General features: G+C 43.0%; 1 protein-coding gene across 4 annotated transcripts; it reads right to left on the bottom strand.

Moving 5' to 3' along the window:
• Window positions 1-63932: 63932 nt before the first annotated feature.
• MITF (melanocyte inducing transcription factor) lies at window positions 63933-118053 on the bottom strand. Of its 4 annotated transcripts, none has more exons than XM_056849421.1 (9): window positions 117814-118053; window positions 85580-85807; window positions 82867-82953; window positions 79423-79518; window positions 75656-75773; window positions 73027-73101; window positions 70723-70798; window positions 69304-69451; window positions 63933-64813 (listed from the first exon to the last, which is right to left on the bottom strand). In XM_056849421.1, exons 1-9 carry the CDS (start codon window positions 118009-118011, stop codon window positions 64409-64411), a joined length of 1431 nt encoding a protein of 476 aa, XP_056705399.1. In that variant the 5' UTR covers window positions 118012-118053; the 3' UTR covers window positions 63933-64408. The 4 variants fall into 4 exon arrangements, with proteins under 4 accessions (XP_056705399.1, XP_056705407.1, XP_056705380.1 ...); XM_056849429.1 differs by having other exon boundaries at window positions 73027-73083; XM_056849402.1 differs by lacking the exon at window positions 117814-118053 and adding an exon at window positions 86658-86792.
• Window positions 118054-144179: the final 26126 nt, after the last annotated feature.

The following is a 144179-nucleotide window of genomic DNA, read 5'->3' as shown; positions in this document are numbered from 1 at the left end:
AATCAGTAAAAAAAATCCACTTAATTGGGACATCTCCCAAGAAACTAGAGATAAGCCCAGAGATATTTAGGAGCAACGTAGGCTGCGTAATGGAGATGGTAATGCTGGTTAGTTGGGATGCCTTTAAGTGCTCAACACTTCTCTCTGGTACAGTTTGAAGCCAGTTTCATCAACGTCTAAGAACTGATGGTTGTCCTAATCTCCAAGAATTTAGCCAACCCTGAGATCTTTTACAATGTCAGGTGTCCTGCTGCTCCAGATTAGCACAGGATATGGCCATATAACTAAAATTGAAACTTCCACATTTATTCATTCATTCATTCATAGGATATCTAGGTTTGCCAGGTCCCCCCTCTCCATCGGTGGGAGGTTTTTGTGGCAGCATGTGCGATCCCCGCTACGGAGCAGCTCAGTGGATTGGCGGGCAATTGCCCACTGAAACCACCCACCTGACAACCCTAAGGATAGCCATGGTGGACAACAGGAAGCAGACATCATGGAGTATGGAATTCAGAAGTGCTCTCACAAATTATTCCCAAGCACACAGGATATCTTAGTGAATTAATGCTAACCGCTGAGTACATTGCCACAGCGTTTCAGTCACTGGGGGCAGACTGGGAAGCTAAAAATGGCCAAGCTAGGAAGAAGAAGAAGAGGAGTAGGTTTTTATACCCCACTTTTCTCTACCTTAAGGAGTCTCAAAGCAGCTTACAATCAACATGCCCTTCCTTTCCCCACAACAGACACCTTGTGAGGTATGTGAGGCTGAGAAAGTTCTGAGAGAACTGTGACTGGCCCAAGGTCACCCAGCAGGCTTCATGTGGGGGATGGGGAATCAAACCTGGTTCTCCAGATTGGAGTCCACTGCTCTTAACCCCTACACCATGTTGGGAGCATATAGCAGCCCCGTCCCACCTTCCACACCAGGGGAGGTTCTGGAGCCAAGAATGGAAAACTGTCACAAAGCTTCTGATGCAGCTGAGGAACCAACTGGAAGCAAAGGCGACCCATTTATCGGCTCAAATATCATGCTGCCAACCACTTTGGATGGGAAGAAAGAGACAGAGACATTCTTGATGGTTGTCAGGGACAAATCTCCCTGTGGAGCAGGGGAGGAAAAACCAGACCCCTCCCATGATGCTTTGGGAGAGGCAGGTAGCATGAGAGGAAGAGGGATCAGGGTGCACCAGAACTCCCCTTATCTGTCTATAATCTGAGGTTCATTCAAAGCTCAGCCCGTAAGAAAGGCGACAGTGGAGGGCACTATAACCTGGACTCCAATCTGGTATAGGGTGAACTTCACAAATGGGCAAGGTGAGAAGAGCTAATTATCTTAAGGGACTGATTACTAGGGCTGTCAATTCGGTTCGGCCTGAACTGAAAATCAGCTGAATTTCCCCTGATTCGGTGGTTTTTAGTTCGGGAGGAACCAAACTCAAAACTGACGGGCAACCGGGGGGGCCGAATTCAGCGAGTTCGGGAGTTCGCGAATAAATTCGGCAAATTCGGCCGTCAGTAAGCAGCATAACCGTCAGTAAGCAGCATTCTCCTCCCCCGGCCAATCGGTGGGCAAGCTGGGTCTTCTTCTGGCCAATCAGTCAGGATTGAGTACTGGAGGAATCAGCTGATGTGCGGCCCGGCCAGGGAGAGAGAGAGAGAGAGCGAAATCCTCGTGTGTGTGTGTGGGGGTGCTTGTGCACATTCGCTCCTTTCTGTGGCTGCAGGGGGCGTATTTTTTGGGGTACAGACACAAAACTTTCACTGGAGCTTCATATGAAGCTTCTTAAGGTACCCCCCAAGTTTTGTAAACATTGGGTCAGGGGGTCCCGAGATATGGGCTCCCCCCTTTTTCTTTCCATGGCTGCAGGGGGCGCATTTTTGGGGGTACAGATCCCAAACTTTGAGCGGAGTTTCAGACCAGTGTTCTTAAGATACCCCCCAAGTTTTGTAAACATTGGGTCAAGGGGTCTCGAGATATGGGCTCTCCCCCTATTCCCTCCCCCCTTTTCCATTTATGTGGCTGCAGGGGGCGCTTTTTTGGGGATATAGCCCCCAAACGTTTAGCATAGCTTCAGTGCATTATTCTTAAGATACTACCCAAGTTTTGTAAAGATGGGTTCAGTGGGGGCAGAAATATAGCCTCCCCCCCTTTTCTCTTTCCATGGCTGCAGGGGGCGCATTTTTGGGGTGCAGATCCCAAACTTTGAGCGGAGTTTCAGACCAGTGTTCTTAAGATACCCCCCAAGTTTTGTGAACATTGGGTCAGGGGGTCCCGAGATATGGGCTTTCCCCTTTCCCCTTTTCCCTATTGGGATGAATGGATCAGATCCTGTGCATCTTCTCCAGAGCAAAACGTTCCGTGCCTAATTGGAATCATCTTGGATTACAAGTCCTCTCTTCAGCCCCTCTTGATGGAACAGAAGACAGCCACAGTAAGACCCCTTTGGGGGCTTTAATCTATATTTTTTCTCCTGTGTATGTGTGTGTGTGGGGGGGAAAGCAGAGTCTGTGTGTGTGTGGGGAGGGAGCAGTTTCTGTGGGTGGGGGGGAAGCCAAAGGGGGCTTTCGTCGGTTCTGCCTGGGGTGTGTGTTCCCCCTCGAGTCTCTCGCTCCCTGGTTTGAGGGGGGAGGTTTCAGTTGTGTGTTGCAAAGGTGTTGTTTAACAAGGTTGTGTTTGCAGTTGTTTTGCTAATTTCTCCGCTGTTGTCGGGCTGGGAGCTTTGTGCGTGAGCGGCAAGCTCTGCTGAGAGATGCACATTAAGGGTGGGGGGGACCCCTTTCAGGGCCCATATCTCAGCCCCCCCGACCCAATCTTTACAAAACTTGGGGAGTCTTTCAATAAACGTCTTTTGAAGCTCTGCCAAAAGTTTGGGACCTCTAACCCCAAAAATGCCCCCCCCCCAGAGCCGCGGAAAGGCGCGATTGTGTTTTTAATGGCTTTATTCGGCCGAATTTTTTTCCGAACTTTGAATTCCCGCCGAATTGAACGGATCTGAAGTGGGGGAGTTCGGACTTCGGTACGTACCGAACCCACAAGGGCCAAATTCGGCCGAATCCGAACTGTACCGAATTTTTTTTTTTGACAGCCCTACTGATTACCTGGTAAAGAATGATGGCCTAAAGTCACAGAGATTGAGAAAACTCTCTCTGTGTACACAAAGACGTTTGTGATGTGCTATGTTACACTTGAACACATCAGTGAACTGGGGCTGTAGGAATCAACTGTAATCATGGGTTGCCTTCACAGTCGTTCATGGCATGGCATGAATGTCAATCACATGACCTCATAATGTAAAGTCTATTGATAGCAAATGAAATTAACAGGAGTTTGATTTCAGCTAGTGGGTCAGGAACGAAGCAGATGTGACATTTTCCATTTGAATTTTTTTTTTACATCTGCTTAGACCCATCACCTAGGCCCATCATTCGAACTGAATGTCTGATCTTGGGTTCTCTGTTTATCTCAATTGTCTTTGTAGTCTTTGTGTGTGCATGCGTGTGTAAAGTGCCATCAAGTTGCATCGTAGGGTTTTCAAGGCAAGAGACTAAAAGAGGGGTTTACCCTTGCCTTCCTCTAGTCGTCACTCATCTTTAAAAAAAGATTGTGTGCTTATTTTACTTCATTTTCTGGATTAAAGACAATTACATTCGTATAGTGCTGTAAGTTTAGATGTCCTGCTTCCTTCGCTATTGACCTAAATTGACCTAAAGCGTTCCATAGGGTTTACCCATCCCATGGGCAATCAGAGACTTAACAAAAGAATTTTAATTGTTTTTAGTAGCTATGATTGATTTCCTTGAATTGGCAAATTACCTGCAGAGTGGGATGTGTGTGTCTGAGACCAGTATTTTGCGAGGGGTATAGAGAAAACAGGGGCGGGGAGAGAGAGATTGCAGAAATCTATTGCTTTCCAGATCACAAACATGGATGGGGGGGGGATGGATACACTTTATAGGGCCCAGGAATCTTTGTGAGGGAGAGGGCAGCTGCCTAGGCTGCAAGCCCATTACTATGATATGGTCCATTTATATGATTTCAGAAATCAAAACAGTTTTTGTTTCCATGTCTCATGTAATTGTATGTGTGGGATGGGATTGTTGGCGGGGGGGGGAGTAAGAAGAAGACAAAGAAGAAAAAGAAGAAGAGTTGGTTTTTATACCCCTATTTTTTCTATCTTTAAGGAGTCTCAAAGTGGCTTACAATCGCCTTCCCTTCCTCTCCCCACAACAGGCACCTTGTGAGGTAGGTGAGGCTGAGAGAGTTCGGAGAGAGCTGTGACTAGCCCAAGGTCAACCAGCTGGCTTCATGGGTAGGAGTGGGGAAACAAACCCGGTTCGCCGGATTAGAGTCTGCCGCTCCTGTGGAGGAGTGGAGAATCAAACCTGGTTCACCAGATTAGTGTCTACCACTACACCAACGCTGCATTATATGTTCGAGAAATTTATGCCCAGAGAAATTAAATATGTGCCCTGTTGCTTCCAAATTGATCTTGGTAAGACAATTGCTACCAAGGAGGCTTACCTTTCCAGTTCTCTTCTTAGCCGAGGAAAACTTAAATTTTTAACAGCACCCCTAGCTTTGTCACTCCTTGAGGAAGTGGAAATTGCTTCTGAACAATATGTCATATAGCATGTGGTGAGGAGCACCAAGCAGAGAGAAAAGAAACCCAACGCATGTCCAAAGCTATCCTTCCTTGGCCAAAGGCTAGTATCAAATTGATGTTTTCTGACAAATAAACACTGGTCTCTGGGCAAAGCTCTAGCTGGCTGCTGATAGTATTAAACAATGTGAAAGAAATATATACTATCAACAACCCCCCCCAGGACACAATCCATGAGGAAGTTTTCCTTTTGAAACTCCACATAAATTAAAGGGAGCTGTACAAGGAGACCACACACGCACTCATACACACGGCACTTTCTGTTGTATTTCTTCTTTCTAAAAACTCCCATCTTTAAGCCTTCAAAAATTAGGCAAAATGTAATTTGTAATGAATATATTTTTTAAAACAAAATTACACCTAGATATCCTGTAATTGCTACTGCTGAACAGCATCTCAATTATAGCGGTATAATGTGGCTTTTAAAATGCCTATATATTTGTCTGAGCTAAAGGGTGGGGAAATTGAGAGGGGGGGGAAGCATTGTCTGTTAAGTGTCAAAAGCCTTTTCTTTCACCCCGGAAGAATTGGACAGTAGTAAGGAAATATTTCATCTGGAAAAGAAATGTTAAACACCACCCTTCAGGCTGTTATCAAATAGGAGAATCTTTTCAAAAAAATCCCAAAGTGTGTACAGCAATAGAGATGACTTTGTGATAAGTGATTATAGTTTTGTTATGCTGACAGAATAAAAGAACAAAAGTTCTGCTAATTAACAACTGATTCTCCTACGTTTGCTTCACTTGAGGAACGTATTTGGATCACCTCATCCCCTCCCCTAAATTTATATTTTGTTTACAGGGAAATCCTATTGACTCTCTTCTAGCAATCCATTTGGTTCTCAGAGTCTGATCTAACTTTCCAACTCCAGCTGGGCTGTCAGAGCTCTGTATGCCAATAGCTTCTGTGGGTGAGGCATTAGACAAAAAGACCCACATGTCTATTGATCACACAATGATGGAGAAATAGTAAATACAACAGGAATCAATTATATGTACAAAGAGTGTTTTGTACAGAGAACAGCATGAATCAAACTAGTGAGAAAACATATATATCTAAGACATCCCATCTAAGTTTCTGAATTTAACACGTTGAAAACTGATACTAGGAATGGTTTCAAATTTCTTATCCCTGCTCTTTTAACCCAAACATCTCCATTTCAATTTTGCTTCTCCCTTGCGCAAAGCAAATCCATACGTCTTTATTTAGGCGCTGTTTTCTGTTCTTTTCACCCATTTTCTTTATACGTTTTTTCCAGTGTTATTTGTGCATAGAGCATTCTGCATTAGACATTATATGGATATTACAGGTGCATACGATGTACACAGTAGGTATTCATCGGGGCCTGAAAACTGCACAGCATGCATACCCAACGCAAATGAATCTACGAATCCGACAGTGAAAAGTGCGGAACCCAAACTGCTGACCAAAATATGAACAAATATTGAAAGAAACAAAATAGGGAACATCCCCCTCATTCCTAACTGTGAGCTTTAAAAAAAATTGCAGAAAAAAAGAACCTCTAAGTGTGTAACATGTGTGTTCGAGATATATGCATGCAGCTATCTTAAATTCATATGTTCCATTTAGAATCCATCTATATGCTATGTAACATTATAAAGCAAACACAAAGATAGATAAGATAAGTTGTTCGAGCTGCTTTGTTATAATGGTGTCTGCAAAATGCCTGTCTCTTCCAGCAATCCTTGACTGCAGTAGGATGCTTTGGGTGGGGGGAAGCACAGATGTCACATGTCAGTCACACACCAAAATGATCGGCTTTGTTAATTATAACCTTCGTGCTTATAAGTAACTTTGGTGTGTTCTGAACATTCCTGCCCCTTCCCATGTGTTTAAATACATGAGGGGGGGGGAGCAATGCTTCTTATTTTTAGTAACCCAGTATTATCATAACCTTTCCCAATAGAGCTTAGGCTGTGCTTTATAGGATGAATGAAAAAAGAAACCTTTGCAAAATCAAGGTGGAAATGAGAAGATGCTGTCAGTCACCATCATGATGTGTATGTTTTATCACCCCATTAAAAAAAAAAAGTCTTTAGACCCGTTTTGAAATCCTTGGGAAGGAGCATGTGGACCATGTATCCTAGAGACATCTTTTTGATTTGTTCTTCTCTGATTACTTTCATTTCCATTTTATTGCATTTTTCTTCAATGCATACATTTTTATTTGATTGTTATACCCACAATAAGACAAGAACAGCAACACCTCTTCACAGCAAGCATCTGTGCAACCCAGTACTCTGTCATTGACAGAGGTCAGCTAATGCCTGCTTTTCCTCCTCACTCAAGTTCAGAAACAGAATATGATGGGGTAAGCACAGGGTGAATGCCCCCTTTTTCTTTTTCTTTTGCAATTTTCAATTCTTTGACAATTGATTATACTGTTTGCATACTTCTATGATTTGGGGTTTTTTATTATTAGAAAAGAATAAGAAATTTAGGACCACAGTCAAACAAAAAAACACATGTAAATTGCTTTTGAGTGAGAGGAGTTTTTAATTTAATTAATAACAATCATATAACAAGTCAAGAGAATTCAGTCAAGTAAACTAATTTCTCAAAGGACTGTTTTAAAGGCTCTAGCAGGGAACCTGGCATAGATTTTGCCTGCCAGCCTGCCTGCCTTCTCGTGTATATTGTAAAATGAGTACAATGGAAACACAAGCACAAAGAGTCTCAAATAGAGAGCATTTTGTTGAACACATGTATAAAATGGAAAACATATCACAATTTTAAACTACTTACTCGGGCATAAGATTGTGGTCCTAGCTAGCAGTTTCCACCCATTTTCCACTACATAATAAAACTTGATTTATAACATAGCATTATTATTTTTTTTAAAAAAAAAACCTTTTTAGAGAGGAGAAATCTTTTACAGAGCCCAGCATATTTATTCAATAAGCTTTCTCTACAAATATTTTTCTCCTGTTTTGCCTGGCGTACCCCCATTCAGCTCTCTATGTGGGCTGGAAAAGAGGAGTCTAATTTCTTGATTAATTACACAACTCAAGATCCAAGTTACATACAACTTTGGTAGTTAACCCCGTCACCTTTCAAAAGTAGCACCTGCTAAAGTTTCTAAATATGCCTGTTTATGATAAATTACGGTGTGTTTGCTTAGAGAAGCTAAGTGCCTTTTGCATCTTTCCCATTTGAGATTTCAATTTCTTTCCAGAAAACTGAATCCAAATTTTATTTATTTACTCACTTTATACTGTGCCTTTTCAACCTAACCAGATGTACAAGATAACATAGCAATGGTTCTTGTTTTTGCACTCAGCCCCCTGCTATTTATTGATTTTAAGTATTATTATGTTACACAATATCTTTACATAAATAAACATTTAAAAGTCTGTGTTTTAACAAGTTGTCTGCCACATGCTTTGGTATGTGTTTGGTTGGGTGGGTGGTTGTCTGAGGCATTTCCATACTGTCTTTCTTCCAAGACATTCAAGGGAGTTTACAATTGAAAATTTGAAAAACAAAAACCAAAGTAATGGATGTGGGCCTAGGGTTGCATTAGGTGGGACGTGGAGTAGGCTTCCCATTTGCCCACTGGGGGTGGGAGATCTCCTGTCCCCACCCCTCCCTGCCTGCCAGCACTCCATGAGAGGTAAAAATATGTAAATCATCATCAGGTGATGGCATTATTTCACTTTTGAGGGAAACCTGCAAGTGACATCATTAGGGTTGCCAGGTCCCCCCTCTTGATTGGTGGGAAGTTTTAGGGGACAGGGCTGTGGCGGCACTTCCGCAGCTGCTTTAGCACTCAAATTTGGGGTTTTGAGTGTTAAATTGGCCGCATCGATGTGGCGCTTCCAGAAGTAAAACTGGAAGTGATGTCATCATGTGTGCATGATTGCGCATGCACACGACTGCCGCTCCAGAGCGGCTGGATGGATTGGCACCCACCTGGCAATCCTAGACAGCATGCCTTTCTAGGATCTCTATAGAGTTTTATCATACAGTTTCCAATAATTCCTGGAAAGCTCTGATGTCATTTCTAGGTTTTCCCTGGAAGTGATGTAATACCATCATCCAACAGCACCTCCCATGTCTCCACACACACACCCTGCTGGCTGGCAACCCTAGCCTGGAGTTCTCCCAGAATTATACCTGAGCTCCAGGTTACAGAGATCAGTTCCCCTGGAGAAAAGGGCAGCTTCAGAGGGTGGATTCCATCACATCTTCTGCTGAGTTTCCTCCCCCTTCCAGGCTCTGCCCCCAAATCAGCAGGAATTACCCAGTCCAGAGCTGGCAATCCTACTTGAGCCATGTTTTCTCAGGAGTGATGGTATAAAACGTCCTGTCTGGAGCGATGGTATAAAACTTCCTGTCTCTTTTGCCTTCTCCTCAGGACTCACTGGACTTTCAGTGGCCACTAGAAAGTTGAGGAAGGGCTACTTCAGTTGATTTCTCTCAGGCTGCTGTTAATCTCTTCTGTAGTTCCTGGCACAAGGTCCTGGTCTGGGCTTCTTTTCTTTTTATTATATTTGATACGCAATGACTGAGCATCTTATCAGAGAGTATGATTTGGGTACAGAACACCTCCCTGTGCGCACTCTGTCCTTCTGTCTGATTTCCAGGGTTGCATTTCTGACTGAGACTTAGGGCGGAGTAGAAAATATGAAAAACAATTCAATCAGATAGCAAAGACCTCCAATAAGCAACGCCGTAGAAGTAGGATTACAGAACTGGAAAACAACGCAACAGAAAACCAGTTTGGGGGTATTACGAAGGTAGAGGACATTGTCAAAAATAAACATTGCAATAGACTACAATCCTATCCTTACGGAAGTGACCTCCTGAGCTGCTCCATGATAGAACGGTTCTAATCCATTTATAAGAAACACCCTCCTGAACATTCTGTGAAATGATAGCATGTGGGCCATCGTGACCCCCTCCAGCAGACCATTCCACAAGGTGGGAGCCACCACAGAGTAGGCATATGAACTATCTTTGTAGGATGGTATCATCATCATGGCAGGATATAGCAGGAGATGCAGTGCTGTGGGTATGTGGGTCCTAGAGAGCCACCGTGGTGTAGTGGTTAGGAGCAGTGGATGCTAATCTGAAGAAGCGGGTTTGATTCCGCACTCCTCCACATGAGCAGTGGACGCTGTTCTCTGAGAGCTCTCTGAACTCTCTCAGCCCCACCTACCTCAGGTGTCTGTTGTAAGGAGAGGAAGGGAAGGAGATTGTAAGCTGGTTTGATTCTCCTTAAAAGGTAGAGAAAGTTGGCATATAAAAACCAAGTCTTCTTCTTCTTCTTCTTCTTCTATTTCTTCTTCTTTCCATCTTCAGATTTGTCCATAGGGATCTCTATCTGGGATAAGGGTACAGTTCCTGAGAACTTCATTCTAGTTGGGTAGAAAACAAAATGTTACTCCTGGAAAAAATGTGGAAATTAATTCTCCTTGGAAACACTGGAAACAAAGAATAGAATCAAGAAAAGCAATAAGTTTGCAAAAATAAAATTATCAAAGAAGAAATGGACATTAAAATGGCTTTGTCTGTTGATTGATTCACATGATGCCAGGCAATCCCATTGTAAACCCCTCCCCGTAGTGCCTGCACTGCCACACGGGCATGGTGTTGGTGCAGCTAGTTGGTTTCTAGTATCTTTTGTGCTGGGACTTAGGATGGGATTGCAAATAACAGAACTCTCAATTTCTGAATAAAGTCATAATTCAGATCATGATAAATATCAGTAATCCCCCAAGACACTGTATAGCTGGAAAGCCAGGTTGACTCAACAACCTGTTCAGTGTTAGTTTTTGAAAGTTGTTTTTGAAAGATGATTAAGAAAACAGGAAGTATGTTCAAATCATGGTGGGGGAGTGTATTCTCATAAGCAGAATATTAAATATTCAGTACAAATTTCCTGTGATACTGGACTCTGGGATAACAAAGAAGAGTGAAACAGGAAATTTAGCCCCAAAGAGGCACGTATTAAAGCATTTTTTCATTATACGTGGGCTACCTGTGCATGTGTTTATAAGGGCATCTGGGTTTGCCAGCATTAAAAGGATAATTCAGACAGCATCAGTAAACATGCAAACCGTTTAAAATCCAAGAAGGTCAAGTAATGAGAAGAATGTCATAAACTACAAAACATATGTACAAATTAAATAGCAATTTTACAAATTGGGATTAAATTGAGAAGAACCCCATTCTTTTAAATTCAGCATAAAGCGATAGTTATAGATCACATTTCTATCCTACATTTCCCCTCAAGAGCTCACAGCAGTATATAGTATACAGCTTTCTCTTTCTCACATCTGTAGCATCAGGTGAGATAGAGACCATCCATATTTGAACAGCTCCAAAGCAGTGTAGAGATTTCATCCCAGTTGACAGCAGTTCAAGCCTAGCCTCTTTGTGCAGGGCAGAATGGTGGATCTAGAGGTTTGTGACACTCTAACAAGCCCCTGTTACTTCCACAGATATAATCAACAATCACATCCAAAGTTCTTCACGCAGAGGCAAAGCACCAACTGCTAGAGGTAAGAATCTCCCTTGTGAAATGGGTGGTTGCAGCTGTCAAATTGAGACACATTTGCTGGCATTGGGGAAAGCAGTCCCTGATTCAGCCCTTTGTGCCCCACCCCTCCAAGACAATGATGAACATGGCCATCACTAGCAGGCGATGGGAGGGAAATGCCATAATTCAGAGGTTGCACATGTTCTTGACATGTGGGAAAATTCAAGTTCAGCTTCTGGCACCCCTTGCTTAGAAGGATTTGAAGTAGATCCTGGAGAATCCAGTCATTATAGGAAGAGCCAGGCTACATGAACCGACTGCCTGAATTTACTATAAGCAAGTTTCACATTGTTGGACACAGCAGAACATGTGCTTAAAGGTGACTGAACATCACAGGAGCGCCTCGTGTTTAAGCAGAGGCTAGGTGGCCAATGAGCATATAAAAGAATCCCATAGGGAAAAGCCTTGGGAAAGTCAAAGCCGAAAAAAGCTGAATACCTATTCAACTGTTTCAGCGATCGACTATCTGGCTTAGGCTTGATTCCCAGTTTTAATATTCAGCTTAAATTACCCCCCCCCCCCAAGTCAAAAAGGCCTTTTTCGGTTTTATTTTTGGGTTTACCGATATGCACAGCCCTAGTCCTAAACATCAAAATGGTCCCTGTAAAAGCTGGAACCTAATTTGGTTGTATGCAGACATTCCTGAACAAATGTGACTGTATCTGGTTTTATATGCTAATATGTATGTCCAGGTATATTGGGAACAACTACAGTTACAGCTCTGGAGTAACTCTAAATTCACTGCATTGTAACAAATTTGTCCCATCTGCCTCATATCAATTTATGCAGTGTGTGGGAATAAAGAGCATAGTATATGGGGGAAGAGAGTTGTGCTAGCCTGCAAGCTGAAATTTCCAGACCTCTTCAGTGCATGTCAAATAAGAACAGATGTGGATGCTAATTAAATATAAGATGGGAAGCAGGAAGAGCTGTATCTGTAGGAACACTGCTAGGGTTGTACATATCGATAAACCCGAACGGAATATAAACCTGAAATTAGCTGTTTCAGCAATATTCAGGCTTTGGGTTTACCGAACACCAAATCCTGGGGATCTCCCTGAACCCGAATAGGTGCTTCCTGAAAACTTTTTGGGTTTGGCTATTCACCTTTGCTCCCATTTTTCTATCATTTTTTACCTGGTTTTGTTAGGATTCCATAGTTGGGGCCCTTTTGAGGTAGGGATCATGTAATCAGAGCCAACTTGTTCTGACCAACCTTCCAGCCTCCAACCATCTGTCATCATCACCATTCAGTGGGTTAATCTGGATAAAGCATAAGGGTTATTTAAAAGACAGGGCTCGCCCAGTCCCATCCCATCCAGAAGGATATACCCTCCAACTAAAAAAGTGCCATCTTCGACTCCTGCTACCACCAGACTTCTGAAGGAAATTTCTTCATCCACGTGGATGAGCAATCTCATTCAGACAGCCCCCGTGGTCAAGACTTCAGCTGGCTCTGATGTCACACACACATTAAACCTGCTTTCCAAAAAAATGGTCACCAAAGTAATGGAGTAATGGAGAAGGAGAGGGTGGTCAAAAACTGGAATGTAACCTCCATACACAAAGCCGATTATTGTTGGCATACCACTTGCGAGGGCTTCATAGTGGGGGCATCTGCGGACTTTGTACAGTGGGTTTTTTTTTTTTTGCTTTCTCAAAAACATCTGGTTGGCCATTGAAGAAAATATAGTGCTGAACTAGATGGGTGCCAAGGTCGTAGTTTGTGTAGGGCATCAAACACTTCGAGCCAGCCCCGTTTGGGTCGCCATACCAAGTGAATTTGGACTTGAGGGTCACCATATTGAAAAGGTTGGGAACCACTGTTTAAATTATGGAACTCCCTGCTCCAGGATGTGGTGATGGCTGCCAACTTGGAAGGCTTTAAGAGGGGAGTGGACATGTTCGAGGAGAGGGGTATTCATGGCTACTAGTCAAAATGGCTACTAGTCATGATGCATACCTATTCTCTCCAGGATCAGAGGAGCATGCCTATTATATTAGGTGCTGTGGAACACAGGCAGGATGGTGCTGCTGCAGTCGTCTTGCTTGTGGGCTTCCTAGAGGCACCTGGTTGGCCACTGTGTTGACAGACTGCTGGACTTGATGGGCCTTGGTCTGATCCAGCATGGCCTTTCTTATGTTCTTATGTTAGACAACCGCTTGCAATTTCTATAATTTATTTTGTGTTATGAATCATAAATGTAGCTTCTAAGTCTCACTGTTGATCAATGAAAGCAACCCAAAGACTGTAAAGCTTACATTTGTTCCTACAGAACACATTTGTTTGCTAAACCAAAAAAGGTGATTTTTTTTAATGTCTTATTTTTATCTGCAGAAACTCCTTACGCTAAGAGTAACGGAGGCTTCTCTGGTATTCGAACCATAAGTGAAGCAGCTGGCAAAGGCACTTGAAAAAAAAATTAACAGCAACATTATAAATGCATTTTGTTCAAGAAATAGTTAAAGTTTCTAAGTAATAAATGGAACAGAATGTCATAGAATGTCAAACTGGGCACAGTAAAAATAAATGTTATTCCCAAGGAAAATAAAAAGACTGCATATTTATGTAACATTCAGCAGATGGACATGATATTAATATCAAGCTTTTCAGTTGTACTTTTATAGCTACTGGATTTTTTGTGTGTGCCTTACTTGGCAGCCCACAGGCACCATTTGATTTTTGGATTTGGACAATCCTGCAACAGATGTCCAGACCAATAAAACAAATTCCTAAAGGGCTCTGCTTAATTTGTGTAATTGATCAATTTTTGTTACACGGGCCTCAGTTCACCAGCATGTAACTGCCTTCCAGATTAGCTCAGCAGTTGGGATTTCGTTCCATATGTTGCGATGGTTTATTGGCTCTTTGACGATGCTGCTGATACAACAGCACGAGTGGGGACACCTGTTGGCAAAAAAGAGTTAAGCATAACAACTGGGAGGAACAGCAAAGGCAAGAGAGCCCGGCTGGCAGCCAAGAGCACACAGCCAGGCAGGTGCCCAAGGTTGGGATAGGCAAGGTCATTGCCAATAACAAGGAAGCGTCATAGAGTTGGGAGTAGGGCTGTCTATTTGGTTTGTCCGAACCGAATAAACAGCTGAATTTCCCCCGATTCGGCGGTTTTCAGTTCGGATGGTACCGAACTAAAAAAAGGCGGGAAAATGACGTGCCGAATTCAGCGACTTTGGGGCGATCGCTGAATAAATTCAGGAAATTCGGGGTCTCCGAATCAGCAGCATAACCTTCAGTTAGTAAGCAACTAGCAGCATTCTCCCGCGGCCAATCGGTGGCCAAGCTGGGTCTTCTTCTGGCCAATCAGTCGCTGTTGAGTGTATGAGCCCAGCTGCTGCACGGCCCGGGAAGAGAAAGAGAGAGCGTCTGTTTGTGTGTGAGAGAGATGCCCGTGGGGGGGTATGCGTGTGCACATTGGCGGCATTCCACGGCTCTGGGGGGCATTTTTGGGGGTAGAGGTCCCAGAATTTCAGGGTAGCTTGAGGGGACCTTTCTCTCAAGAACCCTCACGTTTTGTGAAGATTGGATCTGAGGGTCCCAAAATATGGGGCCCAGAAGGGGTCGCCCCCCCCCCCCAAATCGCCCTCAGGAGTAAAGCTACGTAAAGCACTTTGGCGGCATTCCGTGGCTCTGGGGGGCATTTTGGGGGGTAGAGGCCCCAAACATTCAGGGTAGCTTGAGGGGGCCCTTCTTGCAAGAACCCCCAAGTTTTGTAAATATTGGATCTGAGGGTCCCGAGATATGGCCCCCCCCCAACTGCCCATTGGGATGAATGGGATCAGGTGATCCTGAATGTGCATCTCTACAGAGCGGCAAATCCAAGGCAAAATCTCCCATGCATAAATGGCCAGAGAGTCATGAGAGATCCTGAGCAGCTGCTGCTGCCCTGCTTCTGCTGGGCCTTTTATCTATAACTTTTTTCCTGTGTGTGGGGAGGGGAAGCAGATTCTCTCTGTGTGTGTGTGTGTGTGCGTGTGCGTGTGTGTGTGTAAGAGAGGGGGGAAGCCAAAGTGGGGTGGGTTTGATTGCCTCTGTGTGGGACTGTGCTTTCTACTGTTTTCATCGGTTGCCAACTTTGTCTGGAGTTAACTGTGGGTCAGTGAGTCTCTTTCTGGCTGGCTGCTATTGTTTCCAATGGGCTGTGCAGTCGCTTCTGTTGTTTCTAATGGGCTAGCCTGGCATTCATTTTAGTGCATCCCCTGTAATGCATTTTCAATGGAGTCAATGCAAGTCAACTGACATTCCCCTCTCCCAATATCTTCAATGGGCTGGGCAGCCTCTCCCATTGTTTCCAATGGGCTGACTTGTCATTCCTTTTAGTACATCCCTTTTAATGGCTTTATTCCCCTGGGCCGGGGTAATGGTATGGCCCAACTGCCGAGGCAGCCAGACCCCCGGCCGAGCAGATGGGTGGGGCGACCCTTCCGGGCCCCATATCTTGAGACCCTCAGATCCAATCTTCACAAAACGTGAGGATTCTTGCAAGAAGGGTCCCCTCAAGCTACCCTGAAAGTTTGGGACCTCTACCCCCAAAAATGCCCCCCTGGAGCCATGGAATGGCACCAATGTGCTTTAAGTGGCTTTATTCCTGTGGGCGATTTTTTTGGGGGGGGCGACCCCTTCCGGGCCCCATATCTTGGGACCCCCTAACCCAATCTTTATAAAACTTGGGGGTTCTTGAGAGAAGGGTCCCCTCGAGCTACCCTGAAGGTTTGGGGCCTCTACCCCCAAAAAATGCCCCCCGGAGCCACAGAAAGGCGCAAATGCATTTTAATGGCTTTATTCGGCCAAATTTCCCCCCGAACTCGGAACTTGGCACCGAATTCCACGCATCCGAATCGGGGGAGTTCGGACTTTGGCATTTCCCGAATTAAAACGGGCTGAATTTTGCCGAATCCAAATTTTACCGATTTTTTTTTCAACAGCTCTAGTTGGGAGCCAAACAGGACCGGAGAGCTAAGCCAGCAGGCTGTAGGACAGAGCAGGTAGATGTGTCGGAAAAGGTGTTAGAGTTAGACAGAGGCAAGAAAAGCCTGGTTCTCTCGTAAAAGATGAGATTGTCCTGAGGTAGAGGGAGAGAGGAGCTGTGGCTCAGTGGTAGAGCAACTGCTTGGCATGCAGAAGGTTCCAGGTTCAATCCCCGGCATCTCCAGTTAAAGGGACTAGGCAGGTAGGTGATGTGAAAGACCCCTTCCTGAGAGCTGCTGCCGATCTGAGTAGACAATACTGACTTTGCTGGACCAAGGGCCTGATTCAGTATAAGGCAGCTTCATGTGTGTTCACGTGTGTTCAGAGCAGCCAGGCCACGAGTAGTATGCACAGGCCAAGGAATGGATTGCCAACTCCAACTTGGGAAATTCTTGGAGATTTGGGAGCGATGCCTGGAGAGGGCAGAGTCTGGGAAGGAGAGGGACGCCAGTGGGCTGTCTATGCTCTGAAGTTGCCATTTCCTCCAGCCGAACTGATCTCTGAAGTCTGGAGATCGGTTGTAATTCCAGGAGATCTCCAAGAACCACGTTAATATACACACACAAGCACACAGAAAGACATATACCAGAGAGAGGGAGATAGCCTAACCAATCAGAGAATCAAAGCAGAAGCCAATTAGTACCTGGGGAAAGCCAGCTTTTACACAGCTTGATATTGAGGATGCTCTCCACATTTGCAGAATGGGGTGGTAGAATTCGGGGGCTGTACCACTTCACAGAGCAGGTGGGTGTGTCTTGTTTTTTAATGTTCCCATGTGCTTCGGACAGTCAGCAAACTAGCTAGGGTTGCCAACTCTAAGTTGGGAAATACCTGGCGATTTTGGGGTGAAGCCTGAGGAGGGCGTGGTTTGGACTTCAATGTCATAGAATCCAATTGCCAAAGCGGCCATTTTCTCCAGGGGAACTGATTTCTATCGCCTGGAGATCAGCTATAACAGTGGGAGATCTCTAGCCACCACCTGGAGGTTGGCAACCCTAAAACTAGTGCTTCAGGGAATCAGCAATGTTAACCTGGGGAGCTGTTTTACACTTGCAGGGAGATTTGTACAGGGAGAACTTGAAACAAAACCCTGTACCTATTGTTGGAACAGATACATTTTATAATTCCATCACCTTATTCTGCATAACGTGTAGGTTGGCTTTCATTCCCCCCACCCCAGGTGGATCGTGAGGTATAAATATCCACCAATCAATGGGAAGTGCTTAAATTCCACTCCTGTACCTGCCATTACCTGACAGTGCTGGTAAATCCTTTAAGGTACTCTATAAATAGTGAAAGGAAAAATATGCTTTTCATTCTCACCATAGATGTGGATTTCACTCAGCACCTTTCTTACATAATAAAACGTGTGAGCCCCAGGGAGCGTCCACCCCTCCTCTTCTATAAAGAGTAATAAGTGCCTTAAAATGGAGAGGATAGATGAATGTTGAAAAATGGTATCAATAAAATTTTTGTAGTACATTTCCCCTAATACAAAATGTCAGTGATTTACTTCGGTGCAATACAGGTTTAATTGATTCAAATAGCATTGGTAGTAATTAAAATATGGATTCCGAGGCACAACGGTTAGCTCTCATCACTCACCTATTATACTTGCCATAGATGGTGTGTTAATTATCTTCCCATATCCTTGATTCAGCATAATGCGGCCTGCAGCCTGTGACAGAAATTAAAGGAAAGACCAGTGACCCCTTTTGTGATTCTGTTAATAATGACATGATAATAAATTAGTCCTCACTTTTCAGAAGAGTTTATGTGCTGACTAATTTTCCCCCTCTCTAAAGTGCTTGATAAAAAAACTTGATATGAGGAGGAAATGGCTCATGCGGGAAAGTTCGGACTGGCGTTTTAGCGCAACTCCCAAGTGATTTTCAAAAGCAATTGGCAGATTTGGGGGACCCTACTTTAAAATGTTGTATGTCACAGGGCTAGAAACTGGGGTAGACAAATTTACAGAATCTAACAATGCCATTTATTATCACCAGGAATTTCATCATTAGCCATAAGCCTTTCTTGCATCATACACTTATGAATTATCAGGTCTCCTACCTGCTCCCCTCTTTTATTGACAAGAGATCCAAGGAGACTTGTAATCCTGCTCCAAAGGGTGGGGGGAGAGAGAGAGAGAGAGAGAGAGAGAGAGAATTTCTGTCTTGAGGATGCATAAATGGCTGTGCCTAATTGCTATATTTTTGTGTTGTACATCCACATCCAAGATGGCACACCTATGATTACTTTCATTTTGTATATGGCCTTGTATGTGTGCTATGCCCTAACCTGGATGGTCCAGGCTATCCTGATATTATCATATCACACAATCTAAGCAAGGTTAGTACTTGAATGGGAGACCACTGAGGAAGTCCAGGGCTGCTATGCAGAGGCACGCAATGGCAAACCACTTCCATTCTTCCCTTGCCTGAAAACCTCTATGGCATTGCCACAAGTCCACTGTGTGCAACTTGAAGGCATTTTCTACCACCATACACAATACAGAAGTCATGTTCTGGAGAACAATTTGCCCTGCGGTGCTTGATGATTTTAATTCTTAGTAGCAACCTTTCATATTGTGTTGCAAATTATGCTTAAATCTCCTGAGTTTCATAAGTGGCCTACAAAGAGGTTTCTCCCCCTCCTCACCAGCTCACCAAGCACACTCCGTACTACAGCCAGTGTATATGGTACAGTTTCTCAATATGTGACGACTTAAGATAGTGGTGTCACTTTGCACAGCTATTAACTTTTAAGCGAATATCCTGTTGGGGGAAAAGCCAGTAGCAGGAGAAAACTGGACAGTAACACAAAGACGAAAGCTGAAGATAGCTTGCAAGACCATTTGGGGGATCTGTGAAGGAAATGCCCAATCCCATTTGGAGATGGAACCATGGCTCGGCAATAGGTAGGGTTGCAAGCTCTGCGTCGGGAAATACCTGGAGATTTTGAGGGAGGATCCTGAGGAGGGCAGGGTGTCAAGAAGTTGAGACTTCTCAATTTCTTGGATTGTATTATTTCTTTTGGTTCAGGCCTGGGAGGCCTATGAATTCTGTGTTACTGGGATTTTAGACCAGAAAAATAAGTTTCCTTTTGAAAACTGCTTCTGTGGAGGGAGTAAGCCCCAGCTGGTGCTAGTTAACCTCTCCCCTTTTTGGAATGCAAGGCCGTGCATTGCCATGGTAATTAAATGGTCAGCCATCATGACAATGTCCAGGTGCAGGTAGTTCTGCAGGCTTCCTCACCTGAACACATCTCTGAGTGAGTCAGCAATTCTGACCAAGCGATTAATTACCAGCTAAGTGCTTTTGTTTTCTCGATTGGTTTCTATGAGCTCATGCCACTGAGAAAACGAATATAAGGACAAACCAACCCTTGAGAAAACTATGCACGCTTTGGGGTACAGCAGAAGGCTGTGCTGGCTGCATCACAACCCATTTGATTTTGGCCCTACGGGGAAACTCTGGTCAACTTGACCTGCTTGGAGAAATCTTTGGACAACCTTTTGAAACTTTTGAATGCTGGAAGCATCTTTGGAAGTTGGTAACTATAAACCTGATGCAAGAAACCTTTGCCAATCCTTTTGAACCAAAAAGGCTTTTGAATGTATTAGCTAGTTATGCTAAATAGTTTATTATTTTCTTGCTTAACACTTCATGACTTTTTCTTTCCTGTAAACCAGCATAACTTTGATAAATAAATTGTTAGCCTTTAAATGGACTATGTCTTTTGATTTTGGGATTCCAAGCCTAAATTCTAAGTGCCTTTGTGTGAGTGTAAAAACCACCTACCAAAAACCTAAGACATTTTGGGAGTGTAATCTTTCCCTGGCAGGCCTCTATCTTGCAGGGTAAGCGTTACACTCAATTTTGGAGTGAGTTGGGAGAGGATTGCCCTTATCTTCCCCCTGGAGCTCAATCTTTTGAAAGGGCTGGTGGCAGCTATTCCTTGGACTTGGGGCGAAAGCCTGGAGTTCAAGGTTTTGTCTTTTGGAAAACTTTTGACCAAACCAAAGCAGCCTCCAACTGGTGGAGACAGGTTGGGGAGCTCTTTGACACAGGGTTTGGGGAGGGGACGGACTTCAATGCCATAGGGTCCAATTGCCAAAGCGGCCATTTTTTTCCTGGGGAACTGATTTCTTTTGCCTGGAGATCAGTTGTAATAGTGGGAGATCTCCAGCCACCACCTGGAGGTTAGCAACCCTTGCAGTTGCATGCAGAAGGTCCCAGGTTCAGTCCCCAGCATGTGTAAATAGGTTAAGGGAAAGATCTGATACCATGAAAGCCGCTGCAAATCACAGTAGACAATACTGACTTTGCTAGACCAATGGTCTGACTCAGGATAAGGCAGCTTCATGCATTATACTGCTACCTGTCATTACAAAGCATAAGGTATAGGCCCTTTTCCTTATCTGTTCGCCACACTGACTGATTCAACACATCCTCTGTAACTGAGGACTCTCCATGTCTTCCAAGGCTTCTCACAGTCTTGGTAATTGAATTTCAGCAAAGTCGTAAGGCTCAAAGCAATTGACTGCATCCATATATTATGAACTATCCATGTATTACAATTAGTAGTCTGGCCCTCTAGATCTTGAACCTCCCAAAGGTGACAAATAATAATTGTCAGCACTCTTAAACGAGCCAAGAATACATTACCAATTTCTGGACAATTTCAGTGTTATTTTGAAGACCCTGAAACGGGGGACATAGATACACAAAACCTCATGGGCTCTGATAGTCACTCGGAAACACAAAAAGGAGCAACACAAATTCATGTTAAAAGTTTTGCCCCATTCTTCAAAAGTGGTAGTTTCATTTGTGGATCATTTTCTTAAAAGAAAAGAAAAGCAATCAAAATGAAACAAAATCACTCTTAATTACCCAGAGTCATTACAAAAAGATATGGTAATTGTAATCATTTGCAAATGCTCAATTTTCAGAGAAGCGGACCATTTTTAAGATTTACTGCTGTTGTTACGTACAATCAACATTTTCCAGTCTTTCTGTTTCAGGTGGAAATGAAGCTTTGGATGCTGCACCATCTACTGGCAAATGATTTCAACTGCTGAGAGTCTGCGGAAGCGAGTTCTATATTTAGCCCCTTGCTCACAGATTCAAGGCGTAATACGCTGCAGGACTGACTCTCCAGTACAAAAGTGGATGCAAATGCCGCTGAAAATAAGAATCCTCAGAACTACCACAAGAAGGGTCTTCAGTTTATAGGTCTGAAATGGATAAAATCATCAAACCTAAATCCAGCCCTGCATCCAAAGACTTATCAGGGCCAACTCTGCTTAGCTCCTGAGATCTGGCGAGATCAGGCTAGCCTGGGCTATCCAGGTCAGGCCTATCTTCCATTACAGACCCTGATATTACTAGGGTTGCCTGCTCCAGGCTGGGAAATGTCTGGAGATTTTGGGGATAGAGCCTAAGGAGGGCGGGATTTGGAGAGGGAAGGGACTTCAATGCCTTGCAGTCCAAGTGCCAAAGCGACCATTTTCTCCAGGGCAACTGATCTCGGTCACCTGGAGACCAGTTGTAAGAGCAAGAGATCTCCAGCCCCCACCTGGAGGTTGGCAACCCAAGATATTACCCCCATAGGGTCACCAGTTCAAAGGACACAGCAGACAGTCATAAAGGTAAAGGTCCCCTGTGCAAGCACCGGGTCATTCCTGACCCATGGGGTGACGTCACATCCCGACGTTTCCAAGGCAGACTTTGTTTGCGGGGTGGTTTGCCAGTGCCTTCCCCAGTCATCTTCCCTTTACCCCCAGCAAGCTGGGTACTCATTTCACCGACCTCGGAAGGATGGAAGGCTGAGTCAACCTTGAGCCGGCTACCTGAAACCAACTTCCGTTGGGATCGAACTCAGGTCGTGAGCAGAGCTTTTGACTGCAGTACTGCAGCTTAACACTCTGCGCCACGGGGCTCCTGCAGACAGTCATACACACAAGTAAAACAGGAGTGTAGGGAATGCCTCACAGGGCGCATTCAAGAGAAAGATAATAAAAAGTGTCTTTAAAATGTCCCATTCCTGATTAATACTAATCATACTTCGCTGGCTGCATTACGTTCATTCTAATGATAGCCACCCAAGTTAGCCTTCAGTATAAAGTAAATGTCCACAAACATATAGCTTCTGTTTCATGCTAAAAAAAGAATTGTGTATGAACTTGTTTCTTGCTCACCACAAGATCCTGGATAGTTGCTCTTCGGACTTGAGGGGGTTGTTTAGCAGCCCCAGTTCATCAGAAATTAGCAAAACTAACAAATATAAAAGGAATATAGTATCAGGTGGGTAGCCATATCGGTCTGCAGTAAAAGAGCAAGGTGGGAGTTCAGTAGCACCTGATAGACCAACAAGATTATCCCTCCCCCTATCTTATGTCTACATTGGTTTGATCTGAACGGGTGGCTTCCCTGTCTTGGCCAATCCGATTTAAATTGGGCGCCATTGTGGAATTTTTTTTATTTTAATTGGGACTTTATTGTTTTAAGTATGGATTTATTGATGAATGTTGCTGTTTTTAGCATTGCTGATGTATACTTAAATGATGCTACCCACCCTGAGCCTGGTTTGGCCGGGAAGGACAGGCTACAAATCGCAAAATAAATACAATAAAATAAATAATAAGATTTCCAGGGTATGAGTTTCGAGAGCCAAAGCTCCCTTCATCAGATCTGAAAAAAAATATCTGATGAAAGGAGCTCTGTGTCTTGGAAGCTTATGCCCTGGAAATCTTATTGGTCTTTAAAGGTGCTATTGGACTCAAATCTTGCCCATAAAATAGGGTTGCCAACCTCCAGGTACTAGCTGGAGATCTCCCGCTATTACAACTGATCTCCAGGTGACAGAGATCAGTTCCCCTGGAGAAAATGGCTGCTTTGTCAACTGGACTCTATGGCACGGAAGTCTCTCCCCTCCCCAAACCTCGCCCTCTTCAAAAATCTCTAGGTATTTCCCAACCCGGAGCTGGCAACCCTACCATAAAATGATTAAATGCTTTCAGGAAGAAAAAAAAACTCCTTCTGCTTGCCATGCCAGGCATTTCCTTTGTGGTGAACATCTGTCCATGGTGAGGGGAACGGGGACAGAGTGAGAGACCTAAATTGGATCGACCCAATGAGGGTGTGCAGCCTATACTTATGTTTTACTTGCAAATTGATCTAGGGATTGATCTAGTTATTTCTTTCTTATTTTTTTACTTGTAAGGCAACTGAAGTCTTGCATGGAAGTCTGCTTTCATTCTGGCCTTCAGACTCCCCCCTCCAATCCTTATTTTAATAGGAGCACTTAACCACTATAACAATTGTTTAGGACAGGGGTGTCAAACATAAGACCCATGAGCCAGATTCTGGCCCCTTGAGAGCTCTTATCCAGTCCGCAAGCCAGCCAAGGCAGCCACCACCACCAACCCACCCACCCCCGAGATCTGGGCTGGCGAGGCATGGCCCAGCCCGACCAAGTGGCATTTATGTCATACCCGGCCCTCGTAACAATTGAGCTCGACTCCCCTGGTTTAGGAAGTCTCCATGCGCATGGCATTGGCTAAAAACAAAGGCAGATCAGAGGCCAAAGCCAGAGAACAACTGCAGGTCGGAATACCCTGAAAGCATACTCGATGTACCCTGTCACAGTGCTAAAACTGTTGAGCATCTAGCAATAGCTTTAGCATGGATTCTCTGTGTGTGTGTTGTGTTAAGTGCTGTCGAATCACTTCTGACTCATGGTGACCCTACGAATTAATGCCTTCCAAAATGTCCTATCATTAACAGCCATGTGTGCTCTACTTAGAAAAAGAAGGTAATAGAGGACATTAAATGACACTGGATGAGAACTCGTCTCATTTGTCGCGGCTACACAACTGATGTTCTTTTTGGTGGCCTATATACTAGAAAGAGCACAGTTGCTGTTTGGCTCGTACTTTGTTAGGAAAGTCTTAAATGCCATAGCTGACACATGATTTATTGTATGGAACACCTTCTTTTGCTAGCTGATTGATGTGTATTATATAGAACCTGTTAACAAAAGATTGCTCTCCTCTGTTCCCGTCAGTCATGCCTCATTGTATGTTATTTTTCCTTCAAGTACCCCAGTGAAGAATTCTATATAGGGTAATTTGCTTTCCTGGCTGAATCATCTCTGCTAGGCAACAGGCATCCTTCTAGGCGGTGTAGATCCTTGTTTACTAACAGAGAGTTGTTGCTGTACTTTTAGAGAACTTGCTGAAAGTACTCTAGCCCAGAGCATCTTTTTACCTGCAGGTCTGGCTTTCCCCCAACATCACAATTCTATTCCTGATTTCTGTTTTATTATCCTAAAAGGGGGGGGGGCTTGTGCAAGATGTTGCAAAGGTCATGCTTGAAAACAGAAGTGGCAAAACGTGAGAAATCATAGTCAGGGAGCTTGTGGTGGCACGCTGTACCTGCACAAAGTGCCATCGAGTCACTGTCGACTTATGGTGACCCCCATAAGGTTTTCAAGGCAGGTGATTAAGCAGAGGTGATGGCACACTACATTAACCAAAAACTCATCCAAGACCAAGGATGTCACCAACGTTGCTCTACACCCAAATGTACCAGTAAATGAACCATCATCTAGGGCAACCTGATAAAAGGGTTTGTTTGTTTTTGGCTTGTCTGAGTTTGCAAAAGAAATGAGAAGAAGAAAAAGAAGAAGAGTTGGTTTTTATATGCTGACTTTCTCAACCACTTAAACTGGTTTGATTCTGCCTTAAGTGGTAGAGAAACTCGGCATATAAAAACCAACTCTTCTTCTTCTTAAGGCATAATCAAACCAGCTTACAATCACCTTCCCTTCCCCTCTCCACAACAGACACCCTGTGAGGTAGGTGGGGCTGAGAGAGCTCGAAGAGAGCTGTGACTAGCCCAAGGTCACCCAGCTGGCTTTATGTGGAAGAGTGGTGAAACAAATCCAGTTCACCAGATTAGTGTCCTCAGCTCATGTGGAGGAGGGGGGAATCAAACCCGGTTCTCCAGATTAGAGTCCACCGCTCCAAACCATTGCTCTCAACCACTACACCACGTTGGTCTACCAAATCCCAGCAAGCAGCAATATGTGGCAGCTGTTCTGGATTTGACATGGTGAATCACACTGAGTTGGTCTGGTGCACACTGGTATAAGGCCATTGGCTGCATTTCTAATAACACTATTTTGGGAGTAAGCCTGCCATACCCAAAGGTCCCTGGGCGGAATGTGAAAGGAGGAGGGAAAGGCGGGACTGGATGCTGAGAACACCTAAAGGCCAGGTAAGGCAAAGACGGCCAGGATTAGCCTCCTCGGGAGTAATGATTGTTTTGGGATTCAAGTCCTCCTGGATAGTAAAAGCTGTTCAGGTGAAGGTAAGGTTGCCAGCTCCAGGTTGGGAAATACCTGGAGATTTCTGGGGTGGAGCCCGAGGAGGGGAGGGTTTGGGGAGGGGAGGGGAGGGGAGGGACTTCAGTGAGGTATACTGTCATAGAGTCCACCTTCCAAAGCCACCATTTTCTCCAGGTGAACTGATCTCTGTCTGGAGATCAGTTGTAATCCCAGGAGATCTCCAGCTACTACCTGGAGGTTGGCAACTGTCTTAGTAATGCCAGGGACTTAAGGTATTGGTACAACAAAGTATTTATTGAACTTCTATAACACAAAGAAAAGTCAACAGTTCCTCCCTAGTGCCTGGTTGCTCTTTCTCTCCCACTCTCCTTCTAACGTCCTGTTAGTTGCTCCTCCCCTGTTCCAACTCCCCAATCAAGACTACATTCCACTACAGCAACCCTAGGTATAGACCACACCTCAGGGCATGGCAGAAGGAAGGAGAATAAAAGGCCAGAGAAGGAGGGAGGGAAAGTCGTAAAGTCAGCTGGCTCGAAAGGGCAGGAAGTAAGTTTGCCAGGCTGTGCCTGATACCAGCAGGAGTCTGGGGGTGGGGGTGACATGGGGGGCATGTGGCATCATGCATGCCATGACATCGCTTCCACGAAAACCCAGAAGTGCATCATGTCACCTCTAGGATTGTAATGTCATCCTGCCTTATTGTATTAATATTCAATCACAATAAAACAGTTGGAAGCTGAAGATTCAAAGCAGGTTGTTTTATTGGCCAATACACAAGATGCTGGTGAAAATTGCCTAAAGCGCAGAGCAATTTCCACCCACATCAAAGGATTGCAAGCATGGATATAGACTTTGATAATGGGTGGTTACAGAAGCGTAATACACACGTACGACTCGATTACCCAATAAACCTTTTGGACGTATAAGCAATTATTTGCATATCCAATAGAAAACGCTGTTGCCTAATGGTTAATGAGGAGGCACAACTTCACATTCCAGAATGACACTTCTTGTCTTAAATCAAAGCTCCAGGCTTAATTAAGGAACTTGCCTGTACCAAGAGGGAATGATCTCACCTGGTCAGCTGCCTGCAAACTGCTTGCTGGGTCAAGCTGACCCAAGCCCACAGCAGTGAATTTCTCTTTGACCAAAGAATTGTATTTTACCCATCATGCATAGTGATTCTAGATCTGTACATAAGAATCTATATATGTGTGTGTGTGTGTGTGTGTCTCATATTATGTAAATATGCATATATGTGGCAGCATATATGTTTTCCCTATAAACTAAGTTAATTAGGGCACTACAGGATTTGCCAGAAAATCTAATTCCAGAGAATCCTAGAGCTACATGCCATCACTTCCAGGTTTTCTCCAGAACTGACATCACACCGTGCACAATGCTTCGCCCACCCAACCCCAATAAGAGTTGCTGGTGGGACGCCTCCCACCATAGAAGGAGGCCTGGCAACCCTAGCAGGAAGACAAACAGCTGAAATTCTGGGAGTTAAAGAGGGACCAGGGAGGTAGTATTCCTGGCCCAGAGAGCATCAAGTTACTCTCTGGGGGCCTGGTCACCTTACAGCCTAAATCTGTGGGAAGGGTGCAGTGGCTAGAGGCCCCAGTTGGCATCCCCTTCATTGCCCACCAGCATCTCAAAGAGAAAATGGAGCCAGCTCCAGGAAAAGACAGAAGTGATGTCATGACATCAGGGGGTGCCCCTATAATTTGTGGGGGGAAAACCTCTACCTAGGGCTGCCAACATCCAGGTGGTGACTGGAGATCTCCCGCTATTACAACTGATCTCCAGGCGAGACCAATCAGTTCACCTAGAGAAAATGGTTGCTTTAGAAGTGGGACTCCATGGCATTATACCCTGATGAGGTCCTGCCCCTCCCTAAACCCCCCCTCCTCATCCCCCACCCCCACATCTGCAGGTATTTTTCAACCCTGAGCTGGCAACCCTACATCTACCATTTAACCGTAGAATTTTGATTAATCCTAGAGCATCACCCCCAAAGTCATGACATCATTTCTGATTTTTCACCCGAAGTGACATCGCACAGTGGCTCAATGCTGGTGTACCTGGAAATCCTAGCACCAGTCAAGGAATCTTCAGAAGGAACTCAGGCCTGGGAGCATAAGCAGAATCTTGATGGAGAAGATAAGGCGATAGACAGACCTCCAAGCTTTAATCAGGTATTTGAAACTGGGGCTGTTATTGGGGAAAACAACAATAACCTAATCAACATCCTCCCTTAGAGGAAAAGCAGGCCCCAGCTCTGAGTGCTGGATAAATCTCTCTGGATAAATGGGACTTACTTCTGAGTAGGCTTGCATAGGATTGCTCTATAGGGTTGCCAACCTCCAGGCAATAGCAGAAGATCTCCTGCTATTACAAATGATCTCCAGCCGGGAGAGATCAGTTCACCTGGGGAAAATGGCCGCTTTGGCCATTGGACTCTATGGCATTGAAGTCCCTCCCCTCCTCAAACCCCACCCTCCTTAGGCTCCGCCCCCAAAATCTCTCACCGATGGCGAAGAGGAACCAGGCAATCCTACTCCAGGTACTAGCTGGAGATCCCCTGCTATTACAACTGATCTCCAGCTGATAGAGATCAGTTCACCCGGAGAAAATGGCCGCTTTGGCAATTGGACTCTATGGCATTGAAGTCCCTCCCCTTCCCAAACCCCGCCCCCTTCAGGCTCCACCCCAAAACCCTCCCGTCGGTGGTGAAGAGGGACCTGGCAACCCTGTCACTCTATTAGCTAGTTCTGTAGGAGTTACAGAACTAAACTCCTTACTTCTCTACGTTCTTTACAGACTGAAGAACATGGTGATTTGTTCTTTTACATGATGCAAAAGTCTCCCAGAGTTCAGAGAGTTGTTGTTGTTGTTGTTTGCATGTTGGGAAGGGTTGTATGGAATCTATTCGGAAAACATCCATACAAATGGCAGTGGCAGGCCACATGAGCCTCTTTAAATTAGGTAGATTTGTGTCCAGTTGCACTTTGGAGACCAACAAGATTTTGTGGGTATAGGTTTTTGAGAGTCAAAGCTCCCTTTGTTACATACAAGCATATATCTAGTTGTTTCTGATGAAGGGAGCTTTGACTCTTGAAAGCTTATTCCCCAAAATCTCAGTGGCCTCTAAGGTGCAGCTGGACTGGACCTTCCCTTCCTCTCCCCACAACAGACACCTTGGGAGGTAGGTGGGGCTGAGAGAGCTCTGAGAGAACTGTGACTAGCCCAAGGCCACCTAGCAGGCTTCATGAGTAGGAGTGGGGAAACCAACCTGGTTCACCAGGTTAGAGTCTGCCGCTCATGTGGAAGAGTGGGGAATCAAACCCGGTTCTCCAAATTAGAGGCTACCACTCTCAACCACTACACCACGTAAGATGACCCAACGGTCTAATTTATTACAAGGTAACTTCATACTAGCATCTTTTTAAATTTTATCCAGTCTAGTTTTTTCAAATGTGGCAGGTTTCTGAACTCTTTTAAAAACTGAACATCTGGGAAGGACAAGCTGTCCATAACAGGTCTATTGAGTTCTCCCATTAGCAAAGATAGCTTAAACACAGTTCTTCAGGATCGTTATGGGAGGAGCATGTAGAAAGTCCTAAACAAACATAATGCTTCTACAGAAGTGTGAAAGAGCTATACAACAGTGATGTTGTTTTTAATTGCCTGGTGCTAACGTGCTCCATGCTAGTATCTGAATTAATGACTTGGTTTGGTTTTTTGACATCTAATACATTTTCATCTGCTATATTCTCCAGGTAGGCATGTCCTTTTCACAGGAGTGTTTTCCACGTGAAGCACCCCATCCATACTCAGCCAATGGCTCTCCGTGACAAAGTGATAATAGTCGGCAGGGTTCCTTTGATCAACATCTATAAAGAGTATATCAAAAACCTTTCCCCATGGCCACTAACGCCTGGAATAAAAAAATATTAAAATCGTATCAAAGGAAAACATCACAGCTATGTGTTATTTGGCCCTGGGGCCAAAACAAGTCAGGTGCCCTTGCTTTTAAACAAGCACATTTCTTACTTGCTTGCTTTTTTAAAACCCAGCTGGCTGATACCTCTGATCAGCACTAAAGGTCTTGACAACTCTCACTTTCTGGATCAAAGTGTGACAAGCTAGCTAAACACCACTGAAGAGTACAGAGATGGAGTGTAGTTCTTTGTATGCTGTTCTAATTCCTGGATATGCGCAACAGCCTCTGATGTAGAAAATGCCATTGGTATTCAGCTAGCATGGTGTAGTGGTTAAGAGAAGTGGTTTGGAGCAGTGGACTCTGATCTGGAGAACCGGGTTTGATTCCTCCCTCCTCCACATGAGTGGACACTAATCTGGTGAAACAGGTTGGTTTCCCCACTCCTACACATGGCCAGCTAGGTGACCTTGGGCTAGTCACAGCTCTTAGAGCTCTCTCGACCCCACCTACCTCACAGGGTGTCTGTTGTGGGGAGGGGAAGGGAAGGTGATTGTAAACCAGTTTGATTCTTCCTTAAGTGAAGAAGAAGGGTTGGTTTTTATATGCCGACTTTCTCTACCACTTAAGGGAGACTCAAAACTGGCTTCAGGGTCCCAAGCAGATACATGTCTTTGACTGCAATTGTTACCAAACTTGTGTTTGCTTGGGGTTTTTTTTACTGGAGATAATAGGATTTATACCTGGAACCTTGAGCACACAGAGTATATCCTCTGTTCCTGAAGCTTAGCCACTCGGTTGATCCTGGCACCAGCTATCCAGACATATATGCACATGTCCATTGGGCATCTCCCAAACAAGAATGTCTGAATGACTGTTCCTTTCAAAATACACTTTACAGAGGATGAATTCTATTAAAATATATGCATCATCTTGATACATGTCATGTTGACCCAAGCAAGGTAGTAATTCTTCTACATGGTACATGTTATACGGGGGGAGAGTACACGTTCCTTTTAAAACATTATTAGAATATTTTACTCTATGTGGACATACACTCTGGTTGCTTCGAGATGCTATTCTATGGCATTCGGTTTATATTCACTGGCAAAGCTAAATCTCAAGGGAAGCTAGAGAGGGAATGCAATTTCTAGTAATAACAGCTCACAACAGTGAATACTATCCACTTATCCCCACAATTTCCAGCTATTTTGGACTCCTTTCTGAATTAACCTTTCATATCAAAAGGAGCAATTCTGCACACTAGAGACTCCGACACAATTTCATGCATAATTTATTCACTCAGTTCAACATTAAACGTGGAGTCCTTGACTTTGTCAAGGTGGATTCTGTTGGCAGACTTCACAAGGCAGCAAAACAGGGGAAATGAGATCTGCGCTTCAACCTCTTCACCTAGCCTGACGAATAAACGAGAGGCGGGGATGGGGGGGAAGGCAGCAGAGTCCCTAACATGCTGCCATGGTGGGTGGCAATTACCAGGATCTCGTACCATTGCGTTGTCGTCGTCACATTCCTGTATGATCTTTGAAACAGAAGGATCGAATATTCATCTAAATCCAGAGGCTAGACGAGTCCAAACAATGAGAAAATATTACCCTCAGGCATCACCATACCCTCTTCCATAGCTGAACGACATCAATGCCATAGAACATTATGACCATGATACTAGACCTGAATTGCATTGGACCCTTGAAATCCATTGCATAAATGATCGGCCTCGGAATTGTTCAAGTATTCATTCTCGGAATCCTTCATTGTAAGGCAATTGTTTCAGTGTTTGAGATGAGGAGTTCAAGGCACAGAGAGAATGTAAGTGGCAGGCAAAGGAACCACAATCTGAACCGGCAACGGCATCTCAAGACTCTCGTCACAGCAGCCCGTGTTAATAAAGAGGAAAGAGAATCAACGAAGGGTCTGCGCACATGTTTTGACTAGCGCAAGCAGATAAAGCTTGTACAGCATAAGGCTACAGGATAATTCAGCTTGGCAGCTGTTCAGAACAACATCTGTAAAGGGACGCTGGAAGTTTAGGAATGAGTCCAGCCTGTGTGTGCCACCATCTGCTCATTTCCTGGCTTACGTACCTAAATCCCCTGCAGTGGAAGCTGCTATAACCTGTGAGTTACAGCCATTCTTCAGGCTGGGTTTGCTCTGTGGCCTTCTGACAAGGATCAGAGGCTACTGCCTCTGACCTTTGACAAAGCATCCTAGTAGGAATTGCAGGATTGCAGCTCCAAAAAAGCTTCGGTAAAATTCACTGAGAAGTTCAGAATACCTGGATCCCACAGAGCCCCAGTCTCTAGATTTTGAGCTCAAGGATAGAAACCATTAAAATGTTGGACAAAGAGTGTCAGCATCTTCAAATACAGAAACTTGCAATACAAGGCAATAAGCCCATGGCTGATACATTTACGGTGCATTCCTAAGGAGAGTTACTCCAGTCTAAGCCCATTCATTTCAATGGGCTTAGACTGGAGTAACTCTCCTGAGGAATGCATTGTGATTCATTTATTTAAAACATTTTTATCCTACTTTTCTACCAAATTAGGGCCCTCAAGGCAGCAAACACTAACTATAAGAATAGTGCATACATATAAATCAACAAAGCCCTATGTTTTAATTGTAGTCTTTTATGTTTTTGCATGTATATTTAAGAATGTTTTTAATTGTTTGAATGATGTGTTTGGATTGTGTCCCTTTATAATCTGTTAGCTGCCTTGGGGGCCCTGAAAAGGGCAGAGAGGCGGCATGTAAATTTTGTAAATAAATAATAAAATAACAATTAAAAATATTAGCAGGAAGATCTTAGATTAAAAATACTAAGATAATAATTAGCACTCTATACTATTACATATTGCTTATATCTATGCTTCCTTTTCATGAGCATAAATATATTTACTCTTTTATTTGTAAAGGAGAATATAGCTTGTTTCCTTCTATATCAATTGTAGTAATCTCAATTTTTATTATGGTCCATATATGTTCTGTTTTTATCATTATTTTAAAAAATATAAAAATATAAACTGGAAGGAGGGCCAATAAAGGGACTCCCAGAAAAGAAAAAGGTGTCCAGCCGTAGAAGTAATATAGAGGGAGACAGATGAATATCCCTGGAGAGGGAATTCCATAGTTTTGGTGCAGTGACCAAGAAGGCCCTATCTCAGGTTGCTACTCATCTAGCCTTTGATTATATCTCCCACCCCTTTTTAAAATCCAGCCTGATGAAGAGCTTTGGAGTATTTGCAAGCTTGCACCTGTTTTGTGCCGTTTTAGTTTGTCCTAAATTAAAGGTATTATGTGACTTTTTTGTTTGTATTTGTATTTTAAATGTTTATTAGCCACCTTTCTACCTTAAAGGAACTCAAGGCAGCTTATAATGTAAACTGCAACAAGAGAGAATAAAATACAAAGAATGCATAAAAACCACTAGTTTAAAATCAGTAATTTAAAACTGCCAGTAGGCAGAAGAAGTAAAACTAAGCAAATGTTATAATTAATAAAACCAGTTGCCTCCTAAAGGTTGAGAGTGAGGGGGCCATGCACAGCTCCCTGGGTAGGTTGTTCTATAATCATGGGGTTGCTGCTGAAAAGGCCCTCTCACGTACCCACCAGATGAGCTTCTTTGTTTGAATTTCTGATTTTGGGTTTCACTTCGGAAAGATACACCTGCCAGTGGCTTCCTTCCTCTAGCTTGGAGCTCTTAGTCATACCTCCTAATTTATACAACCTAGAGATCATCAGCCAATCTCTTCAAATCATCAGCAATGCATAAAAACACCAGTAGAGGTGCAAGTAGGAGGGAAAAGCGTCTTAATCTCCCAACCCTGAACCTAAGATCATTTCAGACTCCAGGCACACACACACACACACACACACACACACACACACACACACACACACACACACACACAAAATGGTCAGTATTTCTGACAACCTACAAATATTACAGAAGACTTAATGGGATTCTTAAGACTGTTGGGGCTGGGGTGTTTGATAGACTGGTCGATTGATACGCACACACTCATGTGCAAGCCTTGGCTCCCTCCCGAGCCTCCTGCAACCTCGAGCTGCGCAATGGGCTTGTGTTGGGGTATTTACGATAAGGTGCATGCGCTGGGTCTGTGCCAGGTGATCAGAGGTGAGGAGTGGCTTGTGCTGCTGCCACTGCCTGTCCAGAGGAGAGGGAGGAAAATGCAAGATGGCCCAGCAGCAGCAATGCAGCCCTGATGTGAGGTGGGGACAATGGGGAGCACAGAGTCCCTTCCTCCTCCTCCCCGCCAGCCCAGACACACACCCAGATCTCTCTCTTGCTCATCCCCTGCAGGGGCAGCCCATGCAGACAGCGATTGGGCTCTGCTACAGCCTGCATCTGCAGCTCTTCGGCAAGCCTGGCACAGGCATGCTCTCTCTGACTTGCAAAGCTGGCCTGCCCAGTCTCCTCCTGCCCTCTACTTCTTGGCCCCCTCTCCTCCCCTCTCTGAAACACAAGCCAATCTGCTCATAGACATAAGAGGACACCACAAATCAAGAGGTTTAGACAGCATTCACTGTAATTCCCTTGAAAGTTCATAGAATCATCGAGTTGAAAGGGACCACCAGGTCATCTAGTCCAACCCCCTGCACAATGTAGGAAATTCCGAACTACCTACACCCCCAGTGACCCATACTTCATGCCCAGAAGATAGCCAAGGGGCCCTCCCTCTCATCATCTGCCTAAAGTCATAGAATCAGCATTGCTGACAGATGGCCATCTAGCCTCTTCTTAAAAACCTCCAGGGAAGAAGAGCTTACCACCTCCCAAGGAAGCCTCACTGTAACTGTTAGAAACTTCTTCCTAATGTCTAGACAGAAACTCTTTTGATTTAATTTCAACCCGTTGGTTCTGGTCTGACCCTCTGGGGCAACAGAAAACAACTCTGCACCATGCTCTATATGACAGCCTTTCAAGTACTTGAAGATGGTCATCATATCCCCTCTCAGTCTTCTCCTTTTCAGGCTAAACATACCCAGATCCTTCAACCTTTCCTCATAGGATTTGGTCTCCAGAGCCCTCACCATCTTTGTTGCCCTCCTCTGGACCCGTTCCAGCTTGTCTACATCTTTCTTAAATTGTGGTGCCCAAAACTGAACACAATACTCTAGGTAAGGTCTAACCAGAACAGAGTAAAGTGATACCATCACTTCACGTGATCTGGACACTATACTTCTGTTGATACAGCAATTTGTAGGTGATCAAGATAGCTCCTGAGGTTTGTTAAGATCTCAGATAATGGAGACAAACAAATAAAAGAATCCCACATGGTGCTGGCCAGGGCTGGTGATGTTTTTCAAAAAAACCCAAAAAAACAGCCATTTAAAATGCAGTGTTTTTAGGGGGGGAGGGACTCAGATGCTCCATGGTTTTGCTGGGGATTTATTCATAGCAGAGATTTACTCCAACACTCCTGGAATTTTTTTCGAGGCAACAAGCCCCATGCATACGAGTTTTGAGAATCCGGATCAAAAACCCATGCAGTTAGAGAGCAGCAAACTTCCCTGCATAAATGGCCAATGATTAGCACCTTGAAGAGAGCAAATTGGTCTCCTTCCTGAGTACAGTTGCCAGTTCCTTCCTGTCCACCAGTGGGAGCTTCTTCAGCACTGGGCTGTGCTTTGATGATCTGCATGTGCACGATGTGATACTGGAACCTCTGGAGTAAACCCAGAAGTGCCAGCATTGCACCACGCATGTGCAGATTGCACCCCTTCTTCCTGCTTCCGCCTGCCAATCAGCTGAGGGTCGGCGGGCAGTCTGGTGGATTGGCAGGCAATTCCCACCATTACAGTAGTCTAGCCTAGAGGTGACCGTCGCATGGATCACTGTGGCTAGATCAGGGTGGGAGAGATAGGGCACCAGCTGCTAGGCCTGGTGCAGATGGAAAAAGCCACCTTGACCACGGCTGTGACCTGGGCCTCCGTAGACAAGGAGGCGTCCAGGATCACACCCAGGCTCTTGATGGTAGGTGCAGAAGTCAGTTGCACACCTTCAAGAGCTGGGAGCTAGCATCCCAGTCTCAAACCACCCTAACCGAGCCACAGGACCTCCATCTTCATTCAATTAAACTTCAGCCGTCTTTTTCTCAACCAAGTTTCTTGAATCCTGAAATTAGCAAATGCATCAACTTAATATGATTCCACTATCACTGGACGCCCGTCCCCCCTGTCCCCAAAAGATAGAAAACAAAGTAAGTAAGATCTGGGATTTCGACATATACTCACGGTCAGGTTTTTTAATCTAAACCCACCATCACCACTAAGGAGATAAAATGCACTCTTCAAGACTGGTAGCTATGATCTCAATTCTCCCCTTTTCTTAATCTTTCCCTTTTCTTTCACTATGGCCCATGGTCCCCATGCTCTTCCTCCCATTCCATTCCCCTGACAATGTTCATGGTTCAACTTCTAACCATGGAGCCTCGCTTGGCCTCTCCCAAAGACTCTGTCCCAACCCCCGAGTTCTCTGCCTCCGGCCAAACCCCTCATTTGTCCCAACATATCTTCCTCTCATATCCCCAAGCCTCCTCTTTACATTATCATTCATTCTTTTTCTCCCATTTAGTCTTCCTTCTCTCATACTCTTCAGGGATAGGAGCACATCCATGCAAGTCTCTCATGGACTAGTCATAATTAGGCATCTTAATTATCAATTTTTTTAGTAATTGTTAGACTAGGCCTTACCAGAGTAGCCTCAGACTCTTCCTAGCCATCGCAGATCTAACCCCCCCTTAAGGAATGGGCTCCTAGTTAGTGACTTGGTTTGGGACCCAAACCTTTTGAAAAGTAAGCTAAGAGAGATGGCCAAGAAATCATGATACGGCACTGTGTGTGAGAGATCATGAGAGAAATTAAAGAACAAACTGCTGTAAAAGGGAACTACTGCAGCCAGGAAGACAAATGTCTGGCTTGAGGTAATATGTTTGGTAGAGTTTGATAATTCCAGACAGGCTAGTCTATTGTAGCAAAATAAACCAGAAGTGCAGTGGCATCTTAAAGACTAACAACGTTCATTCCGGCAATCAATCATTTATTTTACAGTCATTTGACCAAAAAACCCAGGTAATATCAGAAGATCTCCTGCTATTACAACTGATTTCCAGCCAATAGAGATCAGTTCACCTGGAGAAAATGGCTGCTTTGGCAATTGGACTCTATGGCATTGAAGTCCTTCCCCTCCCCGAACCCTGCCCTCCTCAGGCTCTGCCCCCAAAATCTCCCGCCGATGGCGAAGAGGGACCTGGCAAACCTAACAAGTGAGACCTGGAGATCTACTGGAATTACAACTGATCTCTAGACTACAAAGACTAGTTCCTGTGGAGAAAACAGCTGGATTCTAGAGGGTGGACTCTATGAAATTATACCCTGTCCTTCCTGGGCTCCACCCTCAAATCTCCAGTAATTTCCCAGCCTTGAATTGGCAACCCTAGCTTTCAAGAAGTGAGCTCTGGTTCACGGAAGCTCGTGCTGGGATAAATGTTGTTAGTCTTTAAGGCGCTATCAGGCATTTTATTTTGGTAGACTTTGGCCATCATAGATAGGGAATGAGGAGAAACATAATTCAAGGCTTGAGGGGGTTTTGTGTGTGTGTTTTTAACATCCTGAGAATGTATTTGTTTGTCAAGTAAAGATTCATTACTGCATTGCAAACTTTCTTGGCATAAATGTTTGAAATGTTAAATAGGGAGTGTATAGAAAGTAAATGGAAAGTTAAATAGAAAGTATAAGTATTCCTCTCATTATGTCTGGCATTTCAAGGGCTTCTCCTGTTCCCTCTTTCTTGTGCATTCTGGGAGTTACTGGTCTACGTTTGGGAATCCAAGACTGGAGCGGGAACAAGCAGCCCTCTGTGTCTTGCCAGAAACGAGCTACAAAGAGGAAGGGCTTGTTCCAGCCTAACCCCACTTTAGGGCACAGAGCACTTCTGAAAACATCCTTCCTGCTGATCCTTTTTGAAACTCTGGATCGCTTACCCTTTTACACTCCCGCCGTCTCAAGCACGGCAGTCAAACATCAGCAGCCGCAGTCTCCTTTAAAAGTCCCATTTTCATGTCTCAGCCGCCATCCTGGTCCCGTCTTTCATCTTCACACTGCATGTACTTTGCTTGCCTCTAGATATTTTTATTCACAGTCAGTTACACAGAACGAGCACTAGAGAGCAACAGCAATTCAATTAATTTCACACTCTCTGCAGGGAGCCAAAGGATTTTAAACCTTGCGCGTCGCAGGTGATCTGCAACAGTCTTTTCTCAGTGTATTTGCCAAAACCATTACAGCGATATGTATATATTTATTTCCTGTCAGCCTCATGGTGAGGCGACAAAAGCAGCCGAAAAGCTTACCACCACTGAACTGGGAACGAAAGAAAAAAGCAATGTTGTTACTACAAATAGAACCTACTGTTCAGCCTGCAGTGAGATTTACACACACTAAAAACGATGTCGGTACAAACTGGAGTTGGCCATTGGGGTGAAGTTTATTGATCTTCCCAGCCTGAAGACGTGAACTAGTTTAACAACAACGGACTATTAACCCGGATCGTTGGTAACCCTGTAACAGGCCATGAGGCTTTGTATAGGAAGCTGCTTGTTAAAATACTATTTTAAAAAATTAACCACAGGATTGGATCAGCAGACCACAATTTGTTAATGAAATCATTTTCCACGTAACGTTTTAGCAAAGGTAAATTTAGTTACAATTTCATGATTAATAGACTGGATCCATCCAGCATTCCATTCCCACAGTAGCCAGTTCCTTTGCTGCTTTACAGAAAAGTTACCGTAATTTAGGCTAAACTTTAGCCTGATGTTTTCTATTGTGTTCTATTGTTGTGTTTTTATTGATTATTGGAAGTCACGTCAAGAACAAATATGAGTGGGATGCAAATCTTTCATTAATTTGGGTATGTTTTTTAAAAAAAATTTTTTACCCGTTTTATTGATTAGGGTTCCATTTTATTCTACCTATACTTTATTGTGGGTAAAAGATTGTGGGTCAGGCGTCATTGCTGTGATTGAGTTTATTAAGACTATTACTTTATTTTGTGCAATATTGTATATTTTATTAATTATATGATATTATTGTATTTATTTTTATGCATTGTAAACCACCCAAGGGCAGCCTTGGTGGGGGTGAGTGGGATAGAAATATAATAATAAATAAAATAAATTTATAGCCTGCCTTTCTAACTGAGCAAGGCTGGAATACTAAAAAGAAAAGCAAATTCAGCTTCATCCATTCTGGCCCAGTAATGTTCAGACAGCCAACGAAAGCGGTCTCTTGTAAGATTAACTGTTGCTGTCTCTGACAGATTTTAAACACAATTTAGAATACTTTCTTTTCAAGCACTCGAAAAACAAACATTTTTGAGTGTTCGAATATGCTGTTTGCAATTTGCAATCAAATTGTGATCCGAACAGAGGAATGCTTGTTCTATCACCCTTTGTGACCAATGCACTGTTCCAAAACATCTGCAATGTTAAGGTTCAAATATCTGCACTTATGAAGGATGCTTTCAGACTTTCATCTTTCTTAGTTCCCGGGACAGGTTGATGGTGGCAGTGAGGGTTGGAATCATGACATTATTTTGGATTTGCTCTTAGAGTAATTATGCTTTAGACAGCTACACAATTTAAGAGATTTATCATTGCCGCTGTCCTTCGAACAATATATTCCTGCAACTCATTTGTTGAGCACTTTGTTCCATTGATATATTACACAAAGGATAGCAACATCTGGGATGCACAAGCCTAGTAATTTAAAGTAATAACTTTATGCAGGAGCAAAGGTATTGTTTGTTGAAATAATCTGGAATGGGCCAGTATTCACTCCTGACAGTTGACCCCACATAAACACCCAGGTTTTATATGAAAAGGACACTTCTAACCCACCCTTCATAAATTTAAAATCTTTTCTGCCAACAAAATCAAACAAAGAAGACTTAGAGGCCATCTATGCTATGCGAGGACATAGCAACGAATCACTCAAAACTCAAGAGCTCAACCGTATCAGTTTTCCAAGAGAGCACAACTGTAAGGTGTGGAGGTATGACACAAACAGTGCATTCCTGGGGGGGGGGTGCAAACCACAGCAGCCAAAGGAGCAGCTGAAAACTCTCCTCAGAGGCTTCCTGGCTACCGCAGAACTGGGGAAAAAGCCTTTTTTTCCAAAATAAAAATAGGGAAAAAGGCATTTCCCCCCCCCCCCATAGAAGAAAGCAGGCTTGCCTCACCTAAAAAGGACCGCCACCATCCCCGGAGGCATTCCTGGGGCGAAAGGTGTTTGAAAGCTGCCTAAGGGCAGCTCCGCTTCTTGGAACACCCCGGGAACACCTTGTGGCGCGGGGACTTGTGCCAGGAGAACAGCGGTGGAGGGTCACGCCGGCATCCGAGGGCCGCACTGCCACCATGGTCCACCGGGACTGGCATAAGTGACCCCACGCCAGCATCCATGCCAGTTTGCATGGCGCAAGTGGCATTGACACCAGCGTAGGGGCCATGCCGCCTCCTAAGGTGAGTCAGCCTTCAGCCTCAGGATTGGGCTAAAACCAGTGGCGGACTGGCCATTGTGTCAGCTTGCCCAATGGCAAGTGGGCCCCTGATGAAGTGGAGCCCCTTAAACATTAGACAATATATTGAAAATACAAAATAATACGAATTAAATGATAGCCTTATAGTGGTGGGTGGGCCCCCTTTGTCTCCTGGCAACCAATATTTTTAGACCCAGTCCGCCACTGGCTAAAACAATATCACACAGATGCACACACACACACACACACACACACGATTACCACAAGTACCACAGTTGCCAAGTTCCATCACTATCAAAAGGTAAGCACCTGATTTCCTGTAAAGGGATTACACAACTTTTGCTCAGGGTTCATTCATGAAAAACCAGAAGTACATGGAAGGAGAAAACACATACCTGGAGAAAAGAAACATCTTTTCACATACTGAAATCATGAATTCTACTCTAGAGATCGCACAGTTTTCCAGAGGAAAATCCAAGGTAGTCTGTTGCAGTCCTGTGATGTGGCACATTAAAGGTTAGCACGTTTATAGTGAAATCCTAATCAGAGTTACACCCTTCTAAGTAGGGTTGCCAGCCTCCAGGTACTAGCTGAAGATCTCCTGCTATTACAACTGATCTCCAGCCGATACAGTTCACCTGGAGAAAATGGCTGCTTTGGCAATTGGACTCTATGGCATTGAAGTCCCTCCCCTCCCCAAACCCTGCCCTGCTCAGGCTCCACCCCAAAAGCCTCCCGCTGGTGGTGATGAGGGACCTGGCACCCCTACTTCTAAGACTCCTGACTTCAAAGGACCTTGAAAGGTATAACTGTTCTTAGGGTTGGACTGTTATTTTCCAGTCGTTGCTAAATGGATTTCTGGACTCTAGAAAAATAGAGTCAGGCTTCACCTACTTATGTTGACAACCAAGCAAAGAGAAAAAAAAGCCATGAACTACACACAATTATGAAGAAATTAGGTGGAATTATTTACATGTAAAGATTTTAGTTAGGTACTCTAGGCCTCTCCAGTTGTCAAGCCAACATCCTTCAGGCAGGATTGCCAATGAGACAGGGGGAAAGTATGCGGTCCCTTTAATAGAGGCTTAATGTGTAGAAATGTCAGTTGCAACTTTTCATAGCATGAAGGTGAATGGCATCACATGATAATTTCTGCAGATCAAACTGATTTTAAAGGGACAGCTGAAGGGGTCGGTTTAACAATTGGTAACCCTCCTTTTAAAGACCGATGTTTCGTTTGCTATGGAGGCAAACCCCTGACACTTCTGTTTCCAAGTTGGGACCTTGTATCATGCCACAATGTCGTGTTTTTAGACTTAATATTACCAGCTGAATCAACCCTGTTTGCTCTCAAAAATGATTTCTGTTGATTCATAGCACACACACACCACGATAAATTTTGAGACAGCCTGATGTAGAGTTGTCAGCATTGGTTAAGGACAAGTGGTGGTTCTAGAAGGACACATGCAACATTTGGCACGAGGAGTGCTTAGATATTCAAGAGAACAAGTCCCCTCCCCACTGTCAAACACTGAACCCCTGAAGGTTTATGAATGCACAACTCCAGCCAGTATTTGAAACACACATCATCTAATTTTTGCTCCGTTCCCCACACAATCTTCAATAATACAAGAAAGAATTCATAACCCATAACAGATACGCTCAGCTACTTCAAGACTGGGAGAGCAGGACATTCCAAGTCACCTCTTTGCTGCCCCTCAACAGTGCTTCAACAACTTTAATAAGATAATGTATAGCTATTATCACCCAACTGGTGTAAGTCAAACAACTTTCAGCGATTACTTCAACAGCCAAACTAACACTCAGTTTTCCCATAACCCTCAGAGTGGAACAGTTTACACATCGTTAATTCCTAAGAAAAGAACTGACTTTTCTTTTCCCCCCACATAGCAGAACATATGCTGATAAATGGGAACTATTTAGCAACCGAGGTATAGCAACTCAGCTATAGCTGAGAGGGGAATAATGGGTGTACTAGTCAGGCTTCTGAATTAATGATACCTAAAATTAGCTTAATTAATTAGTTTAGTTACTGGAGTAATTTAGTTAGCAGATTAATTAATGTCCATAAAGAAAGTGATTTGAAGTCTACAGCTCTGGTTTGCCTAAAGGACTTCTATTACTGGATCAAATCCTAAACTACAATCTGTGTATTTTATTAACCTTCTATTCAGAGAGAATACAGAGCCATGCTTCTTCTATGAAATGTTCATAGCTCGGTAAGGGGTGTGATAAATGTCATATGCTGGTTTAGATCCAACCAGCTTTTATGCTGGTGAAAAAGATAGAAAAGGTTCCCTTTCACCATCCAAAAAATGTTTGCTGGGGATTATGGGGCTGGAACATATGGGATGGAGGCTAAAGTAAAGAGGAGAATTAGGTGAGATTCAGTTTAATAGCTGGCTAGATCCAACCTATTTATTTATTTGCAATGTTATAGCATAGGTTTTTTCTAAAAAAATTTGTCATCTTGAGTTTTTCTAAAATTGCAGGATCGCTGTTTATTAAATGAAAAACGTCTTCCTCCAACAGTACGTGGGTGTAATTTTAACCGTCTACAACGAAATTTACTTAAGCAAATCTCAGCTGGGTGACCTTGGGCTAGTCACAGTTCTCTCAGAACTCTCTCAGCCCCATCTACCTCACAAGGTGCCTGTTGTAAGGAGAGGAAGGGAAGGTGATTGTAAGCTGCTTTGAGACTCCTTAAAGGTAGAGAAAATTGGGGTATAAAACCCAACTCTTCTTCTTCTCCTGGTGGTAGCCTCACCTGTGATTGTCCGTCTGACAACAGTTAGGTCATGGGTTTTTTCGGTGGTAGGTCTGTTCCCCTGGAAAGGTCTGCCACACTGGATGCAGCTGCCTTCTTCATCACCAGCTGCATTCAGGGAGGCACATAAGACTATTCTGTTCCATTTTTCCTGGACCCAAAAACTTTGCTCTTAGGATTTCTACCACCAGAGATTGAGAAAAAACGAATCAGAAATGTACAGATATATGATTACTGCAGCAAGAATGGTCCTCACTCAAAGCTGGAAACAAGAAAACATCCCAACACTGAGTAACTGGCTAGATAAACTTTCAGAGTATGTAGTGCTGGCCAAGCTGATGAACATTGTTAATAAAAAACTGAGAGAAGATTTTACAAAGAACTGGAAACTATATTATGAATACATTGCTAAATAATTCAACTAAGTAGAAAACCGTAATCCGAGATGACAACTATGTAAGGTTATGATATATGCAAGCATCTCATCATCTTTAAATCTGCTTCTCAAACTCCATATAAGCTAACTTTTTATATCAGCACATGTATATATAAATATATAGCAGATCAATGCAGTTTTAACCAATCAATATTATGTTTTGTAAGCATCTAATAGTTTTATAACAGTTTAGGTTAGAAAGATTATAAACCCATTCCAGTAATTCATAAACAGTAACTTGTCCTAGAGATGTACTGACAGGCAAAATTGTTATGTCGTGTGGTTTGTATGCCTTTTGTTGTATGTTGTTGTATGTTTTTTAATGTGTTGAAAAATAAACAAATTTAACAAACAAACAACAAAAATACTATTCTGTTCCAGAGGGCATTTGGTGGAGGGCAGATTTGTGTGTATTGGTTTTACCTTCATGTATTAATTGTGTACCTGTTTTAACTTGCTAGTGGATGTTTATGATGTTTGCATCCATGCGGCTTTTGCTGTTCTGCTAGCTGCCTTGAGTTCATGGAGATAAGGCAGGGCATAAATATTTTAAATTAGTACATAAAATGGCACAAAAATAAAGATCCACAGATTCAATTCACACAGTAAGGAGTTGGGGATCAGATGGAAGGACTGATAAAATCTGAAATGATTACGGTTGTGCATTCGATAAAGCTGAACCCCTTCCCAAAAGTCATTTTAAACTGTAGCTGGTAATCCCAATCACAAAAAAACGCTGGGGGACGACGTCGAAAAAGGGGTTTTGACTTTCTTCTATTTAAAAGGTTTTTTAAAAAATATTTTTCTTCTGCTGTAGCAGGAGAAAGGGAAGAAACCCCTTTTAAAAGGAAAAAAAACCCACGTTGGTACAGTCACACTGAGAGCCTTAAGTCGCACTGAGAGCCTCTCCATTATAGTCTATGGGGAATCTTTCTGGGGCTCGGGGGGGGCAGTTTTAAAGGTAGAAGTACCAAATTTTCAGCATAATTGCTGGTGACTCTTCCTACAAGAACCTCCATGTTTGGTAAAGATTGGGTCAGGGGGTTCAATTTTATGGGGCACCATTTTTCATCTATTGTTTCCAAAGGAGGATGGATGGAGGCACCCTCTTTGGGGGCACGTAAAATTGGACCCCATGATCCAATCTGTATCAAACTTGGGGGGTTCTTGTAAGGAGAGTCACCAGAAGCTATTCAGAAAATTTGGTGCTTCTACTTTAAAAATAGCCCCCCAGTGCCATGGAAAAATTCTCCGTAGAGTATAATGGAGCAGAATTTTTTGGATTACCACCCCTCCCCCTGAAAAGACAAAACCCATATTGGTATGAGGATTTGGGAATATTCAGGAATCCTGAAAAATTTTGAGTCCAATATACTCAAATCAGAATTTTCCCTTTTTTTCTGCACACCCCTAGAAATAATTCCTAGTTTTTTTTCCTGTCTGACTGCTTTCAGCATACAAATTGATAGTTTTACAAGGCAACTCAAAAGAGAACTTTGAGTAACAAGCCAAACAAGATCTGTTATTTTTTTATATATATATATCAGGAATTAAAGTAGCCTGCTAACAAATTCAGGGAGACTGAGAAGTAACTTCATAAACTTGAGGAAGTGGTTTGTACTCCATCATTGGATTTATATGACTCAGAATATATCATATGGGTTGAGTCTTACAGTTCATATTTTGCGATCCATACAAATGTATAAGAACAGGAGAGAGAAGTCGATGAGTGTGTTTCCTTCCAACTTAGTGTGTTATGCATCAAGATGATTCAATTGCAGAGGCGGCCCTAATTGTTTATAGTGCCTTACTGACAATAAATTAAAGTACTGACACTAAAAGTTCTATCAACTAACCACACCTTTCAGGATTATAACTTCCAACTCCGTTGTTTGAGATAATATAGGGATAAAAGTAAAGAAGGAAGCATGCAAGTTGCCCATTAATTGCTATGTATATCCCACAGCCAATTATCAGGCAGTATACATTTTTTTAATTTATTTTACTATTTTATTTATTTCATTTGTCCCACACCTCTCTCCCCAATGGTTGTCATCTCCTCCATTTTGTCCTCACAACTCTGTGCGATCGGTTAGGTTGAGAGTGAATGACTAACCTACGATTACCCAGTGAGCTTCCATGGCAGAGTAGCGTTTTGAACCATTTACACCACACTGCACCATACCACATCCATCCATTTAAACACACACATACCCCAACATAAATAAATCACTGACAAATTCTCAGTTTAGCAGATCTGAAGGTGGTTTTTTTCCTGGAAAACTTGCAATGTTTTAGAAGTATCCTCCATTTTCAGCTCTTACTTAATGTCTTACTTTTACACAAACTACCTCAGAAAAACTTCTGTTTTTCACTCCCACATATTCTTGTAGATAATTAGACATGTCAGACTTCTGGAAGGAGAGCTGTACAGGTTGAGTATCCCTTATCCTGACTGCTTGGGACAAAAAGAGGACCATATTTTGGATCTTTCCGTATATTGGAATATTTTGGAATTTTTGCATACACATAACGAGATATCTTGGGGATGGGCCCCAAATTCATTTATGTTTTGTACACACTTTATACACAGAGACTGAATGTAATTTTAAACAATATTTTAAAATAATTTTCCGTCTAGACATTAGGAAGAATTTTCTAACAGAGCAGTTCCTCAGTGGAACAGGCTTCCTCGGGAGGTGGTAAGCTCTCTTTCCCTGGAGGTTTCTAAGAAGAGGCTAGATGGCCATCTGTCAGCAATGCTGATTCTATAACCTTAGGCAGGTCATGAGAAGGAGGGCACCTTGGCCATCTTCTGGGCATGAAGTATGGGTCACTGGGGGTGTGGGGGGGTAGTTGTGAATTTCCTGCATTGTGCAGGGGGTTGGACTAGATGACCGGGTGGTGCCTTCCAACTCTGTGATTCTTCATTGAGCCATCAGAAAGCAAAGGTTTAACTATCTCACCAGAATACCTGTATCAGCTGTTAAACAAAAGCAACAACAAACAAACTATGTTAAACAAAGCAACAACAAACAAACAATGGCAGGCTTTCAGTTTCCACCTACGATGCAGTGTACACTGTATTTAATTTTTTTAGGTGAGAGGAAACTAGCAGGCAGCACAAATCTGCCTGTATGCTGGCTTGAAGGGTCCAGTTTTCGGATCAGTCCAGATAGGAGATGTCCTAAATAAATAAATAAAACTATTATCTCCTCTGCATGACCCACCCTTTACAGACGTCCATTAATTCTTCTCATCTTGTTCCAAAGTTCACTAAATAAAACTGGAGTCCAGTGAAAGACAACACAATGTGTTCCAGTAAAAGCTTTTATGAGCTCACTTCAGCAGATGCTTGAAGTTTACATCCTTACCAGTTATTTATAGAGTTGCAAGGCAAGCAACAGGAGCGTGAATGTATAGAGGTATAACAAAGAGAGGACAGTTCGAAACATGACAAATCAAAGGGGGGGGGGGAAATCAATCTGTACAGAGAAGGTGAGCTTTACTCCCCACTATAGAAGATGGGTAGATTTAAATAACATCTATGGATACTTAAATCCAGAGACTGAAACCACAAACAGATGACAGATCTTTTTACAAACCAGAAAAAGCCTTAAGTTTGTAGAAAATCTGAAATCTTAAAACAACAACAACAACATTGGGGGTTAACCCCCACCCCCAGACATCTCCAGGAGGCACTGAAAGACCTGCTTGTTTGCCAGGGCTTTTGAGGGAGTTGGAATGGCAGGCATCTTTTAAGGGAGATGGGGGAGAGATTTGGGGTTTGTTATTTTATTTTGGTTTTAACTGAAAATGTTTTTAGTTGTTATTGTAAGCTGCCTTGAACCACAAGGAAAGCTGGGTTATAGAAACATAGTACAATTTTATGGATTCTTCCTACTCACCATGATAATGAGTTTGAAAGGCCTTGTGCAGTTGGTTACACATACCCACATGCTTCCTTCTTCAAAACATTACGGTGGAAGATACAATGAAGAAGGAGATCTTATACCTTTGCAAAAATATATAAAGGTTTCCCAAGCCCTCAAGTCACAACTGACTCATTGTTACTCCGAGACCATGGGGTAGTTTGCCATTGCTTTCCTCTGCATAACAATCCCTTTCTTCCTTGGTAGTCTCCCATCCAGTACTAACCATGGCTGACCTTGCTTAACTTCCAAGCTCTGATGAGGTCAGGCTAGCCTAGGTTGTTAGGCTGCTGAAGTCTTATGGTCTTCAGATTTTTTTTTCCAAAAAGAGAGATCTCAAAATTTTATGATTTGAATTCTGACTGTTTGAACTTCTGGGATGGATTGCAGAGTCCACCATTGCTCAAATTTGGGTGTCAAAGGAAGGTTTCATTCCATATAAGAAAACTGAATAATTCTGATGCTCAAAGACTGATATTAAATGTATGAGATGTGTCACAATGGTTCATTGTGAGTTGGATCTGGCCCAGAAAGAAAAGAAGAGAAGAGAATCCCTTACATTCTCTTCTTTTGCCACAAGTTATCCTATCTTCCTGGTTTCAAAGGTCAGTTATTATACAATGGCTAGAAACATCTAAGAGACCCAACCCTGCAAAGAAAAAATAATATACTCATGAAATAAATGTTAGCAATTCGTGTATGTGACAGTACACGTACTACAGAAATTGAATATATAACATTTATGCCCCAGAGCAATAAAGTCTAGCGGACATTCTATCAGCATGTGTTTTATTGCAAATCTCTTTAGGCAATAATGTTTTAGTAGCAATCTTTTCCTCCCAAAAGTCCTTTCCCCCCAATATTATATATTTCTTGCAAAACTTACAATGTGATTTGCTTCTAAGAACAATAGTAATCTCAGATAAGAACTTAAAAACAGAAGAACTATAGTATTCTGCAGGTATAAGGAAAACAAAGTAATATTTTTAAACACTTTGAAGGCATTTCGCTAGGAGGAAATGGGGCACAGGGAGATAGGGTTGCCAGGTCCCCCCTTGCCATCGGTGGGAGCTTTGGTGGGGGGGCTATTTGCAACAGCGCAGTGCGCACACAATAATCTCCCTTCTGGGGTAAATCCAGAAGTGATGGGGATGCTCTAGCATATTCCTCCATTTGTGCGATGTGCTAGAACATCCCTGTCACTTCCTGGTTTACCTTGGAAGGGACATTATCGTGCTTCCCTGTAGCTGGACTGTTTCCCTCCCGGCCAGCTGAGGAGCAGCGGGCAGGCCTGTTAATTGACAGGCAATTGCCCGCCATTAACAGGCACCTGGCAACCCTACAGGGAGAGCATTTTGCACTGCGCTGTAGAGAGGCCACAGGTCAAGAAACTGCAAGTTCTGCATCTCCCCCCTCCCTTGCTGCCAAATTGGCGCTGCTATTTGAATTGCATGCAACTACTAGAGCTGTAGCTAGGAGCCAAGGGAAAGGGATTGAGGAGGAGGAACATATCCCTTTCCTTGGTGGCTGTTTCTCTGTCTCAAAATGTCTTCTCTTAAGTTGGTGGTCGTCTGGCAGGTGAAAAGATTGGGAGGATTGGAGTGTGCAAAGAGGCTCCTACAACAGATAGGAATCCCGGGGCAGAATCACAGGGATCAAAGTATTCCCTGACCAAGAAAGATATGAAAAAATAATGATCACTACATCTGAGACTCTGCTCTCACTCCCACCAGAGAAAAAGGTAGGTGGGGACTAGGTAGAAGGTTTTTTTCCATTGTGGAACCATGTCTGTGGAATGCTCCCTTTCAAGAGCTCCACTAGGCCCCTTTGCTAGTGGCATTTTTATATACTATAAGGACATAAGAAGAGCCGTGCTGGTTCAGACCAAAGACCCATCTAGTCCAACATTCTGTGCACACAGTGGCCTCTAGGAACCCATGAGCCAGATGACTGCAATAGCATCCTCCTGCCCGTGCTCCCCAGCAACTGATATAAAGAGTCATAGTGCCTCTGTTACTGGAGGGAGTAGATATCAAGAGGGTTGCCAAGCTCAAGGTGGTGGCTGGAGATCTACTATTGTAACTGATCTCCAGGTGACAGAGATAAATTCACCTGGAGAAAATGGCTGCTTTGGAAGGTTGACTCTGTGGCATTATACCCCACTGAAGCCCCTCCCATCCCCAAACCCCACCCTCCTCAGGCTCCACTCCCAAAATCTCCAGGCATTTCCCAACCTGGAGCTGGCAACCCTAGATATCGATCATGACTAATAACCATAATGAGGCCACTGATAGCCCCATCTTCCATGAATCTGTCCACTCCCCTTTTAAAGCCAACAAAAAATGTTGTTTTTCTTCTGCATTTGGGTCATGTTAAATTGTTCTTCCTGTTCTGCATGTCTATGGTTATTTAATATTGATTGAAGTTGTATTGACCATTTGATTGCTTTATATTTGATAATTTTGACCAATTTTAATTCTGAAAAATGGGATGTGTGTGTGTGTGTGTGTAAAGTGCCGTCAAGTCGCAGCCGACTTATGGTGACCCCTTTTGGGGGTTTTCATGGCAAGAGACTAACAGAGGTGGTTTGCCAGTGCCTTCCTCTGCACAGCAACCCTGACATTCCTTGGTGGTCTCCCATCCAAATACTAACCAGGGCTGACCCTGCCTAGCTTCTGAGATCTGGCGAGATCAGGCTAGCCTGGGCCATCCAGGTCAGGGCGAAAAATGGGATACAGATATTTTAATCAATAAAACTGGATTGGGTGAGGATCTTTGTCTCGGGGGAAAATCTCAACAGCAGATAGGTCCATGCCATCTTATTTTAAGCTTCCTCCATCATCAAATAGAAGACCTCTAAACCTCTTAATCCCTTCTGCTTTTCGATTTTTTGTTAATTAAATGAAACTGAGCTGTTCACTTACATTCTTTTAATTATTATTAGATGTTAAGCCTGTGGTCTCAAGCCTGTGGTTAATTTTATTCTAGGAGAAATAATCAGAATAATCATAATAATTACAATTATAGTAATTATAACAGTTATCATAATCCTCTGAGGACTTCCCCGTTGGAAATGTTTCCCATTCAAACTGAAGAACAAGGGGGCATCTGTGTCTTGCTTTCCACGCATTCTCAGGCAACTTCAGAATACCAATTGTTATAATGAAGAACTCCTACATGAAATTAGTGTGAAACCTGGTAGTATCAGATAGCTAATATGTGATAACCTCTTAGGTTTCCCATGTACCCAATGTACAAGCTTTCGATGTGCCTTGTTATTTGTGCATGCAGCACAAAGCCCATTTGCTTGTGATCACCCCTTGTGATTATTTGAACACAGGCTCCAAAATATGTGGTGGCATACAAATCTAAAACGCAAAAAGAATGCCTGATTCTGTTCCAAAGGGTAACACTTCCAAGCAGGATTTTTTTTGTGTGTGTAGTAAATGAAGCAGCCTGACTTGGATGTAAGAAGTCCAGGTAGAGACAGGAAGAGTCGGTGCTGTCCATGTGGTAACAGCACTGACTTTGCTCCACATAAGGAGCAAAAGACACAAATGGGTTTTCTTCACTTGTCCTAACCCACCATGGAGGATTAGCATTGAGTGAACAACCCTCTGTTTGAATTTCAATTTGATTGCAACCTCCAGGTAGTGGCTGTAGAGCTCCTGCAATTACAGCTGGTTTCCAGGCAATTCCTAGAGGCACCTGGTTGCTGGACTTGATGGGCCTTGGGCTGATCCAGCAGGGTTTTTCTTATGTTCTTATGTTCTTGCCTGTGTACACAGGTGTCTCTGGTACAAGTCCTCTCCTATGGTTCTTACTTAAACCAAGCAGAAAACAATTGCTCCATTTCAAAAGTACGGCAGTCCTAGGAAGTGCTTGTATCCTCTGATACAGCTTAGACCACTCCATGCTAAATCTTCAGCTTCCACCTGTCTTGAGCAGAGCCTACCGGTGATGAAAATTACATGCTACATCCAGACAAAAGTGCTTACAAATTGGAGTATTAAATCAAGACCCACATTAGAGCAACATGAATTTCCTTGGTCTTCATTGGATTAGAACAGATCATATGGAACTAATCTAATGTGGTGTGTGGATGTCACATTAGTTCTGCATTTGTCATAGAGATTATGCAAAGCTGGGAAACGTTATAGAAATAGCAAACCTGGCATTCAGGTCCAAATCCATTTACCTTTAAAACCTCATGTAGGAACGCTGCAGATTTCGCCATGAATGTGTTCAACAGTCAGATTTACTGTATTCGAAGATGTTGGTCAGATGTGAGCCAACCAGCCAGCCTGTTGGGTTGACGCCAAACAGCCACGAAACCTGCCAAACAGGTTTGCATGAGATTGTTGCAAAACCGCGCGTGCACAATGTTGCTGTCCAGTCAAACCAATTAGCAGCCTTTATAGTCACAAGGGGCTACTTAGACGAACTCTGAAGGGTAGAATTTTACGAAAACACAGGATTTTTTTATAGTTTCAGATGGATAGCAACGTCGGTCTTCAGTAGAAGAAGAAGATTCAAGTCCATTAGCACCTTAGAGGCCAACAAAATTTGGGAAGTATAAGCAGTTGAGAAGTCAAAGCTCCCTTCGTCTCTATCTGAAAAAGCTTAAACCCTGGATGTATTGTTTGTCTTTAAGTTGCTATTGGACTTGAATCTAGTATTTGTAGCTGATTTAATTGTCTATGCAAATAATTGCCTGCTGAGCAGAGCAGTTATGCCCCAGAGTAGTGTGTGTGTGTGTGTGTGTGTGTGTGTGGAGTACTATAACACAATTTGGCGGTTCTATGAAAAAAGCCCACAAGAAAAAAGCCCACAAGAAAATTGCCCACAGAAAAAAACCCACGGTCATAAATACACACAAGAAAAAAGCCCACATGGAAGAAAGCCCACACGGAAAAAAGCCCACACGGAAAGAAGCCCACACGGAAAAATACTCAAAGTAGAAAATTTTCCATATTCACAATATGTTTGGAAGCAAACATCTTATTTGTTTAAAATGATGAGTACCTTCATAGTCCATTTGAAAGGCCATCCATTACCTTGACAACAAATGGCTTCCTGAGTACCTTCAATTCAGAGAAGCAGGGCGTTACCTCTGGAGTTCTCACACAGTTTGCATTCTCTACTGGACTCTTGCTCAGCCCCTGTAGTCTTTGGAGAATTGCTGAAGTGTGTGTAGTTTCCTGTGCTTGTGTTCTGAGACAACAAGAACACTCTCATTTGTGAAGACCCTCGGAGGCCAAGTCTACCCATTGGCTTCTATGGGCCCCTGGAGTCCAGGGAGTCTACCACCAAGAAAGCCAATAGGTAGACCTGGCCTCCCGTTGGGACTCCGGATGGGGGGCAGGGGGGTGGCAGGGAGGTGTGCCAGAGGCCTACTTCAGCATTTGCCTCAAGTCTGAGTTGTACAGGCACACTACTGACTTGCACAATTATTACACAACTATCTTATTTTTTTAAATGTACATTATGAGTTTTATTTTTTATTTTTGTAGTGCAAACAGTGGAGTTTTCAAGAAGCCAGGTCCCTCTTTGCCACCTGCTAACATTGTCAGCATTAAATAATGATATATTGGCCCATATGCCCAGACAATCATCCCTTGCAAGAAGTCTTCTCTATCACAGAACAAATGGTAATTTGCCTAACCCCAAAACCATAAATTTTGACATCCCTGAAAAGTACAGTCAACTCATACTTCACGATTCAGGTGTGGAGAATCCAGACAGAATTCTGGTTTTAGGTGATAGAGATCTTATGCTTGAATTGAACAAAGATACCATCTATGGAGATGGCACATTTGATAAAGTGCCAAATATGTTTTACCAACTGTACACGTGGCATGGCAAGGTGGGTAATTCATATCCGCCATATATTTACATTTTACTCCAAAAAAAGAACACAGACACCTATAATAGAATGTTTCAAATAATGAAGCTATTGATTCCAAATCTGGCACCTCAAAAGGTTTTAGTCGTTTTTGAGAAGGCTTGTATGAATGCAGTGAAGATTGCCTTTCCACACACTGAGGTCAAAGGGTGTTATTTTCATCTGTGTCAGAGTCTCATTAGGAGAATCAACAATGTTGGCTTGAAGATTGAATATGAAACTAATATGAACATAAAAATTACACTGAAGTCTCTTGCTGCATTAGCCTTTGTCCCAATAGATGATGTAAGAAGTGTTTTTGAAAAGCTTGCCGCCACATTTCCAGATGAAGACAGCTACAATGAGGTGCTCACGTACTTCTTTTCTACATATACCAAGGGTGCAGCAGGTACAAATAGTGTTTTTCATGATTTGGAAATAATAAAATATGGTTCTTTCGGATCTAGTTATTTTTTATTAAGTAATTGTTAATGTTAATAGTTGTGAAAGTGATGTTATGGGTTGTAAAAATTATGTTATGGCTGTAATTTCTTAAAAACAAAATAAATAAATAATATTAAGTATTCAAATGTGAGTATTTTTCTGTGTGGGCTTTTCCCCACGTGGGCTTCTTTCCGTGTGGGCTTTTTTCCGTGTGGGCTTTTTCCGTGTGGCCTTTTTCCGTGTGGGCTTTTTTCTGTGTGGGGTTTTTTCTGTGTGGGCTTTTTTCCATGTGGGCTTTTTTCTTGTGTGCATTTATGACTGTGGGGGTTTTTTGTGAGCAATTTTCTTGTGGGCTTTTTTCATGTGGGTTTTTTTCTGGTTACCCAATTTGGCTGTGTGAGAACGTACATGCACAAAAAGCAAATTGTCCTGTACAATATGGTTAGGAAGGAAAATAGTGAGGCACGCTGCTTAACAGGCACTAATAGGCTGATCGTTAAAATGTTTTCCAGAAAGTGGAGAGGGAAAAAAGGGGGTCTGCTATCTTGGACTTGATTTTCACCAATAGGGAAGAACTGGTTGACAAGGTGAAAGTAGTGGGCACCCTGGTAGCAGTAACCATGTAATTTTGGGATTTACGATCTTGGGGAAAGGAAAAGCTGTATGTAGTCAGACATATAGGTTGGACTTCTGGAAAGCAAATTTTAACAAACTTAAATTTATGCTGGGTAGAATCCCGTGGTCAGAAATATTTGAGGAGAATGAAGTTCAAGAGCGGTGGGAGTTTCTTAAAAGCAAAATATTGAAGGCACAATCACAAATGATTCATAGGAGAAGGAAAAATGGGAGGAACCTAAAGTAGCCAAGGTGGCTCCATAAAGAGCATTTTAAAGATTTGAGAAATAAAAAAGGCTCATTTAGGAAATGGAAGGAGGGCCTTATAACCAAGGATGAATATAAACAAATAACCAGTGTTTGTAGGAAGAGTATTAGAAAAGCTAAAGCTCAGTTTGAGCTTAAGCTAGCAAGAGATGCCAAACACACACAAAAAAAGATTCTTCAAAGTAAGAAAAAGAGCAAGGACATGGTAGGCTCATTGAGGGGATGGGAAAGTGAAATTGTAACAGGTGATGAAGAGAGGGCAGAACTGCTCAATTTCTACTTTTCCTCAGTCCTCTCTTGCGAGGGAAAGTGCTCAACATGGCAAAAAGAACACATGATGAGGGAAGAGAGTTGCAGCCTAGGATCAGCATAGGGGTAGTACATAAACACCTGCTTTCTTTAAATGAAACAAAGTCCTCAGAGCCAGATGAGTTGCATCCAAGGGTACTAAAAGAATTCATGGATGTAATTTCTGAGCCTCTGTCCATTATTTTTGAGAATTCTTGGAGAACAGTTGAGGTGCCAGATAATTGGAAATGGGCAAATGTTGTCCCCATCTTCAAGAAGGGGAAAAAGGAGGATCTGGGTAACTACCAACCTATCAGCTTGACTTCTACATCAGGAAAAGTTTTTGAACAAATCATCAGTCAGTCCTCGAGCATTTAGAAAGGATGGTTGTGATTATTAAGAGCCAGCACGGGTTTCTCAAGAACAAGTCATGTCAGCCTAACCTTACCACTTTTTTGTTTTTTAAAAAAGAAAGCTACTACCTTGCTGGATCAGGGGAATGCTGTAGGCATAGTTTATCTAGATTTCGGTAAGGCTTTTGATAAGGTTTCACATCATATTATTGTTGACAAGTTGGTAAAATGTGGTTTGGATCCTATTACTGTTAGGTGGATCTGCAACTGGTTGACAGATCGCACCTGAAGAGTGTTTGTTAATGGTTCCTCATCCTCTTGGAGAGGAGTGACAAGTGGAGCGCCTTAGGGATCTGTCCTGGAACCTGTTACTCAACATATTTATAAATGATGATGATGATGGATTAGAGGGAATGCTTATTAAATTCACAGATTACTAAATTGGGAGAGGAAGCAAATACAGTAGAAAACAGTCAGCATACAGGATGATCTTGACAGGCTGGAAAACTGGGCTAAAACAAATAAAACAAAGTGACTAGTGGAGTGCCTCAGGGATCTGTCCTGGGCCCTGTGTTGTTCAATATCTTTATAAATGATTTGGATGAAGGAATGGAGGGGATGCTTATTAAATTTGCAGACTAAATTGGGATGGGTAGCAAATACAGTAAAGACAGAACCAGGATACAGGATGATCTTGACAGGCTGGAGAATTGGGCTAAAACCAATAAAATGCATTTCAACAGAGATAAATGTAAAGTTCTGCATTTATGTAGGAAAAATCAAATGCATAATTATAGGATGGAGGAGGCTTGTCTTGGTAGTAGTATATGTGAAAAGAATCTAGGGGTGTTAGTAGACCATACACTAAATATGAATCAGCAGTGTGATGCGATAGCTAAAAAGGCAAATTCGTTTTGGGGCTGTTTCAACAGAAGTATAATGTCCAGACCAGATGAAGTGATGGTATTGCTTTACTCTGTTCTGGTTAGACCTCACCTAGAGTATTGTGTTCAGTTTTGGGCACCACAATTTGACGGTGAGGGCTGTTTGATGGTGGAATGTCCTGCCTCAGAGGGTGGTGGAGTCCCTGTCTTCGGAGGTCTTTAAGCAGAGGATAGATTGCCATCTGTCGGGAGTGCTTTGATTGTGGGATCCTGCATGGCGGGGGGAGGGTTGGGGTCACTGGGGATGTGGGGGGAGGTAGTTGATAATTTCCTGCATTGTGCAGGGAGTTGGACTAGATGACCCTGGTGGTACCTTCCAACTCTATGATTCTATGATTCTAAGAAGGATATAGACAAGCTGGAATGTGTCCAGGGGAGGGCAACGAAGATGGTGAGGGGTCTGGAGACCAAGCAAGTCTTATGAGGAAAGATTGAAGGAGCTGGGTATGTTTAGCCTGGAGACGACTGAGAGGTGATATGATAACCATCTTCTGATTCTGTGAACTTAGGCAGACCATGAGAAACAGGGCAGGAAGGGTTGTGTCAGTGCTTGGCTCTCATGGCCCTTTCTAATATGCCCAGGGAAATGCCAATCACCACTTTGGGGTCAGGAGGAAAATTTCCTCCAGGCCAGATTGGCCAGGGATGCAGGAGAGTTTTTTGCCATCTTCTGGACATGGAGCTGTGGTCACTGGGGGTGTCGGTGGGGAGGTAGTTGTGAATTTCCTGCATTGTGCATGGGACTAGATGACCCTAGTGACCCCTTCCAACTCTATAATTCTATGATCTGTTCCCCATTCACAAGTGGTGAACAGGACGTGAGCTGAATCAACATGAGTCCAAGTATCCTGAGCCTTATATATTGATGAAGGGGCATCCATCATTATCTTCCCATTCTTGTCATTAATATCACTATATACATCATCTTCACTATTTAGTACAGCCGATAAGTCTCTTTCAGTGCTTTTGTTAGTCCAAACCATGTGGCTGACTTCAAGTACAGCTTGTTCCTTCACTGTGATCACCCCAACACTTCCACAGGTGTGGATTGCTTCCTCCACCTTGTAATTCCAGAGAACATTTACAACTCCTCTTTTTTCAAATGGAACAGAACTGAAACATATTGATTAGGCAATACTGTTTTCTGGTTCATTTTTTAGGGCCGTTCTTCATCTGTTGCTGTAATTTGAATTCTGGTCTATTGTAAGTTGCCTGGAGCTATTTATAGCTTCAGCACTGCATTTTTGGAAAGAAAATCAAAAGTGTGTCCAAAATAAGCACCATTCTGCCACTAAAATAAATTAGACAACTTCCTTGATTTCAAAAGGGGAGGGCCTATGACTCAGTGGTAGAGCATCTGCTTGGCATGGAGAAGGTCTCAGGTTCAATCCCCGGCATCTCCAGTTAAAGGGACTAGGCAAGTAGGTGATGTGAAAGACCTCTGCTTGAGACCCTGGAGAACTGCTGCTGGTCTGAGCAGACAATACTGACTTTGATGGACCAAGGGTCTGATTCAGTATAAGCAGCTTCATGTGTTCATGTATTTAAATGCTATATTCTGACTACCAACATGGAGCCACAGAACTCACCAGTTAGTTCAAACCAATACTTGAAATTTAACCTAATGATGGTTGAATTTCCTGAAATCATAACTGGGAGATCAATTGTGAGCATCATGTGTGAACACTCAAAGCTCACCGCCCTCAACACCACGATCTCTAGGAGATTGCATATGAAGAAACACCATTTACACAGCAATCCCATGCAGGTTTACTGAGAATCCTACTCAGGTCTATTCAGGGGGGTTCTGAGGATTACACTGTTAATGTCTTGCTAGGCAGGATGTAAAAACTAGGCATGCTGGGAAATTCAACATGATCACCAGACAAAGTTACCCGGCTCAAGCTCCCTTGATTACCCATTAGGCAACATTCAGATCAGATCACCTCTATTATTGCTGTCAAAGGTTCTTGAGCAACTTTAGGCAGCTGTACAGCTGCTGCTTGTGCTAGAGATCTGGGTCATTGCAATTCATAGCTGCCTTTACCCAAACTACACCTTTTTGACTGGTGGTCATGAAGCACAAATTCCCCAGGATCATGGTCAAGTCATTAAAGTGACCAACTGGAATCGCTTGCCCCTCTTTTTGTGCGAAACAGCATCTATTCCGATGATCTTAAACGTTCTCCTACCCAATCTAAATTAAGCAACTGTAGTTCTAGCCCAGGTCCACAAGGTGGCATAAATGAACCTATGTCAAATAAATGTATGTCTTAAACACAGAAGACTTGGGTGTCTAGAAAAGGCTTAATATCTTTTTTGTACAGTCTGCATGTAAGGCAAATGAATCATTTTTAGACAATCACTGCAATCTCATTGATCCAGTTGTCTTGGCACACCTGTGCGGTGCTTTTGGCAGCCCGGTGACAATGGAAAACTGCATAAAGAGACTCAAATAGTTAACACAGAGTTCAGGACGCTGCGTTTCTTAATTGAAGGGTATTAAACGTGCTGAGGCTGCCTGTTCTCAAGGTGCAGGGAAACTTGCAGCTCGAGAGAAGAAGAAAAGAGGGAGGGGTCCGGGTGCCTGTCTAATGCAACAACTGTGGTGGATGCAGCACTTTAGAGTAGCAGCAGAAAAACAGCATCTAACTACTGGGCAGTAAAAGAGCTGTTGCAGCGTGTTAAGGGTCATGTTAAAAAGACTCCATCCCCCTGCACCTTCTAGGGACTCAAGAGTGCCATCCTAAGCAGAATTATACCCTTCTAAGCCCGTTGAGTTCACCAGACTGAGAAGATTGCTTAGGATTGCACTGTAAATGTTGGTGAGCTGGATGTTTGTAAAGGCAGGATGGTTAGAAAGAGATGGATTTAGTTAGAAGCCAAATATTGTTCTTAAATCACTAGTTTGTATGGACTTAGTGTAGCAGCTTATGAGGTTTTTTTTAGGTTCAATGGAACAGATATTGGGTTTTGTTGTACTGGTCACTGCACACCCTTGTTTTCATGATCTCCCTTCCTTTTGCCCTTCCTTTACTGTCTGTACATCAGACAAGTAGGATGAGGCTTGGTGGTCAGGCCAAGTCAATGGGTCAGCATCGACAAGGGAAGGGCTGTGGCTAAGCGGCAGAGCATCTGCTTGACATGCAGAAGGTCCCAGGTTCAATCCCTGGCATCTCCAGTTAAAGGGACTAGGCAAGTAGGTGATGTGAAAGACCTTGGCCTGAGACCCTGGAGAGCCACTGCCAGTCTGAGCAGACAATACTGACTTTGATGGACCCAGGGTCTGATTCAGTAGAAGGCAGCTTCATGTGACAGGGCAGATTCTCTTTCTCCAACCTGCTCTGGGGCATCAGACACTCTGAAGCATGTTAGGTGCAGTTTCTTAGAATTTCCTTGAAAGAGTACTAAGCAAACAGCATTAATAAAGTCAAACACTTTTTGGGGATGGGGTTACCTTGCCATCAGCAGGATGTGACTTTCACACATCCCTCATACTGCTGTACAGCAAAATGCTCACTGAAATTTTACTCTGAGGGTCCAGTGACACCCAAGAACAGCATGGGGCTGAAGCTAGACTTCTTCAGCAGGAGGAGGGAAATGGGTGAAAACTGATCATTTTCCCTCGGCAGAAATTTTCCTCCACATCCAACCAAAGAGAGCCAGCGTGGTGTAATGGATAAGAGCGGTGGTTTGGAGCACTGGAGTCTGATCTGGAAAACCGAGTTTGATTCCCCACTCCTCCACGTGAGCTGCGGAGGCTAATCTGGTGAACTGGATTTGTTTCCCCATTCCGACACAGGAAGCCAGATGGGTGACCTCTAGCTAGTCACAGTTCTCTCAGCCTCACCTACCTCACAGGCTGTCTGTTGTGGGGAGGGGAAGGGAAAGTGATCGTAAGCCGGTTTGATTCTGCCTTAAGTGGCAGAGTCAGCATATAAAAACCAACTCGTCTTCAAAGACATTCGTTTTAATGTCTTTGTACTGAAGATTACGCAGTATCAACTTACACTCCTCCTAGTTCAAACTGATTTGTCTTTTAAACTCACAAGATGAGAGATTAACACACCGCAGGCGTTGAAGACAGGGCAGCAAAAAAGTTTCTTTTCCTTTCCACCACATACAAGTCAGGCAGCCGTCATGTGAAAAACAAAACAAAAGCTTTAATCCATCTATTAGGAACAGTCCAAATTATTTAAGTGGTTTACATTAATATTGATCCATCATTTACAGTGCTATGGACCAGACACAAATTATTGCTGTGGCCAACAGCAGGTGAAAGATCAACAACAGCATGGTACCAAACATCCAGAACAGGAGGCAGTAATTCATTCATTATTATTTTTCAAGATACAGAGGCCTTTGATACGATCCATTTCCATTTTTTGCCAGTGCATTTCACGCCCAAAAATACGGTAAGTGCATTATATTGTGCTTTGCTCATTCCCCCCCCCTCATATACTTTCCTAAAGGCTTTATAGGCATCAGAGTTAATATTGCTTTGTATCTATCTATCTATCTATCTATCTATCTATCTATCTATCTATCTATCTATCTATCTATCTATCTATCTATCTGTTTCAAAGTATTAAGGAAGAAGTTTATGGCACTAACATATCTTGCATGATTTTGGCAAAAGTGAAAACTGCTGGGTACGCCATGTATGTGGGTCAGCTGTCTCTCGACTCTCCCCACGTTTTTAGCATTCTGGAGTATTGGGCATTCTTTGTAGTCTGAAGATGTGTTGAGCAAGCACATTTTTCTTGGCTCTGGATGTTACTGATGCCTCTCCCTTGTCAATAAGGGCTACCAGATCCACGCCCCCTTGGTTCCAACTACAAATAATAAATAAATACATTCATCCAAAGCCTACAGTTTCCCCTTCTTATATGGCACCACCAGAATTCTGGTGGGCAATATGGAAACTCCACAAGTAAAATGTGTGGGCTCTGGAACAAGGAAACCCAAACCAAAAAAAGGGAACCTCCTCCCCCCACCCAAAAAAATGCAATGGATGGTGGCATGGTGTGTCAAAGAAGTTTAAGCCATTCAATACCAGCTGATAGGAACCATCAGGGGTGTCAAGCATAAGGCCCATGGGCCGGATCTGGCTGCTTGAGAGCTCTTATCCAGCCCACGAGTCTGCTGAGGCAGCCACCCTCCTCACTCTTGATCTGGGTTGGCGAGGCATGGCCCGGCCCTACAAAGTGATACTTATGACATATCCAGCCCTCGTAACAAGTGAGTTTGACGCCCCTGATCTAAAAGAAACTTAAATCCAGTGCAATCTTAAACAGATGAACACCATTCAGTGGGAGGTTTTAAGGGGGGGGAATCACACAGCCGCACACAACCCAGGTTTCGCCCTGGAAGCGCTGCATCACTGCGGCCGCTTTAGCGTTTGAGTGCTAAAGCGGCAGCGGCAATGCGGCACGTCCGTGGCGAAACCTGGAAGTGACATGATTGCGTTGTGCGCGGCTGTGCGATCCCCGCTCCAGAGCAGCTGGGTGGCTTGGCAGGCAATTGCCTGCCGAAACCACCCATCTGGCAATCCTACTGGTGACTATAACAGACTTAGAAGGGTGTAACTCTGTTTAGGTTTGAACTGTCAATGGGTCACCTAAGCATGGGTAGGGCTCAGTGCTGTGGCAGAGGTATACTCTCAAGTGAGGGATCGGTTTTATTGTGTTCAAACCAACAGGCATAATGCTGCAGGACTGAACATCACTCGGGAGTTTTTTCCTGGCCAAACTGCCTCACGAGACTCATTTTTTGTCTCATACTTTGGGACATGTCTATTTTGAAATTCTGAAAACAAACATTATGGTATTGGATGGAGAAATCAGCAGTCAGTTATTTAAGGGTACCTACTTTAGCGGAGCTCTGACCTGGATGGCCCAGGCTAGTCTGATCTCATCGTATCTCGGAAGCGAGGCACGGTCAAAACTGGTTAGTACTTGGATGGGAAACCACCAAGGAAGTCCATGGTTGCTATGCAGAGGCAGGCAATGGCAAACCACTTCTGTTTGTCTCTTGCCTTGCAAGCTTTACAGGGTTAATCAGCTATCTTGACAGCACTTTCCACCACTCCCTTAGAGAAGGGCTGTGTCTCAGTGGTAGAGCATCGGGTCTCAAATGTAAACCCGCCCGGCATCTTCAGTTAATAGGATCAGGTAGTCTGTGATGTGAAAGACCTCAGACTGAGATCCTGGAGAACCATTCTCTGTCATGAGTAGAGAATACTGACTTGGATAGATCAAGTGACTGTGACAGACCAAAGGTCTGATTCAGTTTAAGGCGGTTTCATGCACTCCCTCTTCAGTTTTCTTCAGAGACCCTCGGGGGTGGGGGGGAAGGGGGATCACTCCCACTGTTAGTGTTGGGCAATGAGAAAAAGGCGTGTAATGAGACTTTTTGTGATGTCAAGGCTATTTCATACAATTAAACTTCACATCTTTGAGAATCAACTGTTTTATCCAATCCTGGTTGTCATTTCACACTGGCGTACACCTGCCCATTACCCAGGTTTCTTGAGCACATAGGCATACTTGGCACAGAGAGTCAAAGACTTCACTTCAAGAACAACACAGGGGTAGAGAGGACATTCAGAGGCTCTTGCTTTATGACACAGACACTATGCCATACCCAACCGCTGCAGTCGTCTCCTCTCCTCCCCCTCACCCCCAGTCTTACACTTCAGTCAGTGCTAACTTATGAAGACTGTGGCAATATTTAAGGCACTTCATTCCGAACAAGATATGCTTCCCTGTCGTTTGCAAGTCGATTGGTGGCAGCTACGAAGGAAGCCAATCACTTCCTGAACTGGCAAGACCATAAGCCACTGTATAAAATACTTAGGCATGAGAATAATAATACAAGTAGCACTACTGTTATTGCATAGGACTATGCTGGAGAAGAAAATGTACACCGCATGCTCTTACGACAACACTGTTGCAAGTTAAAACCTTAACATCGCTGGGATCAAGTAACAGTTACCTGCAAATACAGTCAATTTTCTTTCAACCTTGTTGCTGAAAACAATCTTACAGGAGCAGTAAGGAGGAGATAGTAGCTGTTTTTCCACGCATATTACTATTTGTCCTATACTGCTAAAAATAAATACGTACAATTCAGGGATTCTTTTTTTTCTCCCCTGCTGAGTTTTATACAAAGCTTCATTTGTTAACTAGACTAACTTTGCACTATTGCTTTAAAGATCTGTCTGTGTCAAAACATTTCCTCCACGCGAGGCAGTAATATACAAAATCGTCACAATGCCACTCTTGAAAAGACAAGAACCTACACAGAATCTTACTCTGAAGTGTGTACAAATTAATGCGCTCTCCCCGCCCCCCCCCAAAAAACAACCACCCACAAGTGGGGGTTTAAAATGTCAAAAAGTTATGATAGGTACAGTGTCTTCTTACAAACAAAATACAAATGTTTTCTTAATGAAAAACAAAATAGCTGAAAAATTCATGCAAATCAGATAACTGTACAATGAAATTACAAAAAAATAAAAAACTATTGTTTATGCTCAGTGGAAGGAAAATGCTGACTTTTGTTAAGAGTCTTGAATTGGGAACACATAAATCTAAGATTTCTTGTCATAATTATGTGATTATTTTTTTAAAAAAATGATTTAGAAGGAAGCTTCCTCACTGGATAGCACTTTCCTCACATGTACTTACATTTTATGATAATTTAATATTTTTCTGGGTTTTGTCTTCATTTTCAGCTTGTACCATAATTAAGGTCATCATGAGTTAATTAGCTATACAAGTGAAGACTTTTATAACATGAATATATATATATATATATATATATATATATATATATATATATATATATATATATATATATATATATATATATATATATATATATTCATTCTATTTAATGCTTTGGGACAGATTTAATTGGGTTAGCAGGTTCTGAATATTTAAACGGAGGCACTATTAAATAAACACAAAAATAGTTTACAAAGCTAACTCTTTCTTTTTTCTTTTTGGTTTCTTTACATTCTTCTACATTTCATTTCTGAGTCAATGGGTTTCATTACAGATGTACTGGAGTGTCACCTTTAGTGGATCACGGACTTGTGGATTTGTGTCTCACTATTGCTTTCAAGTAGACATGACTCGTTTGGAGTTCTTGGTGAGTCTGGTTCATAGATGCAGTACACTATTTTGGAAGCATTGGTACTTTAAAATAGAATAATATACAAGTCTCTCTCAAACATTACAAAAGTCACATACACTGGGCTATCTGAAATTTATATTGAAAGAAAGTTATTTAAGAGAACAGATCAAATGACTTAATCTACTGATAAAGCAATGGAATTTGCCAAAGCCTTTACTAATTATCTCCACTAACAAGCATGGTCAGTGTCGTCCATGCTCACGCTGCTCCTTCGGCTACTTCCTTTTGAAGCCCCAGGAGATAACGATGAGAGAAGCGGGTCAGTAGCTCCGACGGGAGAGAGGGTATCGTCCATCAGGATGTCTTCCAGTTTGGATCCTACTTTTGTAGGGACGGTGTAAGTGCCAGCGGCAGCCTCAGTCGCATTGGCCAGGCTATCGTTGAAACTGATGGTGCCATCATTAAGGTCAAGAGTGGTTGTGCAAGACAGGTCTGGATGATGCTGCAAAATCTCTTGGGTGCAGTTGTCAAGGGCACGCTCTTGTTTGATAATCCTGTTGACCATCTCCGGTGAGCAAAGGCCTGTAGACGGGACAATGGAAAGTCCATGCGCTCGAGCCTGCATCTCAAGTTCCTGTTATGAAGACACACATGAAATGAGAAATGCACGCAAAAGAGTGGCCACTCTGGAAATTTAATAACCCTTCCCCTTCTGGCAACCCCTCACATTTCAGTAACATATATAAATGTAACTTTCAATCCACTACACTACACAGGGAAGGTGAAACCACCAAGCATAAAACTAAGTGTTTTAGTGGACTCACCACCAGACTTCTCCAAATGAGAAATTCCAGGTGATGTTGAAGGCTCCTGTTTAAGCAAAGCTTTGAGGAATGTTCTGGGACATGTAAAGGATTCTCATAAAAGGCCAATACATATGGGAAGCCAAGCCTACTCTTATTTACTTCATGGTAAGAATATATATAATATAAATAAATAATTACAAACTGTTCAAAGATTCAGACTGAACCAAAGCTGCTCCCTCCATCCTGTGTGTTACTGCTCAGATATTTCATCATTGTTGTTTTTTTGTTAACTCGTCCTGTCCTACCAGCATAAGGCATAGTTAAAAGATTCAGACTGGACCAAAGGCTTCTATAGGTTCTAAACAGGGTTGCCAACAGATCTGTAGAATGATGTCCTTTAATGTGTAGGGCAGCTGAAGTTTTTCATGGCATGTAGATAAACAACATCACCTGGTACTTAACATCCCATTAAGCAACTAATAGAGACAGGGCATTTTCTTAATCCACATGGTTGGCAACCCTGGTTATAAATTACATAGTTTTGAGGCCTTTCTGTTCCCTAAAACTGTTATTCCATATAACAATATAACACTGATAAGTTGGTGCTGTGTAGTTTTCGGGTTTACATAGCTGAATTCAGACATGATTTGTCACAAAGTACTGGATAGAGGTTAAAAAAAAGAGTATTCATATTCTACATACTATGTGTTAAGCAAAATAAATGTGTTATCATTTTAGTTACTTTACCCTGTCTTTTTAAGCTTTTACAGTGCTTTCCTAAGGAGAGTTACTCCAGTCTAAGCCCATTCATTTCAATGGGCTTAGACTGGAGTAACTCTCCTTAGGAATGCACTCTTAGTATCTAAGCCAAAGAAGGGTAAAGTAAAATTTTGAATTCTAGGAGGACACGGTCACGTCCCACTGAAGTTCCCACCACTGTCACCCCTGTTGGTTAATGGTCATCCATTCTCGTTAGGGAAATCATCCATTCTGCTTCCCCTCTATCATTTAAAAGAGTTGTTGATTATATGTGTATATTATATAAGTATATATACAGAAAAATATGTATATAATATATGGGGAGGCGTCATCTAGTACTTTTGCCCTCCTTCAAAAAAAAATTGCAGATTCGGCCCTGCCCTTAAGTGTCACCTCCAATCCAATCATTGACCAAAGCAGCCTAATATCTGATCCACTCAGAATGATCCATCAAGGGGACAGTTTTACCATCGTTTCACACCGGGATCTTTATAATCACCCCATATCGGAATGTTAGGTGTCCCCTCCTAATCTGCCCAGTTTGGGTAACATGGACGATGTTTTAGATCACTGATGCTGGTGAAATCCATAGTTACCTAGTTCAGAACATGAATTTGTACAGCTCATGATACTCAGATTTATACAGCCCACTCCTGAGGAGGGGAGAGCTGTGCCGTGGCTGTTGGTGGTGCAAAAACGGCAGAGCTGGGCTGGCTCCTAAGCAGTTTGCTGAATCACAGCCCACCAAGAAAAACCATGAAAATGCAGAAAATACATGGGAGGCACTCAATGGTGTGGGTGCGCTGAGGCAATGGGGCGGGCCAAGGAGACAGCATGAGGGTGATGAGGCGGACTCCTGGGGGGTGGAGTCAGGCAGCAGTGGGGAAGACCGGCAGCAATGGGCACGGCCAGCTGGGTGTGTACCCTGCCCCTGCAACAGAGATGATCGCAGGGAGGGAGGGGCCGAATGGTCAGAGGCAAGCAGCGGGGGTGGCCAGCAGGGCTCAGCCGGTGGACCTCCCAGTGCCGGACAGGAGGATAGGTGGGGGGAGGGTGTGCTTGTGGCAATAGCCTCCCTGCCCTGCACGCACCAACCAAACATCTGGGCTGGAGTCACCAGCCACCACCTCCAAGCGTGCCAGCCACAGCGGGGGTGTGGGGCATGGGTGGGCGCTGGAGAGCAGAGGGGAGTGGGGGTTAATGTTTTGCTTGCTGGAGAGGGGACCCCTTGGAGGCAGTGGGGAGGGTGGCCCAGCTGCAGGGGGAAGGCCCATCATGCACATCAGGCCATCCAGGGACCCCTCCAACCACTCCTGCCCCTCCACGAGGTTCTGGGTCAGTCCAAGCATCATCTCCAGGTTGCCCCTGATGGCAGTCACATTAGTGGCCAGGGTCACCATCCAACGGTTGGCCCATGCGGGTGTCCCCTGCCACACACGGTGGGCTTCCAGCAACTCCCTCTCATGGCCACCCACATGGAGGAGAAGGTTGGGGGATGAGCTGGACCAGTCTAGGACCCCGTGCCCACAACTTCCAACTTCCTATTCTCCACCCCCCTATCCAGAGAGACAAGGACAGCAGTGGATGAGGCAAGAGGGCTTTATTATCCGGGGGAGTGCGGGAATTCAGAGATCAGGCCACCTGGGCGGGCCAAACGGGCAACAATGTGGCCGGCAGGGGTTCCAGAGGTGGCCAAGACATCTTGGCCTGGCCGCAGTAGGCTGCTGCGGGAGCATCCCCCCCCCCCTGTGCTGGTGCTGGCATCAGGGTGCTGCTCGGGGTGGAGGTGTCAGGTTCCTGGCTGTCTGGCCAGCTTGCTGCCTCTCCAGGGCTGTGGAGACAGGCCACAGTCTGAGGGGTGGATTGATGGGCAGTCGGTGATAGTGTGTGCTCCCATGGCAAGGATGGACATGGCCCTGGCTTGGGGAGGGTGGCTGCTGCTTGGGCGTGGGCATGGTTCCTGCGCTGCACATGGCCGGGCCAGTTAGGGAGGGCATGACTGCTGTGTGAGAATCAGTTGAGGCCAGCTCCTTACCCGTGACAGTGAGTCCGGGACCCGGAGTTCAAGAATGGTGCCTCTGTAGAACCTGCAAGAGAGTCAGACCGGGGGAGCTCGGCCACACATCGTGTGGACCTTGCTCTCCCGGTTGGGTGTTAGTGCAAAGTGACAGGCCAGGTGTGGAGGGGGCTTGGCCTCGTCTGTCGCCACCAACGTGAGTGCAGCCACGCTCATTCTAAGTCCCCCGAGTGGACTCATGCGTGAGGGGTTGAACCCCTCCTTGCAAGGGGTTCCACAGCCACTAGGGAGCAGTGGGCGAGGCCACAGTGAGGCGGCCAGACAGCTCGGGAGGAAGATTGCATGGGACTCTCTTTGCTGCGCCAGGTAAATACCTGGCATCCCTTTCTGTCGTCAAATGTGGGTGTTTCTGTGCCAAAAGCCCTTAGGAATGCATCTAGTGCAGGTTATGCCCCTGGGGACACTCCCTTTAACGACAGCGTGGCCCCCATTCTGGTGCTGATGCAGAGGTTGTTCTGGCGCTGGCGCGGCCCCATTCTGGTGATAGTGCAGAGGTTGTACTGCTGCTCCTGTGATGTCGCTCGCCACCGCCTCTCCGCACTGGCCTAAATGTGCTTAAACTGCTCATTCCAGTGGCATTTGTGCCAGCGCTGGCCTTCCACCGCCTCCTAAGCTGATTCGGCCCACACCCTCAGGAATGGGCTGATAATGAGCTAGATCCTGCCAGCCCATTTAAATTACCAAAAGGCAATTCTTGGGATTGTAGGACCCGTCAGATGGGATGGGAACTGCAGTGTGGAGGGAAATTGGACTAGATACAGAGGAAAAGCTGGTAACATCAAACTCCACAAATTGAACATTATTTCCTTGAAGGTTTTTGCCCAACGTGGAATGCAAAATGTACTCTATTGAATTCTAAAATCCTGTACATAAAGCATAGCTCAGACAGACCTAAGCAAATATTCCCAAGGATTAACATGCATTTAACATTGACTTGGAAAGGATTTTTTTTTCTACTCAATATAAGCAGGAGATGTTAAGAGGCAAAGACAATAACAAACTCTACAGCACCAGGAACTAGGTCTGACAAACTCCAGGACTGCCCAGCTTCTTTGCCCTCTCAAGATTCTGGAGTATTCCTAGTTTGTGCGCCATTCTTTCGGCCTTTACAAGTCATTTCTTTCAGGCCATTTCCTCAGCTCTGTCTGAACTATGCTTTTGGTCCTGGTCTTAAGTCTATGACTACAAATTGATTTAGATGTAAAATCTATTTGCTGTGTCTGCAGAATTCCCCCCCCCCATTCAAGTCAATTTAGAACTCTTGAGGGAGAGGGAAAGAGAGTTACTTACTACAAATGTCTCCCTGTGTTATCAGTCATCAAATCAGCCATTGACTTCGCTAATTTCTACATATGTAGAGGCATTTCACTACTGTTGGTCAAGAGGACTGCAGAATTATGATCGCACAACCTTTTTCAGACGAATTACTTTGCTGTAGAAAACACCATATACGCAGCTCCACTGTGTACGCAATCAACAAACCTGTATTCTGAGCAAAAGGTGTCTGTTGGCATGCTCCAGTTTCTTTTGTCTGTTTTCTAGTTCTTTTGTACGCTGCTGTTCTCTTTGGAGCTTACGGATATAGTCCACAGAGGCCTTTAAAATAGTTCCCTTATTCCAGCGCATGTCCCTGCAAAATTAATATAATTCATTCAACTTGTTAAAAAAAAATACTGGGGGAGGGAAATGAGGGAAAGCTATTTATGATACAGGAACTAAATTTAAATGCCATTTTTGTTTGTTTCTTGATAAAAAAAGAATAGCTTCATTACACTAGGGGGAGCAGCTGGTTAACTTATTTTCTGGTAGCTTACAGAAGAAAATTAAAACTCTTATCACCTGTGGCACCATGTCTAAATACAGAAAACAACCAAACCCTTGAGTTCTGCTTAGCAATATTCAGTTTCCTCTGCCTCTTTCAAGAAACTAGCCCCTGCAACCCTCCCTAACCTCCAAAGCTATCTACTCACTAATTTTAAAATAGGGAAGGAGGGAATCTCCCTTAAATATTATCGTTTGCTGTACAAACCGCCCAGCTTTAGCATTATGCTAAAATCTTGATGATTTTCTTATAATCTTTGCCAATTTAAATACATTTGCATTAAAACAGCAGAAAACAGAGCACAGCACATTCACTATGGATATTTTAAGAGTGGAGATGGGAACACATTTAAGTGCCAGGTCAGTTTCCTTTGGCAGTGATCAAGTGTTTTAGGTTTCCCCCAGTGCAAGTTCAGGAACACTCTACAAACCACAGGAGGGGTGGTTGTGGCAGAACAACTTGTTATTAATTATTCAGGGCTGGGTTTGAAATGAGAGCCTTTTATCTTGCTGTTCCTCACCCTCCCCATAGTGAATATCCCATGTCATAACTTCATGACATTATGCACCCCATCCACCTCCTCAGCCATTGACATAGACTGGATGCAAAGATTTACTCAACATCATGATGCCATAATGTAGGGCAAGTGACAGTGAAGGACTCAACGTAAGATACCATTTTTGGTAAAATTATCATATCTCCCTTAACAACACTCTTTTGTTCCAGTGATATACATTGTCTATCTCTGACTACTTGCTACTCTATCATCATGCTACGCTATTTTTTTTTTAATAAAAAGGCAGAAATATTATAGATCTTTGTTCTTTCCTTTGAGAAATACAAACCTAGGTCTTGGATCCTACAGAACATTTCTACTGACGGAATGGATATCCATCAGCAGAGTAGACCTTTCTTAAAGGTAAAGGTTTCCTGTGCAAGCAAAGTTAAACTTATTCTATCCTATATCTTATACTACAAGAATATCCAGAAGCTTAAGCTCAGTAGGAGAAATATGGACTCATTTCACAGAGAAATTTACTCATATATAATAATTCATTATTTGACGTAATAGTACTTACGGATCATTCGATTTGGGTATCAAAGTGCCCAGTTCTTTTATACGATCATTAATATTGAATCGCCTTCTTCGTTCAACTTTTAAGAAATCAATACAAATTAGCAATCAGGAAACATACATGTCACAAAGTTCTTGCAAATACAAAAGTTCTGCTATGACTACTTTTTCCCCATAGCTGATGCACGCTTGTTTGTCCACAAAACCCACGTCTGGCAGAGCCAAGGGGATAGGGCAAACCCTGTTTCTGTTGTGTCTCTTTAAATTGCAACATTTTTTATGACACAAGAATAATCAAAATGATTATTCTTTTGCAAATAATCATCCATTTGCAAGCAGCACTCTCCACTGGAAGCTAGCAGGAAGTTCTGCTTATTAATTAGATCAGTGGTTCTCAACCTTTTTCGAGTCGCGACTCCCTTTTACAATTGCTAAGTAACCTGCGACCCTTGTCACATTTGCATAAATTTGCATAAATGACATTTTCAATAGGATAAAGAAAACAATTTGTTTTTTTGGCAGTCCAGGGTATCCATATATATATAATTACTTTAAATTTTAAAGTTTAAAACAAACAAGCAAACGGTACTACCACCTGTTGCGCAGCAGCTGTGACTGTGAGGCACGGCAACCTTTCCTGGCACAGAGGAAAGAGTGCCTCTGAGCATGCACTGCATTCCTTGTCCTCCCCTCTCTCCCCAAAAACTCTTCCAAGAAGCCGGGGCACTCGCGAGGAAACCCCCTCTCTTGTGACTGGGACACTGCTTGTGCACAGAACTGAAGTTATCCCTCAAAGCGGAGCTCCGTTTAATCACCTCACGAGAGCGAAGGGCCAGGAAAGAGCCGAGGGCCGCTTATCCCGCTCGCACTTTTCGTGCCTTTTTCTCCCCTCCGCCAGTCACTGCTCCTTCTGCGCCTCACCGAACCTGCGCGCTCGAGGGGGAAATCCCGAACTGCGCATGCACCTCGACTCTCTCCCCCTTGGCCTTGCCAGAGCGGAACTGATGACTCAGGGCAGAGCGGAACTGATGACTCAGGGCAGAAAAGCGAAGCCACACTACAGACACGCGCACTTGGATTCCAGGCTGAAGCTCCCGCCCCACCCGAGCGCGGCTAAAAGTAAAAACAACATGGCTGTAGCGGCCTCAAGGGGGACCGCCCTCTTCTCCTCCAAGACCTGAACTGGCCGAGCCAGGGGAGCTTCCTCAGCCTCCCACACATCCTGCTGCATCATCCGCCCGGCACAGGTGCGACCGAGCCCAGGGCTGGCCCGCCCGCCTCTCAGTTGGGCAGCGGGGCTACAGCTGGTGTGCGGCGGCATGCGGCCGCGTCTCTGCAGCCCGGCTCCTTCTGGCTGTCGGTCGGCCAGTTCCTCACCTCTCTGCTTGGGGTCTTCCCTGCCCTCACGGACGGATCAGGGTTACAGGGTGTCTGGGTTAGTCCTGGACAGCCCGGGATGGGGGCTGCCCCAGGACAGTGTCGGCGACCCCCCAGAAAACACTTCGCGACCCCCTTGGGGGTCCCGACCCCCAGGTTGAGAACCACTGAATTAGATAATTCCCACATTTCCCTCCAAAAATACGAAGAGTACTAAAAGATATCCTTTAAAACCTTACCGAAGAATTAACAAAAAATGCTTGTTATGACTAGTTTTTAATCCATAACACCAAATAGACCTGGGCTGTGTTCTTCCCAGATACCCTACATTTGCTAAACCAAAGCCCCTTTCTAAGGATCCAAATTGTTAAATGTAGCTTATTCAAAAAATAACTGCACCAAAGTTTACTTTGGCACACTTTTCTGTGAGTGGGAAAAATATCCTAGTTTTCATGATATGTACTGAATGTGGCCTGGGTTTATTTTGTGTGAGGCTAATTCCATCAATCTTTCAGAATTCTATAACAAGAAAGGAACAAAATTTCAGCCAAGTAACATTAGACGTAAATCAAAAAAGAAGAGTGTGATCTAAGGGAATGAATGGGTTACCCAGCAATCCTTCTAAAGGTATCCTGCCAGCATCCTACATTTTTTTGTTTAAAAGGGCAGTGTAATGTCCAGTTTTTGAGACCTTTGTTTGAAAATCTCCCCCAAGCCTGTGTTGACCAAAACATAATTAGAATACAAATCAATGAATCTTTACCTGCTCAAGCACTGCTGAACAGAAATAGGAGACTGCAGCTATTCCTTCTGGCACAAGTTCACTGATTTAAAGGAGGATTGTGAGATAAAATTGCATCTACCGTGTCAAACCTCTGACTGCTGTCAAACCTCAGTTAAATATAACCAGAAGTGGAAACAAGAAACTTACTCAAATTGTGGTTATCTTTCTTTTGTCTCTCTTTGGCCAGTGCTCTTGCCTCAGACTCTGTGGGAAATACACATGCTGAGCATGTTAATAAAGTAGTTAGAATTAAGGAAGTGTAAGAAAGGCAATAAATATCAGCAAACTAAAAACATTCAGTCTCTGGTTCATAGTATTTCAACATGCACTATTGCTGAAAGTATGTGCTGATATGTGCTGTGGAAACACATGCAGTGTGTGTGTGTGTGTGTGTGTGTGTGTGTGTGTGTGTGTGTGTGTGTGTGTGGAGGATGCTTCAGGGAAGTATTCCAACCAACATAGTCATCTGATCTGGAGCTTAAATGTTCAAGAAGCTAATGATAACTAACTTATGGTGCTAGCATTGTCCCTGTTACCTGGAATAGTTTTTTTAATGGTCAATTTAAACATTCAGGGGAACAAACTCTTTATACCATACCACTCCTGAATGCAAATGAAGGACTACATGTTTGACCAGAAGATCAGAATGCCAGAAAGAATGCCAGCCTGACTTCCCAAATGATAACAATATTCCAAAGTAACAATATCCTATTCACTCAACAATATACTGGTTTAAAAGAAGCCATGTGACACCCAGAAGTTGATTTCTATACAGTCTGTGAAATCTATCTCTTAACAAGATTCCAAGTTTTAAGGTACTTCTACAGGTCACCTTCCCCAACAATGGAAAACTGCAAATTCCAAAATAAAATGGCTAGATTCCAGTCCAGTAGCACCTTAGAGACCAACACGATTTTCAGGGTATAAGCTTTTGAGAGTCTATGTAGCAAAAGTCAGCTAATGGAAAATTCCCACAATAGCAAACAAAGGGCATTTTTTGCGAAGCTCCTGTGGGAGCATTTTTGGGGGTAGAGGTCCCAAATTTTCACGGTAGCTTTCAGGTACTCTCCTTGCACGAACCCCAATGTTTGGTGAAGATTGGGTTGGGGGTCCAGTTTTATGGGCTCTGGAGAGGTCGCCCACTCACTCCTCCATAGACGAGCATTAGATGATTAGTGTACAGAGAATCTGACTCTCAGCTTCCTGCTTCTGTATGGAGTCGGGAGGGGGCAACCTCTCCCAGACCCCATAACTTTGGTCCCCTCGACCCAATATTAACCAAACTTGGGGGTTCTTGCAAGGAGAGTCCCTGCAAGCTACCCTGAAAATTTGGGGGCGCTACCTAAAAAAATGCCCCCCCCCCAGGGCTGAATTTTGGCCTGGCCAGGAGTCTCTTCTCCTGATTTAAAAGTTGTTGTGTGTGGATTTGTTCTGGCTTTCTAATCCCTGCTGTGGCCTGGAGTTGGCATAGGCCAGAGTTAGGCCTGGCCTGTGGTCTCTTCTTGTGATTTAAAAGTTGCAGTGTGTTCAAACTTCAGGGAGATCTGTTTGCCTTGCCTTTCTTCAGCTATTTAGAAGGCAGTTTCTCAAGAGCTAGTTGCAGAGGGTAAGCTGGAGACATATACAAATGCAAAATAGGCAGTCTCCTTGCGATTCATATGCAGACTGAGCCAGCTTCAAGCACACAGGAAAATGTCCTTTTAAAATCCAAGCCTCTTGCATGGGATGAAACCGGCTTCTATTCATTCCAATGGGCGGATGGGGAGGACCCCTTCCAAACCCCATAACTCCGGAACCCCTGACCCAATCTTCATCAAACGTGGGGGTTCTTGCAAGGAGGGTCCCTCCAAGCTACCCTGAAAATGTGGGACCTCCAGCTCAAAAGATGCCCCCCCCCAGAGCCGCGGAAAGCCACAAATAGGTTTAAATGTCCAAATTTAAATGGCCAAATTTTTCGGGAATCCCGAATTTAAACCCGAATTCCCACCTACCCCGACATAGGGGAATACGAAGTTCGGGGTTCCCCGAAAAAAGGCCACTTAACCCCAAATCCGAATTAAAACAATTTTTTTTAAAAAAATTCAACAGCCCTAGTGAACACTTCATGCTTGAAACAGCTACATGCCAGCATTCTACTGGTACATACTGCAAGTGGTCTAAGAAATACTTAAGCACAAATATCAGGGTGAATATGTCATGGGTAAAAAAACATGTGTGGCTATTTTTAAGCATGATAGAAAACCAAAAAAAGGGGGGAAAGAACACAACCAAAAAGTACAAGGAACCTAAGGGTTGAGCTGAGAACTAAAAATTCTTTAAAAGTATTATATTTATATATTAGGTGTACACAATATAATGGATAAATAACACTGGGCCTGGACTACAAGCTACATGTAAAACCACAAGTATAAACCGTTACAAAAATAATTAACACCGTTGATGACAAAATATAAATGACCATAGATAATACGTGTTTCGGCCTCTTGGGCCTTCCTCAGTGGTCAAACTTAACAGTTTCATATAAAATACCTTGTAAAGTGCATTTCTGGATGTGTTTTTGAATAATAATGTTTTGTATAATTTGACCACTGAGGAAGGTCCAAGAGGCCAAAACGCGTATGGTCTATCGGTCATTTATATTGTGTATGCCTAATAAATATATAAATATAATACTTTGAAAGAATTTTTAGTTGTCAGCTCAACCTTTAAGTTCCCTGTTTTCAAGCAGGGCCTTGCTCCTAAAAATGGTATTCTTTAAAATACTGTTCTCATTTACCTGTAAGTTCCCTTTTTATATTAGGAAGGTTAGCAGGACAAGAATTGCTAACGTTGAGTCCTGGAGGAGGCATGCCTTGGTTGCCATAAATGTCTACCAGATTACCGGAGACAGGAAGCTGGGAAAGAATGAAAGAGGAGAGGGATTATTCCCTACATTCCAACCATAATTCCTTGATAGAGAAAGCTGAAGCATCAACCGCCATCATGTTTCTATCACTTTGCCCTTACAAATGCAAGGTTTCTGTAAAAGAGTACACATTAATCATGGATACAAATTATAAGGTAGCTAGCTGTGTTGGAAGTTGTGTAAAAGAAAAAAAATTCAGAAGTGCAGTACTTTAAAAAAAATGAGGACCAAATGAAGTTTTGCAAAGACGTTTTTGAGTTCTTCAGTAAGCTGCGTGTCTAGAGAAACTAAGAAGTCCTCACCGGATAAGATACACTGGACACCAGAAGTGCCAGGCTGCTTTGGACCAACTAAAGCAGACACTCACCACTGCACCGGTTTTAATGGCACCTGATTTCCAACAGCCCTAAACACTATTCATATTTATAGCAAAACATTCATTACGTAAATCTTTCTTCTTCTGTTTTAATTTAATTTAATTCTTAGTTTTCTGCTGTATAATTGAAAAAGATACTGCATTTTTTCTAAAATTCTGAAATTGGTCTTTCATGCATAAGGATGTTAATTTTGCCGTAGGCACATATTCAGTTAACTTATTCATCCATTCATTCTACTCTGGGTATTTCTCTGCCTTCCATTTTGCTGCATATGTTACTTTTGCAGCTGTCACCATGTGTGTGTGTGTGTTAAGTGCCATCAAGTCGCTTCCGACTCATGGCGACCCTATGAATCAATGTCCTCCAAAATGTCCTATCTTTGACAGCCTTGCTCAGATCTTGCAAGCTGAGGGCTGTGGCTTCCTTTATTGAGTCCATCCATCTCTTGTTGGGTCTTCCTCTTTTCCTGCTGCCCTCAACTTTTCCTAGCATGACTGTCTTTTCCAGTGACTTGTCTTCTCATAATGTGTCCAAATTACGACAGCCTCTGTTTAGTCATTTTAGCTTCTAGGGTCAGTTCAGGCTTGATTTGATCTAGAACCCACTGATTTGTTTTTTTTTGGCAGTCCATGGTATCCGTAACACTCTCCTCCAACACCACATTTCAAAGGAATCTACTTTCTTCCTATCAGCTTTCTTCAGCTTTCACACCATACATAGTAAGTCACCACGTACTATGTATTTTTGGGATATTACTTGGTAAAATATTTAGTAACATATTTTTCGGATCCATCACAAACTGAAGTTTTAGTATCTTTTGCATTTCATCATGTACTGCTATCTTACATATCCACCATATATGATAAAATGTTGCATTTCACATGTGACAATTTCTAGGGAGGAAAAGGTCCACTGCAGAAATTTACCGCATCAAATTTAACGCTTTTCATGGAAACAGCCTTTTGCCATTCTCTGCAAATTCTTGAATACTCGAGCACAGTTATCACTGTAGCAAACAGGGCCTAAACCTTTGCAACAGAACAAGAGAATCGTTGTTTGCTCTGAAGAACTATTTATAGGCTGTAAGCCGACTTCTTCCTCTGCTGGATTTTTTTTTTAAATATACCTTTGTAAGAAGCCTTAGAACTCATTGCTGCAATTTTAAAGAATGAGCTGTCTTTTATAGAAAGACAGCTATTGCTTTTCCAAAGCAAGTTTCATTTAACTGATGTTATTGCAGCAAGAAATTACACCTGGATATTTTTTTTTAAAGGAAGGGGATCACTTGTGTGACTTTTGGCTGCGTGTCTCAAGTAGATAAACTTATTGAGTCTTAGCAATACTCTACAGTGCAGTTCTGTTCTCTCTACTGATCATGTGTGGGTTCAGTCTCCTTGACAGGACATCATGGCAAGGATAACGTTAAGATAAATTCTCTTAATTGTCTCCCTGAAATCCCACAATCCATGTCCTTTCTTCTTTTTAGGAATTTGAAGTCTGTTTTGAATCAAAAGAGAGGAGGAGGAGGAGGAGAAGAGCTGGTTTTTATATGCAGACTTTCTCTACCACTTAAGGAAGAGTCAAACTGGTTTACAATCCCCTTCCCTTCCCCTCCCCACAACAGACACCCTGTGAGGTAGGTGGGGCTGAGAGAGTGTGACTAGGCCAAGGTCACCCAGCTAGTTCCATGTGTAGGAGCGGGGAAACAAATCCAGTTCACCAGATTAGCCTCCACTGCTCATGTGGAGGTGTGGGGAATCAAACCCAGTTCTCCAGATTAGAGTCCACTTCTCCAAACCATTGCTCTTAACCACTACACCACGCTGGCTCTCAGTGGAGGAAACCTGGTGTTGCCTGGTAGTTATAAGAGGTACTCAACTGCTTTTACTCCTGAAGTCATTGGGGAATACATTCTGTTCAGCAGCCCAAAGATATTTTCTCCCATATCTCTCAAATCCAGGCTACCAAAATAATGGGTCAAGAAAAGTATGGGATATCAGAAGGGCCAAGGGCATAGACTCTCAGAAGGATGTGAGCCCAGAAGAGGGGAGGGGGGAGAATTGGCCCTCTGAGTACACCGAGACCAATGGCGAGAAGACAATCAAATTCTGTTAAGACCAGAAACATGCAACAATCATATACAATCATTTGTTTCTCTTATGCTGGGTGTGGCAGCATCTGTGGTAGTAGCTGCCAGGCACCTAGAAAAGCTGCTGGATGTCCCAAGGAACATTGGGGACAGCCAGGCGTGCATCGAAAGGGGATGTACGAAAATGAAGGACAAGACTGCCCCTTGGGAACAATGGGAGATGATGGAATGCCCATTAGATATAGTGGGATCCAGGAATTCCAACTGACTTGCACGGGCTCTATTGAAATACATTAATGCACACAAAAGTTACAAAGAATGCAAAATGGATGTAGACTGATGGTTTCTGGGCACAGATAGATGGCTCTGGTACAGCAATAACAATCCCCAGAATGGAAGAATTGCCATTCCAGTCCCAAAATACTTCCGCTCCATTGAGGAGGCTCTTGGGGGAATCTGTTGGGTGGGGCTGCATGCCACCACAGTCCACCTCAGTGGCCCTCTCTCCTCTGCATCTGCTGGAGAGAGTCACGGGGGCACCCCAGAATGCCCTTGGCAACATGGCTAGGCTGCTAGGAGGAGCCCCCACAAGTGAGCTGTGGAGACACTTGGCTGGGGGAACACTCCTTGTCAACTCCAAGTGCCCCTATCTTGCTAACTGCAGCCTTCACATGATATGATAGGCCAAGGGCCTGGTTGGGGTCACTGCTGGTGGGAGAAAGCTGGGGTCCCTTGCCAACTCAGTCAGCTGCCCAGTTACTGTTAGCCAGGGCTCAGTTCCTTTAAGGTGTGGAGGAGTGCTGGGGAGACAGCGCATCCGTGTCCCCGCCCCTTCCCACCCATCGGCTGTGACATGCACAAGGCTGGGTTCCTGGACCTGCCGGCCCATAATTGGTTCTGTCTGCCCCAGCCCTGCTGGTGCTCCTTGTGGCCTGTATGGGACGCAATAGTGTGGTTCCTGGGGATGGTGATGTTCTCTGACCCTGCTTCTCAGACTTTTGTCTATCTACCAGTCTCTACCAGAACCCTTTAGGGAGTGGGCTAGCGGTGCCATTATTAGACCAGCAGCCAGCCGCTGCAGCACAGGTGGCCCTTAGGATAGCACTGGCTGTCAAGGAAAAATGGGGGGGAACCTTCTCACCCCCCACAAATCTCAATGTAAATCTAAGTACCGTATTTGCCATTTGTAGAGCAGGATCCATTAAACCAAAGATTTCTTCATTGTAACTGGATTCCAAACTGATTATGTCATCAATTACATCATCCATCTGTAAAAGCAGGTAAAGCAGGGAAGAAATGAGTTAGATTGTGTAATTAGTCTTTTTCAGGCATTACATTTGGGCATCTAACTGTCTGTACCAGGAGCATGCACTTCTTGTGACATTCTTGATACAGGCAGTTGCCATTTGGTGTGAATATGGCACCAAATGTATTCAGAGCTGAAAATAAGTATGGTGCTCTATTTCATTCGAATAGTATTTTCAAAGCCAAAAATACATGTCATGCCCCATTCAGACAAAATGGAGACTCAGGAGGACTGTGGGGAGCCGGCGACCCTGGTACAGTCAATTGGATACGCTCAAACATAATGCATGAAAAAAGACTATAAATCAACACATATGTAGAGAAGACAATACGCCCAGACCTTTACACATTCCTCTTGTCGCTTAGCAGCACTGAGTACTACATAATTCAGGGGACAGATTCAGTAAGAAGAAGAGTTGTTTTTTAAATGCCGACTTTCTCTACCACTTAAGGGAGAATCAAACCGGCTTACAATCACCTTCCCTTCCCCACCCCCACAACAGACACCCTGTGAGATAGGTGAGGCTCAGAGAGCTGTGACTAGCCCAAGGTCAACCAGCTGATTCCATGTGTAGGAGTTGGGAAACCAACCCGGTTCACCAGATTAGTGTCCGCTGGTCATGTGGAGGAGTGGGGAATCAAACCCGATTCTCCAGATTAGTGTCCACCGCTGCAAACCACCGCTCTAACCACTACACCATGCTGGCTCTCCGACGGCAACTATGGCATCGAGTTCTGCTTCAAGAGCACATGTATTGTTTTGTATTGTGATATGATGGCGAGCCCCCTATGCTAGGAACACCCCATGTTTTCATCTCTGCCATACGAATATCCACTCCCAAGCCTTCAGATCTGTGTGTGCTCACACAGAAATCCTCCCACACACCCAGTGCTTTACTATACAGGTTGAGAATCCCTTATCCAGACATCCACTATCCAGACTGATCCGAAAACTGGACCTTTCATGCCGGCATACAGGCATTATTCACAGGCCCTCAGCAGTGCCACTGATGGTTCAATGTATACAAAATTATTTAAAAATATATTGTTTAAAATTACATTCAGGCTATGTGTATAAAGTATACATAAAACATATATAAAACATAAATAGACTTTGTGTTTAGACTTGGGTTCCAAAATATGGAAAGATCCAATATACGGACCACTTTTGGTCCCAAGCAGTCCGGATAAGGAATATTCAACCTGTAGCACTAAAACAGAAGCATGGAACAAATTCCATACTCCAGTAGAGAAGATGTAGTTTGGAAAAGCTTGCAAGGGTGAAGATTCCCTGTGTTAGTATCTCAGTTCTCTACATTTGGAGAGCAGATAAGCAGGACACTGGAATCAGGCACGGCAATTACCACTGAATGGTGTGCTGAAACAGTGTGTATTTTCACGACAAATGGCCCAAGTAGGTACACTCTCATAGCATGTTCCCACTATAGATTTAAACCAATTTCAAACCAATTTAGCTGCCAACCAAGGAAGTCTGATCAGCCCATCTGTGAATAGGTTGGATATTGCTAACAAAGAATTATCAAAACTACAGTTTCCATGATTCAGGGGAGAAGGGCATGATAGTTAAAAACAGAGAGGATTTTATTTAAATCAAATCGATTTAAATCACTACTCAGTAAGACTAGATTTAAGTCATGGTTTTCTACATTCTGCTGACATTATAGGTTTTTTCCTTCAAGGACAGAATAATCTGATAAATCTCAGGCTACACACAGAGATCCCAAGACGTGTGGGGTATTCTGCTCAAAAGGTTTCATTTTCATTTTTACTGCTTGCCCCTCCCTCCTCATATATCACTCCTTGTGCAGATCTATTCCACTCTAAACAATCTTTTATTAATTGAACTCCTTGAAACTTAGCACTTAAGGGGTAAGGGGTAGTAGTAGTATAATTTATTGCGGTCCTTGACCAGTATAGGGGTAAGGGGTTGATTCTGTGTACATAGATTTGCAAAGGAGCAGTGGGATTAAGGTCTTTTTCTCTGTATGTTTATTTTATAACATTTTTGCTGTGAAGAAGAGGCATGTTATCTCTGCAGACACAAAGTCACAGTTTTGAGAACGGCAAAACCACGAATCTGTGATAATATCTTCTAGACAGAAAAATTGCCCAAAATAGTCTTACAGAAACCTGTGAATGGATTAATGGAATTCATTTACCAAAAAATTTAAACATTGCATGGATATACAGCCACATGCTACATAATTAAAAACTAATCCTTATTTCATGATGAATAACCTTTGGACTATAATGTATCTTAAATAGAAAACTATCTTTAGATAGATTTTTCTTCAAAAAGTATTTTTTTTAAATCTGATTTAAATTAAAATATCTGATTTAAATTTTAAAATATCTGATTTTTTAAAATCATTGATTTTTATCCACCCTGGTTAAAACTGGAAGACAAATATTTCCTCACTGAAGTCCCAAAGGCTACTAGTTTGTATTAAATATTCCAAAAACAATTTTACTGAAGACAGGGGGAAGATGGAATTTGATCAGTGGAAAATATAGCTTTACATTTTTTGAAACCTCGCACTTCACCAAATTGGTGAATGGCGTTGCCTTTATAAACACATGTAAACTGTTATCCCTAACACACTACACTGAAAGGACATCAACCTATTCAGATATCTTTTGATCAAGTTAAACATAACTGAGTCACCCAAATCCAAAGGCTTTACCTGCTTATGGAGCTCCAGTATGCATGTGGAGGACCCGTATATTCAGTGCATATCCCAGTCGTACAATGGAAGGGATGTCTCCACTTCCAAATAACCAATGCACATGTGGAATTGTTAGCAGGGTACTCTTCGGGATTTGTTTATTTAAGCCCTAGTCTGAACATTCCAATATTTAAGCTGCTGACAACACTTGCCTTCTTCAGACATCTCCACAGTTTTTTTTTTTTACCTGATTGCTTGTCTTTTCACCCACACTGTTTCCACACTTATTTCCTCTGCACTTCTGTAGGAACGATGCCAGATTTTAAGTCTAAAGTTAGTTAACATCCAGTTCTCTGTATTATGACACAGGGCAATCGTAAGCACATGACCTTATATTGGTGTAAATCGCTTAGGATTGCACTGTTAAACCCTATACCTAAAACCTATACTCTGGAAGATCCATGAACAGAGGGGTTTTCAGTTGAATACCTAAACACCTAATGTATGAAACAGCCCTGAGAATATTCCAGAAATAAGCATGGTATCTGTGTTCACAAGGGAGATTGTGTACCGTCTCTTGCTAAAATGAAAATCAGGAACTTTTACTTTTGTGAGAGGCAGTACCTGCATGCAGGATGCTCGAGAATGTGTATTCAGTGCTTGGCATTCCGTCTCTGCCCTGTTGCTTTGCTCTTCATATTTATAAAAACCCTGTAAATATATATAAAAAAGGAGAAATGGCTAAAGCAAGAGAAGTGGTCAAGGGGTCACACATAGAATGAACCTTTATGCACACACTGATTAATGACAGAGCTAGCAAAACTTTGACTTTCCAACTATGGAAGATCATTAAATACATAATCAATCAATCAATTAAATACAAAAAGGTGCTATCACAGTGGGAGCAATTTTACTGTTCAGGGATAGTTTAACTCCAGAACTCATTGCTGGACGTAGCAAAATAAAGTCTCGATCACTTCCAGAATTCACATCAGACTAAACACATTGTACCCACTTCTGAGGGAGATCAAGGGATTGTTCTCCTTTTGTTTTTGAAACAGGCTATGCATGATTGGGCAAAGAGGCATATACAACCTCCCCCCGCCCCAATCGTATATGAAGGACATACTTTTTTGTGTCCTGTTCTCCTTTAAAATTCATGTGAACGGAGAATCTGTTTGGCCCAGTATTTGTATGCGCTTCAAACTATTCTGTGCAACAGTAATCACATGCACAAGCTTCATAATCAGTGTGGCATTTAAAAAAAATGATATATATGTTCTTGAGTACAACACACTTGACTGAAAACCAGTTCAAAGAGTATTTCAAGTTTGGCAGTACCTCTTCTTCAAACAGTAGGTTCATGACTGACCCATCTTCTATACACAATGGCTTTCTAAGCCAAATGCAACATAGTGTTAACATGTCATAAATTAATTGATTTGCAACAGTCCTTACATCTTCAAATGTTACTAATAAAACCGTTAATGTGATTTCATGCTCGGTGCTCATTTTTCATCCACTTTGCTCCCTTTCTCCTTATTGTGCTTACTGATTCCTTCTAGTCTGGAGTCAAGAATCACCAATACTATGAATGTGCATATTCTACTAGCATGTGATGGCTTAACCACACAGCAATACCAAATGTAACAGGCACGTTGGACCCAACTGGCTTCCATGGACATTGAGCCACCTGTGTGCTAGATGCACTAAATTGCAACGTGATGGTGCTATAGCATTTGCAAATTATCTTGTCAAAACCCCAAATCTTCTTTTGAAATATTAAACCAAAAACTATCCAAACAGTTTAAGCTGGAGCAAAAGAAAATATGCATAACAAAAGATAAGAGTTTGTAATATATACTCAAGGGAGCTGAACTGGCTGTGACTTTCTGGGAAAGAGATGTTGAGGTTTTGTGGGTAGAGGCCATGAAAGAGCCAAGTCCCATGTGGGGGATTATTCGGAAAGGGACTGTGAATAAACTGGCCAGTAGTGTAATATCAGCTATGCATCCACATCTGGAATAAGATCTACAGTTGTCGTGTCCCCATCTCAGAAAGCATAGCCCAGAACCAGAAAAGGTGCTGAAAGGGGCAACCAGCATGGCCAATAGACTGAAGAGCTTTTCCTATGAAGGTATGGCAAAGCAATTGAGAATTCTTTTAAAAAGGACAACTAAGGCAGGTGAGATGTAATGGGTTTATACAATTACTTAAGGTGTGGAGAGAGCGAGGGTATTCTCTCCCCCCCCCCCCACCAATTTCTCATAATTTTAAAACTCAGGTTTATCCAATGAAGCCGACTGGCAGTACATCAAAGACAACAAAAGTACTTCTTCACACCATGTTTAATTATCTGATGGATTTGCTGCCACAAGAAGTGATGACAGATGCAGGCTTATATGGTTTTGAAAAAAGCAGTAGACAATATCCATGGAGGATAAGGCTAGCAGAGGCTCTATCAGCCATAAGGGCTTGCTAAAACCTTCATGCTCAAAGGCAGTATACCTCTAAATATTATTTGTTACAGAACAAGGAAAGACCTGTTGCCTTCATACCATCCTTGTGATCTTCCCTGAGACATCTGTCCAGCCACTGCTGGAAATAAGATGCTGGCATTGCTCAGCCAGATCACTGATCTGCGGTCTGGTCCAACAGAACTACTCTTTAGAGTCCATGTTATTGATGCTTCTCAATATGGCAATTGCAAAATGCCGTGGTGGGATGAGAAGAAGAAGAAGAATTGGCTTTTATACCCTGCTTTTCTCTGCCTTTAAGGAGTCTCAAAATGGCTTACAATCACCTTTCCTTCCCCTTTCCACAAAAGACACCTTGTGAGGTAGGTGGGGTTCAGAGAGTTCTGAGAGAGCTGGCTTCATGTGGAAGAGTGGGGAATCAAACCCGGTTCTCCAAATTCTCATCCACCACTCTTAACCACTACACCACGCTGAGAAAACCAATGTCACACAACTCCACACTGAGTCATAATAATATTAGCCTGGAAAGTCATAGCAAAGAAACAAAAGGGGTTTTGTGCTCCAAAATGTCAGTTGCAACTCTCTCACTGCATATACCAACGGAGTACTAAAAAAGAAGAGAGAGCTAAATAATCTCACTAAACGAGTGTACAGATTAAAAACAACAACAATGCAAAAATCTCATATTTAAATGGATGGTTTCAGCTATTCATTCACACCCCCACCCCAATGAGCTGTATCATAAGTAGGTTGGTTTGTAAAGGCAAGAGCCTATGCCATGAATGAACCTGGCTGGATAACTATCTGCACATTTGGACAATGACATGATGCACCGCACAGATCGTCACCTTTGGTCTTACCTCTTTTTCACAGTTGGAGTTAAGAGTAAGCATGGCCATTGGGCTATTTGGTGCGCTGCTTCCTGTGCCTGGTGGCATAACGTGATCGCCTGGCTGGTTTGGGCACGGTAAACTCAGAGCCTGGTTGGCGTGCTTGTTGGCCAACGTGGTGGAGAGGTACTGCTTGACTTGTTGGCGTTGGGCTTGTTGGATGTGGTACTTGGTAGGGTTTTCCAGGTGAGTCTGCACCTGAAAATACATGAAGTAGTGGCAAGCTATTAGTTTCCCTTCATTCAGCACTTCTTTGGGCACATATATCTGTATAGCTTTAACGGTTTATTTGAGAATTGGTTTTTTTAAGTTGATGTCACTGTCTCTCATACAACGTACGGATGAATGCAATTTGTCAAGTTGACCATTTGGAAGTTCAGACAAAAGGTAACATGCTTTTTAAAAAGCACCAGCGTTTATCATAGACGGAACGCTACAAATTCAGCTTAAGTTATGAGAAATCATAGTCAAAATGAAGAAACACTTTCCCCATAAAATCCTTGAACATTTGATTAAGTCAGCATAACTGATATGAAGGTGTGCTTAAACACCGGTGCGGCAAATGGCAGGACAAAGAACACAAGAAATATTTAAAATCATTAACTGATCGCGTTATGATCTAAAACCAAATATGCAATCTAAGCAAGCCTAAAATTTAAACCATCACATCCAATGTTTAAGAATACATTTGGTTCTTAGCAGCTATAGATTTATCTCTGAAACGGGGCTCTGTTTAATTCACCCAGTTAGCTTGGTCTTCATCTGTGTAACAAACTAAAGCATTAACCTTACAACAGGCTCTTCATTCCATTAATAACTAAACTGCATTTAAGTAGCACCTCTTTTTATATGTACTGCTAAAGAAGAAAGACTATATAATAGCATAATGAGCTAGTACACATAGTTCTGCAGGCAGAGCCCTACTAAAGTCAGTGGATTTAAGGGAGTTGTAAAGACACGCAGTATCATAGGCATTCAATACCAAGAACAATTTTTTAAAAAAATAGAAATATTGCACTATGTGGCAAGTGAGGGCAAGAGAACTCACCTGGTAATGATTATATTCAAGCATTTCCAGCATGGCATTTATATATTCCAAGCAATGCCAGAGAATCACTTCGGCAGCTGTTTATTTTCTGATAATCCAGTTCAAAGGCTCAGGCATAGAAGCACCATAAACAAGTTATCCTCAAAATGGCACAAGAAACTTGGGTATAATGGCCTTGGTTTCTAATAAGCTAACCCAATTAGTTATGCATATAGAGAAACAAACAGAAGGCGCTTTTTTGGGAAGCTATGCAAGTTTAGCCTGAAAATTTGGGTATTAAATTTTTTTCCATGGCTTTGACGTCATGCTTTTTTCATAAACATAAAAGGGCTTTTGAAAGTGATGGGTTATCAAAGTCAGATTGATGGTTTGCTCAAGGCCAATTCGCTATTCAGCTTTCGTTCCAGTCATACTAGCAGACAATGGGATTTTTCTTCAGCGGTACGGTTACTTGCTTTATGTCCACTGCTCAGATAACGTTGCAGAAATAAAAATGCGAAGCAAGTTTGTTCAACATGCACGCTCCTTCTGGAGAATGCTGCAACCTCCTGATAAGATGGTGCTGGTCCTCTCTGAACTTCAAGATTCTCACAATGGCTTGTTGTGTTCAAAGCATGGCTGTGCATTGTATTCTGCACAGAACAGCAATTGTTTGCTACGTACACAGTTTCACCTTACAATGAAGGATGATTGGGCCATTTGCCAGAGCTATAGTTTGTCTTTGGCCTCAGATGGATCTTGCACTACTCAAATAAAAGAGGCCCAATGTGCAAGTTGTGTGTGTAAAGTGCTGTCAAGTCACAGCTGACTTATGGCAACCAGGTAGGGTTTTCAAGGCAAGAGACTAACAGAGGTGGTTTACCATTGCCTGCCTCTGCATAGCGACCCTGCTATTCCTTGATGGTCTCCCATCCAAGTACTAACCAGGGCCAACTCTGCATAGCTTCTGAGATCTCACAAGATCAAGGCCATTTCCGCACCATTCACTTATACCAAATTATCCTTGTGGTCAATCTGTGAGGTTTGGCTGCGTATTCAAAATTCCTGTCTACACATCGCCTCTTTTGCCATTGTATTTGTTCTACCGGAGAATGTTTTTACCCTGTCCGCACTTTCCTGGAAAAGTATGATGTGTTCTTTTTTTTCTGGACCATCCAGGTCAGGGAACATGCAAGTTACAATGTATATATTTGTAGCACTGTTCTCAAAAGGCTTGGAAACCAGTCCATGAGCCACCTCTCCGTTGAACAAACCTCAACCAGGTCGTAAGTTAACAATTAAGCCAAATCGTAGATCCCCATTGTCACATTATAATCACTACTGTCCCAGAGCCATGTGGTTTCAGGCAACAGGAACTACAAAACCTGTAGATTTCTATACTCTCAAATCAACATCCTGTGTAAGACAACCTTGATACCCTTGGAGCAAATAAGCAAGCCATAAGATTATCAAGTACACAGAAAATATATCTAATGTTGGATAACTCAATCCTTTGCAAAGTATCTTTGTCCTAAGATAAAGGAAGCATCATGCATAATGGCTGGGAAAGCTAGTGTGTCCATACTTTTGGTGGGGGGAATGATGTTAAAAGTAAGACAATTGTGAAACACTTTTTCATGTTTTTTGGCAACTTCATGAGAACTTGGTGCTGCACTCACCTACACATTATAAGAAGCTGTTCACTACAATTAGCTGCAAGGTATTCAGCTATTTATCTGAAATGTTTATATCCCACTCTCCCAATAGGCTCAAACTAACTGCCAAGTGTAAAATCAGGTGAAAGGCATCACAATAAAGTATTACAACTATAACTGTAGCCGATTATGAAACAATAAGATCACCCACAACAACATTACACCAACATTACAATTATAATTCAGTTCTAATAGTTTTTTTTAAAAAAAACATCGCATTATTTTTAATCACATTAAAACAAACTCAGCATTTTAAGTGGAATATACAAATTGTATAAAATTCATCAATATATACGAGCCTCTGTTAGCTTTCCATCTGTTGAACCGTTTGTTTCCAGGTACCAATTTTTAGTGGGTTTTCTTTTTAAATAAGCCCTTACTCTCATACAGAATGTATTTTGAGATGCGTGTTTCCATTTGAGTTCCCATTTAAAAAAAAAATAGGGTCAAATCCAGATGTACTTTTTTGATTTCTCATCACGAAGGGCAATGGGGAAATAGTAGCTGCTAATTTATGGCAATATGACCAATTCTGTAATGAGGTAATTGTCCCCGCTATAGTGTATTTGTTTCTCAGTTTTTCTTTAACCTTACCCATGCATCTAATGGAATGTTGACATAGCTTTGCTCCATATAAAAATCAGTGAAGATATCCCCTTAAGGATATCCCTTCTACTAACCAAGATAATCAAAGTGCATGATAATAAACTCATATATTGAGAAAGGTGCCTTCAGACCTCCTGCCTTCAGACTTCCTGTTTTGTGCAGTAGTTAAATTTAATCTTGGATTCTTATTATTCCAAATAAAGCTATCAAAGTTTATAATTATTGTAGTTCCTTATCTTTGAATCAGACTAGAACATTGGTGAACAAGTAAACATTTCTTTAATAGTAAACAAGTAAATCATCTATGGCAGTTTGATTAATTAATTCTGCTGAGAAATATCTAATTTTGATCCAATTGCTATTTTTGTTTTCATCTAAGAAATCAACAAGGTAAAATTATGATTAAAAAGATCACTTTATGTTTAGATACAGAGATTCCAAGATATTTGATTTGGGGGGTACCCTTAATTTGGCTACACAGGGAGCATGTGCTTAGATCTTCTTTCCCAATCATGAAGAATAATGCTTCTGTCTTTTCCATGTTTAATTTGTAGCCAAATACTAACCCAAATTTTTCTATTTGTTTTAATATCAAATCTTTTTTTAAAAAAAAACCCTCATCCTCATATAGATTCACTTTATAATAATATCCCTTTATCATTTTCACCCCTTGAATCTGTTCTGATTGCTTTAATATTAAAGCAAACAACTCAATTGCTCATGCAAATAGCAGGGCTGTAAGAGGACAACCCTGTCTAATTCCTATTTTAATCTCTACAGGTGCAGACAAACTGTGCAATCCTGGGGGGGGGAGCTGTACAGCAGCTGGCATGACCCTGTGCTGGCATCTGTGCCCCCTTACCATGGCGCAAAGTGGCACAGAAACTGGTGCAGGGAAAATATGCTACTGCCAGAGAGCTACAGAGCTGCATAATCCACTGCCGGCCTTGCCACGCTGGCAGGGAAATCCTGGCAGGGAAAGTCCATGCCAGCATGGGGGGGGAGCTTTCCCGGGAATGCCCCTTTGCGCTGCAGCATTGCCACACAACCAAAATAACTGGCGTAACCCCTTTAAGCGCTATGAAGAATTTTCTGATATTTTATATTTTCAATCTTTTAAAAAAATTATTTTGCAACCGGGAAAACTTCTAGCTGCCACATATCCACCCCCCTTCAGGAATGGGCTGTCCATGTTGTGAATAGTAGGGCCACACTAAAATAGTTCCATCTATTTGGTAAAGTAACCACCAAAGCCATTTTTAAATGTTCCAACAAATATTTGCTCTCCATATTTTAAAAGGCTTTTTCAACATCCAGAAAGAAAAAGATAGCCTGTTATCTTCTTCCTTGACATAGTCCAATAAATTCAACCCTTTCCTAATTTTATTTGTTAATTGATGATTTAGGGGGAAATCCTGTTTGATCTTGCAAAATACATTTGGAGATAACTTTTAATTGAAATGCCAAAATAATTGTTAAAATTTTGTAGCAATAATTTAATAGACTAAGAGATCTATGTGAGTTAGTTAATTGTGGATCCTTTCCAGATTTAGTAATGATAATAAGCCTACTTTCTGTCCAGTATCTCGGGAACTGCTTTGTCCTGTAAATATTGTTGATTGCTCTTAGTAAATTCAGTTCTAATAGTTAACTTTTAAACACAATAGTCCAAACATATCTAGGACCTGTCGTGGGTCTTGAGATGCTCAGGAAAAAGGTGGGTTTATAAATAGTCTGAATAAATAAAGCTTTCCAGAATATCCATGTTTTATAAGCTTCCAGGATAGATAGATGGGAGGACATCTGACATATAGCTTCAAGGAGGCTTTTCAATATTAATGGGACAGTCATTTTAAAAGCCCAGTTTTAACCAAGGTCAGCAGAACTGCCTGTGGTAAAGGGATGCTTAGGCTCTAAGCATGCTCATGGGTTTATTCCAGGAGATATGGCCCTTTAGGGATAGATGGATAGTTTTCTAAACAAAGGTCTTTTTCCTTAGTTGTATTCATGCCTGAGCTTTCCTCTACCACAGGGAGCTTTCTGGTGACACAAGAGAGATTCTTCTACCAATGAATGAGAACCTTGCAAAAGTGGAACTGATTTTGAGGAGCTTCTAGCACAAGGTAAAGACCCCCCCACACAAGCTTTTCTTGAAGTACCCCTACATTCCTCTGATATGCCCCTCACTCACAGATATTTTAGGGCAACTGGATTTTATACCTATTTGGCTGTTTGTGAAACATTTTACAATAATTATATTTGTTTTAGCTACTTTTAATTAAAGGGATGCACGTTTTTATAAAACATTTTGAAAAGTTCTGTCAACTTATGTCATCCGAAACAAGAGTGTAGCATTTGGGTAGTGTTGAGGGAAATCCAATATTTTCTTCTCATATTTTAAACACTGGATTTCTTAATTTGTAATCAACGAATCAACTAAAACTCATTAATTTAATAAGTTGGTAACGCATGAGAGCCAGCATGGTGTAGTGGTTAAGAGCGGTGGTTAGGAGCGGCAGACTCTAATCTGGTGAACAGGGTTGGTTTCCCTGCTCCTACACATGAAGCCAGCTGGGTGACCCTGGGCTAGTCACAGCTCTCTTAGAGCTCTCTCAGCCCCACCAACCTCACAGGGTGCCTATTGTGGGGAGGAGAAGGGAAGGTGATTGTAAGCCGGTTTGATTCTTCCTTAAGTGGTAGAGAAAGTCGGTATATAAAAACCAACCCTTCTTCTTCAATTAAGCCTGCATACATTTGTATATGAATAAGGACCTCAGAGTTGGATCCTGTGGATCCATACCACTAGCAGAGAAGCTCTTCTTCAGTGCAAAGAGCCTTCCCTTTCTTGCAAGAGGCTCTCTCGCTCATGATTCTGCTCCCTTCTATGAGCTTACATTCAACTATACCCTTAAGTATACTACTCTCAACAACGCACGCTTCTGACAACTTAAGAAGCTGTGTGACTCCACGGGGGACCCTGGAGAGCTTGCAAGAACAAGTCTCTCTTCAGCAGTAGATGTTTGTAACTTTATGATTCGTTAGCATTATTCTACTCCAAAAAAATATGTGCTCTGCTTGCTGGAGTTATCTAAAATGTGCTGATAATATTATTGTGTTTTCTGGCTTTCTTTGCATAATTCATTGCTATTTTTACTTGTCCACTTTATTCAATGTTTTAGAGCAATGAAATTCTCTGGAAGGTCATAAGCAGAACTTTGACTTCTTCAACCAGAGAATGCATGTTTAGGGTAGTCGTTGATCTTGCCCATTTTTAGGATGGCTCCTGCAGAAGACCCTTCTCAGACAAGTTCCTAGGTTCAATCCCTGGAATCTCTAGTTAAAAGATAGTAGGTGATGTGAAAGACCTGTGCCGGGAGAGCTGCTGCCAGTCTCGTAGACAATACTGACTTTGTGTATAGTGGCTAGGTTATACTCTGTTTCATTGCTGGATGGTATGCCAATAAAGGTATTGAAATTGAAATTGAATTGAATACTGACTTTGATGGACTCGGTAGAAGGCAGCTTCATTTGATTTCAGCAGTTAACTGGTCCTCATCCAACTCATTACCACAAATAGGTTCATGACTCAGCCAAAAAGGAGAAATCAGAGTTGGGTTTCATAAGCATACTGATGACACCTTCCTCCAGAATCCTTGCAAACTTCTCCCAGTATAAGTGTAAAACAGCATAAGGGACAAGATGGAGCCTAGCAGGATTCTGCAATAACAATTATCACTCCACAAAACAATCACTGTTATTTGTATTTTCTGCAGCTTCTGCCCTTTTATTATTATTTTAATTTGTTAATTTAGGAAGAGCCATATTAGAGTTGTATTCGTATAATAAACCCCATTTAATAACACAAATGAGTAAGGATGCCTGAATGCCATTTATTTAGAGCCTAGAATTTGAGTCATGTCAATGAGGAATTTGTTTTTAAACAATTCTTTACAATTCTTTAATTTTTTTTAAAAAGTTTTATAGTGCCAGAAGCACAGACCTATTTATAACTAAGCCCCTCTTTTAAAATCAGCATGTGATGCCCTGCCTCTACATTGTATAAAAAAACTGGATGACCCCATTTAAGAAAATGAAGATAAACTTTATATACACTTATACAGAAAAAAGTGGCGGGAAAGAAATCGTGCTATTAAGGCCTGTCAAGTCTAACTGTGCAATCCTAAAGTGGGGGGGGGGCAAGCTCAATAGGAGCCAGTGTGACCCTGCGCCAACGTCCGTGCCACTTTACCATGGTGCAAAGTGGCATGGACGCTGGCGCAGGGGCAAACACGCCAGGGAGCCACGGAGCTGCATATGCGTCCGTCACACTAAGCGATAGGGACCCCAAGGCTACATTGTCAGGGGCAAGATTTGTTTCAGTCCTTATATCCCTCCAACACTATATATATGCTGCTCAAGATCAACTGATCAAGGAGCTTCTAAGGGATAAAAGGAAAAAAAGGAAAAGGATGTGTCCGTCACCATCGTTGCAACACCAGCAGGGAAATCCTGGAAGGGAAAGCCTGTGCTGGTGTAGGGGGGCATTACTGGGGTGTTCCCAGGGCAGAGCTGATGTTACAGCTTCCAGACCCCTTTCACCATGGGAACGCCCCCTTGTGCTGCGGGGTTGGTACGCTACCAAAATAGGTGGCGCAGCCTCGCTAAACCCTATGGGTGATTTTTGGCTATTTTTAAAAAAAATTCTAATTTATTTTAAATTCCTTTTGTGGCCAGGAAGCCTCTGTGGAGGCAGCACAGCCGCGCCACTCCCGGCCACGGCCTAACTGCCCCCCCTTCAGGAGTGGGCTGCCCGTCAGTCACTGAGCAGCCGCATGCATAAGCAGAAGAACATACCAGACATCAAGTGAGACAGATGTTATTCAAAGGGGAGGAAGTTTATAAAAATGAACTTTTGTTCCTAGATTATTGCCCTAGGAACTTGAGTTTATAATTATAATAAAATAAAATACTTTTTTAGCCTTTGCTTTCTTTTCAATGGAACGTTTGTTTTTAAATGTCATGGGATATAAAAGAAAAGGTTAAAAAACTATCATTTTTATCAATGAATGGTGCCAAACAACAAGCCCACACCAACAGCAAGAACTGCAGGAACTATGCGGGGCCTTTAAGGTTATTTCTCTTGAAAATCAGTTCAGCGGGGGGCGGGGGGTTTATCCGGAAACAGGAAACCAGGTTTGAACCACATTAAAGCACATATTCATGCTAATCCTACGCATGTTTAATAGATTGAAGTCCCATTTTCTCCATTAGAATTACTTGTAAATGAGCATGTATAGGATTGCAGCCTAGTTTTGCAAAGCTGTTAATAAAAAAGTGATCATGGGAGAAATGGTCCCCCATGGTGACAGGGCCCCCAGAATTTTTCCTCCTAGTCCACACCATCATTAGGTGTTCCTCTTTCGTCACCATCTCAGTGGGTTAGGGTGGGTGTCTGTGGGAAGAAGCTTGTTTAAATTGCCAAAATGGAAAGAAAAATGATGTCAAGTTGTACCTCTGCAACAGCTGGAATAAATTATCTGACTTCTCTTCTGCCTTTCTATCCAGCTAGTACCTGGAGGCTGGCAACCCTAACCCTGTTCTGACTCTGTATAAAGCAGCTTCATGTGTAATGAAAAGTAATTCTGCCAGTCTCCTTGAAACACCCAATTGTATCGTTAGGTTTCTCCACCATTTTTTTGGGGGGGGGGAAAGATATTTCAACATTGCCAACTTCTTAGCGGCTTTCCCTTTTCACATTGGTTTCCTAAAGTACTGTTGTGGGCAAGCCAAAAACAAAGCGTCCCCCCCCCAGATCAAAAAAGACTCCCTAAACCCACTCTGATGCTCTTAAAGGATCTTCCAGAGCTGTCAAAGAACATGCAATAAATAAAGATGGCCATATTTTGCATAGTCTTGCAGGACAGTCAGCGCAGATGCTACTTTTGGGATAGAATAATGTTACATACCATTCAGAATCAGGTAGAGATTATTGTAGCTGAAAAATTTCATGTGAATTTGAATAATGACGAAGAGCATGTTCAAAGGCCACCATTATTGCTTCTTCTTCTTCTTCTTTTTTTGCCAGCAGTGGCCGTAACACAAAAGACCACTTGTTTTATAAGTATATCCATTTTTTCACGCTACATGCTTTCGCAGTGAATGTTAAGTGCCACGGGAACAATTTGACAAAGAATGGGAGATTTTGTTAATTCAAAACAGTTTTGTGCCACTTAAATGCCTTTAGCTATTAGACGTCACAGTGGATAATAAAAATAAAGCAAGGCGCCTACAGCCTGTAATAGCTTTTATGTCAACATCAATATGGAGAAGGTTGAATAAGCAGTAGCGCAAAAAAACAAATTTAAAGGGTTTCTTTTTTATCGTGCTATTAACATAATCATTAGAGATCGCCTTTTAAAAAAATCACTACATGTCTTATAGTGAAGACACAGGTTGCTTTTCTACCGAATTGCTTAAGATCCTGCTTTTGTTTCCTGCTCAGATGAGCAGTGATGCTATTTATGTGCATATTGTATGCACTGAATTATAATAAAAGAGTTTGGGATACATCACTGAACTTGATGATAAAGCATTAAGTACAAGATTACCCCAGTCACCTTCATGGAAACTCGGCTGATCTGTTTTGACTGTGACATTAAATAACAGCCTCAGATTTAAAAAAATTGTATCATGGAAACACACTAAACAAATGGGGGAAATTACTTCATGCTTAAATTAAAAATAGAATCCACCCTTTGAGCAAAGCAAGTTGCATAAAATTCTAGGCTTTTTACTGGATGGCAAGCTTATATGGTCAGAAACATCTCTTTTATAAGTTCAGAAGTCAGAACTATAACTTTTTTATAGTTCTAAAACACTCAAGTCTGGGAAGCAAGCACATTATCTTTGTTAGCATTGATTAAGTGATACTTTACCAATACTGTTAGCTAATTCATGGTACTAAAACGCTAGGAAGAAAAGGCAAGGCTACCAAAGAGGGTTAGAAGTAGGTAAATATGCAAAACAAAAAGCAGATAAACACAAGTGTAAAACAAAACAAAACCTGGATAAAAACAGATAGATATACCTGAAACAGTACAAAAATGCAACTCATAACTAATATCACACCCTTACTACTGCCCAGATTTCATTTATGTTTCAGCAAAGAGACTTAATGAGGGTACAATAAATTTAAAATAAAACTAGCATGGAACATGAACGACCCTCGTTTTGGCATCTCAAGTTTGTTTGACAGCCCTTAGTACTGGGAAACGTTAGGACACCTTTTGTCAGGTAGTAGAATGAACCAATCACAGACTTATTTATTTCATTTATACCCCACCTTTCTCCCCAATGATGATCCAAAGAGACGTACATTGCTCTCCATTTTATCTTCATTAGAACCCTGTGTGGTAGCTGTGGCTGAGTGTGTGTGAATAGCCCAAGGTCACCCAGCAGAGATTCAAGCCTGGGTCTCCGAGATCATACTCCAACCACTACATCACACTGGCTCTTTGCAGTCTATCTTTTACTTGTATTGTTGAGGTTTTTTTTTTAAATGTATGCCACATATTTTTGATTTTTTAAAAAGACCGGGGCATTGCTCTTCATACACTCCTGTTCAGCAGCAGAGTACATTTGAGAAAACAATTGAGCTAAAATTGTGCTAAGAACACAATTGAACGAAAAACAGAGAGAGGGGCTTCTCTTTTAAGCACAGTTCCCTTTGTATTATAAGGGGGCAACACTTTTAAAATCAGAATTATGAACCATTGATTGTCTAGTTTTATGCATTTCAGGGAGGGATCACCTTGTTTTCCTGGCATATTGATCAAATATTCCAACAGACAGAGTTCTGATTGATATGCCTTATTTTTTCCTGTATTTTGTCTGTAGTTTATGCTGGACTCATTTAGGGTTGCCAGGTCTCACCTGGCGACTGGTGGGGGGATGGGGGTTAGGGTAGGGCTGTTGAAAAAAAAATTCGGTATAGTTCAGATTCGGCAAAATTCGGCTTGTTTTGATTCGGGCCGTGCCTAAGTCCGAACTCCCCCGCTTTGGATCCCCGAAATTCGGGCGAGATCCGGACTTCGGGGGAAATTCGGCCCCCCGCGTGCCTTCAGGGGGCTTCCCTGAAGGTGTGCGGGGGGCCCTTTAAACAGATATGTGCCTCCCGGCCGAGAGGCCCAGATCTATTCTACGCCCCACCCGCGCGCCTTCAGGGGAGTCCCCTGAAGGCGCGCGGGGGGGCTTGGAATAGATTTGTGCCTCCCGACTGGGAGGCCCAGATCTATTTAAAGAGCCCCCCACGCGCCTTCAGGAAAGCCCGTGAAGGCGCGGGGGGGGGCAGAGGGGTTTAAAGACCCCCCACCCCTCTTCCTGGGACTTCCGGGAAGAGGGGGGATGGGTTGTCAAGCCCCTCTATGCTGTCTGCGCAGCCAGGGCAGAGGGGTTTAAAGACCCCCACCCCTCTTCCTGGGAAGAGGGGCGGTGGGTTGTCAAGCCCCTCTGTGCTGTCTGCGCTGGCAGGGCTGAGGGGTTTAAAGACCCCCCGCCCCTCTTCTTGGGACTCCCGGGTAGAGGGGCAGTGGGTTGTCAAGCCCCTCTGCGCTGTTTGCGCTGGCAGGGCAGAGGGGTTTAAAGACCCCCGCCCCTCTTCCCGGGACTCCCGGGAAGAGGGGGGATGGGTTGTCAAGCCCCTCTGCACTGTCTGCGCAAGCAGGGCAGAGGGGTTTAAAGACCCTCTTCCCGGGACTTCCCTGAAGACGCGCGGGGAGTCTTTAAACAGATCTGCGCCTCCCAGCCGGGAAGCACAGATCTATTTAAAGGGCCCCCCACGCGCCTTCAGGGAAGCTCCCTGAAGGTGCGCGGGGGGGGGGGGGAACAGATCTGCGCCTTCCAGCTGAAAGGAGCAGATCTGTTTAAAGGGCCCGAATTCGCCACATGTATTCGGGAACACCCCAAACTTGCCGAATTCGGTTCCCCGTTTCCCCCCTTTTTTGAGTTCAGTTCAATCCAAACCGAAAAACAGCCGAATCGGGGGGAATTCGGCTGTTTTTCGGTTTGGGCCGAACCGAATCGACAGCCCTAGGTTAGGGTTTCCAGATCCAGACTGGGAAACGCCTAGAGATTTACGGATGGAGTCTGGGGAGGACAGGGACCTCATTGGGGTACAGGACCACAAAGGCCACCCTCCAAAGCATCCATTTTCTCCAGGAAACAGATCTCTGAAGTCTGGATATAAGCTGGGGGATCCCTAGGTCCCACCTGGAAGCTGGAATCTCTAAACTCATTGCTGCAACTGACAACAGAGTCATTGGGCAGAAAAGCAGGGTATAATAAATATATGAATAAACAGACAGATTAAAAAGCACTTAAGCTTATTCAACACAGCAAACTGGCTGGTTTGCTCCCTGGAAAGAGAACCACCACAAAAGCTATTTCCCCATTAGAGCTTGACATTTGTTGTATCACCTTAATTCAAGGTTAAGTAGCATCTTGTGCCCTAGGAAACAGAGTTGACTCTTAATTTCAAAGCCTACTCACTTGAGCTGAGTAATTTTTCACCACTGACTGACTTTTCTGTACTGCACATATCTTGAGCCAGTATTTAAGAATAATACATGCTGGTGATGTACCAAAATAACCTTCACTATAATGAAAGCTTTGTGGAAAACATATCCTAGCATCCTAATGAACTAAGTAATTACTCATGAAAGGGTCTAAAAAAGAGTTAAATAGCACAGACCTAACTGGGATTCTTATCCATGCTCTTCCTATCTTGAAGGGTTGTTGTGGGGATAAAATGGAGGATATAAAAGAAACATGCACTTAAAGAAGGAGCTTGAAGTAAGGGTGTGATAAAATTGTAATGGACAGAAAGCATAGCTTGGATCCTAAGTTGTCATTCTGTCAGTGTAAGAACCACTTAAGTGGGGGGAAATCTTCATTACATGCTTGCTTGTATATCTCTGAATATAAAGAAAGTTAAATACCAACATTTAACTCCTGAAAGACACATTTGGGCATATTTCTCAGGGAGAGTGCCATTGCAGTTTATACTAAGACGAGGAATTTCAAAGATAGGGGAGTACAGATACAAGCTAGAATTCTTCAGATCTCATTTAAGGTAGTGCCTCGTTTTAGCCAGGAGTAACAAATTCAAACTGGAACAAATGCAGCACAAGAAACTAGAATCCACAACCACATCTGAGGGGCTAAATCAGCTGAACTAACATGTTCCAAGTGTTGTCGATATGAAATCAAAATACAATAACTTTTGCCATCTTATAAATATTATACCCAAAGAGTACTGCATGTGTGTTCTCAAGGACTGAAAGTAAATTTAATTTAAATTAAGCAAATTATATGGCAAATATTTGTTATTTAAAGCAAAAGATGATACCATTTGACATTTACCGGTTACTTTCTAATAAATCTAAGTATTAAATACAGGCAACCGTTAAAGCCAATCACTATTATTTATCTGTCCAGTCAACGAGTGGTTTCAGATATTATGCCTTTCTCATGAAGCCCTAACAACAAACATAAAGATGCCTATATTTATCTGCTGCTTTCTGGTCAGTGACACCAAGTGAGGTCAATTGACTACCCATTTTAAGCCTGCCGGCATGCCATCCAAAGAATTCACGGCACGCTTGAGCCCCTGACAATAAATGACTGCAGCAAAAATTTGGGCTCTAAAAAGCATGTCTTAATTATGTCATAAATTAGAACAGAGGTTCCCCCCCTTGTTGAGATTAAATTTATTTGAAACGGTGATGGACTAAGGGTTAATGTCTGTCTGTGACTGTACATGAGAGGGACATACAAGGAGGAGAGAGAGGAGACTCAGTTGTTGGGGGAAAGGGTTTTTGTTTTGTTTTTTACTCGGGGTTCTGGTGTGATGGGTTGTGCCTAGTGTGACTGGGGAAAAAACTGAAGGGTGACGAAAGAGAGAGTTTTTTTGGGGGAAAGGTCCCTACTCTGGTCAAAGGAGGGAGGAATAGTCTTTGAGGAAAGAGGTATTCCTGGCCCACGTATTGTGAGAGAATTACTTTAAGTACTGGGAAGTAATTCCACAGAGAGAGAAAAGAAGAAAGAAGGAAGAATCTCCATACTTCCTAGTTTTAGGCGCCAGAGTGTACACATGAACCTATCTTAAAGAGTAGGAAACCTGGGTTAAGTAAAATAACATCTGTGTTGCACTTGTTGAGCAACTAATTATTTATATAGAAAATGTGTACCTTTCCGTAATACTAGTTTTTCCTCCAATACCTTTCCCTGGGAAGTATAATAAAATTCTGTTGTTTCATTGAACTGAATAAACCTCTGGCGTCTCAATTATCTGAGGTAAAACGAAGTAGGAGACTTGGGAGAGATTTCCCCCCCTCGTCACAGAAACATTTTAGGACATCTATAGAATCAGACAATTCAAGGCAAGGTTGGGAACAAACATAGGATATTGGTTCTTGTGGGTTATCCGGGCTGTGCAACCGTGGTCTTGGTATTTTCTTTCCTGACGTTTCGCCAGCAGTGTCCTTCAATGTTACTCCTCTGAAGATGCCTGCCACAGCTGCTGGCGAAACATCAGGAAAGAAAATACTAAGACCACGGTTACACAGCCCGGTCTAACCCACAGGAACCAATGAACTCTGACCGTGAAAGCCTTCGACAAAACATAAATGTGTTATTGTATTTTGGTCTTTCACTTGAGCCAGCCAGTTCATCTCTGCAGCCCCTTCCTCAACTAGCATTCTGACAGTCAAATCCTAAACAGAGCCATTTACTTCAATGGATTGCACTGCAAGTGTACATATAACCTCATGACCATGCACTTGGTTCATTCGTTTTGGTGTGTCACAGCTTGGTTTTAAAGTTCGGGCTTTGCAGCTGAAGGCTGAGATTTTACAATCATCTGGGGATTTTTCGTGCTTTGATTCAGTGTGATTTGGAGACAGTGATAACTAGAGTTGTTACTGCTAATAAACAGAATCATGAACAACGTTCTTTGAGGACTTACTCATATTCAAAATGCAGGAGAAGAATAAAATGTTTCAAACTGGAAATTAGCTTATTCTAAGAAAATTAAAAATCTGGTGAATGAAACATATATCCCTCATGGCTGCTAGGGCACTTTTAATGAATGGCTATGCTTTTCTAGAAGGTCAAGGAAATCTTCTAAAAGGTTGACAAGCCCACCACTAAACCGGCCACAAATACCCCGTTTGAAACATTCCACATCTGCTTAAGGAGAAACCTTATGAGTTCACCACACAACTTCCATGTGAAGTTCCTCTACTTCTTTGAAAGATGGGTCATCCAAGATTATCTTCTTTTTTTTAAAGATATCAGCAGACCATTGCTTTACAACTGCAGGATCCACAGATTGCCGGAACATATTGGCAGCAGATGAACTAGATAAGCTTACAAACGTTGAGGACATTGCCCCAAGGCCGGAGGAGGGGGGAAAAAACCATCTCGTTGAAATGTTGGTTTGTTTAAAACACACACAATCCTTCCTTGCTGATGTCAATGTATTCCTTTTTCACGCCATGGCACAGATTTTGAACGAGTCAGTAACATAAAGGTTGCTGTAAGGAGGAACAGCTTCCAGCCGCTGGGCTCCAAAGAAAAATCAAGTAACCGCTGCAGGGCTCTGCAAGGTCCTCCAGCCCCTATGAACCTTGCAAAAATACAAAGAATCATTCTGAAGTCGCTAACTCACACAGCTGCCTCTCCCCCCCACCCCCGGCATAACAAGTTCTTTTTAAAAGAGCTTTAACTCCAATAATACAATCAGGGCAACACCTTTTGGTGTAATCAGGGTTTTTTTGGGGTAACAATATAATCTGGAGTTGCAAAGCTTGAAGCTTGGGTTTCTGGGCTTGGTTGTCTTGGGTCCTTCTGCAAAGAACCTCATGTATCTGAACACTGGTGAAAGTCCTTCATGGACTTATATACCCTAGTGTCCAGCATGTTTGAAATCCCTCCCCCAATGACTACTTACATATAAAAAGAGGACACAAAAATTAAACGTTGGAGTTTGCAAAATCAGTTATTTAAGTCAAGATGTACATGGCTAGTCACGGAACTAGATGCAACCAAGCCGGGGGGGGGGGGGGGGGAGGCACAGAAAGAGATCAAACTACACTGGAACATTATATGCTGTGTGTAAAGTGCCTTCACGTCGCAGCCGAATAATGGTGACCCCTGGTGGTATTTTCAAGGCAAGTGACCAAACAGAGTTTGTTTGCCACTGCCTTCCTCAGCAAGTCTTCCTTGGTGGTCTCCCATCCAAGCACCTACCCAGCTCAGCTTCTGAGATCTGATGAGATTGGGCTATACTATACCAGTCCACATCCTGGAACATTACATAAACCCACCATATAGCTGAGGTGGACACAAAAATAATAATAAGCAACTCTTGTGTGTGTGTATACACATGCACACAATCATATATGTTGCATATTTTTAAGTAAATTCATTGCATACAATAAAATAGTATCAAATACCACATGTAAAAAAATACATCATCTGTCAAGATGAAAACATCAGTGAATCATAGCACCATGGCCAATGGCGGGGGGAAAAGTGCAAAATACAAAACCAGTTATGTGCAATTATAGTTTAATAAACAATTCCTAGCATACATCAAATTGTTTTGTAAGGGGAATCTGACATAACACACACCTATGTGTGTGTGTTATAAACGATGAATATAATGGTTAAAATCTCCAACATGATCAAGAACAAAATCTTAAAATATTAATCCTGTTCTAATGTTGCTGTTAGAATAAGCCCTGTAAGAAATATTTTTAAATGCCAAAATTTATGAAGAGGAGAAAAAGCTTTTCCTGAGCTGACTATAGATTCAAGTAATATAAGACAAAAAGGGATTAGAACTCTAGTACATCATAATATTACGTATGTCAAATCCAAGATTCATAGTAACTGTACACAAAATAATTTAGATAATTAGATCTCAAAAATAAATACAGGTAAATGCTCTATGCTGAAAAAATGCATAGATCTGATAAGAAATCAGTTCATAAGACTCACCGTGTGCATTTGGCACCTTTAGTAGGGAGCTTGCCACTACCACCTCAACAATTCTGTGATAATTTCACAGCAGTTAAAACCTTCGCTTCATGCTTCTGAGAAACACGATTTTGGGCACCTTCCCCCAATGACTTCTGATTAAAAAACCTGTCTGAAAGAATAGAAACTATCTAACCCAGTGATACTCAGTGGCTCAGGAACCACGTTAGGCTTTTTGACATGCCAGCCATGGCTCTTCTGAGAATCATTCCCCAATGTACTCATCACCCCATGTTGCAGAAAAGTGGGCAAGGCCCTAGCCCACAGGGCACTAGGGTTGCCAGGTCCCTCTTTGCCACCGGCAGGAGGTTTTTGGGGCAGAGCCTGAGGAGGGCAGGGTTTGGGTAGGGGAGGGACTTCACAGTGCATTCCTAAGGAGAGTTACTCCAGTCTAAGCCCACTCATTTCAATGGGCTTACACTGGAGTAACTCTCCTCAGGAATGCACTGTCAATGCCATAGAGTCCAATTGCCAAAGCAGCCATTTTCTCCTGGTGAATTGATCTCTCTATTGGCTGGAGATCAGTTGTAATAGCAGGAGACCTCCAGCAAGTACCTGGAGGTTGGCAACCCTAGTTGGCAGGTTGTTCTCACCCTGAAAAGCTGCTGCCAGACGCACTGAAAAGCTGTGGCCCTAATGCTAGGGATGGAAGTAAATGTGGCTCTATTAGGGTTGATGGTAACTTTGAATGTGACTCTGCAATCTGTGGAATCTGTGGAATGATCTAGCTATCTGGGTACCTACGGTTCTTCTTTCAAATGAGGCTTCCTTTAGGAAGTTTGCATGTCTTCAGAGATAAGGGTGGTGGGGAAACATACAGCAATGGGAAAGTTGTATTGTGTCAGACAGGCCTTAGTTCTTTTTGTTTGCTTTTTAATGACTGCCAGGAACCCAGGCCAGCCAATGGCCCAAACAAGCACCAGACTGCCTGCCTAGAATCCTGGACAACTGGACCATGTGTTCTTACTGACTCTGCTACCAACTTTATGGGAACGCCATCTCAAGAGCCTCTGCTGGTTGTGCCAGGCTTACCATGACCTACCAACTAGCAACTCTAAAAAAAAAAAATACTCACAGCCCAATCCTAAACGTATCTATTTAGAAATAAGCCCCATTTCCTTACCATGGAGCTTATTTCCTAATAAATATAAGAAGGATTAAGAGCTTAAGCTATTTTGAAAAATGGTTCCTTTACATTTAGCCCTTTGCTATGCCATTATTTCAACTTCTGCCCACATTCCAAATTTAGTTCGTTGCATTTTTTCCTGCTCAACATCTTACTAGTTCTTACATAATCAGCTTTCACAGCTTATTTCTTCCAGTTTTTTTTAAAAAAAATTAAATAGTAAATGGGTTTCAGACAAAAGGTAGACACGCAAAACAGTGAGCAGCTTTGGGGGGCTTTAAGGGTCTAGCAGACAGAATCCAGATAAATATTTCTGCACCTTTATTTATTTATTGTTCATCCATCCAGACTCTCAAGGCGACCATAAGAGCTATCAAAGTGTAGAAATGGACAAACGGCAATTCTGAAAGAGCCCTTGTATGTTCAGTGGGTATCAGACGCACGATTAAAAGATCTAGAGACCATATACATCAAATGAACCCTGTAAGAACTTCTGCAGCTCTTGGAAACTGTAGTGCCATCTACTGGCTGCTTTGTGAAATTCTGTTGCCTAGTGGCAATAGTATTTGGTCCATAAGGGAACATGACACTGAGTGAAGACATCCTGCAGGGGCTAACGAAACCCTAGCCCTGCAAGTCAAGACTTCACATTACAAAGCCTATCATAAGCAAAGCACGGCACGCAGCTCAAAACCACCCAGAGGGGCTTCTAACTTTTATACCACGTAATTGCACTAATCATGGGGAAGCACTTGGTTCTCTTTGTTCTACCCCATTTTCAGTAAACTTATCTGTACCCTCTTTATTGCGCATTCTGCCATCCCCACTGCAAGGCTACAGAACAGTCTGAATCACTGCTAGGCTCGAGGCACGATCCCTCCCTTCTTCTTTCTACCGATGCGCCCCTTTGCCTCACAGCCCCTCCTTTTCTTCCCTACTAACCACCTGAATATTTAAAGCATTCACACGTTGTTGTTTTTTAAGTTTCTGACATTAGGGATGCCAACATCCAGGTGGGACCTGGGGATCCCCTGGAATTACAGCTCATCTCCAAACGACAGAGATCAGTCCCCCTGAAGAAAATTGATGCTTTGGAGGGTGGAATGGCATTGTACCCCACTGAGGTCCCTGTCTTCCCCAGACTCTACCCCCAAATCTCCAGGAGTTTCCCAACCAGGATCTGGCAATCCTACCCCCAATCCCCACCACCACCACCACCACCGGCCGGAGGGGGGAGGCTGGCAACTCTATGTTAAGCGCTTTACAATTTCTGTTCTTAAAACCTTATCGCTTGTCTCGTTCTATTGCCCTGTTATACAGAGGAAGAGCAGAGGCCATGGGAAAGTCTATGACCGCAAAAGTCCTGAGAACGTAGTGGAAGTAACTACAACCAGAATCCCATATGGAGGAGGAGAGAACATTATAAGCCGCTTTAGGTCCCCGCTAGGCAGGAAAGTGGGGTATAAATAACTAAATTAATAAATAAACTTGCCAGTGCCTTTATCTATTCTTGTGTCTGGTATTCTTATGCAGTGGTGACACCTCAGCAGAAATATCTATCTCTAGGCTATATCACAGAAATTGGCAACTGGCAACTCTACAGCACTATCAGGCTGCCAGTATAACTGCTGATCCCAAGAGCTGGAAGCACTTATAAAATTTTGTCTGAGTTGGCTGCCAGTACTCTGATGACTTCCGAAAAACCAAAGCAAAATGTTCAAGATTCCTACCTCGAATCCAAAAAAGACGACAAATCCCAAGTAAAATTGTGTTTTTTTTTCAAACACACACATATTTGCCACACTACTATTGTGGTTCACAGATCCTTTGGTGCAGCATACATCAATAATAAATGCACAGGTACATACAAATTGGATCAGATTCACATGCAGAGATGAATATTTTGAAGAATATCCCTTTTGTGGTTTGGCGCAGGTAACAACAGCTTTAAGTAAAGCCAACACCATAAACCTAAACAGGATAAATAACTCTAACATTTCTCTATTACTGTATAAACCTGCTACTGAAGGCCAACCGAGACAAGATATCAAGCACACAATACTTTTGCAAAAGACATTAACTCAGTTCAGATGTCACAAACAAACCATGGTTTGGACATCGCGAACGTATGACAATTTTGTTCACTAGTGCCGTCACTCCTTCCCTTGTGCGGGCTCCTTTTTTACTTGCTGGCTCACGATATAGGGATAGTTTACACATATCTGGCACTCCATGAATTTGGGTGTGCTCACCTGATTCTTGCATACTACTGCAAATTAGTTGTTGCTTAGTTTTCAGCAAACCATAGGTTTCCGTAGCACCTGCACAACAACAACAAAAGCCCAATGGTTAAAAGCAACCATTGTTTGCTGGATTTGGACAGTTGCAATAACCAGAAAGAAGAAGGAACTGGGGAGGTAACTCCTTAAGGGGATAATAAGTGTATGAATCTACAACACCTTCCTGAGCCATAGTTAGGCTTTGACTTCGGAATTAAAGGGTTCCAGAATTACCTGGAGCCCTACGTTGCCGGTGCCGGGCGGGGGGAGAGCGCAGCGGGGGGCTTGGAGGCGGCGGAGCAGCTCCCGATGCTGCCACAGCATCAGGCAGTCGTCCCTGCCCTGTCTGGGCTATTTTGACTTGGCTGCATAGTAGCCAATCAAAAGTGACCCCTTCTTAAAAGGGGCCAATGGGAGGGGGCAGCTCTGGGTAGGGAGAGGCCGGCAAGGAACAGACCAGAGGTGAGCTTTTCACTCTGGTCCGTTCTTTCAGTTTAAAGGAGGAAGCCGACAACCCGGAGCTTCAGTCTGTCTTCGGCTTTTGTTTTTTTCATTTAAATAAGCTGCCTGCCTCAAATATTTGCATGTTCTTAGCAACAAGTTAAAATGTCACTTCTCCTTCATACCTCAGCTTCCTGAATGAGTAGCTGCTGCTCCTCCTCCAGTCTGTCAGATCTTACTGACCCCTTACAATCCTTTTCCAAGTCATCTGCTTACCCACTACCTTCTGCCTCCCCCTTGATATGCTATGATTTGTGCCCCACAGGTACCTAGGGCTGCCAACCTCCAGGTACTAGCTGGAGATCTCTTGCTATTACATCTCCAGCCAATAGGAATCAGTTCCCCTGGCTGCTTTGGCAATTGGACTCTATGGCACTGAAGTCCCTTCCCACCCCAAACTTAGCCCTCCTCAGGCTCCATCCCAAAGATCTCCAGGTATTACCCAACCTGGAGTTGGCAACCCTACAGGTAGTCCCCTCCTCTGATCCAACTAGCAGCATGGCGTGGCAGATGTAGTTTTACTCAACTCGTACTCGCTATTGACTGTCTAAATTTGGTGCCCCTGTGGGATTAGTTACGTTTGAACGTCTATGTTATTAACAAATATGGAGCCGCAGTAATTTGAAGGGCCTGGCCAGGTGTATAAAAGCAGCTCTAACACGCAATCTACTTATAAAGCCTCATTCCACAAAGGGCTAGAGTAAGAAAGAGAGGAGAAACCATTACTTCAGTATTCTGTTAAATTCCATCAAGCCACAATTAAATTAATACAAAACGACAGAACGTCGGTTAGTGAACTGCTAGCATTTTACTCCTCTTAGCCCATTCAGCGTGTGGAAGAGAAACACACACAGAGAGCCAGCTAATTATCTAAGAGAACCACTATGGAGAAATTGGATTTGAGTCCTCAGATACAGGGGCTGGGGTGGGGTGGGGGCAATCACACTGAAGTCGAACATCTGGCTTACAAATACCCAACAACTTTCTTTAAAAGAGAAGCTACCCTGCTGAAACGCAACGATCATCAACTCGCAAGATTTATTACAAAATTAGCCCCAAACAGAAGAGGCAGGGATAATTACAAACATTCCTTGTTGAATTACCTAGTGGTGTGTGGTAAATCTCTGCGTCCTTCCCTTGATCCCCCACCCACCCAATCTACCCCCTTATTTATTTCTCAGGAGGTTAAAGGACACAGGGCTAATTAAGGGACCTACGGAATGACAGACAGAATCATTCAAGGTAAAGGCCAGGATTTTACACATTTTCTGCATCTCTGCCTGGTACAACTTAATCTATTTTGGGTTTGGAGTTTTTTGTTGGTTTTTTTTTAAACATAACCACCGTGGCGGAGGGGGAGCTAATCTCGTCCCAGCCAGGCAGGCTGAAATTGCCATGCAGCACTTGGGTACAAATTTTCAACTTAGCCAATAAGAAATTCCTTAAGTCTCCCCTGAATGGCAAGAATGTCTCCGGCTTGTCACTTTGGATCCAGTCATTCCACAGGTTAAGCTTCAGCAAATTATTCACCAGAAACTGGCAATCTTAGCAGATCATTTTTTTTAAAGAGCTGTGCAGATCGATGATATCAAATAATATTTGTGTCAAATTACTAATAGATAATTGATAATATGAATAAATTATTCCAGTTTGTACATTGGGGAGGAGGGGGACAAGGCTATAAGATCATTCTATAGAAGCAACATATGACTGGTGTGTTCAGATCTAAATGCAGTAGTTTTTAACAGCCCAAATAGGATTTAAACAGGTTTTTAAGACAGCATAGGGAAAAAGGGAACAGGATAAAACAAATTTTTGTTTCCTTTCCATTTTAAACTACAAGGCCAGGTTTCAGAATCCCATTTTTTTAAAAAGTTACTGCAATCCTGAAAACAGCATGTTGTGCAAATAGGGCAGTTTGTGCATTTTCCACATGGATATAGCTTCCATTCACATGAACCAGAATCCAGGAAAATCACAATTTATTTTATTCATTTCGCCCCGCCTTTCTTGACAATGGGGATCCAAAGTGGCTTACATTGTTCTCCTCTCCTTCATTTTACATTCACAACAACCCCTGTGAGGTAGGCTAGACTGAGAGAGTGTGACTGGCCCAAGGTCACCCAGCGAGCTTCCATGGCACGAGTGGGGATTCGAACCTGGGTTTCCCTGATAACCAGTCCAGCACTCTTAACCACTACACCACTTGGCTCACTGGGATCACACGAAACGCGTGGCTGGTGGGCTTCCTACACTGCATGAACGGACTGCCAGGATAATTTCTGCAGAGGGCTTTGCTTGGATTAAAATGTGGTTTAAGACTCCAGGGTGATCCCAAACAACCTGGCAGCCCACTGGTTTCCAACTAATTGGCTTCCAGGTCAGACTGAAGAGTCTGCAACAAACAGTCTTTGGCTGGACTTGTTCTGTGCTTGCTCCTTTTCAGGATCTTCCCTCAGCCTCCAGGACTTTAACCTCTTGCTCTGCACTCTACTTCCATATCAAGGCTACTTAAGGGCCAGCATCTGAGAAATTGTTCCCACTCCCAAGATTGTAAGAATTCTTTCTGCTGCCTCTTCAAAACAGTCAGTCAAAAATATCTGAGTTATTTCTCAACTCTGGCTTTCTTTTAAAAGACCATAGTTGAAAATATCACAATTTAAAACACTGGCACAGGAACCCTATAATCCATTTACTGGCAATGGCGAACGTTCGCCTTAATTTGTTTGATGTACATTATTAGCATTCCCATCCTTGGAACAGAAATCTGTTTTTCTTGGTACAGAATTTGGGCTGAGGTACAGCACTACCCAATCCTGCCTTCGGGTACTTGAAGCAGTAATATTAAAGTACTTGAAAAGTAATAATACTCAAATATTATTAGAATTTGAAAGTAATATTGAAGAGAAAATGGAAATTGTCAGTGCATGAATAAATCAGTATAAAAGCCCTGGATTAGAATTCTGCCTTTTGTCCCGATGAAAATGTTTCTTGAGAAGGATCAGAACTGTTCACCTTCTTCACAGAATGTGGAATACGTCTTGAAAATTTTGGTGCAACAGCAAGCAAATTCTCAGACACCACAACCCTTGCCTTAAGATGTGCCTGAATATCATATAGCAAGGATAACACACATATCCTTTTTTCTGAGACTCACTACTGCCAATACTAATATTTTGACCCAGCAGCCTTAGAAGCTAGAGGAGTACGGCAGTTAATAGCATCAGCTGTGAATCAGTAAGTCTTCCTCTCGTCACCGTCTCCTTTCCTCAGACACATGCTCCATCAATAACTAAGCATTAAATGGTCTATGAATGAATGTGTTCCACCACACAGTCCCAAGCCTAAGACTGAGGTCATCTTTGGAGTCCTGCTCTCTACTGCTCCATCTGAAACACTGTGCATTACTGAAGGAAATAAGGCCTTCTTAGTAACCTACCAAGGGGATAGATCACGATGGGTAGCTGTGTTAGTCTGTCTATAGCAATAGAAAAGAGCAAGAGTCCAGTAGCACATTAAAGGCTAACAAAATTTCTGGTAGGGTATGAGCTTTTGTGAGTCACAGCTTTAAAGAAGTGAGTTGTGACTCACAAAAGCTCATACCCTACCAGGTATTTTGTAAGTCTTTAAGGTGCTACCGGATTCTTGTTCTTTTCTACTGCTACCAAATTTGTGTTTTCCATCTAGAATAAGGAACCAGTGCAAAATAACTGGGGGGGAAGCATGCTCTTGGCATAGCGCTGCTAATTGTACAATAGCGTTCTCTATAAATACTCTGGCTGGCATAGTACAGCCTTATTAACATACCTTTCCATAATCCCTGCATGTCTTTTTAAAAAGGGGGAAAAACAGAATCCACATACTTAGATTCTTGGCATGATATAACCACCTCTGCAACTGGGATAAAGTCAGGTTTTCCTGCCGAAGTTGATAAACAAATAATTTGCTTCTTCGTGAGATTTCTTCATGAGAATCACAAACCTCCTTGTTAAACTCCTTGTTAAAATCTTTCAAAAGAGAGCCACAGTGTAATGTAGAAGTTAGAGTGTTGAACTAGTATCTGGGAGACCCAAGTTTTAATCCCCACACAACCATGGAACCCTGCTGGGTGACCCTGACATTCTGGTATAGGAAACAGAGGGGCTGAAAAGGCATGCTACCCTATCCTCTTTCGAGAACTCTGTCCATGGAGAATATGAACTTGCAACTCTGGTCAGGATCCGAGCCCCAATGCGGCTTCAGCTAGTGGGCTGATCCATTTCATAGTGTCCGTATTTACAAAGCATTTGAACTTTATAAACCAAGAGAGTATCCTCAATGCTTCCCAACAGTTACAGTATAACTGATCTCTCTTTTTTTTTAGTATTTTTGAAGTAGTGCCTTACTGGATAAAAACCAAGATGAATGGTAATCCAGTATTCATTGATCAGAATAAGCAGGCACCAGGTGATCTAACAGAAGCAAGGCAAGCTCTGTAGCAAGTTGCCTTAGGTTGGTGGAAACCTCCAATCCCATTCCCTGCCAGTCAGATGCCCATCTGCTTCTCACCTGACTGCAGCCCCCAGATGGAAGCCAAATAAAATAATCTTCCTTACCTCCTCATTCCCTCAGGCATCTTTAAAAACAGCACGCCAAGCTGTGCATGCTGGTTCCTGAACTCTAGTGAGATTCCTTCTTCTGGCAAGAACTTGGCCTCCGTTTCTGGTTAGCTGTTCTAGGACAACCAACACCATGACCAAAATCTCACGAGAGGAAATAACCTTGCAAGAGTTCAGAAAACCTCCAGCTCTTGGACAGGGTAATTGCAAGAGTAAGGTGTGGGGGCAGGCAACTGTGTCTACTGCTATCACTGCTCCCTGTCAATGGACCGTTATCCATTTTGTGCCTGCTCCTTGTCTAGAGAATATTATGAGCTCACTGCATAATGGTGTCATATCATACTGGAAAAGTGGGCAGACGTGAACAAGATGCAATTCAACAAGGACAAGTGCAGAGTTTTACATGTGGGTAACAAAAATGAGAAGCGCCCATGCTGGGTGGGGGATACACTTTAAGGTAACACTGGGTTTGAACAAGATCTAGGGGTATGGGCGGACTGTAAGCTGAATATGAGCAGTCAGTGTGACGCAATGGCAAAAAAGGCTAATGTGGTCTTAGGGTGTATCACTAGGGGTATAACATCCAAATCGCAAGATGCCATGGTCCCGCTGTACAATGCATTGGTCAGGCTGCACCTGGAGTACTCTGTGCAATTCTGGAGGCCTCACTTCAAAAAGGATGTGGACAGAATGGAGAAGGTGAAGAGAAGTTTCATGAGGATGATCAGGAGCCTGGAGACCAAGCCCTACAAGGAAAGGCTGAGGGACATGGGAATGTCTGGGAACGTCTGGTTGTGGGGGGTTGTGCTGTCTTGAAGTATTTGAAAGGCTGGCACTTATAGGAGGGCAGGAAGCTGTTCCTGTTGGCAGCAGATGATATAATTGATATAAATTATGGGGGGAAAGGTACTGGCTGGACATTAGGAAAATATTTTTAACAGTGAGAGGAGTTTAGTAGTGGAATCAGCTGCCTAGGGAGGTGGTGAGCTCCCCCTCTCTGGCAGTTTCAAGCAGTGGCTGGACCAATACTTGTCAGGGATATTGTAGGCTGATCCTGCATTGAGCAGGGGGTTCAACTAGATGGCCTGTATGGCCCCTTCGAACTCCATGATACTATGATTCATACATTACAAAGAAGAGTTGTTTATCAAATCAGGCCTCAGAATTCATTGTTCGAGATTACCATTTGAAGCTTCCCACAGAGTGAGAAACTGAAGTGATGAAACATTTCATTATGAGGGCTGCGGGGGGGGGGGGGAATCTAAGGTGCTTGTGCTGCTATTTCATTCCTAGGTTTTAGGAATGTGGTTCCTATATTCCCAGTGAATATGGTCACAAGTCTCATATGACATGTAGATATATACAAGTATTATTGTAAGACAGACAGAAGGCTGATACTAAAGTAAAGCAGTCTAATAGAATACTCCCCTTGTTTGCTGTGCCTCAGGACATCCAAAGGTCCCACAACCTTCATTTGGCTCTGAACAAACACAAAAGTACATGAAGCTACCTTATACTGACTTTTCTACTAGCAGAGGATCTCCAGGTAAAGGTCTTTCACCTCACCTACTACCTGATCTTTTATAACGGGAGATGCCAGAGTTGAAACTGGTAAAGCAAATGCTCTACCACAGAGCCACAGTTCCACCTCTGGCATGGTGAATACCTCTCATAGCCAGGTTCTAGCACGTTCTTCCATATTATCTGGACAATTTGGAGATTCATCGGTTCTTGTAGGTTACCAGGCTGTGTGACTGTGGTCTTGGTATTTTCTTTCCTGACGTTTCGCCAGCAGCTGTGGCAGGCATCTTCAGAGGAGTAACACTGAAGGACAGTGTCTCTCAGTGTTACTCCTCTGAAGATGCCTGCCACAGCTGCTGGCGAAACGTCAGGAAAGAAAATACCAAGACCATGGTCACACAGCCCGGATAACCTACAGTGAGGGGAAAAAGTATTTGATCCCCTGCTGAATTTGCCCATTTGCCCTTTGACGAAGAAATGACCAGTCCATAATTTTAATGGTAGGTTTATTGTAGCTGTGAGAGACAGAATAACAACAGGAAAACCCCCAGAAACCCAGAAGACAAAAGTCAGAGATTGATGTGCATTATAATGAGTGAAATAAGTATTTGATCCCTTTGCTAAAGATGACTTAGTACTTGGTGGCAAAACCCTTGTTGGCAATTACAGAGGTCAGACGTTTCTTGTAGGTGGCCACCAGGTTTGCATACATCTCAGGAGGTATTTTGTCCTACTCCTCTTTGCAGATCCTCTCCAAGTCAGTAAGATTTCGAGGCTGATGTGTAGCTACTCGAACCTTCAGCTCCCTCCACAGATTTTCGATGGGATTAAGGTCTGGAGACTGGCTAGGCCACTCCAGGACCTTAATGTGCTTCTTCTTGAGCCACTCCTTTGTTGCCTTGGCCGTGTGTTTTGGGTCATTGTCATGCTGGAATACCCATCCTCGACCCATTTTCAATGCCCTGGCTGAGGGAAGGAGGTGCTCACCCAAGATTTGATGATACATGGTCCCGTCCATCGTCCCTTCGATGCGGTGAAGGTGTCCTGTCCCCTTAGCAGAAAAACACCCCCAAAGCATAATATGTCCCCCTCCATGTTGGACGGTGGGGATGGTGTTCTTGGGATCGTAGGCAGCATTCCTCTTCCTCCAAACACGGCGAGTTGAGCTGATGCCAAAGAGCTCGATTTTGGTCTCATCTGACCACAACACTTTCACCCAGTTCTCCTCTGGGTCATTCAGATGTGCATTGGCAAACTGAAGACGGGCCTGTACATGTGCTGTCTTGAGCAAGGGGACCTTGCGGGCTCTGCAAGATCTCAGTCCTTCACGGTGTAGAGTGTTACCAACTGTTTTCATGGTGACTATGGTCCCAGCTGCCCTGAGATCATTGACAAGTTCCCCCCGTGTAGTTCTGGGCTGCTTCATCACTGTTCTCATGATCATTGCAACTCCACGAGATGAGATCTTTCATGGAGCCCCAGACCGAGGGAGGTTGACAGTTAGGGTTAGGGTTGTCACCTTCTCACCAAGCTGCTTGGCAATAGTCTTGTAGCCCAGTCCAGCCTTGTGCAGGTCTACAATCTTGTCCCTGACATCCTTGGACAGCTCCTTGGTCTTGGTCATGGTGGCTAGTTTGGAATCTGATGGATTGCTTCTGTCGACAGCAGAACTCTAACCCTAACCCTAATCTGGCTGGTTGATAGGGGATCAAATACTTATTTCACTTATTATAATGCACATCAATCTCTGACTTTTGTCTTCTGGGTTTCTGGGGGTTTTCTTGTTGTTATTCTGTCTCTCACAGCTACAATAAACCAACCATTAAAATTATGGACTGGTCATTTCTTCGTCAGAGGACAAACGGGCAAATTTAGCAGGGGGTCAAATACTTTTTCCCCTCACTGTACAAGAACTGATGAACTCTGACCGTGAAAGCCTTCGACAATAATTTGGAGATTGTTGTCTCTTTGATTCCACCCCTGCAGATGCAGAAAGGGATTCTGTGTTCATCTCACTGCTTCTGCTGTGTGGCAAAGCACTTACCTCAACCAATGTCAGTTACAGTAAGTCACCTTAGGGAATGTCATTAAAGCATGGTTCAACATAACAAACAAGGAGAATTCTATATTCTTATGCAGCGCAAGGTTTATATGCAAGCAAATAAGCATTTGGAATCTTAGGGGAAACATTGCCTTAACCCTCCAAGCTTTGATTCCAAACACACAGTAGAATGGAGTTACAATCACAGTACAAAGGGGAAGTAGGCTTTTTCAATAGTGCAGACCACACATGAAGAGTTTCAGGAAGGACAGAAATTACATTTTCTTAAAAAAAAAATCCTACATTACAAACAGAACATGTCTGCTTCTGTATAGGCATTTACTTTCAGTTGGGCTCACATGAGGGATTAAAAAAAACCTTATCTCAACAGTTTTTGATACCTTATACAATGGGAAAATAGAAAGATATAACCAACACCCTTGTATGGTTACCTGGTTTAACACCTTTAAAGGGCAAATAAAGCAGACCATTTTTAGAAAGCTGTTTCCTTTTGAACACTTTTCCACCTCTATACCACATTCACAAAATTAACAGTCATGAGCCCTGTAAAATATCATCATCAATGAATGAACTTGACAATGCACAAATAGAGGACTTCTGAGAGAAGAAACAACACAGAGAACAATATTTAGATGGTCAGGCAGCAGAACAGAACGTGCTATCAAGCGCCTGCACGTTTATCTCACAATTGACAAATATTTTGTTTAGCAAATGGCAATACTGGGTGTGCCTTTCCCATTTTCAGCTCTCAGACAATGGCCAAAAATAAAGTTCACTCACAACAGCACAAAAGAAAATACTCTTCACTCAGCCAGCAACAGAAAATAAGGGAAAGAGCAGACCAGTTCCTCTATGTTCCTGGCATTTATTTCTGTTGGGATTTCACTGTTCTGACCGGCAAGCAAACTTCCTTAAAATGGAATTACAGATATGGTTAAAAGTGTTAAACTACATAAACTACATTTGCTTGAAACAAAGGGTATCGATTTGGGTTTTAATAGCTTTTGTGATGCTTGATGTTTTTATTATGTTTAATTTCGTAAGCTTCCTCAGGCGGGTTCTTGGAGAGGTGGCACAGAAATTTTCCGGACAAATACATTTCGGGGGAAAGGCCCAGAGATTTGTCTGTGTTCAGATGTATTAGTGGGTAGGTGACAATTCCTGCACTAAAGTGCTGAGAGAAGAACATGCACACCACGCTTATCGAGTCCCCTTGAACTCAGGTTATGTCTACGTGGAGGCACTAGCCAGTGAAAAACTGTGTTACATAAGAACAGAGGGAAGACCCTGGGCTGGGTAGGCAAGCATCAGACTGGGATGGTACTACATCTTCATGCTAAACAGTGCATTTCTGCCCTCATTATGGGGGAGGATTAATGGACTTCACAATTTTTTAAGCGCACAGCACCCCCTATAGGCCCTCTGCAAAGCTTCCAGTTTGAAGGCCATGTCGTCTTCTCCCCACCTCGGTCAGCAAGTGAACTCATGGCTTTCCTATATGTGTGACTGTTAGGCTTCTCCAGTTCACTTCTGCCTTCTGCGCCTGGAATGAAGGTAGTCAAAGTGCTCTCCCATTTTCCCCAACTCTTGCAAGCGTCCCTTTGCCAACGACAGTAAGACAAGAAACTCAAAGAAAAGTTGAATACTGTCAGATAGTTGTTGGCATTAATGTATTTCCACCAACACGTATGCACACTTACGTTAGGGTTGCCAGGTCCCTCTTCACCATCGGCGGGAGGTTTTTGGGGCAAAGCCTGAGGAGGGTGGGGTTTGGGGAGGGACTTCAATGCCATAGAGTCCAACTGCCAAAGAGTCCAACTGCTTTTTTCTCCAGGTGAACTCATCTCTAACGGCTGGAGATCAGTTGTAATATCAGGAGATCTCCGGCTACTACCTGGAGGTTGGCAACCCTAACTTACGTACTGGCTGAAAGGCACTACTAACCTCCACAGTCAACTATTTTGCAGGTGCAAGAGGATAAAACACTACACATTGCAATTTCTTTCAAATGTTGAGTTACATCCATTGTTTTCAGTTCTTGTATTAATTAACAACAACCGGGTTATTTGGCTGTAGCTGATCTTACTCAGCTTCGGCAAAGCAGAGGTCTGTCTTTCCAACTGGCTAGGGATAAGGTCCTCCCCAATAATTAGGAAGCTAGACTTCAAGGAACACAAAAGCTACAAAAAGAAATGAAGTCATTTGTGCAAAAAGGGATTACAAGTGGCAAAGTGCACAAGACCATAGCCCAAATTAAGGCTTTCTGAAACAACCCTTTGTATAGAATCTTTACGGAGTTTTTGAACAATCCCATTCACTAGTTCTAGGGAGAAACAAATCTGTGTGCATCCACAGAATCGGAAAAGACAACAACTTTGGAAAGTTTGTGGTAAATATGTCTGAAACATGGACTTGGTTTTTCAAAATGTGAATATGTTTCCCATCCAATCTGCAAAGTTAACACTTCTTTCTACGCGGAATTTATGACCCAGGTAGGTGATATTACCTTGGAAAATAAACTAAAGGTGCAAGGTAGGGGCATGGGATATTTATAAAAGTAACTGAACCATTGTTACAAGAAACTTTTTTTAAAAAAAAAAACTTGCGCTCAGAAAAAAGGCTAAACTCCCACAAAGAATCCAAGTATACATGCTGGAAAGCTGACGTACCTTAAGGACTTCCATTGGGACCTGAGTTGCAGGTGGAAGGCTAGTGGGGAGGCTGACGTTGATGGCCGGGGTCTGACTGACGGCCACTCTCTGCTGCATGAACTGGGCTGCCTGCTGCTTCTGTTGCTGCTCTCGGCGCTCCTGCTCTTGCATCTGCTCACGCATGAGCTGCTGCCGTAGCAAAATCCGTGAGGTCATACTGGAGGAGCTTAGCGGAGGCTTGGATGCTCCGGGGTGCTCAGAACTGCAGCAGGAAACACCAGAGAAGACAGGGGGAAAAACGGAATCACTCGTTGGTTTCATGGAACTTTGGAAAAGGTTGCACTCAAAACCATGGTGCGCGCAAGGGGAACCTCTTTTACAAAGAGTTGTGGGCAGCAAAGGCTTGGACTGTCTATGACAGAAAATGGGCCTTTGCAGCCAAATTAGTTATGATGATCCCAACATTTAGTATTCAGGGGGCTAGTTAAATACTATTACTTATTAGAATTATTAATGCTCAGGCAATATGAATGTTACTTTTGAAATCAATTATATTATTACTGTTCCACGTTCCAGAAGAGTAGAGGAAACGTACTGAATTCCCCTCCTTTAATCCAAGACATTCTCTCTTGCTTGCTTGCCTTAATAGCTATTATTACTTCATCCACCCTTTCTCTGAGGACCTCAGAGAAGCACAGTTCTCAATATTGTTTTCATAACAACCCTTGGGTAGGTAAGGTTGAGACACAGGGAAAGAGTGTGAATGGCCCGTGCACACCCGCTCTTCTGGGGACAGAGCACCCCATCTTTACCAGTGCTCCTAGATTATCTTGAATTCTTAACTATTCCAACCTTTCAAAGACTTTTCTTCTTGGCAAGACATAATGCCTTAGCCCTCAATGAATTATTTGGCAGATTCTTAAATACCCCAATTGAACAGAAAGACTGCCCATATGGAAAGGCAAAGACAGACACTCTTATCCATTTTTTATTCAGTTGTGATTTATATTCTTCTATAAAGTCTTCTTTTATTACTCCATTGATTTCACACTTTCCTATGTGTTCTCATCACTACCACTTAATCTATCTGCTGTCTGGTAAAGATAAGGCTGTTACTGTTCAATGGCAGCTTTGAAGATGCGTCGAAAGTTATAATCAAGTTCCGCCTAAATGCTCATTTGCGCAAAGGCGCTCTTTCTGCACTGGAACTGGGGTGGCCCATGATCATCCAACGACCTTAATGGCACAGAGGGCATTTGAACCTGCATAGCCCTAGTTTGGCACTCCAACCACACACTACATTGGCTCTTTTGAGATGGAATGGATAGTCATAATTTTATTTGATTTTCCGAAAGCTGTGAGTTCTCTGCCTTTGACTCACTTCACACATTTGTTTGAGGCGTAGGTATTAAGAAGAAGTTATACAACTTTTTAAAAGGTAATTTGGTGGGTTGGTGCAACGATTTTCACAAAAGAAAAAAAATGCAATCTTCCTTTCAGGATGTGCCATACTGAACAATTTTTAGGCTCCATGAGGGAAGCTATTATGAAAGAATCTCTTATGCAAATTCTGTCCCCCGGAGCAAATATGATTTCTAGAGAACGGCCAACATCAAACAGCATATTTATCTCTTCAGATTCCCCTCAAACACCTCTTAGAATATGAGAACAATACGATTACTAACAGTCGCTCAGTGAAGCAAACACACTAGTCTGCTCTGCAGCTGAACTACAGCACAGCACTGATACGCTCCATCATGATGTAATAATACGGGTTGCCAGCTCTGGGTTGGGAAATACCTGGAGATTTGGGGGGGGTGGAGCCTGGGGAGGGCAGGTTTGAGGAGGGGAGGGACTTCAATGGGGTATAATGCCCTAGAGCTAGAGGCCATTTTCCAAAGTGGCCATTTTCTCCAGGTAAACTGGCCTCCATCACCTGGAGAGCAGTTGTAATCGTGGGAAAACTCCAGCCACCACATATAGGTTGACAACCCTAGTAATAACAGAGATAATTTAATATCATATACTGATTGCCCAAGTTTAGATCTAATGAACTCTGAGAAGCTCCACTCGTGACATGGATCTCCCCTCTGTGCAGTGAGGGCAGCTACAGCTCAATTGGGATATCTTCCCTTATGCAAGTAGAAATGCCTTTGCTTGCTTAAGGGCTCCTCTGGATCCTGCCCAGCATCTTAAAGCAATAAAGTTGACTGACAATGAATTGCTAAGCAGAGTTACACAACCTGCTAAGTCCAAGGGGCTTAAGAAGGGTGCCATAACTACACTTTGGAGTGCACTGTATATACAGTAGCAGAGCAAATCTTGCTGGGTGACTTTTGCCCACTGAGGTAAAAAAAAAAAAAAGTGATCTGGCCTTGCTATATTTGTTGGGCTAAGCAAAGTGAAAATTAAAATTACCTTAAAAAAAACACAAACCCCCCCCACCACCACCTCTTGGCCTAAATTGCCCTCAATAGCCATTCAGTTTTTCTCAACCATGGCAGTCAGATTAAGGATTTCTGGAGCAAAACAAAAAAACCTAAACCCTAGCAATTCTTAGAAGAGTCCCAACACTGAAAACACATCAAGCTTTCGGAGAGGAAGGGAATGAGCGGGGCTCAGATTCAACAAAGAAATTGGATCTGGTTTGGAAAATCCAAGAAACGCAAACAGATTGCTAGAATGTCTCACTAGAGGCCATGTTCCAAGACTGGGACAAGATAGCAAGAAATCACACACCTCAGTCAAATCTGAAGCAACTGCATTTCTTTCCTTATTTCAATAATCCACATCTTGAAAGGTGAATGTTTTAAGATGGCCGGGGGGGGGGGGGGAGAGAGAATCAAGCCCAATTTTTTTTAAGAGCACTAGCTCTCCCCAAACACATTTTTTTTAAAGAGTGGGAGGTAGGGGTAGAGAATGATGTCTTGCTATTTCTGGTCTGTCAGGTTGAAACATTCTCAGGGAGACTGATCCTTTTGATAAAACAGGAGAAAACCTTTGTGGTGAAACTAATGCAGCAGTGGAATAATCGCACTAATTAGCTGCCCAAGAGAAGTCACTGACTGTGATACTTGGAGAGAGAAAGGAAGACTTTCAATTAACGATGAAGTATTCTCACATCCTACAACCCATCCCAGTTTTTCATGCAAAAGAAAAATCTGTACCCTAATAAAATAGCGACTGCTTATCACCACAAAAACAATCTGAACAGCATGCGTAACAAATCCCACAACCAACAAATCCTATCCTCTGTCATAGTTTGCTGAGATTTGGGGAGGGGGGAGAGAAAATGTGCTTTTTGGGACCCATAGAAATGTGAGAAATTAGCCAGTCCTCAAAGCTGTACACTACATTCAGGGGGCTAGCAAGGCCATCTGAATAAAGCGGCGGGGGGTGGGACTGCCTCACACTGCAGAGATACCAGTTGCCACTGGGGTGCAGAATGAAAGGGAAATGTTTAGAGATACACATGAACACATGACGCTGTCTTATACTGAATCAGACTGTTAGTCCATCAAAGTCAGCATTGTCTACTCAGACTGTCAGCGGCTCTCCAGGGTCTCAGGCAGAGGTCTTTCACATCACCTACTTGCCTAGTCCCTTTAACTGGAGATGCTGGGGATTGAACCTGGGACCTTCTGCATGCCACGCAGATGCTCTACCACTGAGCCATGCCCCCTCCCCTAGTTACTAAAGGTAAAGGTCCCCTGTGCAAGCACCGGGTCATTCTTGACCCATGGAGTGATGTCACATCCCAACATTTTCTAGGCAGACTTTGTTTATGGGGTAGTTTGCCAGTGCCTTCCCCAGTCATCTTCCCTTTACCCCCAGCAAGCTGGGTACTCATTTTACCGACCTCGGAAGGATGGAAGGCTGATTCAACCTTGAGCCGGCTACCTGAAACCAACTTCCGTCAGGATCGAACTCAGGTCGTGAGCAGAGCTTTGGACTGCAATACTGCAGTTACTAGATACTAGTTATTAAGAGAACAAAGCCTTTATTCTGATAGTGATTCAAGTCCTACTTGTTTCCCCATCAACAGAGCACAGTGCTCTTACACTAATAAGTTTTCAATAAGCACCATCTCACCCAGCCCCATTCAGCAGGCATTCCGCAAATAAAGTTGAAAGCTAAGGGGTTGTTGTAGTATTTCTACCACTGTGCTCATCTCCATATTTTTTATCAAAAGCCTCTCACTGGGCACCAGACCTCCTCCTAAGATACAAGTCCCTTGCTTTGTTTTTAAACCACAATGCCACAGAAGATTTTCTAAACCTTATGCCACGCCTCCGGTCTGTTTGTGAGCCCAGCTGATCCTGATGAACCACTTCATTGGCTCTTATTCATATTCATTAGAAAACTCAGAAGGAAGACAACATACCATTTTAGAGGAATGCATGATATTGCATGTAGGAGAAACATTCCCCAATGCTAGGGAGGAACTACAGTAAGCAAAAGGCTCTCTCAAGGCACAATTAAAGGTCAACACTGTGACATCAGTAAAATATTGATGAAAACCATGGAGACTGAGGAAGTTCCTAGAGTGCTGCAAGCATGACAACATTACTTCTGTGTTCCTATCCGGAAGTGATGTCACGGCCATGCCATTTCTCACCTACCGTTTCCCTCCATTAAGCACCAGCATGTGCGGGGGGTGATGTGGACCACCGGCAGGAGTTCCCCCTACCGCAACTGGTCATCTGTCAACCCTATTCGGCTAAAAGGCAATGACTTCCTCAACTTACTCAAGGACTTTCATGGATAGGACTCTAGCCACTGTACTACATGGCAGAAATATTTGCATATTATACAAAAACCTAGATACCATTAGGATGAAGTTTCAATGCCCACTCTTCTGTTTGGAGTCATCACACTAATTCAATCATAATTCAAACAATTTTAATTTGATGTTCATTTTGGTGTTCATTTGATCATTTTATGCTATCCTGACATTGCTGGTTGGTAAAGTCAATTTCAATATTACATTCATGTTTTATAGTCTCTTTTTTTAATAAACTTTATAAAAAGTAACAGAATAAAAGTAATTAGGCAAATTACTGGTGGGTGCTTTTTCGAATGCCAAGGTCTTATGTATACTTTTATGTTTATCTTAGTTTAAAGCCCTGCGTTTTGCAACTTGATATCCTAACTACGCTATCATTTTTAGTGCATGTACTTATCTCCAAACATGGGGTTAGTTAAGGTTTATGCGGCAGACCTGTGTAGCAACCTCTGAGAATGTCTTGATGCATATAGTGGTTAAGAGTGGCGGACCCTAATCTGGAGAACCGGGTTTAATTTCTTATTCCTCCACATGAAGCCCGCTGGGTGACCTTGGGCTAGTCACAGTTCTCTCAAAAACTCTCTCAGTCCCACCCACCTCACAAGGTGCCTGATGTGGGGAGAGGAAGGGAAGGCAATTGTAAGTCGCTTTGAGACTCCTTAAGGTAGAGAAAAGTGGGGTATAAAAACCAACCTTCACCAAAGCCCCAGAATCTTTCAGAAAAATTACAAGATCTTGTTATTTAGCTTGGTGTTTTGTGGTATTCACTGCTGATGGAACCTCAAGTTTGAGATTTTATCTAGTTTAATCTCCCTATTTAGAGTTTCTTCACAGTACTTCAGGCCAGATTTTTTAAAAAGTTCTGTTTAATTAAACAAACAAATAAACATCTTATGCTAGACCTGTGGCTTCATGACAGAGAACATAAGCACTCTAGGCATTTTGTATGCATCTAGAAGGTGTATCTAAACATGGTTTTAACATAACATGTGTTCTATGAGACTCTTGCAAACAAGTTGGTGGGGTTTTGTTTTGTTTTGTTTTTTTACACATACCATCCCTTACAAAAACAGATCTGATGACTAGGTGGACGGGACGGCAGGAGGAAGAGACGGTTAAATTGATTATAAAATGTTCTTCTCATCTTTATTAGTAAGAGAAAAGCCCAAACCAGGTTTAGTTCGGGCAGAACTGAAGATAATCGCAATGCTGCTTTTATTTGTGCACATAAAGTACAGTATTCTGTACTCACACTCAAGTGCCTTCATTAGGTGAGAATTCCATCAACTTGAAAAACATTATGTTCCTGTTCCATTTCCCAGTTGCTGCCAACTTTCCCTCCAGCCCTTCTCCACCCACCCACAAAAAAAATAATAATTTTAGGTTAACGCATTCCTGGTTCAACCCTTGCCTTCTTTGGCAAGTAAGACAGAGCTCCACAAAACAGGGCTACACAGTCTAATCAAAACTGCACACGCACACAGCGCAACTCCCCTGGCCAACAATTAGAGTCTTGAACTTTGAAATTCTTACAGCAATGATAGGAATGCCATCTGCACTGGGCAGAGATCCTTTGCCCAGAATTAGCAAGAAGCAATAGCAACAAACGGTTCCTTAGGAAACTGGTAGAGTTCAGTCTTATGGCAATCAAGATCTGTGACCCAAAGAGCAAAATAAAGAACTCTCTGACCCAGACATCAAGCCCTAGCTGCAATCGCATTTGGCCACAGCCCCCACTACTGGTTAAAGAGATAAGCCTCCCAAATCATAAACAATTATCTTAGGAAACACTGCATTATGTGGGTGAAAACAATGATTAAGTTCATTTAAAATATGTATAACCTGTTTCTTGAAACATAATTTTTCTCTCTCAAAAGTCCTTATTTTTAGTTTGTTTAAAAAAAACCTGTAATCTTATTCTAGTCTGATTTTTCTCTTTTTTTCTACCTGGGCTTCCCATATTCCAACAACACTCTGGTTTAGAAGAAGAAGAGTTGGTTTTTAGATGCCGACTTTCTCTGCCACTTAAGGGAGAATCAAACCGGCTTACAGTCGCCTTCCCTTCCCTTCCCCCACCACGGACACCCTGTGAGGTAGGTGGGGCTGAGAGAGTGTGACTCGCCCAAGGTCACCCAGCTGGCTTCATGTGTAAGAGTGGGGAAACAAATCCAGTTCACCAGATTAGCCTCCGCCACTCATGTGGAGGAGTGGGGAATCAAACCAGGTTCTCCAGATCAGACTCCACCGCTCCAAACCACCACTCTTAACCACTACACCAGGCTGGCTCCTCAACTACCTCAACAAAACTGGCACAAATTTTAATTCTTTTTTGCTAAGCAGATCTTAAGTGACACTCTTTTACACAGGCTCTTCTATATACATCACTAACATTACTGTTATTTTAAATTAGCACGCAATAGTCCTAGTATCCAGATAGGACACTTAAACATATACCTTCGGCTGATTTCAAAGACTGCAAATTCTTGGGATCAGGGTTCACGCTGAACCTTTTGACCTACATCAACTGTGCTTTGTGCATGCTGCTCATGTCTTTATTCTGCACCCATGATGTCATTTCTCCGGACTTGACTCCCTGGTAGACTGGCCTGCAGTAGCTTGTCCAATAGTTTTCATATAGGTTGATGCACATCATCCTCAATTCCAAGAAACTATTCACTAGGAAATGTATGCCTACAGGATAGCCAAGTTCAACGCAAGATACTCCAACCTAGTAATCTGTGGTCCATCCTGGACTTCCTTCTTCCACTGAAGGATCTTCCTTTGCTGGTCATCTCTCTCTCTCTCTCTCTCTCTCTCTCTCTCTCTCTCTCTCTCTCTCTCTCTCTCTCTCTCTCTCTCTCTCTCTCTCTCTTTCTCTCTCTCTCTCTCGCATACTTGAAGAACAATAAAAACAAATATGTCAACCAGACTCATTTTTGTTCATTCAGTATCTATTTAGTGCACAACTCAACATACCGCCCTCCTTCCTCGCCATACTGTGTTTTCTGCTCTGTTCTAGCAGGCTCACCAAGACCTCGCTGGTAAGGGAATCTGGCATGCATACACAGAAGAGGACTTTACATCCCACCAATCACCCACTCTGAAGCTACGCATGGAATGCGATTTGCCTGGGGGTGCTTCTGATCTTTCCACTGATGTGAAGTAAATAAAACTGCCCATTTAATTATCCTATGTAACAGTGTCAGGTCTCCTTATTTCCATGTCTGCCTGCAAAAGGTACCAGCCCACATTCTCATAGAATCATAGTTGGAAGGGACCACCAGGGTCATCTAGTTCAACCCCCTGCACAATGCAGGAAATTCTGGCACCATCAGCTTGATTATTTAAAGAAGTAATCTGTTGCCTGTTACATTTGATAAACATTCTTATATCAGGAAAAATATGAGGTGTGAAAAACCCCTATATGTTGAGTTGGACCCAAAGATGTGGAGGGAATCTTGCACTCATGGAAAGGTTTGAAATGTTTCTCTGGATCCCACTCAATTGTGGGCTTCCTAGAAGTACCTGGTTGGCTACTGTACGAACAGACTGCTGGACTTGATGGGTCTTAGTCTGATCCAGCATGGCTTTTTTTATGCTCTTATTGATTAAAGATCAGATGTGCAAGCATTTTGACCTGTCAAATGTCCAGCATCTGAGCAGCAGATACCTTGAAAACCACCATTAAAAGCAAACAACTCTACATTATACTTTTGAACACCTCACCTTAAAACATCCAACCTAACAAAGTGTGGCATTTTAAAAATATTGTCGAAGGCTTTCACGGTCAGAGTTCATTGGTTCTTGTAGGTTATCCGGGCTGTGTAACCGTGGTCTTGGTATTTTCTTTCCTGACGTTTCGCCAGCAGCCGTGGCAGGCATCTTCAGAGTAGTAACACTGAAGGACGCTGAAGAGAGACACTGCCCTTCAGTGTTACTCCTCTGAAGATGCCTGCCACAGCTGCTGGCGAAACGTCAGGAAAGAAAATACCAAGACCACAGTTACACAGCCCAGATAACCTACAAGAACCAATGTGGCATTTTAATTTTGCGTTTCACGTTCAAAGCTATCTAAATACGGTTCTGAATTGCATTCCAAATGCTGGGGGGGGATACGATTTATTCTTTTTCAGGTGTGGTTTATTTATTTATTTATTTGGCTTAACACACTGTAGAGGTATCTATTGTTACCTCTGCTGTACCAAAGCATTACATGCATTTGGAATGTGGGTGGGGGGATGAAAAGATTATTTTTGCAATATCCAGCCAATTGAGAACGAATCTTCCTGCTCCCACTTGAGTTCCCAAAATGATTGCCACTCTTTCATCAAATAAGCAACAGAAGAATAAGAAGCGCTTCTGGCTGAATAAGACGAGGCATTTGGGAAAGATCTGAGTGATAAAAGAACATCAGCGGAGATTTGTTCTGAAATATTATTCCTCTTCACATAGAAAGATGGAGGAGAGAGCTAAAGAAAAGGATACTGTACCACTAATGGAGACTAAAACTATGAAAATGAGAAAAGCACTCTCAGCAACAAAGTAATCTTCACCCTAGATACAAATAAACAACCTATCAAACATGGCTTTACTTTAACAGAAATATTTGGCCATTACTGCTTTCCTAAAAATGGGAAAGGTTTTTTTAAAAAGAAATATTTCAAGTACTAAGCAAAGGCCTGGCGATTACTTTTAACTAAGCGGAACAGAAATGGCAGCTTGACTGCTATCAAAACTAGGCATGAAGCAGGGTTTGATCCAAGAGCAACCTGAAGTATTAAGTGCCCTAGTGGGAAAAAATATTACAAAGCAGGCTAAAGAATCTTCTGACAAGGGCTGTTGCCTAAGAAGTAGGAAAAATTAGACTTAAAACCTCCTACTTAAGACAAAGCAAAATAAGAAGCTGAAATATTCACAACTGGAGCTCCCCAGGATTTCAAAGAGTGAATTGCAGCTGCAGGATTCCCTGGCTTGGACTGGGGCCATGGGGCAAAGGGAAATGATGTTTAAACCCCCACCACCACCACCACCAAATAATTTCTGGGCTGTTTTCAGCTCAGGAAAGCAGGAGAGACAGGCAAAGATAGCATGCCAGTGTCTTCTTCCCCTGTTAAGGCTAGCAGCAGTGGCTGGGGTGTTGGCTTCAGTTTTAAAAACAATACAGGTAGAAGGGTTGAAGAAGAAGGGTCGGTTTTTATATGCCGACCTTCTCTACCTTTTAAGGAGGCTCACACTGGCTTACAATCACAACCCATTCCTCTCCCCACAACAGACACCTTGTGAGTAGGGTTGCCAACCTCCAGGTACTAGCTGGAGATCTCCTGCTATTACAACTGATCTCCAGCCGATAGAGAGCAGTTCCCCTGGAGACAATGGCCGCTTTGGCCATTGGACTCTATGGCACTGAAGTCCCTCCCCAAACCCTGCCCTCCTCAGGCTCTGCCCCAAAAACCTCCCGCCGGTGGCGAAGAGGTTGTGAGGTAGATGGGGCTGAGAGAATTCTGAGAGAACTGAGATTAGCCTAAAGTCAGCCTGGATTGAACGCATGCGTTTCACCTAATGTGCGTTCGATCCTGGCTAAAACAGGGATTAAAGGAGGATACAGCGACCATGCGTTTTCGCCCCTTGACTCATTCACAGAATACTCCTGAAAATCCAACAGGATTTTACTTTTCAACATATTCACATGTATCATTCCATGGGCATTTCACACTGGAGGAAAACATTACATTCAAATTTATTCTGAAGCACACTCCTATTTCATCTGGACCCATGCCACCGGCTGAATTCCCCAGCTTCCTTATTACTCTGTAGCCTCACTGAGGACAGCCCAATCTTTTCCAAAGTAATGGCTCACAGTTTGCAGACCATCTCAATGCATTAAATACACGACAGTTTGCTAGCTTGCATTGAAAAGAAAACATACCCTCCTTCACCTCATTTGCACCTTTCCCTCATTCATGCAGCGAGCTTCCCCATCTCATATTTTCATAAACATTACTTACCATGTGTCCTCTGTAAAGGTCTCCAACAGTGAGACTGATACCCGTAATCGATGATTAAATATATGCGTCAACAACCTCGTACAATATTGGATAAATAGGGTTGCCATGTCCCTCTTTGCAACTGGCAGGAGGTTTTTGGGGCAGAGCCTGAGGAGGGCAGGGTTTGGGAAGGGGAGGGAGTTCAATGCCACAGAGTCCAATTGCCAAACGGCCATTTTACCCAGGTGAACTGATCTCTTTCGGCTGGAGATCAGTTGTAATAGCGGGAGATCTCCAGTTAGTACCTGGAGGTTGGCAACCCTGTGGATAAACCACTGGCTTTCCCTATTAACAGCATACCAAGGAAAGCTGACTCCAGCAACGGAAAGCCAATTTAATTAAGTCAGTGATCCCACATACAACCACCACACACCCAGTCTTTCTTTGTGTGTTTTATAACACTTTTGTACTTCAATCCTAAACTTACTAATTGATTCCAGACTGTTGTGGCACTTGATTCAGCAGTCTTTATGGGCTGGCATGATTTAAACTACTAACAAAATGAAACAACAACACCAAAACACCCACACACATACTTTGGCATTCAACTTTGTCCTTTTCTGCCAAGGGCAGAACAATAAAGCTGGTAAAATTATTTTCATATGGCAATCGATCAAGATATAAAAGGCACATACAGCCGATACAGATAGGGCAATGTAAGCTCCAACAAGCCCCAATTGACTAACCCAGATGCCCAAGAATGCCCCAATAGTTATGGGTATAGTGGGCATATTATTTTATTTTTATTTAAAATATTTGTACCTCTCCTATCCCAGAAAGGGATCAAAATGTTTCACAAAAGAATACCCAATTGCATCCAATAAGAAGATCCAGATAACACACCACCCAATCCACTTCAAAACCACTGCTGTGCCAACTAAGGTGTTTTATGCATGGTCGCTTTAACCTCCTTTATTCCCCGTTTCAGCCAGGATCAATTTTTTCAGTATGCACAATATCTCATTCCTTGGAAGCTCAATGCTGTTTCGACACAAAACGAACCTGGCTTTTCCCATTCCTCTTCTGGCCCGAATTAAACCGTTCATCCTGGCTCATTCTGGAGTCACAGAGTGTGCATACTCCATTCTCGGGTTGAGCTTCCCCACGCCATCACACCCCACCCTTTTCCAACCCCCTCCTCAAAGCAGCATGCCGATGGTTAAACAGGGGGAAACAGAAGATTGGCTTATCTCACAGCCAATCACAAAGCAGTGTGTAAAGAGGCGGGGATTCAAGTGCTTCCTGCTACTTCGGAGCTCTTTCTGAGCAAAAGAAAGGCTTTTTTAAAATGAGGCTTGGATTTCTCCCCCCCCCCTTTCAGGTAGCTCCATTTTTGTTGTTGTTGTTGTTCTTAAAATGCTTTTTTATGCGGCAGTTGAGTTTGGGGGGAAGGAGATCTTCTCTCTCAGGCAGCACTGCGAAGTAAGCCAATTACAGAGCAGCATTTAAAGGGGTGGGACTTGATTTGAGCTTGGGAGACTGCTTTTCTGTATGGCTCAATTAGTACACAGTTTCATCCCTGATCATTCAAGCCAATGCATACAGTTTCCCCCAACCCGGGTTACTTTAATGTGCGATGAACCCAGGTCCAAGCAGGGAGGTCCAACCCATGCATAAAAGGCCTAAGACTATCTTACAACATAAGCATTTGAGACTGAGTATCTGCTGGCCATGTCCACATCATATTACACTTTTATCAGTCATCTCTTGGAGACCAGGAAAAAAAACTATACAGTAGTGGGGTTTTTAAGGTCACAAAGCAGGTAGACACAGGCAAGTCCCTCCCCTCCCCAAACCCCGCCCTTCTCAGGCTCCACCCCAAAAACCTCCTGGTGGTGGTGAAGAGGGATCTAGCAACCCTACCTTAAACACAGAGTATATATTCAAGGATTGTTTCCAAAGGAGGACTTGGCCACTAACTTGCATGTGCTTAAAACCTTTCTATTGGACTACTGTAATTTTTTCTGTGCAGGGTTGTCCTTAAAGGCTATTTAGAAGCTCCAGTGAGCTGAGAACCTGGCAACTTAATTTATTTCTGGTGTTAGCTGCAAGGAGTACATAATACAGGTCTTATAAGAGCTCTATTGGTTACGGTTCGGACCAATATGGGTTTATGGCCTTGGCACAGGATACTTGAAGGAATGTCTGTTCTTATATGGATCATCTCCTCATTAAAGATTTGTCAGTTTTTGGTTGTTCCCACCTACTATTACATTGGCAGCTACCAGAGCTGCCAACCTCCAGGTGGTGGCTGGAGATCTCTCACTATTACAACTGATCTCCAGGCGACAGAGATCAGTTCCCCTGGAGAAAATGGATGCTTTGGCAATTGGACTCTATGGCATTGAAGTGCCTTCCCTCTCCAAACCCCACCGTCCTCAGGCTCCACCCCCAAAATATCCAGGTATTTTCGGGAGTTGGCAACTCTAGTGGCTACTGCAATATAGTCTTTGTGGTGTTCACTAGCCTTTGGAATTAAATTCCTGTTGTGATTTGCAAGATATAGGCCCTTTCAGAGACTTTTGAACACTTATTTAGCAATGTGGGTAAATTTCGTTTGCTGGCTGGTATTTTATTTAGGTAAACTAACCAATGATTTGGCATTCATTTTCATACCGTACGTTAAGAACACCGTTGAAAGGCCAATAAGAAATTTTTCAATTATTTCTGCTCACAGAAAAAGATTTCCATTCACAGATGGGCACCTTCTGTGAGTGAAAGGCCTCCTTTGGATTCAACCTTATGCTTTGAATCCAAATCCCTGGACCTTATATATATATAGGTATTTCTGAAGATTGCCAGCTCCAGGTTGGGAAATACCTGGAGATTTAGGGGGTGGAGCCTGGTGAGGGTGGGGTTTGGGAGCAGAGGGACTTCAAGGCCACAGAGTCCAACTGCCAAAGCAGAAACTTTCTCCAGGTGAAACGATCTCTGTTGCCTGGAGATCAGTTGTAATAGTGGGAGATCTCCATCCACCACCTGGAGGTTGGCAACCCTAGTGTTTCCAGAACTTTCACATGAACTGCTATTAATTTTTACCCATACTATTTCATAACAGAGAGAAAAATGGTTTCAAATAACTACTGATCAGAGGCACACAAATGTATCTGGTGACACTAATGTATTTCAACAATGTTTGTTTTGGTTTTGTTCCCTGCACACTCTCACACTTTGCATACTGCTTGACTGAGTGATCAACATTTACACACTCCAAGATCTTTCATTTAAAAAACAACAACAACCTATAGCATGAAAAGTTGTACCCCATTTGGTATTTTTCCCCACCCTTCTTGTCTTTAAACACACCTTCACAACCTGCTGAACAATAATGCTTTTCCTAATCTAATGAGAGTCTCTCTCATGACCCAAGAACATTCGCTAAATAATTATTAAACTCTGGAGGTGCTTTTTGCATGAGTCGCTATTCGATAAAATGCCGCAAGTTGATTTGCTTGAATGCTTGTTCACTTGTGGGGGGACACGCAGCTTTCAGCCAGTTGGAAATCTTTTACTAAGCAGTGAACTGGAGATTCAACAGGGAGCCTTTAAAATATCTCAGGGCTGAAGGGGGAAAAATACTTCAGACTCCTAGAAGCCGAACGGTGACAGGTCTGGAAGAAAAAGTCACTCTACTAGTTATCACCAAGTAGGGTTGCCAACCTCCAGGTGGTAACTAGAGATCTCCTGGAATTACAACTGATCTCCAGGTGACAGAGATCCGCTCACCTGGAGAAAATGGCTGCTTTGAAAGGTGGACTCTGTGGCATTATACCTCATTGAAGTACCCCTCTTCCCTAAACCCCGCCCTCCTCAGGCTCCACTCCTAAAACCTCCAGGTATTTCCCAACCTGGAACTGACGACCCCATCACCCAGTAATAGGTACTAGCTGGAGATCTCCTACTATTACAACTGATCTCCAGCCGATAGAGATCAGTTCCCCTGAAGAAAACGGCCGCTTTGGCAACTGGACTCTATGGCATTGAAGACCCTCCCCTCCCCAAACCCCACCCTCCTCAGTCTCGGCCCCCAAAACCTCCCACTGGTGGCAAAGAGGGACCTGGCAAGCCTACCCAGTAATGTTTCAGCAACAATGACTGTACTTTTGGGCTGCTTGTTCCCCCAGCAGCAGCTACTGGCCCTGAAGGCCTGGGTGAAGCTTTGGTCTCCTTCCTTGGCTTAAGGGGCCTCTGTATATCCACTCAACCCTTCTGACAGAGCCTCTAATCCCTCCGCCCCAAACCTTATAACAAAGGATGAAATTGCCTGTTCTGTTGATGTTATTTATTATCACAAATTTAATTCTGTCCATTAATACAAGGCAGCACTCATAAAAAAAAAAAAATCTTCACAAAGCGACAACCACTAAATGATACCCCAGATTAGAATATAGGTACATTCTGCAGTTTGCCTCAGTTATAACCGCAATTCTTCAAAACAATAAAAATTAAAACCACCAAAACAACCACAAATCATAACCAAGGGGCTCATGGTTTGCGAATCCTCAACATGTTTCAATCCAATGCATTTTAGTCATGCTCCGGAATTCTTGTTACTGTAACAACAGAAAAGCCACTAAAAAAAAAAAAAAAAGCCATTTATCTCTTTTCCACATTTAAGTTCCTATCTTTATCTTAGCCCTGCAGACACGGCCGCTGTACCTTTTAGACAGCGGCGGAGCTAAAGCAGCACAGTGTGCATAAAACTCTGTATAGAAGATGCTTCTATTTTAAAACAGCCGCTGAACGAGGTTGCCCTCCCTTCCCCTCAAAGGAAGTGTCACTTACAGATAGAGGCTTTCAAAGGAGCAAGGCATGAACATCGGGATTCTGAGAGCTTCCATCTTTCCCTTCCCTGTTTAAGGCGCTCTGCAAAGCCCTTGGGGGAAGAGTCAAAGTCAAACCAAGTCCTGGCACTGGCTGTGTCACTAGGGGGTGGCTCTTGATAAGGGCCTTGGCAACTCCAATCCAGACGGAGCTTGGAGCTTCGATGGTGCCCTGGCGTTCTCTGCATTAGCAGACCTGCTTAATCCAGCACCTACCTGAATATGTGAAATAAAGCATTGCATTTAGGCGGTGTGTGTGTGTGGTTTGCGGAGGATTGGAGAGATGAGAAGGCGACCGACAGAATTTTAAGCTTAAATATAAAAACTTGCAAACCGTTCTGCTTATTTGCCATAGCTATCAGATTCAAAAACATGACACAGACAGAAGCAGAGAGAGGGGTATTTGTGACACAGTGGCGAAAATTACTTTTATTTCTTTAATTCCTGGCGTTTCAACCCAGAAATCACACTTCCAAATTCACTTCTCCCTTGAGCCAGTCAAACCTCTAATGTCGCACCGGTTGCCATTTCTCTGCACTTGATTTACCCGGTAAAATGTACCAATTTCCCAATTTCACACACACACCATATACAACTATGTAAATAGTACATTCAATGTGTGTATAAGTAACATTGAGATATGCTGATGACACTACATTATTGGCAGAAAATAGTGAAGATTTGAAACGACTACTGCTAAAAGTTAAAAGAAAAAGTGCCAACGCAGGACTACAGCTGAACATCAAGAAAACAAAAGTAATGACTACAGGAGAATTTCACAACTTTAAGGTTGACAATGAGGAAATGGAAATTGTTCAAGACTTTCTATTCCTTGGCTCCACCATCAACCAAAAGGGAGACTGCAGCCAAGAAATCAGAAGGAGATTGAGACTGGGAAGGGCAGCCATGAAGGAGCTAGAAAAGATTTTGAAGTGTAAGGATGTGTCACTGGCCACCAAGACTAGATTAATTCATGCCATCATATTCCCTATTATTCTGTATGGGTGTGAAAGCTGGACAGTGAAGAAAGCTGATAGGAAGAAAATAGATTCCTTTGAAATGTGGTGTTGGAGGAGAGTGTTCCTGATTCCGTGGACTGCCAAAAAAAAAAAAAATCAGTGGCCTATAGATCAAATCAAGCCTGAACTGACCCTAGAAGCTAAAATGACTAAACTGAGGCTGTCGTATTTTGGTCACGTCATGAGACGACAAGAGTCACTGGAAAAGACAGTCATGCTAGGAAAAGTTGAGGGCAGCAGGAAAAGAGGAAGACCCAACAAGAGATGGATTGGCTCTATAAAGGAAGCCACAGCCTTCAATTTGCAAGATCTGAGCAAGGCTGTCAAAGATAGGACATTTTGGAGGACTTTCATTCATAGGGTCGCCATGAGTCGGAAGCGACTTGACGGCACTTAACACACACACACATAAATAACATATGACCTTCCTATAAAAACCACACACAAACTATAAGATGGCATGAAATACTGAATATCCATTTGCCTGCTATGCAACTGTGATTTATGTGCACTAGACCGACTTCTTAAACCACAACCCTTTTTATTCATATTTTACCTTCTATGGTGCAGGAGATAAATGTATACACTTGTATAGACTGAATGGCACATGAAAATCATGTAAACGTTGATTTTGACATGTGCACATTTTCACAAATGCATAGCCAGAACAATTCCTGTGCCATTCAGAATAGGATATCCCTTTTTGTAAGATATTAGGTTTCGAACTTACAACTACCACTAACAGGCCGTAAACGAAAGCACTTTAAATTTATGGTTATCCATGCTGCAGTATGGCTCAGTTAAGCATTAACATGCCTTACCCACTATTTTGTTAGATACTCTCTGAGCAGTTAGAGGGAAGATTTCTCCTCCAGTTTTTCCACTGCACACTGATGTGAATTCTCGTAATGCTATATTAATAGTATGGATTAATGATTCTGGAGCATTCTTACAATCATTAACATGGATTTGAATCACAAATCCACTCTTGGAAGGTTTTCTTTTTGTATAGCACAGGGACATCTATCCTTTTACCCTGACCACTTTGTGTGGGCAAGCCCTGTTAAAGAAAACTCGTGCATTTTAAATTCAGGACAGAAAACCAGCAGAAGGATCACTGACAAGACCAGGACTTCGATTCCAGCACTATTTGCAGATTGCAACTTCCAATTACCTTGTGTTTTTTTTCAAAGCACATTGGACATGACCTTCCCAGATCATTACTGGGCGCTGATAAAACACACGTGCGCGGGCACACACACACACAAAAGAATTAAAACATACAGAAGGTGAAACGCAGTAGTAAGCACAAAGATGATAGGTGTGGTGTGGTACTACCCTAGACTTCCAAAGGTCATCGAATTATAGAGTTGGAAGGGACCACCAGGGTCATCTAGTCCAACCCCCTGCACAATGCAAGAAATTCACAACTACCTCCCCCCACCAAACCCCCAGTGACCAGAAGATGGCCAAGATGCCCTCCCTCTCATCATTTGCCTAAGGTCACAGAATCAGCACTGCTGACAAATGGCCATCTAACCTCTTCTTTGAAAACCTCCAGAGAAGGAGCACTTACCACCTCCCAAGGAAGCCTGTTCCACTGAGGAACCGCTCTAACTGTTAGAAAATTCTTCCTAATGTCAAGACGGAATTGTTTGGGGGGAGGTCCTCTCCCCCAAAACAATTTGCTTTCTTTGTTTTGGTAAATAAACTGAAGAAATATTGCTTTCACTTTTACAACCAATGATTATTTTGCTACTGTGTATATTTAAGTTCTCATCTATGTAAAACAACAGGTAATTTACTTAGGGCTTGTTCACATGAGTCTTTACCATTGCAGTAAAATTCTTCAGTTGCAACTGCCTAACATTTGCTCAGTTGAAGAACATGAAGTGAATTCCAAACTAAGGACTTGTCCTGGGTGTGCTGGGAGGGTTTAATTCAATTCCCCTCCCTCACCTCAAGTTCCTAATGGCTGCATAGGCTAACTTTGTTTTTCCCCACCACAACTAATAAGAATTTCTAATAAGGAGAGCAGCCCCGAGAGTAAGGAGTTAACTGACATACCACAGTCGCAGCCGCAAGCACAATGTGGGTACCCTCACAGTTTCTTTTACTTTTAACAGTGTGGGGATATCTGATTACAGACCTGAAAGCCAATGACCTCATTGGGGTACAATTCTACAAAATCCATCCTCTGATGCATCCATTTTCTCCAGGGGACCTGATCTCTGTAGTCTGGAAATAAACTGTAATTCCAGGGGATCCGCAGGTCCCACCTGGAGGCTGGCATTCCTAGTGCAAGAGCATTACAAAAAAAGATTCCAGATGCAAAACACTTCCATACTGAAGGGTTTTTAAAATTGCATTACTGTGCTGTTACACCTCTGTGCAGCTACACTAGGTTTTGTGCAACGTGTACAGATCTGATTCTGTTAATGACAGCTGATCCCCAATATGAAGCTGGCAGCATTTGGGGAGGGGGAAAATGTAGAAAGAGCAAGTTTACATTATTATAACATTGTTTTAAAACCAACTACACGGCTTGTCTTATTCATCACCCTTACGATGCATCATTTGGGCATCTACGCTTCTGTTAGACAGGATTCTTAAAGTAGCAGCAGAACAAGCACAACGATGCCCTCTAGGCTGAACAGCAGCTTCCTACAAAAATCTCTCTTCTCTCTCCCTCCCACCCCATGATCTAAGAACAAACTGTCATTTAGTCAAAGCAATCGACAATGAACGCACAGTCGTGCTGGCTCAAGTGGGGAGTGGGTTGCAAAATAAATATATCACTACATTCTAACTGCCGATCAGTGCTAAACAAGGATAATACATATTCTTTGGCAAGTTTTTTTTTAAGGCGCTACGGATTTCAAAAATGCTTTCTATTTGTCTTGCCAACGGGACAGGACGTAACAATCCACATGGACTGTTTTGATTTATTTGTTTTTTAAGAAGAGAGGCATAGTTGAAACAATTCACATACAGCCGTAATGAAAAGCCCTTTTGTAGCTAGCACACTGGAGAAATTGTTCCCCCTTATATAAAGATTGCTCCAGTAGCTCTGCCAAAGTCACGGCGATTTTGCGTTACTTGCTACGTAAATCCCCAAGAGGACCGTTTTAACTTGCGCACCTGACCTTTAGAGAAGACGGGCACAGCGGAAGCCCCGTCACATCTTGCTAACGAGTGCTTTTGTGCTATCCACACAACTTTTTTCTAATTGTTTTTGCATATATAACTGAAATATTTCTGTTAAAGGGGGGGAAGGTCTTTAAAAAGAAGAGAAACACTAACCAGCCTATGCATTCCACTTTCTGTATGAATATATCAGATGCATATTGTGCTTTATGAGGTCAAGAGTAAAGACCAAAGCGCCCTGTTAAACTCTTTCAAAGCATTTCGGAATGACATCTCTACGCTGAGAATATATGCTTCTCATGTGATAACGTGGAAGAGTTTCCATGCCAGCAAGGGACACCATCAGACACCATCGTATCTACGGGACCGCCTCTCCTGTTATATCCACCAGAGAGCTTTATGCTGTACGAATAATAACTTGCTGGTGGTTTCCGGCCCAAAGGATATGCAGCTGTCCCCAACAAGGGCAAGGGCTTTTTCGGCCCTGGCCCCAGCCTGGTGGAATTCCCTTCCTGGTAACATCAGGGCCCTACAGGACCTTAAAAAGTTCCACAGGGCCTGCAAAACAGAATTATTCCACCGTACTTTACACATTGTTGCTGCCGCACTTTATACGTTGTTGCAGGCCTCCCCATCTCTCCCCCACTTTCTCTTTATTTTGGGGGTTCAACTGCCTGACCGATTCCTCAGTGGCTATTACCATCATAACTGTCTGAATGAGTGCCATCTTCGTATACTTACAGTTATTTTAATATTATTGTTGTTTTAAATTGGAAGTTTTATGGTTTTGTGTTGTTTTAATGGTCACATTATGAGAAGGCAAGAGTCACTAGAAAAGACAGTCATGCTAGGAAAAGTTGAGGGCAGCAGGAAAAGAGGAAGACCCAACAAGAGATGGATGGACTCAATAAAGGAAGCCACAGCCCTCAATTTGCAAGACCTGAGCAAGGCTGTCAAAGATAGGACATTTTGGAGGACATTGATTCATAGGGTCGCCATGAGTCGGAAGCGACTTGATGGCACTTAACACACACATTGTTTTAAAGTGTTGATACCCACTCTGAGCCCAGCCTGGCCGGGAATGAGGGCGGGCTATAAATTTAAATAAATAAACATCCATCGGGTGGAACTTGATTCCCATGCTTGATTGTTGTGGAGGTGCCCGCTACTGACATGGGTACATTCCATGGTTTAATCCAGAGCCTCCTGATGAACAGGACTAAATGTTAGACCAGGGATGCTGAGAAGCTAGATGTCAACATGCGTGGCAGCAGAGGTCACCCTGATCAGCCTTCTCATGTGCACATAAGTTGAGCCCCCTTGCCAGATTGCCCTACTCATGTGTCAGACTTTAGCACCACAGAGAGCACCTTTGTGCTTCTGCAACAGGCACATGTGCTACAGGGTCCTGGCCATGCAGTGCCTTGTTGACTAAGTTAACATTTGTGCTGCAGGTTATGGCTGTTTTTGTATTTGCACAGTCTGCAAATTAATTGTCTAGATCAATGGTTCTCAACCTGGGGCCATATGGCCCCCGGGGGGGGCAGGATATTCCAAGGGGGCCACAGGTGAAAACTGCATAAATGGGGGGCCACGGCACGAGACTAGGGGGCCACAGAGGGAAGTGAGAAGTGAAGAAAACAGAGAAGTGACCAAGCAAAAAAGCAGAAAAGAAAAAAGAAAACAGAGAAGTGAAGAACATAGAAAACAGTGGTAGAGGCTTTGTTCTCCCTTGTATGTGAACATTGTTGTTTATTAGCGTGTTGTATTCCCTTTTCGTGGGGTATTTTGTTTGTAAATTTCAGTTTCCTAATAAGAACTGAATGTGTGCATTTTGTGTGGCTGTTTATGCTTCTTTGTTCCTTGGCTATTTACAAACAAAACATTTAAATAGCTACCTTTCTACCGGTAGGATGGGGGGGGGCACAGGAAGGAAACAAGGTCAGAAGGGGGCCACGGTTGGAAAAAGGTTGAGAACCACTGGTCTAGATCACCAGCTAAGAGGCACATCCCCCCAGGTTCATGGTCACATCATCTGAGATTAGGGTTGCCAACCTCCAGGTGGCACCTGGAGATCTCCTGCTATTGCAATTGATCTATAGACAACCAAGATCAGTTCCCCTGACTGCTTTGCAGGATGGACTTGATGGTACTATACCCTACTGAGTTCCCTTCCCTCCCCAAACACCACCCTCAACATCTCCAAATATTTCCTCACCCAGAACTGACAACCCTATCCGAAATACATAATCATTCACAGTTCAACCCTCCTATGCCTGAAGTCAGGTGCATCCTTTGAATGACTTTTGGGGGGACTCACTGACAGGTTTTGGGTCTGCGAAGTCAGCAGCAAACCTTGGAATCACCAGAACTGATTGCAAAAAGTTTACTACCTTAATTCATGGCTGGGCCTGGCACGCTTGTTCAAAACAGGTAGGCGATATGGCAGGGAATGGGGCAGCCAAAGTAGTATGTGATCCCACACATTCACAGGGGTCTTTGCTTCCTGCAGGTGGACACGTTTGAACTGTTCACAGATGACCAAACACCTATGTGAAACCAATAGTCTCTTCCTGTGAGCAAGATGCATGCATGATTGAGCATCCCTGCATGTTACTTGCCCAGCCAAGTCATCAACCGGAAGCAGCAAGCCTGCAGATAAGATAAACACACGCACTAATCCTCTCTTGAACAGATGGCTCAGCTCTGAAGATAAGGGACTAGATCATTCCAGATACACATAGTCCAGAGGATGCTTGGCATTTGTTCCCACTGACAGATGCTCTGAAAGACATGATATCGCTTGCATACTTCAGCTTGCATTCACAGCATACACAGGGGACACACCAACACACACAGAGGGGAAGTGAGTACATTGGCTATGCTGTTTCCTTGCAACAGAGTGATGTACATTTGCCTAAATGTATGCACATATATGCTGGGCTTACATAGGCTCTGCCCCTGTGATCAGGAGTGCCTGAGACACTACATTACTGATTACAAGCACAGAGACCAGACTATTCCAGATGGGTGGCCATGCTAATCTGTTGCAGCAAAATAAAAACAGAAATCTGGTGGCTACTATGGTGTAGTAGTTAAGAGCGGAGGACTGTAATCTGGAGAACCGGGTTGGTTTCCCCATTCTTACACCTGAAGCCAGTTGGGTGACCTTGTGCTAGTCCTAGTTCTCTCTGAAGTATCTCAGCCTCACCTACTTCACAAGGTGTCTGTTGTGGGGAGAGGAAGGGAAGGTGATGGTAAGCGGGTTTGATTCTCCTTAAAAGGTAGAGAAAGTCAGCATATAAAAACCAACTACTACTACTACTACTCCTCTTGCGATCTAACAAAACTTACCTAACCATAAACTTCCATGAGCCAGAACTTAGTTTCCCCCCTGTGATCCCATCCACTCCCCAGCAGTCAAAATCTCAACTCAAGTCATAACCAACTCAAGATTCTAAGCACAGATTAGAGTCTTGAGTTGGTTGATCGATGGTGTGATTCCCTGATTTCCTCCCCCAGCCTTTTTTTGACCGGTAAAGCAAACGTAGAAGCCGAAGTTCACTTCATCAGATGCTGGGCGCATACATCCATTAGGCCAATGCATTTGTACTAACAGAAAATTATAAACCACCTCCAGACCATATGGATCAATTCCCCTGAAGGAAGTGACACCTTTAGATTGTGGAGTCCATGGCATCACATCCCTGCTGAACTCCTTCCTTTCCCCAGGCGCCATCTCCAAATCTTCAAAAATCTACCCCAGAGTTGGCAGAGTGAGGGAGAGGTTACAAAGAGAGGACAGTTTAAATTTATATCCAATCGGAACAGTAATCAATCCACTCGGAGTGGGTGAGTACTGCTCCCAACTGTTGATAGACTGCAAAACAGGATTAACTGGCCCAAGATGGTATAATTTATACTTGTATAATAAATATGAACTTCAAAAGGCTTCTCAGTATTAGAAAAGCACATCTTCTCTAACATGTTCATTGAAATGACAATATTTCCTAACATTGTAGCAGATTGTTGGCTGGAAGTCCAGCACATTAGAGCACCCACGCAATTCAAACCTCTTGCAAGAAAGAGAAAAATTCCCTCCAGTGTCACCCCTTGCGCCTATTTCATTTTATAAATAGCTTGGGAGTTCAGTTTTCTGCAAGAGCATTACTAATGACGCTGTACACAAATTGTATTTTTTTTGGCTGATTCTGCCTTTTCTTTCAACTCACTGCATTGAAAAATACATCTGTGATTTTTGCCTTTTGAGGGATGGGGGGAGAGAGAGAATGAACAGGAGACAGGACAGTATGTACCTATTAACAACTTAGGTGACACTTGAGTAGGAGAAGTTTCAGAATATACTGAAACGCCTGAAAAAATGGAGGTTTCAAGTTTGTTTAGACTGAGAACTTTGAGGTTTTTATGACTATCTATTTATTGTTTGCCCAGGTCTCAGAAGCTAAGCAGGGTTAGCCCTGGTTAGTATTTGAAAACCCCAAAAGGGGTTGCCATAAGTCGGCTGCGACTTGACGGCACTTTACACACACACACACACACACACATTTATTGTTTTAAAACAGCAGCTTTACCTATTTAACCCTTCATTTTGAAAAAAAATTAATTTCTACCTAGGCATTTCAAGGAACATACCAACAGAACATTCCCATTTTAAATGATATGTATATTGGCCAATATTGTATTTGATGATTTATATATCTCATTTTTATGCCACCCTCCCTTGCCTCTCTCATCTCTATATTTCCCTATTTCCCTAGTGATTTGTCATCTGAGAGGTCACTTGGCTGAATGTTAGAATCAGTTCACGCAACAGTTCACTTTACACGAAACTTTCAACTCTCTCATAGCATCGGTTCTTGTAGGTTATCCGGGTTGTGTGACCGTGGTCTTGGTATTTTCTTTCCTGACGTTTCGCCCACAGCTGTGGCAGGCATCTTCAGAGGAGTAACACTGAAGGACAGTGTCTCTCAGTGTCAAGTGTGTAGGAAGAAAGGGGTTGGGTTTGAGCTGAACCATGTTCAGCCACTGCTGATTTCTCAGGTTGGCCAAGTCTGCAGTATCTTTCATGTTATTGTATCCTATACCTTGCAGTTGTGGACAAGTTTACATTGGGACCACAAAACGCAGCATACAAACAAGGATAAAAGACAAACAGGACACAGGGTCTTATTCCAAGACACTGAAAGACTGACAATTCTACCAACTATTTTGTCAGATTGCACAGAGAAGCCATTGAAATTCATAAACATTAGCACAACTTTAACAGAAAAGAAGAGAGTTTAAGAATGAACAAGGCTTGGCTTCCTGTCCTGAAAACCTCCAGACTAACAAAGACTACAGTCCACAACAGTCATGCGGATTAGCTTTGGATTCCACATGTTAACAGATCACTTCAGGATACAATGGTTCCACATTAACATACCACACCCTCATTAGTACATTATCTTGATACTTACAGGACAATGATTAGCACATTACCTTCAATACTTTACAGGACAATGACTCAGCTCAAACCCAACCCCCTTCTGACTATATATTGCTCTTCCTACACACTTGACACTGAGAGACGCTGTCCTTCAGTGTTACTCCTCTGAAGATGCCTGCCACAGCTGTGGGCGAAACATCAGGAAAGAAAATACCAAGACCACAGTCACACAACCCGGATAACCTACAAGAACCGATGAACTCTGACCGTGAAAGCCTTCGACAATATCTCTCATAGCAGTATGGATTCAGTTATACGAGTTAACCATTTATGTAACATCCAGGTCTACAAAAGATTTCTGTTTAATAAATGTGTGGGTGTTTGTTAATTGCCATAAAGTCACTTGCGACTTATGGCAACTCTATGAATTAATGTCCTCCAAAACGTCCTATTCTTAACAGCTTTGCTCAGATCTTGCAAACTGAGGGACGTGGCTTCCTTTATAAAGATTATCTGTCTCATGTTGGGTCTTCCTCTTTCCTGCTGCCTTCAACTTTTCTTAGCATTATTGTCTTTTCCCGTGCCTCTTGTCTTCTCATAATGTGACCAAAGCATGATAGCCTCAGTTTAGTCACTGTAGCTTCTAGGGAAAGTTCAGGCTTGATTTGATCTAGAACCCACTGATTTGTCTTTTTGGCAGTTCACAGTATCCGTAAAACTCTCCCCCAACACCACATTTCAAATAAATTAACTTTGTTCCAAATAAATACTTGTTTAAATATTTGTGTCCTGCTTTTCTCCTCAAATAAACCCAAAGGGGCTTACAAGAGTTTTAAAAAATGAATGAATCACAGATATAAACAACAAACTACATCTTGGGCCATTTCTCAGTTCAGTGGCTGGATCATCCAAAGGCACAGGCTGGAAGCCTAGGGCTAACAGCCCTTTGGCTCTTGCCTCCGAGCTACTGGCCACACCCACACCCCTTTTTGCGGCAGAAAGGGGAAAGTAAATGCTCAGCAAGATGCTGCAGCTGGCAAAGATCTTGCCCTCCTAGCACGACACTTGAAAATTTAGGACCACTTCACATACAATGAAACTCATTATGCTGAACATAAA

Source organism: Euleptes europaea, chromosome 1, assembly GCF_029931775.1.
Source record: "Euleptes europaea isolate rEulEur1 chromosome 1, rEulEur1.hap1, whole genome shotgun sequence".
Lineage (NCBI taxonomy): Eukaryota > Metazoa > Chordata > Lepidosauria > Squamata > Sphaerodactylidae > Euleptes > Euleptes europaea.
This window is presented reverse-complemented; position numbering and strand designations above follow the sequence as displayed.

Excerpts from the sequence above, each read along its gene's own strand:
- MITF (XM_056849421.1), bottom strand. The coding sequence starts at position 118,011 with ATGACCTCACGGATTTTGCTACGGCAGCAGCTCATGCGTGAGCAGATG. Across the intron at positions 85,808-117,813 it reads TCCCAATGGAAGTCCTTAAG|GTGCAGACTCACCTGGAAAA; the intron begins GTACGTCAGCTT and ends ATGTATTTTCAG. Across the intron at positions 69,452-70,722 it reads ATACCCAAATCGAATGATCC|GGACATGCGCTGGAATAAGG; the intron begins GTAAGTACTATT and ends TTAATTTTGCAG.